The sequence below is a fragment of the Pan troglodytes genome, chromosome 20 (genome assembly GCF_028858775.2).
Source record: "Pan troglodytes isolate AG18354 chromosome 20, NHGRI_mPanTro3-v2.0_pri, whole genome shotgun sequence".
Taxonomy (NCBI): Eukaryota; Metazoa; Chordata; class Mammalia; order Primates; family Hominidae; genus Pan; species Pan troglodytes.
The window spans coordinates 42,198,284-42,338,493 of record NC_072418.2 but is presented as its reverse complement, the minus strand read 5'-3'; the positions used below and the strand labels follow the sequence as shown (position 1 = coordinate 42,338,493).

Sequence of the window (140,210 nt, the reverse complement as noted above, 5' to 3'; positions counted from 1 at the left end):
TCCCGGCCCTTGTTTCATTTCTATTGGCTGATTGGTAAGAGCTCATTTTATATGATAGGAATTGAGTCTATTTTTCCCTGGATGGGTTTGTGGGTTTTGTTTTGTTTTTGCTATATGACAGTTTTTACAGTTTTATACAGCTCAAAATCTATAAAACAAGATTGAAGTTTTATAGGTTGAAGATTTCCAACCTTAGTTAAGAAAGTCTCCTGGCTCCTGGGGTGGGAGTTGCAGGCTGTTCCCTCCCTCTCCCTCTCCTAGGCCTGTCCTTAGCATGTGGGAGGGAGGAGTGCATTTCTTGTCAATTTGTATGCACTCTTTTTTTTTGACGTGATCTCGGCTCACTGCAACCTCCACCTCCCAGGTTCAAGTGATTCTCATCCCTCAGCCTCCCGAGTAGCTGGGACTACAGGCACGTGCCACCGCGCCTGGCTAATTTTTGTACTTTAAGTAGAGACGGGGTTTCACCATGTTGGCCAGGCTGGTCTCGAACTCCTGGCCTCAAATGATCCACCTGCCTCAGTCTCCCAAAGTATTGTGATTACAGGCGTGAGTCACCGCGCCCAACCTGTGTGCACTCTTTATATATTATAGCTTGCAATGCTATGCTTTTGAAATGTTGCAAATATCTCCTCAAGCCTTTGTACACTGTCTTGCAAAAGGTTTTTAACATGTTATGCAAATACTGCTATTTGTACTTCACAGATTATGGATTGCCAGCCTTGGTTGGGAAGATTGCCCAGTCTGAGCCTGGTGGGGGTGGGGGGTGAGGCGTTGGGCTCCTCCCCATCTCCTTCTCTACCTGCCCCCCCACCACAAGGGCCTCTATCCTTATCTCCAGCTTCTCCTTTCCCAAGGTCCTGCCTCCCAGGGAGGGAGCCTGCCCAGCCAGGAGGCCCCAGCCTCCCACTCCTGCCTCCCCCTCCCAGTCTTTCCTTATTTAGAATAAGGGTTGTTCCATTCCTTATCTTTTTTTTTCCTGTCTTTTTTGCCCAGGCTGGAGTGCAGTGAAACGATCTCGGCTCTCTGCAGCCTCGAACTCCCGGGCTCAAGCGATCCTTCCGCCTCTGCTTTGTGAGTAGATGGGACTACAGGCCATGCCACCACGCCGAGCTAATTTTATTTTTCAGTAGGGATGGGATCTTGCTATGTTGCCCAGACTGGTCTCAAACTCCTGGGCCCAAGCGATCCACCCGTCTAGGCCTCCCAAAGTGCTGGGATTACAGGCGTGAGCCACCAGCAAGCCCCATGTCAATTTTTAAGAGCTCTCCCCATTTCTGTCTATTAACCTATGCCACCCTCTGTGTTGCAAATGACTCCTCCTCAAGTTCTGTCTATTGTCTCTCTTTATAATGTTGTTGGTCACCTAACATCTTAAGGTGCTAAGTTGTATACACAGCGTCCACCTTGTACTCAGGGTTGTGGGTTTCCGACCTAGGTTAGGCAGGTCTCCCGGCTCCTGAGGGAGGGGCGCCCTCCCCTTCCCTCGATGAGTCCTTATCTCGCAGCTTGTCCCTTCCCACGGGTCGGGCGCATAAAAGCGCGCGGGGCTGCGGCAGGGCACTGCCACCATGTCCCCGCTGCGCCCGCTGCTGCTGGCCCTGGCCCTGGCCGCCGTGCCTTGCGCCCAGGGCGCCTGCCCCGCCTCCGCCGACCTCAAGCACTCGGACGGGACGCGCACTTGCGCCAAGCTCTATGACAAGAGCGACCCCTACTATGAGAACTGCTGCGGGGGCGCCGAGCTGTCGCTGGAGCCGGGCGCAGATCTGCCCTACCTGCCCTCCAACTGGGCCAACACCGCCTCCTCACTTGTGGTGGCCCCGCGCTGCGAGCTCACCGTATGGTCCCGGCAAGGCAAGGCGGGCAAGACGCACAAGTTCTCTGCCGGCACCTACCCGCGCCTGGAGGAGTACCGCCGGGGCATCTTAGGAGACTGGTCCAACGCTATCTCCGCGCTCTACTGCAGGTGCCCGGCCGCCCAAAGCTCCAAGCCCACCCCAGGCCCAGGCCCCAGCTCCGCATAAGCCCCCACACCCACCACCCAAGCCCCGAGGCTGCTCCACACCCCTGAACTCCCGACTGGAACAGGGAGCACCAGGCCTGACTGGAACAGGGAGCACCAGGCCTGACTGGAACAGGGAGCACCAGGCCTCCCTAGAACCAGTCCTGGAGGCCCCCATCTCAGAGTCCTCACCCAAACCGGGTCCTCCTTCTCCTCACCCCCAGCACCAGGTCCCCACTCCACCTGCAGCCCAGGCCCCTGGGACGGAGATCTCCGCCCCAACTCTGAGATTCAGAGCCAACCCTCCACCTTCTGGAATCTTCCGCCTACCCACCTGCCCACAGCTGTACTTCCCAGAGAGGGCTGGCTAATTCTGGGGACTGAGAGCTCCTAGACCCCCTCACCTTGGAGTCCCCAGAACCAAAGCCAGCCCCCACCCCCCAGATCATCACATCTCAAAGCTCCCAGACTCCAAAACTAACCCAGACCTCAAGACCCCAGACTCAATTATAGGAACACCCACTGTGTAGCCTTCATGCTCTCCACTCCCCTACACCCTCCAGACCAGCCTCAGCCCTAAAACCGGTCCCACAGCCCACCCCCAAGACCCAACCCTGGAGGTCCCTGAGGCCACCTTGCACTCACAGACCTGGGACCTAGATCCAGCAGTGACACCCTCCCAAACCCTCCCCAGCCACTCCTGTCCCCCAAGAGCTCCAAGGAGCCCCCAGCTCCAAACTCCCAGGCTAGGATCCCTGGTTCCTGAACTTGGAGCCTCAGACCCAGACTCCCCAGCCCCCACCCAGTCTCAGGCTTCTAGAACTCACCAGACTCTGGGTCTCTGAGAGCCCCTGGAAGGAATTCTTGATTACATTTCAGGTGCAGCTGATGCATTGCTGGTCTCTCATCTGCAGCTTCCAGAGTGCCAAGCCCCTCACTCAGCCCATCCCTGGGCTCTGCTCCGGGGCCCCAAGACCCAGGAGGAGGAGCGTTCTGCCTGCCCCCTCCCACCTCCCCTGCAATACAGCCTTTGTGCAGTTGTCCCCGTCTGTCATCTGCTTGTCCCTGGGATGCAAGGACCGGGTGGGATGGAGGAGACAGCAGGGTGGTTGGGCCTGGGTCAGCCCATACCCAGGACAATGCCATGGATAAGGACACACCATCGACTCGGACATGGTTTTAGGTGTGCACGAAGACACGCACCCACAGAAGGACACGTGAGTGAACTGCAGGGGAACCTTGGGCTGATTGTTAAATATGAAACATGCCCCATCCTTTTCAGTAATAGCCCTTCCTTAGCCCTGGTGTGGTGGCTCAGGCCTGTAATCCTAGCACTTTGGGAGGCTGAGGTGGGCGGATCACCTGAGGTCAGGAGTTCAAGGCCAGCCTGGCAAACATGGTGAAACCCCGTCTCTACTAAAAATACAAACATTAGGGCTGGGCGCGGTGGCTCACGCCTGTAATCCCAGCGCTTTGGGAGGCCGAGGCAGGCGGATCACGAGGTCAGGAGATTGAGACCATCCTGGGTAACACAGTGAAACCCCGTATCTACTAAAAATACAAAAAAATTAGCCAGGCGTGGTGGTGGGCGCCTGTAGTCCCAGCTACTTGGGAGGCTGAGGCGGGAGAATGGCGTGAACCTGGAGGCGGAGCTGGCAGTGAGCCGAGATCATGCCACTGCGCTCCAGCCTGGGTGACAGAGCGAGACTTCATCTCAAAACAAAACAAAACAAACAAACAAACAAAAAAACCCCACAAACATTAGCCAGAAATCGCTTGAACCTGGGAGGTGGAAGTTGCAGTGAGCCGAGATCGTGCCACTGCACTCCAGCCTGGGCAACAGAGGGAGCACTCTGTCTCAAAACAAACAAACAAACACTCTTCCTTGAGCCGTTTCTGGCCTCCAGGGGCCTCCAGACTCCCTCCATGGTTCCTGCAGGGGACAGCAGGGGGCCTTCTAGGACCCAGCCCTGTGCTAGGGCTAGGATCTGCAAGTGATCAGATCAGGACTTAGAGGTTGATAAATGCTTTTAATCCCCACATTCCACACACGGGGGACGCTCTCATTCACATTTTCATATTTCTGTTCTGGTCGCAGTCTGTGTCCCCACCACCCTCATGAATGAGGGACTTTGATAGATGCCTGGGTTTGTGGGCTCTGCGGTAGCTGGAGGAGATACACAAAGGGTCCTCGGAGGAGGGTGTGGGACAGCTTTGAGGGGACAACCACTGCAGACACCTGGAGGGAGCTAGGGGAGATTCTGAGACTTAAGAGACATGGAATGGCTGGGCGCAGTGACTCACGTCTGCAATCCCAGCACTTTGGGAAGCCAAGGTGGGCAGATCACTTGAGGTCAGGAGTTTGAGACCAGCCTGGCCAACATGGCAAAATCCCGTCTCTACTAAAAATATAAAAATTAGTCGGGGGAGGTGCTGTGCACCTGTAATCCCAGCTACTTGAGAGGCTGAGGCAGGAGAACCACTTGAACCTGAGAGGTGGAAATTGCAGTGAGCCGAGATCGTGTCACTACACTCCAGCCTGGGTGACAGAGTGAGATGCCATCTCAAAAAAAAAAAAAAAAAAAAGTAGGTAAGTGGAGATGCTAAGGGGAGATGTGTGAAGAGATCAGAGGTCAAGGTCAGTTCAGAAGGACCCCGGGATGTGAAGGTAATGGAAGATCAAGGATCGGGGCGGTTAAATGGGACAGGAACTGAGCGAAGTGAATGGCTCCATTCCCCCTTCAACACACATTCGCTGCCACCCGGTCCGTTCACAGCCCTGGGCTGGGTGGTGCTGGCGACACAGCAGTGAGCATTCAGTTTCAGTGAAGTTCAAAGAAGCAGAGACCAGCCCTCAGCATCCTTGGGCACAGGTGTCTATGCATTCTCCCAACAGAGATCTACAGAGCATCTGTGCCAGAGCATCTGTCAGGCACTGAATTTACAAGGAGTGGCTCCGCCCTCATGGGGCTCAGACAGTGCTGGGAAAATGCTGGAGTCCACCGCTTAAGGGTGTGTGAAGCTGTCCATCAAGTGAGAAGCCAAGGGCCAGGGAGAAATAAGAGGCCTAGGAGGTGACTAAGAGTTGGGGCTCCTAAAGGTCAGGGAGGTGCTGTGGGGTCAGGACAGAGGAGCCAGCCAGTCACTCCCGGAGCTGCACAGACACGGAGGAGTCGGTCACCCGTGTCCGCCGCAGCCCACCAGGCTCCATGCGGTTCTTGGCCTTGTGCAGGAAGTGGATAAAGCGCACACCGGGACCATAATGGCGGAATACGTGGGACACCTGTGGTGACAGCACCCGGGGTTAGGGAGGAGCCCTTTTTGAGGACCCGCGGACCTGTTCTCCTCCCTCTGTGAGGTCTTGGGACAAGAACACACGTCTGGGATTGAGGGCCCCGGGGCTGAGAGTCTCACCTGGACCCAGCGGCCAGGGGGTCCTCTCCCAGAAGTTCGGGGGGCCACGTGGTGCTGAGCAATGACCGTGCGGCGGTCGGCCGCCAGCAGCCAGACGTGCAGCTCATAGACGCACGCATCCAGCCGGCTGTCCTCGAACCTGCAGGCGGGGTCAAGGCCTTCAGCTGTCACTGCAGTCTCAGCTACCCAGCCCCAGCCCCTGGCCCCATTCCCCATTCAACACACATGCTGCTACCCATGCTGTACACAGCCCTGAGCTGGGTGGTGCTGGCAACATAGCAGTGACCAAGACAGCCCCACACCCCGCCACATGGGATTCACAGTCCTGTGAGGGAGGCAGGCATGCCACCAAACATGACAGCCAGGAACGGCCAGGTTTGGGATGGGGAGCACGGGCAGAGGGGTCAGGGCCAGGATGGGGGGATCCAGGCAGAGGAGTTGGGGACAGAACTGGGGACACAGGCAGAGGGGTTGGGGTCGGAATTGGGGACCCAGGCAGAGGGGTTTGGGCTGGAATTGGAGGCACAGGGCACTGGAGAAAATGCACATCACCCAGCTGAGGGGTGATCAGGGAGGGCTTCCTGGTGCAGCCATGTGGAAGTGACTCCTAAGGAATAAGAAGGAATTGGTCTTGAGAATAGAGGGTGACAGGCTTTTAAGAAATAAGGAATAGGCTGGGCACGGTGGCTCACACCTGTAATCCCAGCACTTTGGGAGGCCAAGGCGGGCAGATCACTTGAGGTTAGGAGTTCGAGACCAGCCTGGGCAACATGGTGAAACCCCATCTCTACTAAAAATACAGAAATTAGCCGGGTATGGTGGCGCGCGCCTGTAGTCCCAGTTACTTGGGAAGCTGAGGCAGGAGAATCGCTTGAACCTGCGAGGCAGAGGTAGCAGTGAGCCAAGATGGCACCACTGCAGTCCACCATGGGCGACAGAGTCAGCTGTCTCAAAAAAAAAAAAAAAAAAAAAAAGAAAGAAAGAAAGAAAAAAGAAAAAAAAAGAAAAGAAAAAGAAATAAAGATCAGCCTCAGTAACCCCCTGGCACATTTCAAAATCTGAAAGGCTCAAACAGAAGGGGCCAGGGAGGTGGGCAGGGCAGGACCCTGTAGCACCAGGAGGGTCTTGGTGAAGGGCTGAAAGCAAGGGGAGCTCAGAGTAAGGCTCATGCTCTGGGCAGCCCTGCGTGATCACGGGGTCAGGCTGGCGGGGGAGGGGCACGCACCAGTCCATGACCGTAATGGCTGGTTGTTCATCATCCAGCAGCTCCTCCCACAGGCCCTCGGCCAGAAGGTCCACACACTGCTGCTTCACTGTCCAGCTGTGAAAGAAGGGCCGGGAGAGGCGGGGTCTGCGATCTGCCAGGATCCTCAGGGATCTCCCCGGTCGGCCTGGCTCCAGGGAGCAGGAAGCCCTGTTTTAGTGCTTTCTTAGGGATAGCTTGGGTCCCCACACGTGGGGTGCTCCCTCAGCACCTTCCACTCTCAGTTCCCACGGGCCCCTCTGAGGGCAATGCATCCTGAACCCCATGCTACAGACAAGGAACCTGAGGCTGAGGATGGAGACGTGTCCAAGGTCAAGCAGCAAACATGTGGCAGAGCCAGGATCCCAACCCTGGCCTGTGTGACCCTGAGCCTCCAAGTCACACCAGCTCATCTACTGTGCAGGAGCAAGGCTCTGTTTCATGGAGGACAGGGGCCTGGGGTGACTCTTCCCCTCCCAGGGAAAGAGCCTTAGAATAATTACAACAATAACAAGAATAGCCAGGCGCGGTGGCTCATGCCTGTAATCTGAGCACATTGGGAGGCTGAGGCAGGCAGATCACTTGAGGTGAGGAGTTCGAGACCAGCCTGGCCAACATGGTGAAACTCCGTCTCTACTAAAAATACAAAATGAGCTGGGCATGATGGCACACACCTATAATCCTAGCTACTCAGGAGGCTGAGGCAGGATAATTGCTTGAACCTGGGAGGCAGAGGTTGCAGTGAGCTGAGATTTTGTCACTGCACTCCAGTCTGGGCAACAGAGTGAGACTTCATCTTAAAAACAAAAACCAAAAACCAATAATAGCTGCTATTGACTGGTGCTAGCCAGACCTGGCCGGGCCCTATGCTGTGTGTTTTACAAGCATTCTCTCTTACGCTAACGCTGTTTACAGAGCAGGAAATGGAGGTCCAGAGAGGCCAAGTCAGTTTCTCCAGGTCTCACAGTGAGGAAGGGTGGAGCAGGGAATGGAGTGTAAGCCACACTGGCCCTGGCGACTCACCTTTGGTTCTGCTGGAGCTTTTCAGTTCTAATGTACCAGCCACGGAAATTGCCTGCAGGTTGGGGAGCAAAGGGTTAGAACACCCCAACGCTGGAGGACCCTCCCCACCCTCAGCAACCTGGCCCTCCAAGCACTTACCCAGAGTTTCCAGGGGTCGCTGGGTGGGACCAGTAGGGGGTGCTGGCTCATAAATGTTGATGCCTGAAATGGACAGGTGAGTGGAGCCTCTGGGCAGCCCCTCCATCTTCCACCGCCTCACCCCTCCCTACCCGCAGGGCTATACACTGGAAGGGCAGGAATCTGTGCCAGGTCAGGGAAGCCCAGCAGGGATGAGTGAGTCAGGGCTCTGGGCTGGGGAGAGGGCAATGCCAGGGGTAAGTGGGGTGTGGTGAGACAGAGACAGAGGGACAGAGAGAAGAACCCAGAGAAAGAGACAGCCCAAGAGTTTGAAACCAGCCCAGCCTGGCCAACATGACGAAACCCTGTCTCTACTAAAAATACAAAAATTAGCCAGGCATGGTGGTGCATGCCTGTAATCCCAGCTACTCGGGAGACTGAGGCAGGAGAATTGCCTGAGCCTGGGAGGTGGAGGGTGCAGTGAGCTGAGATTGCACCACTGCACTCCAGCCTGGGCGACAGCAAGACTCCGTCTCAAGAGACAGAAACATAGGCAGAGGGGGAGAGAGAGAGGAGGAGAGAGAAAGAGAGATGGAGAGGTGTGAGGGAGAGGTGTGAGAGAGGTAGGTAAGAGACATGACAGAGAGACAGGTGGTAAAATGGAGAGGCACAATGACAGAAAAGGAGACAGAGGGATGCAGAGAAATGCATAGACAGAGAGAGAGACAAAGAGGTAGAGAGATAAGGAAACAGGGAAAGAGGAAGAGACAGACGGTCAGGGTGGTGCCTCCTGGCTGCTCTGGGCCCTTGCGCACCTTCGGGGTTGGGCGAGCGCAGCAGGTTGCGGTAGAGCGGCCGCCGCAACAGGAGCAGCTTCCAGGTGAGGCGCTGGGGCAGCTCCAGGCCCCCGCTCAGCGGCCCCCACTCCTCCAGCAGCAGCTGCCGGGCGTGAGCCTCGGACGGCTGCGCCGGCTCGGGGAGCTCGGGGGCTTCCGGGGCTGCGGGCGATGGCAGCGACGGCGGCGAGGGCAGTGGTGGCGGCGACGGCGGCGGTGAAGGCGACCGTGGCGAGGGAGGCAGCTCCTGGGGGCTCGCGGGCCCATCGGCTTCCATCCCGCCACCGAGCGCGTGTCCCTCACGCACCTCCTCCATCCCTCGAGGCTGCGCGACTGTCCCGGTTTCGCAGGGCTGGGGTTAACTGGGAGCGGGAAGGGGCAGGGCACCCTGGCTGACATTTAAGAGAGGGGCGTGTCGGGGGAGGATCTTGTCCCTCGGACCCTCCTCCCTCAGACCCAGGAGTCCAGGCCCCTAGCCCCTCCTCCCTCGGACCCAGGAATTCAAGACCCCAGCCCCTCCTCCCTCAGACCCAGGAGTCCAGGCACCAGCCCCTCTTCCCTCAGACCCAGGAATCCAGGCCCCCAGTCCCTCCTCCCTCAGATCCAGGAGTCCAGGCACCAGCCCCTCCTTCTTCAGACCCAGAAGTCCAGTCACCAGCCCCCTCCTTAGGTCCCCAGACTTCCTGCCCCAATTTTCCCAGGGCCAGCTGAGGACCCAGCGTGAGCCTGACAGAGCGTGTGACAAATGCGCTAATGCCAGGGCTCCGGGCTGTCTAATGGGACCCGTGCACCTCATTAAGATCCAGCATGGCAGGATTAAGAGGCTAATTAACGAAGACCCCCCTCCTCCCCCTCCCCACTCTGCAGAGGGGGAGTGGATGGATGAGCTGAGGTGCAAAGGGAAGGTCCTGCCTCTGCCGCTTCCTTCTCTGTCCTCACCTGGGACACCCCCTTGGGGCCCTGACACATACTGTCCAGAAAACCAAGGTGAGGAGAGCAGAGGGACACCCAAAACCAGAGATGAGGAGCCTCAGAGATGGGGGACCCCAGGGAGGCACAAAGATGGCAGTGAGAGGGAAGCAGTGATCCCAACTGGGTGTTCTGGGGGCCTGCACCCCTGCCTGGGACTGGGGTGGGGGGCTGCAGAAGCCTCCTCCATCAGAGGTCACGAGGAGGTGGGAGCAAGGGATGGGGCACAGGTGGGGACAGGAGGTCAGGTGTGGAGGAAGTGGGGTGGCAGAGGAACCTGTAGCGCCAGATTCCCACAGCCACTTCCTGCCCGTGGCCACATCCCTCTACCTGGCCCAGGTAAGCTCAGCACTGAGCGCTTGCTTCTCTCTCTCTCTCTCTCTCTGATGGAGTCTCACTCTGTCACCCAGGCTGAAGTGCAGAAGCACGATCTCAGCTCACTGCAACCTCCGCCTCCCGGGTTGAAGCGATTCTCCTGCCTCAGCCTCCCGAGTAGCTGGGATTACAGGCATGTGCCACCACACCCAGCTAATTTTGTAGTTTTAGAAGAGACAAGGTTTCACCCTCTTGATCAGACTGGTCTCAAACTCCTGACCTCAAGTGATCCACCTGCCTTGGCCTCCCAAAGTACTGGGATTACAGGTGTGAGTGCTTTCTACTGAGCGCCTCTAAGTTCATTTCATTCTCCTACAAAGGACAAGGTGGGTGCTACTATGATTGGCATTTTATAGGCAAAGGAAAGGTAGCAGCAAACATGTGTATGCAGCTGTGTGCTGGCGGATGCCCTCTGGGACGGGTCTTTCCAATACAACAACCCTGTGAGGGGTGCCATTATTATTCCCACTCTACAGATGAGGAAACAGAAGCTGCCTTCCCAGGCTGGGTCCCATATAGTCCCAGATAACTCCACATGCTTTCACAGGCATTTCCTGCCCCAATGCTCAGACACTCACAGACACTCAGGGGGTGGGGGACAGAAGTCACGCCCCAGTGATAATGATCATGTAATTGAGGCTGCCCTCATGCCAGGCATTGCACTAAGTCCATTAGGTGCAATGGACTTAGGTAATTAATTAGGCAATTAATTCAGTCTCCACATCCACCCTAGGAAGTAGCATGACTAGGAAGTCATGTGCATTTAGCAGATGAAGAAACTAGGCACAGAGAGGTCTAGTAACTCACCCAAGGTTGCACAGCTGGTACACAACGAGTTAGACACACTCGCATACAGAATCTTAGAGAACATACACAGGGACACATTCAAATTGCCCCCAAGGGCTGAGTGTTGTGGCTCACACCTGTAACACTTTGGGGGGCTGAGGCAGGAAGATCACTTGAACCCACGAGTTTGAGACCAGCCTGGGCAACATGGCAAGACCCCATCTCTACAAAAAAATTAATAAATTATCTCAGTTTGGTGGAACACACCTGTGGTCCCAGCTACTCAGGAGGCTGAGGTGGGAGGATCGCTTGAGCCCAGGAGGTCAAAGTTGCAGTGAGCTGAGATCGCATCACTGCATTTTAGCCTGGGTGACAGAATGAGATCCTGTCTCAAAGAAACAAAAAACAAAAACAGGCCAGGCGCAGTGGCTTACACCTGTAATCTTAGCACTTTGGGAGGCCAAAGTGGGCAGATCACTTGAGGTCAGGAGTTCAAGACCAGCTGGCCAACATGGTGAAACCCCCATCTCTACTAAAAAAAAAAAAATACAAAAAAAAAAAAAATTAGCTGGGCGTGGTGGTGCGTGCCTGTAGTCCTAGCTACTCGGGAGGCTGAGGCAGGAGAATTGCTTGAATCCAGGAGACAGAGGTTGCAGTGAACTGAGATCGTGCCACTGCACTCCAGCCTGGGCAACAGAGCAAGACTCCATCTCAAAAACAAAACAAAACAAAACAAAAATCGCCCCTGGGAAGAAACATGGGCTCACACAGAAGCAAGCAGGAGATGATGGTTACATTTATTGAGTCTTGGACTCTTTGAACCTCACAACCCTGCAGAGGTGGGAACTGGTAATTGTATCTCTATGGACAGATCAGGGAACTGAGGCAAGAGAGGTGAAGTGACTGCCCTAGAAAGTTGGGAATTAACTAGTGCCCAGGGGGTGGGGAAAAACCAGGGGAGGGAGCAGATCAACAAATACTGCACCTGGAAGTCCCCAGCAGATTCCCAGGCAAACACTGGCAGAGCTCACAACACACGCACGACCAGACACTCCCCCCACCACCACACGCACACAAACCCACGCCCTTGTCCTGGCTGCCCACCCTCCCTGCCTGAGACCTGTCATCGCCATGGGGGAGGAGGAGAAGGAGGGGTGTCTAGTGAGTGTAGTCAGAGCTGTGCCCAGGTCAGAATCCAGGGCAGGGAGTGGCTGGGAGCCGGAGGAGACTAGGACAGAAGGGCAGCCAGGAGTCTGTAGAGTGGCTGGATGCGGTGGCTTGTGCCTGTAATCTCAGCACTTTGGGAAGCTGAGGCGGGCAGATCACTTGAGCCTAGGAGTTGGATACCAGCCTGGGCAACATGGTGAGACCTCGTTAGCCAGGCGTGGTGGCACATGCCTGTAGTCCCAGCTACTTGGGAGGATGAGGCAGGAGGATTGTTTGAGCCCGGGAGGTGGAGGTTGCAGTGACCTGAGATGGCACCGCCACTGCACTGCAGCCTGGGTGTTGGAGCAAGACCCTGTCTCAAAAAAACAATAATAGTAGGCCGGGCTCGGTGGCTCACACCTGTAATCCCAGAACTTTGGGAGGCTGAGGCGGGCAGATCACTTGAGGTCAGGAGTTTGAGACCAGCCTGGCCAACATGGTGAAACCCCATCTCTACTAAAAATACAAAAAATTAACCAGGCATGGTGGTACATGCCTGTAATCCCAGCTACTGAGGATAATCACTTGAACTGGGGAGGTGGAGGTTGCAGTGTGTCAAGATGGCACCACTGCACTCCAGCCTGGGCAACAGAGAGAGATTCTGTCTCAAAAAATAAAAAATAAAAAGAATTGAAAAAATAATAATAAAGGAAAATAAAGAAAACTAGAGTCTGTAGAGATCGACATCCCCTCCTGCCTACCCCTACCCTGGCTGTGGTTTTCACATGATCTCCTTTCTGGGTGCCTCGCTCACATCTGTTCCACACACACCCATACACATGACAGCCACAGGGGTTGGACTAAAGCCTGAACTGCGTCACTCCCCCACTTAAGCCCTCCATGACTCCCCAGTGCCCTCAGGAGAAAAATCCCATCTCTTTGGCCAGCATCCAAGGTCCTGGGTTTCTGGTCTCTGCCTCCAGGACCTGTTCTCTTGCATCTCAGGGCTTTTGTGGTTCCCAAACTCAGCGGTTCCCAAACTTTAAGGCAGGTCCTGTCAGATTCACCCAGGGAGCCTCTGAGAAATGTGCATTTATTTCCAAGGAGCCGGCTTCAGTAATTGTGATAGGCCTCAGAATCTATGAGAAACCCTTTTACTTCAATCCGAGGGATCCAGGGCCACAGCTGGGCCCTGCAAAGCCAAGTGCATTATTATTATTATTATTATTATTATTATTATTATTATTTGAGTTAGGATCTTTCCCTGTTGCCCAGGCTGGAGTGCAGTGATGCTGATCACAGCTCACTGCAGCCTCGGCCTCCCAAAGTGCTGGGATGACAGGCGTGAACCACACTGCACCCGGCCTCCAAGTGCATTCTAACAGTAAGTCCCAAACATCCCCCTCTCTCCAGCAGGGGGATGGTAAAGTCCCTAATATGGGGGTTCAGCCCCGACAGGCTATTTCCCAAATACATCAAAGCCTGGGTGACCAGCACAGTCCCTCTTCCCTAAAGCCACGTCTCGTATATCATGAATTGCAGAAAGCACGAGCAGTGGTATGACCACGTTGGAAAAGGATTGCACAATTTCTTTTCTTTTTTTTCTTTTTTTTAGACGGAGTCTTGCTCTGTCGTCCAGGCTAGAGTGCAGTGGTGTGATCTTGGCTCACTGTAACTTCCGCCTCCCAGGTTCAAGCGATTCTCCTGCCTCAGCCTCCTGAGTAGCTGAGATTACAGGCATGCACCACCACACCCAGCTAATTTTTTTGTATTTTTAGTAGAGATGAGGTTTCACCATATTGGCCAGGCTGGTCTTGAACTCCTGATCTTGTGATCCGCCTGCCTCGGCCTCCCAAAGTGTTGGGATTACAGGCATGAGCTCCTGCACCCGGCCGACAATTTCTTATAAAACAAAAAATACGCACAACCTACGACACAGTGACCCTGCTCTGAAGTAGTTAGCCAAGGGAAATGAAAAAATCGTCCACACAGAGACCTGGTCACGGTACTTTTTCATAACAGCTGCAAACTGAGGGGGACCCGAGTGCCCAGCAACAGGTGGGTGCATAAACAAACTGGAATGGCCACAATGGAGCACGCTTCAGCAAGGAGAGGAATCACCTTTTTTTTTTTTTTTTTTGAGACAGTGTCTGGCTCTGTCTCCCAGGCTGAAGTCCAGGGGCACGATCTCGGCTTAATGCAACCTCCATCTCCTGGGCTCAAACGATCCTCCTGCTTCAGCCTCCCAAGTAGCTGGGACCACAAACACACACCACCAAGCCCAACTAATTTTTGTATTTTTTTGTAGAGACAGGGAGTCTCCTCATGTTGCCCAGGCTGGTCTCGAACTCCTGAGCTCAAGCAATCCTCCCGCCTCGGCCTCCCAAAGTGTTAGATTACAGGTGTGAGCCACCACGCCCAGCCCAGGAATGATCTATGGGTACATACAAAACACAGATGACTCTCAAACACATTGTGATGAATGAAAGAAGCCAGGCAATACAGTGATACATTTTTAAAATTTATTTATTTTACAAATTTTGTATTTTTTGTAGTGATGGGGGTCTCACTGTGTTGCCCAGGCTGGTCTCACATTCCCGGGCTCAAGAGATACTCCTGCCTCGACTTCCCAAAGTGCTGGGATTATAGGTGTGAGCCACTAGGCCTGGCCAGTGATAGATTTTAGAGCATAAAGAAAAAAGAAAGCCGGGCACGGCGGATCACGCCTGTAATCCCAACGCTTTGAGACAGCTAGACGGGCGAATCACCTGAGCTCAGGAGTTCAAGACCAGTCTGGCCAACATGGTGAAGCCCTATCTCTACTAATAATACAAAAATTAGCCAAGCGTTGATGCACGCCTGTAATCCCAGCCACTCGGGAGGCATGAGAGTCACTTGAACTCGGGAGGCAGAGGTTGCAGTGAGCCAAAACTGCACCACTGCTCAGTGTCGCCTTGGCAACAGAGTGAAACTCCGACTCAAAGTAAATAAATAAATAAAAGAAAAATAAAGAAAAAGGAAAGAAAGAAGCCAGACATAAAAGAGTACCGACTATGTGATTCCAGTTATATAAAGTTCTGGAAAAAGCAAAACTAATCTAGAATCAAATACAGCAGGTCTGTAATTTCACGAGGCTGGTGGGGCTTAACTACAAAAAGGCACGAGAGTAAATGCTGTGGGCTGATGAGAAAGTTCCATTTTAATTGCAGTTGTCATTATATGGGTGTATACATTTGTCAAAATTCAGCAAACTGTAGATTTAAAATGGGCGTATTTTATTGTATGTAAATTATACCTCAATAAGAAACAAAACAAAAACAGTATGCCAATTCTATGTTGCTAATAAGAAAGTATCTACGAGGCAGTTATTAAGTAGAAGAGCAAGATATGGAACAGTGGGCCTTGTGCTTCAAAATGGATGCTGAAGAAGAAAAAGAAGAAGAAAATATACATATATATATATATGTATATAAAATGAAGATTTGTCAGATCTCTTCCAGAAAGTGACTCTGCGGGCGAGATCTGGTGGCGGCCGAGACAGGCAAGGTGGGGACAATGACTTTGTACTCTATGTCCTTTGAAACTTTTGGATTTGGTATCACTTATGTGTATTACTTCTTTTAAGTATTACACTTTTTTTTTTTCTGAGATGGAGTCTTGCCCTGTCACCCAGACTGGAGTGCAGTGGCATGATCTTGGCTCACTGCAACCTCCACCTCCCGGGTTGGAGCGATTCTCCTGCCTCAGCCTCCCGAGTAGCTGGGATTACAGGCACTTGCCACCACACCCAGCTAATTTTTGTATTTTTACTAGAGATGGGGTTTCACCATGTTGGCCAGGTTGTTCTCAAACTCCTGACCTCAAGTGATCTGCTCACCTCAGCCTCCCAAAGTGCTGGGATTACAGGCATGAGCCACCGCGCCCAGCCTAAGTATTACACTTTTAAGTGTAATTTTTGAGACAGTCTCACTCTGTTGCCCAGACTGGAGTGCAGTGGTGCAATCTCGGCTCACTGCAACCTCTGCCTTTTAAGTTCAAGCCATTCTCCTGCCTCAGCCTCCCCAGTAACTGGGATTACAGGCATGTGACACCACGCCCAAATAATTTTTTTTGTATTTTTACTAGAGACGAGGTTTCACCATGTTGCCCAGGCTGGTCTCCAACTCCTGATCTCAGGTGATCCACCCACTGTGGCCTCCCAAAGTGCTGGGATTACAGGTATGAGCCACTACATCCAGCCTAAGTGTAATTTTTTTTTTTTTTTTTTTTGAGACAGGGTTTCTCTCTGTCACCAGGCTGTAGCGCAGTGGCGCCACCATAGCTCACTGTAACCTCAACCTCCTGGGCTCAAGTGATTCTCCCACCTCAGCCTCCCAAGTAGCTGGGACCACAGGCACACACCACCATGCCCAGTTAATTTTTAAATGTTTTGTAGAGATGGGGGTCTCCCCATGTTACCCAGGCTGATAAAAAATATAATTTTTATGAAGCAAACAAGGTCCGGAGCCTCTCATTGCTTTCTACCACCTGTTCTTTCAACAGATGTTTACGAGATGCCTTCAGTGGCCAAGCCCTGTGCACTGAGGTGTAATGTGGTGAAAGAACAGACACCATTCCTGTCCCCATGGGGCTTGCAGCCTTGTGGGCGAAGGGATGTCAATTAACTAGTTACAATTCAACAAGTAACTAGTTAATTGACAAACAGCACTAAGTGCCTTGAAGGTGAAGAATGCGCTGTCAGGGCAGAGAAGAGCAGGTGGAAGCCTTGCCTAGTTGGGGTGGTCAGGGAGGGCTTCTCGGAGGAGGTTATATTTGAGCAGAAACCTGAAGAAGGGGAAGGAATTAGCTGCACAAAGGCCTAGGAGAGGAGCATTCTGGGAGAGGAAACAGTCAGTGCAAAGGCCTTGAGGTGCGACAGGGTTTGGTGGGTTGGGGAAGAGCACGGAGGCCAGTGTGGGGTGAAGACAATGAATGGGAGATGAGGTCAGACAGAGAATGGGGCAGCTCTTTGAGGGGGTTCTTGGGAAATCAAGTACTCCATGCATATATGTGAAGTACGAGGTATCCGCAGGGGTGATGCCAGGGGCAACTGGATGTACCGGCTGGAGTCTGACAGAGGGGTCGGGGCTGAGATGAAAATCTGGGAAGCATCACCTTGTCGACAACCAGGGAACTAGATGAAATAATAAAAGCCGGCCAATGGCCGGGCATGGAGGCTCACACCTGTAATCCGGGCACTTTGGGAGGCTGAGGCAGGCAGATCACTTGAGGTCAGGAGTTCAAGACCAGCCTGGCCAACATGGCGAAACCTCGTTTCTACCAAAAATACAACAACTAGCGAGGCATGGTGGTGCGTGCCCGTAATCCCAGCTACTCAGGAGGCTGACGCAGGAGAATCGCTTGAGCCTGGGAGGCAGAGGTTGCAGTGAGCTGAGATAGTGCCACTGCACTCCAGCCTCGGTGACAGAGTGAGACTCCGTCTCAACAAAACAAAACAAAACAAAAAAACCGGCCTGGTGCAGTGCCTGTAATTATAGCACTTTGGGAGGCTGAGGTGGGAGGATGGCTTGAGCTCAGGAGTTTGAGACAAGCCTGGGCAACATAGCGAAACCCCTGTCTCTACCAAAAAAACAAAAACAAAAACAAAAAAAAACAGGCATGGTGGGAAGTGCCTCTGGTTCCACCTACTTGGGAGGCTGAGGTGGGAGGATCACTTGAGCCTGGGAAGTCGAGGCTGCAGTGAGCCAAGATCGTGCCGCTGCACTCCAGCCTGGGTGACAGAGACTGTCTCAACAAAACAAAACAAAACAAGTCACCTTGCCATACGGCACACACCCTTCTTGCTTTTTTCTGCCTAACAAGATGGTTTGGTGATTGTTCTCTACTGGTACAAAGAAAGAGAGCTGGGCCATCCCCAGGCCAGGTAAATTCCCCTTCCCTGCTATTCTCTATCACATCCCATTCGTCCTTTCTTGCATTCAGCATGCTTTGTAAATACATCTGTGCGTGTGGCTGTCACTGGATCACAGTCTCTCACCCTGCCCGAATGTCATCCTCACCAGGGCAGGGCCTTGGGCAGGTCTGTTTATTGTCTGTCCCCAGCCCAGGGCTGACCTGACGTTGCTCTGCTTGCTGGGCAGGGAGGGCAGGAAGGCCCGGCTGGGCGGCAGGAGGAAGAGGCTCTGACCCAGCCGAGGCACCGCTTCCAACTTGCCCAAGCCTAGCTCCCACTGCACCTGCTGCAAAACCCGTCACCCCCAGGAGTCAGCGCGTCCTGAGGCCCAAGCCTGCTGGTAGAGGGGGAAGGGCAGGGGTCCTGGAGGGTGGGCACCTGGGGCTGGGGGAGCAGATCCTGGGCTCTCTATCAGGGCTGTGGAGGGTGGGAAAGTGCAGCCAGGTCGGGAGGGGGCGGGGGTAGGAGAAAGGTGGGCTGGGGTGGGTGCTGCCTGCCCCAGATACAAACCAGAGGTTTGTGAGGTGGAGGGGCAGTGAGCCCGCTTCACCCTGCAGGGGGCGACAGAGAGGCAGGACTGAGGTTGGATAGAAGGAGGGAAGAGGGTGGACGGGGAGAGGCAGAGAGAGCAAAAAGATACACAAAGAGCCAGAAAACAGGAAGAGAGGGCCCCTGTAATCCCAACACTTTGGGAGGCCAAGACGGGAGGATCGCTTGAGCTCAAGAGTTCCAGAACAGCCTGGGCAACATGGTGAAACCCCATCTCTACAAAAAAGAAAAAAATTGGCCAGGCACCGTGGCTCACGCCTGTAATCTCAGGACTTTGGGAGGCCGAGGCGGGTGGATCACGAGGTCAGGAGATCGAGACCATCCTGGCTAACACGGTGAAACCCAGTCTCTACTAAAAATACAAAAAATTAGCTGGGCGTGGTGGCGGGCACCTGTAGCCCCAGCTACTTGGGAGGCTGAGGCAGGAGAATGGCGTGAACCCGGGAGGCAGAGCTTGCAGTGAGCCGAGATCACGCCACTGCACTCCAGCCTGGGTGACAGAGTGAGACTCCGTCTCAAAAAAATAAAAAAATAAAAAATAAAATAAAATAAAAAAATTAGCCAGGCGTGGTGGCGCATACCTGTAATCCTAGCTACTTGAGAGGCTGAGGCGGGAGAATCATTTGAGCCCAGGAGGCGGAGGTTGCAGTGAGCTGAGATTGTGCCACTGCACTCCAGCCTGGGCGACAGAGCGAGTGAGACCTTGTCTCAAAATAAAATAAAAAACAAAATAAAATAAAAAACACCAAACAACTCCAAGCCCCCTAAATGTCCAGTGACAGTGGCTGTCCCTATCATTCATGGTTCCCCTGTTCAATGGAATATTACACAGCCACTAACAGGATCAAAATTGCTTTTTATCTACCAGCAGGGAACAACCACCAAGATACATTGTTAAGTAGGAAAAAGTAAGGGGCAGAGGGATGTGCCCGTTATGCCAACATTCAACATTTATTTTTATTTTTATTTTTTGAGACAGACTCTCTCTCTGTCGCCCAGGCTGGAGTGCAATGGCACAATCTCGGCTCACTGCAACTTCCGCCTCCCGGGTTCAAGTGATTCTCCTGCCTCAGCCTCCCAAGTAGCTGGGATTACAGGCGCAAGCCACCATGCCCGGCTAATTTTTGTACTTTTAGTAGAGACGGGGTTTTACCATGTTGGTCAGGCTGGTCTCGAACTCCTGACTCCAGGTGATCCACCCGCCTCAGCCTCCCAAAGTGCTGGGATTATAGGCGTGAGCCACCGTGCCTGGCCCATTATGCTATCTGTATGAAGGAAAATACATGTCTGTATATGCATGTAAGTATTTCCTGGTACATGCAGACATTTCTGGAAGGAAGCACAAGAAACTTGTATCAGTGGCTGCCTCTGGGGAGCAGAACTGAGAGGCTGGGCATGGGGAAGGAGGTAAGGTGGGAGGGAGGCTGATTTTCCCATTTATTCCCTTTGGGATCTTTTACATTTTGTACCATGGGCTTGGGCCACCTGTTCAAATAATGAAAAAGACTAAGCAGGAGAATGAAAGAGAGAGACAAAGGAAGGCAGAGATAAAGACGTAGGAGGAGGCTGGGCGCAGTGGCTCATGCCTGTAATCCCACCACTTTGGAGGCTGAGGCGCACAGATAACTTGAGGTCAGGAGTTCGAAACCAGCCTGGCCAACATGGTGAAACCTCGTCTGTACTAAAAATACAAAAATTAGCCGGGCGTGGTGGCTTGTGCCTGTAATCCCAGCTACTCAGGTGGCTGAGGCAGGAGAATTGCTTGAACCCAGGAGGCAGAGGTTGCAGTGAGCCAAGGTCTCGCCACTGCACTTCAGCCTGGGCGACAGAGCGAGACTCCATCTCAAAAAAAAAGAAAAGAAAAAAGATGCAGGGAGAGGAGGGAACAGAGCGTTCACCTTCGTATAATCCAGCAGTCCCCAAGCGTGGCTCTGAGCTGCCCCCGTGTCCCCCAAGGGCAGTCCAGGACCCTGCTTGCTGCCCCATCTCATCCCCCAGCCAACACCTCTCCACCCCAAGTCTCCTTGGATCACCCTAGGGCAACAGCCTCCCTTTTGGAGTCTGCGGCTTGGGGCCTGCCCTCCTTCCGTGACCAGCCACCTGGGAAGACACAGGCACTTTTCTGTTGGTAACTGTGGTCCCACAAGTGGGGTAGTGAAGGGAGGCCTGACCCACTTCTCAGTGCTGCATGGTGAGGATGTGCAGGAACTCCCAGGCCCGATGCCAGGATTCGAATCCTGCCTCTATCACTTTCTGGCTCTGTGACCTCAGGTTGACATCTTTGTTCCTGTCTCTCATCTGTGAAACAGGCCAAGGAAGGTACAGTAGTTCCGCAGAAGGCGGCTACGAGGGTCATGTTTCCTGGGCTGCGATCACAAATTCCCAGCGTGGTGGCTTGAAACAGCAGCCATGTATTCTCTCAGTTCTGGTTTGTTGTTGTTGTTGTTGTTGTTGTTGTTGTTTTGTTTGTTTTTTGAGAACGAGTCTCGCTCTGTTGCCCAGGCTGGAGTGCAGTGGTGCGATCTCAGCTCACTGCAATCTCTGCCTCCCAGGTTCAAGCGATTCTCCTGCCTCCGCCTCCTGAGTAGCTGGGATTACAGGTGCCTACCACCACACCCGGCTAATTTTTGTGTTTTTAGTAGAGACAGGTTTTCGCCATGTTGGCCAGGCTGGTTTCGAACTCCTGGCCTCAAGTGATTCACCTGCCTTGGCCTCCCAAAGTGCTGGGATTACAGGCGTGAGCCTCCATGCCTGGCCGTATTCTCTCAGTTCTGGAAGCCGAAGTCTGAAGTTCAGGTGTGGACAGGGCTCTCCTCCCTCTGAAGCCTTCAGGACAGATTGCTTCCTGGCCCCTTCTGGCTTCTCCTGGAAGGCCCCTGGCTTTTCCTGACTCATGGCTGCTTCTCTGTGTGCCCCAAATCTCCTCTGCATTTCTCTAAAGGACACTTTTCAGTAGATAAGAGCCCACCCGGATACACCAGGGTGACCTCATTTCCAGATCCTTAACTCAGGACACATCTGCAAAGACCCTTTTTCCAAATAAGGCTACACTCACAGATTTTCCGTGGACCTATCTTTTTTTGTGGGTGGGGGGGAATCTATTTTTTTTTTGGTGGGGGGAACCTTTTCCTTGGGGGGTGGTAACCACTACAGGAGTTAAATGGGGCAAAACTAGGAGCTTAGCAAAGCCCCTGAACACAGCCAGACTTTGATCAATGTTTTTTGTTTTTGAGATGGAGTTTCGCTTGTTGCCCAGGCTGGTGTGCAATGGCACGATCTTGGCTCACTGCAACCTCCACCTCCCAGGTTCAAGCGGTTCTCCTGCCTCAGCCTCCCGAGTAGCTGGGATTATAAGCGCCCGCCACCATGCATGGCTAATTTTTGTATTCTTAGTAGAGACGGGGTTTCACCATGTCGGCCAGGCTGGTCTGGAACTCCTAAACTCAGGTGATCCACCCACCTCGGCCTCCCAAAGTGCTGGGATTACAGGTGTGAGCCACCTTGCCCAGCCCATTCTCCCATTCTCAATCCTGGCTGTATGTTAGGATCACCTGGGTTATTTTTATATTAAACACCTGTGACCAGGCCCCAAGCCACACAAAAGGGAGTTCCCCTTTGCTTAGAGAACCAAGCCTCAGTGTGGCCTTCAAGGCCTTCATTTCTCCCAAGATCTGCAGTTCATTCATTCTTTCCCTCACCCCTCTCCCTCCCCAGTGGCAGCCATGCTAATATGCAAATGAGTCTCCTAACCTTGCAAAATGAGGACCATTGTTTTATGTCCATAATTTGCTATTTATACACCCAGCCTTATATTATGAATCTTATTATTGTTTTTCTTACCTGCTGTCTGCACAGGAATTTTGGGGGTGCACCCCTTCTGTTTAGCCACCCACTCCCCTGGGGTGGACATGCCCCCACCTCCAGCTCCACCCCACAAATAATGCTACAGTGAACGTCCTCATCGACTCTTCCTCAGGTCCAGAGAGTTTCTTTGGGAAGTCACCCGGGTGTGACTATTGGAATCATTGGGAGATACATATATGCAACACTTGACTAAGCCGGATCTGTTTTTATCAGACTCATGGTGTAAAACACCGCCGCACAGTTTGAACGTGCATGTCTCTGATGACTAACGAGTTTGAGCAGCTGTGAACACCCTTACTGGGCTTTGAGTTCTTTCTTCTCTAAATCGCCTGTTCATATCCTTTGCCCATTGTCCCGTTACGGCTGGTCTCTTTTTCTTGTTAAGAAGATATCTTATCAGTGTTAGACTCTACAAATATTTTTCCCCATTCTGATACCTATTACAAAGGAAAAAATTTTTTTTTTTGAGATGGAGTTTTGCTCTTGTTGCCCAGGCTGGAGTGCAGTGGCGTGATCTCAGCTCACTGCAACCTCCAACTCCCGGGTTCAAGCAATTCGCCTGCCTCAGCCTCCCAAATAGGTGGGATTACAGGCACCCGCCACCATGCCTGGCTAATTTTTTTGTATTTTTACTAGAGACAGGGTTTCACCATGGTGGCCAGGCTGGTCCTGAACTCCTGACCTCAGGTGATCTGCCCACCTCGGCCTCACAAACTGCTGGGATTACAGGTGTAAGCCACCGCACCTGTTTTTTTTATTTTTTTTATTTTTATTTTTTTTGACAGAATCTCACTCTGTCACCCAGGCTGGAGTGCAGTGATATGATCTCAACTTACTGAAACCTCTGCCTCCTGGATTCAAGTGATTCTCATGCCTCAGCCACCCGAGGAGCTGGGATTACAGGCGCCCACCACCACGCCCGGCTAATTTTTGTTATTTTTAGTAGAGACAGGGTCTCACTTTGTTGCCCAGGCTGGTCTCAAACTCCTGACCTCAAGTGATCTGCCTGCCTCAGCTCCCCAAAGTGCTTGGGATTACAGGCGTGAGCCACTGCACCCGGCCCCTAGCATGATTATTAAATCTCCTGATTGTATATGAAGCCCTTGTACACATCTGGGTCTGCCTCCGGGTTCTCTGTTCTGTCTCTAAATCAGAAAGTCCAGGGTGAAGCCCAGCAAATCTAATGAAACAGCAAGAGTGGAGAATCCTGACTGCATGGTAATAGGATTTGTGTTAGACACACACAAACACTACATTTTCCAACCTCCCTTGCCTCTGGGTGAGGCTGCGTGACTAAGCTCTGGCCAGTGAAGCAATGGCAAAACCTCTGGGTCAGTCCTTAAAGAGGAGTGCCTTCCTCTCCCCGTGCCCACTTGGGAGCATAAGGAATTCTCTAATACGACATGGGAGAGGCAGGTGTCCCAGGAGGAAGGAAAAAGACGGAAGGACCCTAGGGTGCTGATGACTTGGAGTCCCACAGAGGTGGGCCTTTTACACGGAAGGGCAGTCATGGATCACAGGGGTTCTCAAACGTGAGTGGGCACCGGCATCCCCTGGAGGGCGTGTTAAATACAGATCACTGGGCCCCACCAGCGTCTGATGCAGCTGGGGTGGCACACAGGGATTTATTTGCGTGTCCAGTAAGTTCCCAGTGACACTGCTGGTCTGGGAACCACACTGTGAGAACCGCTGGTCTGACCTGGTTGCATTGTTTATTTTGGGGCTCTGTAAACACACCTCCAGCCCCCAGGTGGACGAATCCATCCCTGTGCCCCTCCTGGGCCTCCGGGCCCCTCCTCACCTCCAGCACCTGTCGAGTGTCATTCATTCCTGTGGAGTGCCTCAGCTGGTCAACTAAATGTGGGCAGAGTGGATCCTCTGGCAGCACCCTTGTCCTAAGCACTCCCCTGTTCCGCTCCAGGCGGACGCCTGAAACATGGATCTGTAGACCCCCTGGGCCGGTGGGGTCAGGAAGGGTCTGCCAGTAGGAGGCTCCTGGGTGAGAGTCCAGGGTGTGAAGCTGGAAGAAGCCATTCTGCTCTGGCCAAGCAGAGGCAAGAGTGGGGTTTGGGAAATGCCATTGGCCCCTCTGTTCCTCTAGCCACACAGGTGGCAGCAGCCTCCTTCCTCTAATGATCGCTGGGCACTTGGCCCTCTGTGGCTCCTCCAGCCTTCTCAAAGCTTTGTCATGATCCAACCACCGGTACCAAATCCCTGCCATTTGAAACAACTCTAGTTGGGGTCTGTTTTCCTGACTGGCTCTGGCAGGAGGCAGCCACGTGGGGAGGAACGGGGCCTCGGGCAGCTTTCACCCCACGCCACCCAAAGCCATGCCTTCAAACTGCAGTGAGCGGGCTGGGCACGGTGGCTCACGCCTGTAATCCCAGCACTTTGCAGGGCCAAGGAGGGAGGATCCCTTGAGGCCAGGAGTTCGAAACCAGCCTAGGCAACATAGCAACATCTTGTCTCTAAAACAAACAAAAACTAAAACAAAAAAACCCAAAACAAAACAAAACAAAACAAACCTGCAGTGAGTGACTGAAGGCACCAAAACCAGCAGAGTCACCGTGGGGTCACAGATGTGGCTGGGCAAGGGAGCTCCCCATCTCTGAGCCCGTGGTTTCTTCAGCAGGAGAGTGGAGCTCCTAGAGCTAGCTGTTCTCAGTGCCCGTGGGGTCGCCGGGCACCCTGGCTGTGAGCCTTGTGTTTCTGAGATGCTCTGTTCTTTACCGTCCTTATCTGGGTCTGGAACCATGGTCACAGAGGCCTCCTGAGCTGCTATCCTCTTTTCTGGAACAACTTGTTCACAAGGTAGAAGGAATTACCTGCTCCTTCAAAGTCTGGTAAATCTCATTTGAGGCCAGGCATGGTGGCTCATGCCTGTAATCCCAGCACTTTGGGAGGCTGAGGTGGGTGGATCACGAGGTCAGGAGTTCAAGACCAGTCTGGCCAAGATGGCGAAATCCAGTCTCTACTAAAAATACAAAAAATTAGCTGGGTGTGGTGGCAGGCGCCTGTAATCCCAGCTACTTGGGAGGCTGAGGCAGGAGAATCGCTTGAACCCAGGAGGCAGAAGTTGCAGTGAGCCAAGATCATGCCACTGCACTCCAGCCTGGGCGACAGAGCGATACTCCGTCTCAAAAAAAAAAAAAAAAAAAAAAAAAATCTCATTTGAAAGTGCATTCAAGCCTGAAACCTTTTACTTATTCTGGAGTGTGTGTGCAGTGAGGAGACAGTTACTTTGGTCTTGTTTTCTATTTCTTCTTTTGCCAATGTTGGCATTTTTTTTTTTTTTTTTTTTCCAGAAAGGCATCCACCTCACCTAAGCCTCCAACACATCGCAGAGAGCACAGCTGCTTGCACCACTGGGTTTCACTCTGTGATGATCCATCTAGGCTGTGTTTGCACTTGGCATAGGCCCTGCCACACACACAGTGCCCTGATTCTTGGGGTCAGGACCTGTGAAGGGTGGGAGGCGTGGACTAACCTGGAATCTCTGCCCTGGCCACTCACTTCCCAAGAGGACCAGGCTGGGGTCTCTGGTGCTGATGACACCTGGCTGGCTTTGGGGACGGAGGCTCACTCCTGGCTCTCTCCCTACTCCACTGCCTCCCTGGGGGCTGGGGAGGATGCAGAAAGTGGAGCCCAACAGGGCCTGAGGCGCAAAGTGCCAGGATGCAGCAGCAGCAGCGATGGCGGCATGGCCACCTCCATGCCAGTCAGATTCACCCCAGTGTGGGCTCGGCTCTGGGCTCCTGCGTGGAGGGACACACTTCACAGGGGGTCTCTCCGAAGCCAGCAGCTCCAGGCCAGTCAGCCTCAGTCAATCCCCAAAAGCCCATCTGCCCACTGACCAATTTGCCAAATGGCCTTCAATTTACTAAGGCCATTCGGGTTAGCTCCTACTCACCAAACGCGCTCAAGACAGCCTTTAAAAGGTCCCAGGAAATTGCAGATTTGGCAAACTGGGATCAGTCTGCACATGGACTGTGGCAAACTGGCTGCTTCCAGGGGTGGGGACAATCCTGCCCCATTCTGGGGAGTGGCGGGCTGGGGGAGCTTATTGGCTGCTATGACCTGAACTCCCCACTCCCCACCCCACCCTTGCCCTACCTTGGCTGGAATCGTGGTTTGCTCCCAGATCCAGACCCTCTCCCTGCAAATTCCCACCCAAGACAGCCGGGCAAGGCCCCCCGCCCCCGACACATCGCACACACACACAAAACAAGACAATGTTTTAATTGTAAAACTAACTCGAGGCAGGGGTGGGCGGGCTGGGGCTGCGCTGACCGGGCAGGAACCTGGTTCTTCAGGCAGTGGTTCTGCCAGGGCCACCCCGCAGGACAGGGACCATCTGTCCCCCAATAAGGGCAGGGGCTAGAGTGTTATAAAATGGCAATATAAATAGACTTCTAGAAAAGAGGAGGCTGTCCAGGTGCAGTAGTCATTTGCTGCAGGGGCTGGAGAGGGTGGGGGGCCCTGACCTGTCTCCCCATCCAGCCACAGAAAGGGGGCGCAGGGCTACGGGAAAAGGCCACTCTTCGGACATTCATGATCGACCCCCACAATGGCTCAGGGGGAGAGGGGGCTGGGTGTCAGGCAAGGCGCCAGACACCCCTTGCAGGCTGGAGGACGGGGTGGCTGGGCCTTTGCACACACGCACATGCACACTCACACGCGTGCACACACTCACACATGTTCACCTCTTAGTGTTCTCTCCACCCCCAGCGACCCCCACTGCAGACTTCCAGTGATGGGAGGGCCGCTGTCCTTCCTGGAGACAGAAGAACATGGGGGAGCGCCTGTCCCAGAGGGTGGGGGTCCTGGGAGCCTCGCTTGCTCCCACGAGTCCCTGTGTTTTTCTAAAAGTCACGAGATCAAAACTGGAGTTCAGTAGTAGGGTCCCATCTACCGCCAGCAAGGAGGGCGGTGCCACGCGGAGCATCTCCCGGGCTGGGAGGAGTGGGAGGCCTGGCCCCCTACTGGCCTCGGTGGGGCGGGGGTGACCCGGGGGGCTCTTTGGTCGAGGGGAAGGGCGCTGGGCCTCATCTGGTGCGGTTCTGGCGCATGAGGGGCACGATGCTGGCGGGCGGCCCTGCCTTGGCCAGGAATGGGTGCTTCAGCAGCTCGGCTGCCGTGGCCCGCTGGGCAGGGTCTCGTACCAGCAGGCGGTCCAGGAAGCCCTTCAGGGATGGCGACACCTGTCGAGAAGGAGGGGAGGGTCGGGGGCGAGGCTCCCCACTGTTCATTTGCTGTGGGGCCGCAGTGTCCGCCTCTGCCAAGTCGGCTGGCGGCATGTACTGTGCAGGAGGGCAGGGGGCAGAGGTCATGGGTGTCTAGAGCTTGGGGTGTAGACGGGACAGGGACAGTGATGGCACCTGTGAAGGCGCTTACTGTGTGGCCCCAGAGGAAGCGACAAACCCTGGGGGCTCATGTACTCCCTATTTCCATGGTTTAGCAAGAAGCTGAAAGCAACTGGGGCCCAGAGGTGCCCCTTTCCCTCCTGGCGAGTCCTCCACTAGGAAGGTCCCGGCCCTGTCCTCCACTTCTAAATGTGCAAATCTCTCTAGGGCTGGGTGGGGCCCAGGGCAACGGTGAGGGTGCAGGGGGCCTGTGGCTCTGCTGCCTCTGTCGCCCAGGCCCCACAGAGGGGGTCTGCACAGACACATGAGGCCCGGGGGTGGGGGGCCCAGCACACAGTAAGCGCCATCCCAGGCGCCATCACTGTCCCCATCCCATCCACACCCCATGCTCCACCTGGTGCCCTGCCACCCGCCAGCTGGCGCACAGTTTCCCAGCCAGGGAGGGGCCTACCTTGTGCAGATTCTTCAGTCGGGGTGGCAGGTTGTCCCGAATCATCTTCATGGCTTTGAGGGGTGGCTCGTTGAAGTAGGGGGGCTCTCCGTCCACCATCTCAATCACCATTATCCCCAGCGACCAGATGTCTACCTGGGGCGGGAGAAGGGACAGCAGGGCTGAGCTGTTGGGGGATGGTGGGTCCTGGGGAGGCCGCAGGCAGGGACCGCTCCAGCGCTGTCTCTGCCTCTGGCTCCTGGAGTCCTTGGCCCAGAACTCCCTCTTGGGCACCCAGCCAGCAGTCCACGGAGCACTAGTCCTCCAGGGACCCCCTCAAGAGAGCTGCCCCCCCAGCACCCACCCCTCTTCTTTCTGTCAACTGCCCCCAGGTGTCCTCCCTCCCTCAGCCCAGGTAGCATCCACTGGTGGGTTCAGGACCCACGCGGCCTCATCACCACAGTGGAGACACAGTGATTGGTTCAGAAACAGGCACAGGACCCAGGCTGAGCCAATCAGAGCCAACCTGGGGACTTTACCCAAAACACCCAGGGAAAGAGAGGAGCCCATAGGTGGGAGACACTTCCCAGAGCTGCCGGGGCCAGCTCTGCTCCCACAAGGGGAAAGCCGGCCTGTGAAGACAATGCTCAGAAAGCAGAGCCAAGGCTGGGCGCGGTGGCTCACACCTGTAGTCCCAGCACTTTAGGAGGCCAAGGCGGATAGATCACCTGAGGTCAGGAGTTCAAGACCAACCTGGCCAACATGGTGAAACCCCCATCTCTACTAATACAAAAATTAGCCAGGCATGGTGGCGGGTGCCTGTAAAACCAGCTTCTCGGGAGGCTGAGGCAGGAGAATCGCTTGAACCCGGGAGGTGGAGGTTGCAGTGAGCTGAGATTGCACCACTGCACTCCAGCCTGGGCAACAGAGCGAGACTCCATCTCAAAAAAAAAAAAAAGAATGAATACATGCATGCCTGCAGTACCTCCTTGTCCAGAGCACCATTCCTGGCAACGACTCCCCAGACTGGGCCCCACCTCTCGCCAGCGCTGCAGCTGGAAAATGGCAGCGTACGCTGTCCACGGCGGGACAACCAAGCCACCCCGGGGCTCACCTCTGGCCCGTAGGGAAGGCGGGAGATGAGCTCTGGGGCCATCCAGTAGGGCGTGCCGACCAGCGACTTCCTTCGGGGCACTTCCTTGCTCACTTGGGCACAGAACCCAAAGTCTGACAGCTTGACCTGGGACAGGGCAGAGGCAGTGGGGTCAGAGGAGCTGGCACAGCAGGAGGGCGAGCAGGGGCGTCTGCCTGCGTCACTCCTTGGCTTCAGACATGATGTGCAGCCCAGAGGTCAGAGCTGGGGTCCAGAGCCAGACCACTGGGGAGCTCCACCACCTCCCGGTGGGGGCCCTCGGGCAAGTCACCTCCCCCACGAGCCCCCCATTTCCCTCCCTGACAGCCTCTGGGCCTTTTGGGGACACTGGCCTGAGTACTGCAGATAGCAAAGGCAGGGCCGGAGCTGGGAACAGGGGTGGCCCCAAAAGCCCGTGCCCTGGGGCCCTGCTGCCCTGGAGCAAGTCTTTAGTTCGGCTGGAGCGGAAAGTAGCCCTGCACTAGGGCCGTGAGGGGACACAGCCTGCCTTTGCGACAACCAGGCCCCTCACACCTTCTTAGGAACTGTGGGTCCCTTTCTGATTTTTGAGGATTTCTATGGGTCTTCCTGCCTCCAGCAAATATCCCCACAACCGTGTGTGGACAATCTCAGGTGGCCCACAGACGTCGCCCCCGAAACACATCTATAGACATCTGGAGATTTTCACAGACTGTCAGTGACACAGAGCTCTCTCTGCCTCTGCCTGGACTGATGGTGTGGCTTAATCTTCCTTGGGGGAGGGGATGGAGTCATCCACCTCTGCAAGCATTTCATTCAAGTCAAGGGCCCTTTCTCACAGAAAATCATGTCCACCTGACGTTATAATTGTCACAGCCTCAGATTCGGAACGTCAGTCCAAAGTATGGAAGACAGGACTGGGGTCCACGGACCGCCCTGGGTGCTGGGCAGGGAGCAGCTTTTCAGTGGAGGGAGAAGCCTGTGGCGGGGGCTGCGCTGTCTGCCCAGATCCCTGCCCCTGGGCCCAGTGTCCTGTGCTGATGGCAGAGCCCCCGCCAGCCTGTGCCCTCCCACTACACAGAGTCCCCACTGAGCTGGAACCTGACTCTGGGCTGCTCCACCAGGGAGGGACGAAGTTCCCAGCTCCTCAAGACACAGACCTGGGGGTCAGAGCTCACCTACCCTCACAGGGGATGGGAAGAGGCAGGGAAGCCCTGCAGCCGGAACCCCGCCGCCCCCGTACCCCGCCGCCCGTCCCCTCACCCTGCCATCATGGGTCAGCAGGATCGAGTCGCTCTTGATGTCCCGGTGGATGACGCCCTGGGCGTGGAGCACCGACAGGGCCTGCAGCACTGCCAGGCACACGGCCGCGATCTGCTCCTCGTTCATCCTGCGGGGTGGGGTGGGGGGTGAGCAGCCAGGTGGACAGCACCCCGGGGTGCCGAGGGGGACGCAGCCCTGCCTTGCGGTGGGAGGAATCTGAGACCACTCGACCCCACTCTGGAGTGGGAGGAATGGAAGACACGACCCCATCCCGGGGGCCCGGAGCACAGCTGGTTTGGAGATGTGGCCCCACCCCTAGTGGTCTGGAGGGGACTTGGTCGTGTCACAGGAGGGGTCTGAGGCCCCAGAAATACCTGGTGTGGGTGACGATGTCGGTGAGGGCGCCTCCTTCCAGGAACTCCATGACCACCCAGAGCTCGTCCCCCACCAGGTAGCTGTTGTACATCTCCACCACATTCTCGTGCTGGTAGTCCCTCATGATTACCACCTGTGCAGGGGCTGGGTCAGCGGTGGAGGGAGGCGGGAGGGCTGCCAGTGCCAGACCCAGCCACCGCCACCCCCCTGGCTCCCCCTGCAGCTCCACATTGAGCTTGTGCTCACTGGGGCCACCTGGACTGCCCTCCCCTACTGCCACAGCCATGTGGGCCTCAGAGCCAGCTTGAAGCCCACGCCTCCCTTCTGGGGGTGCGCCCCCCTGGGCACACGCCCATCTCAGGTCAGTCCTGGGCTAGTGCTGGGGGGCAGGTGGGAAGAGAGCGTTCAAGCACAGGGCTGAGACCCGGACAAGGGCAAGGATGAGAGAAGAGGCGTGTGTGTGGGGAACCCAGGCGAGGAGCTCCATGGTGCAGCCCGGAGCTGTGATGGGCAACGGGGTCAAGAGGGGCCTCACACACCCGGCAAAGGGACATGGGCTTCCTATCGTCAGGGTGCTACGGGGCACTGCCAGGGTCTCTAAGGAGGGACGGGGACGGGGTGGGCCTGAACGTCAGAAACATACTCTTGGTGGTTGTGTGGGCTGTGCCGAGGGACACCCAGGAGTGGAGGCCAGGGCGGGGCACAGGGAACCCAGGAGGGGCAGGTCTGGAGGACACTGTACCCTGGAGCTCAGTGGGTGCGAGGGGCCTGGAAGACACTGGGTGGGGGGTCAGTGGCCCGAGGAACCCTGGGTCTGGGGCTCAGGGACAGAGATGTGGGTGAGGGTGCTGTGAGGACAGAGGCAGGGACCCAGCTGGGGCAGAGGAGACGGCCTGGGCAGGGAGAGGCGTGAGGGGAGGAGGGGAGCCTGGCCCAGCACGGAGGAGTGCAGGGAGAGGAGGGAGGGCAGGGTGGGAGGGGAGGGAGGGCAGGAGGGAGGGGTGGGAGGACCAGCAGGGTGGCAGGGCAGCAGCGCCCGCACCTCGTTGAAGAGCAACTCGCGCCTCTGCTGCTTGCGCAGGTCCATCTTCTTGACGGCCACCAGCTTGCCCGAGCTGCGCACGGTGGCGATGCACACGATGCCCGTGGAGCCCTCGCCAATCTTGATGAAGTTGTCCAGGTAGGAGCGGGGGTCGCCTGGGTCCACCACCAGCTGCAGGGCAGCCCGGAACTGCTCATGGGATACTCGCTGTGGCTCCCGCTGTGGCGAGCGGGGGCCAGGGGGCCCAGGAACGGCAGGGGCGGCAGGGGCGGCGGGGGTGCGGGCTGGAGGGGCCAGCTGGGGCTCTGAGGTGTGGGGTCCCAGCACTCCAGGGCTGGGGGCACCTCGGGCTCGGGTGGGAGGCCGGGAGGAGGAGGAGGACTGGGGGATGGCCAGGCCCCCCGCTGATGGCCCGTTAGGGGCCACGTCATGAGGCTCCCCCTGAAACAGAAGAGAGAGGTAGCTGTCAGTGATGGGTGCCAGGGAGCAGCTCTGCTCCCTAAGCAGGAGAGAGACCCAGCGATGGGACAGACACATGGGTGGTCAGGATGAGATGCACGGTGGTGGGACGGGGCTGGAAGGTGGGGACAGAGGAGCAACGGGCAGGGGACAGTGGGGGCCCTGGGGCGGGGGATGGGTTACCTGGGCACCCCGGGATGGGTGGTCCGTGTCAGCCCTCGGGTAGGTGTTAAAGGGCCGGCCAGCTGCCAGTTTCGCCCCACTGGCCAGACCAGCAGGCTGGGGGGTGCCGACGTCAGGCCCGGAGAGGGGGCGTTTGTCCCGGGAGGACTCCTGGGGCCCCCCTGAGCCCTCCCTGGAAGACTTGGGCCTCTTCTCTGGCCCCGCCCGTCGCCTGTCACCACTGCCGCCACCCGCCTCGCTGTGACCGGCGAACCGGCCTCGGCTGCCTGCCTTCCCTGGGCCCCCTCTGGCCGTGGTGGCCGGCTCCTCTGGCATCCCATTTTCCTGGCGGACACGGGCGGGCGGCGGCGGGCTGTCTCTCCGCAGGGAGTTGGAGCGTGTCACCGACATGTTCTCAAACTCGTCCAGCAGCAGCGTGAGGGCCCCATCTTTGGCACCTTTGCTGCCCCGCACGATGGTCTGGGGTCCCAGGCAATGGTGGGTGGGGGCCCAGCAAGGAGTGGGGCACACAGGACGTGCATCCGACACGCAGGGACAGGACAGCACGACACACACAGAGACAAGACAGAGACGCAATGAAGAGATGCCATGGAGTGACAATGGCATGGGCAGTGCAGCCCCTCCCCTCCCTGGGGACACAGCTGCAGGGGCCAGAGGAGTGATCGCCATGGCCAGGCTGCTGCCCCCTGGGCTCGGTGGGACCCTGGAAAGGCCCCCCTTGTTTTTCTCCTGTTCCTCACACTGGTGGAATAGTCCTGCCCTGCGGGGTTGGGGGGAGGAAGGGCAGAAGTTGACCCACCCCATAATCAGCCCCGAGGGCTGCAAATGACAGGGCGCTGAGGCCAGGGCCTGGCCTGGCACTTCCTCCCATGTGGGCGCCAGTGTTCCTTAGCCCCAAAACCACACTCTCTGCTCCCATGAACAACAAGGAGTGGGGGACAGGGACAGTCAGAAAGGCCTGGTCCCAAAGTAGAGGGCAAGGGGGTCCCAGGAGCCAGGTGGCAAATACAAATGCAGATGGGGACCAGGCAGAGCATCCAGTGCATCCCGAGTCACCCTGTCCCCACCCTCTGTGGTCTGAGTCATGTCCTGCAGGCCCCCTCTGCCCCTGCTCCATTTCCAGACACACGGGTGTCTCCCCCACACCCCCCGCCCCGCGCCCAGGGCCTCTCCGCTGGCGGCTCCCTCTGCCTGGAACATCAGCTCTCAGGGTCCCCGCGGCTCCCTCCCTCCACTCCTTCAGGTCTTTGCTCAAAACTCAGCTTCTCAGTGAGGCTTCTGCTGGCCTCCCATCATCTAAAATGCCAGCCCCTGCCCTCCCCGGCCCCTGCCCTGCCTGCATTCTACCTAGAGCACCTAACAGCAGCTGATACAGAGCACACAGGCATCTGTCTGCTCCCGGCTCTGCCTAGTGCATGCTCCGGGCAGGGATTGTTTTTTCCTGTCTGCTTCGGGTCCTGCTCCATCTCAGCACCTAGACCAGCATCTGGTGCACAGCAGGGGCCCAGTGAACTTTTGCTAAACCACGTAGTGAGTGAGGTGTCTGTGCAAAGGCCACAGTGAGCTGAGAACGTGGGCCCTGCTGACAGGGACCCTGCCCGGGGCTGCCAGATGTCCTCCAGCCGGAGGCCTGCCTCTAATGTGTGGAAAACACTGATCCCACGAAACCCGGACCCTGCCTGGGGCTGCCAGGCATCCTCCAGCCGGAGGCCTGCCTGTAACATGTAGAAAACACTGATCCCACAAAATCCGTGGTCTGCCGCTGCCCTGTCTCTCCTGGCCGTGGCTGTCTGCCTGAAGCCGGGCCTTGCCCAGGGGCCCCAGGAAGTCAAGGTGGACACAAGGCCAGACTTTGCTGTTAGAACAGGGCGTTGAGGCAAGAAGCAGTGGCTCACGCCTATAATCCCAGCACCTCGGGAGGCTGAGGATCACCTGAGGTCAGGAGTTTGAGACCAGCCTGGCCAAAATGGCGAAAACCCGTCTCTACTAAAAATACAAAAATTAGATGGGCATAGTGGTGGGCGCCTGTAATCCCAGCTACGCGGGAGGCTGAGGCAGGAAAATCACTTGAACCCAGGAGGCGAAGGCTGCAGTGAGCCGAAGTGGCGCCACTGCACTCCAGCCAGGGAGACAGAGCAGGAATGTGTCTCAAAAAACAAAACAAAACAAAACAAAAAAACCAACAGGGAGTCGAGAAGGTCCTGGGAGGCCTGAGGCCCGGTCAAGGGCAGCAAACACAAGTGCCCATGGGGCCCCAGGACAGTGCTGGCCACAAGGCCCCATGTGTGAATTCAAGTGCCCTGCCTCCTGCTGGGACAGTCACAGGCAGGCCTCACATCTGGCAAGCCAGGCAGGGGCTGGGTTTTTGGAGACACCTTGGTGGGGGCAAAGCCTACATGCAAGTGGCCACAGAGCCAGGCATGTAGCTGAAATGTAGCTGAAATGGAGCTGAGGCGGGTCGGGTGCGGCCTGTGGCCCAGAAGAGCCAGTGCCCCGCCTGTGGAGGCAGCTGCCACTCGCCTCCAGCTGGTCTGCCACCAGATGCCAGAAACGGCTTTGGAAGTGAAGTCTGTCACTTTCTCAGTGGAGGCAAAGAAGTCAAAGCATTCAAAAGCACCCTGCAAGGACCACACGGACCCCTCAGTGGGCTACCACATTGAGGCTGCACTTGTGGGCCTTGGGGCTTCTCCCCGCCAGGCTGGGCTGGGCACCGGGAGGGTGAGTCCCCAGGCACACCCATCTCCACCCGCTGGATGCAAAGCTGGCCGAGTTCCCCTTGGCCTGCGGCCCCTCCCGGTCCCCACTGACCATGGGAGAGAGTCCAGGCTCCAAGGCTGGCTTCCGAGGCCCAGCACGGGCTCAGGCCAGGCCAGCCTCATGCCAGGCCACACCCAGACACCGGCTCCACGACTCTTATGATTTCACATGGAGGCAGCAGACGGGTTAAGAGCACGGGCCTTGGAAACAGACATTGGTTCAAATCCCAACCTTGCCATTTTGCTCTAGATGGCAGGAAGAAAAAAAAAAACCCAAAACCAAAAAGCCCCCAGCGTTTCACAGGAGTGATTTTCTCCACTAAAGCCCGGCTTCCCCAGCATCTGCTGGAATTCTTCCTCCTCCTCCTCCTCAGCCCTGGGCTCTGCCTCGGTGTCCCCTCCTCCCAGAAGCTCGCCTGGACCCCTGGTCTGTGTCAGGTGCCTCCTCCGGGCTCCCCCACCCAAGCCCTGACCACTTGGGGCTGTCACCCTCTGGGAATGGGTCTGTCTTCCACTGCCAGGAGCTCTGGAAAGGCTCAAGGTTGGGTGAGACGGGAGTGTGGTCTGGGGTACAGCAGCATGGCCCCCAGGACATGAGTCTGTGGGAGACAGCAGAGCTTGGAGACTGGTGTGGGGGCTGTCAGATGGGCCATGGGGGGTCTCAGGTTGGGGTGGTGTGGGTTCTTAGGACTCGGAGCCAGTGGGTGGAGGGTGAAAGGCCAGCACTGGACCCAGGATAGGGGTGGAAGGCTGAGGGTGAAAGGCCAGCACTGGACCCAGGATAGGGGTGGAAGGCTGAGGGTGAAAGGCCAGCACTGGACCCAGGATAGGGGTGGAAGGCTGAGGGTGAAAGGCCAGCACTGGACCCAGGATAGGGGTGGAAGGCTGAGGGTGAAAGGCCAGCACTGGACCCAGGATAGGGGTGGAAGGCTGAGGGTGAAAGGCCAGCACTGGACCCAGGATAGGGGTGGAAGGCTGGGGTTTGTCTCCATTTCCATGTCAGTGAGGAGGTGTCAGTCACAGGGTCAAGTGTGGGGTTGAGGGCCGGGGCCACTCGGGGGTTGGGGTGGGCTGGGGGAGGTGGTGGTGGGTGCCGTATACCTTGGGGGCCCCGGGCTGGATGGAGGTGATGCAGGCGGGGTCGACGAGGGGCTTGGGCCGGCGAGCCGACTCCTCGATCAGGCTCTGCCACTGGCGGGGCAGCCCCGTGAACTTCTGCTCGTGCTGGTCGAAGCCCGTGTGCACGCGGTGCTCGAAGTTGGACGGCGCGGAGATCTCCACCCGTTTCTTCCTCTTCCCAAACATGGTGCCGGGGACTCAGTGCGGCCTGCGGGAGGGAATCACGGTGGGTGAGTGAGAGCCTGCCCATGTCTCTTCCTCCTCTGCCCCTGCCCTGTCCCTTCCACCCTCATCTTACACCGGGACCAACAGGAGGCAGTAGCCTCCTTCTGGGTCTCCCTGCCCACCCCCTGCCCCCATCTGTGTGGCACACACAGCCAGAGGGTACCCGTGAGCACCTGAGCGGTCACGTCCCTCTGCTCAGAACTTTCCTGCCGCTCTGTCTCCTGCGGGCCCACAAGGCCCCATCACCTCTCTGTTCTCACCCCCCTGGAGACCTCAGGGCCTTTGCACGGGCTGGCCCCTCTGCCAGGAGCTCGCTTCCCAGTGTCGGCACAGGGCTCCCCGTCCCCTCCTTCAGTTCTCAGAGCAGCAGTGACTCCTTTCCTGACCACCCCAAGGCAAACAGCCCCGTGTCCCGCAGTCCCCCCACTCTACATCACAGTCACAGCCCAGAACTCATGGAAATCCTGTTTGTTGTTCCTTCTTAGGTTCATGAGTGCAGCATCCACACTGCACCGCTAGAGTGTCAGTGCCACATTCTGGCTGGGTCTCGTCTGCCCCGCTTCCCCACATCCCCTGCTATGCCTGGTACATGGTGTGTACTGGATGGACGGTCACTGATGGCCTGGCCACTGCCACTGGTCCAGCCATGAGTCTGGGCTGGGGACGCACACACCTTTGGATATTGACTCAGCACAGGGTTACTGATCCCCTGGGTTAAGAGGGCACCCCAGGCAGCCTTGCCGCGACACTCCCCTATCTTTAGGATCTGTGGTCTTCAATTGGGCCCTTGACACAGTACCAAGCACAGAGCAAATGCTCCACCAAAGCCACTTTAAAAAACAAAGGGGCTGAGGGAGAGACATTCTGATGGTGGCATCCCATAGAGAGCCTGGAGAAAGATGGGAGGGGGAGCCAAGAGGCCAGAGTTTCACTCTCCATCACATGCTGCCGTGACCTTGGGCAGGTGACAACCTCTCTGTGCTGTGGATGAACCCCCACAGGGCTGCTGCGAGGGGTAATGGGTGACTGGGAGCAAAGAGCTTGGTGCAGGGCTGGGCAAACATGGGGGGCCTATCGGTGGGGACCACTGTGATGGCTGGGGCGGCTCCCACAGTGCCTGTGGGAGGAGGGGCCCAGGTCCTGCTCCCCCCGAAGGCCCCACCCCAGCTGTCCCGGGCCTGGGCCCTGGAGTCGCACACACCTGCACACACCTGGTCTGATGCTGGTGGGACAGAAGTGCCCTCAGGCAGGTGACCACTCCTCTAGGGGCTTCGGGTTACTCATCTGTAAAATGAGAGGAATGCATCCATTCACTCACTCATTCATTCATTCATTTAGGAAGAACTCAGCAATGGGCCTCCTCTGTGGCCACTGCAGTGACCCAGACAGCCTTTGACCTCATGGGAAGTTCGTGTGGGGCAGACAGACCTGTCCCCATGCAGCAGCAGCCCAGGGTGGTCAGGGCTGGGGGACGGGAGCACGGGACCCAGTCTGGAGGGACACGGGGTGGGCAGCAGGAAGGCTTCCAGGAAGAGGGGAAGAGTTGAGACCAGAGGACGAGGGGACATGCAGGTGGAGTTTCTGTTCTGTCTTGTTCCCAGCTGGCTCCCCCGCGCCTGGCACAGCACGTGGCACAGCAAGTCCTGTGGCCCTAGTGAGAGGACAGAGGACGTGCAGATGCACGTGGCCCCTCCACACCTACTTCTCCTCCCGGCTCAGGCTGCCTTCCTGGGAGCAGCTGGGAAAGGTGAGGCCCTGCCCAGAGCTAGGACTATCCATGGGAGCCAGCCAGGGGAACCGGTTTGGCAGCGGGAGCCCCGTGGGAGGGGGGTGGGGGCCCGGCAGCCAACCTGTCTCAACTGGTCCCAAGAGGCCAGCGGGTGGTCAGAGCCGGGCCTGGCCAAGGCTCCCAGGGTTGGCCCAGTTTCCCTGCTTGCCCTGGGGCCCAGGATGGAGGGCGGACGGGGGGCCTCCTTTGTCTCTGCCCAGCCCCTTCTCTGAGCCCAATGCTGGCGCCCTGAGTGCTGCCCACCCCTCCCTCGTGGCCTTCCAGCCCGGCCCACCCCTGGTGGCCCTGACCTACTCTCTCATGGCTTTCTAGGCCCAGCTCCCAGGGTCATCCACATACCCCAACAGTCCCCATCTGCCCACTCTGCCTGCTGTCACTCCAGATCTGCGTCCCATGTCCTCCGGCCTCTCCGTCCTCCCAGATGTCCCTCCACCCCCTTTGGCCCCATGCCCAGCCCAGGCCTCTTCATCGTGAACCTGTCGCCCCGCCCCATCCCGCTCCCTCCCCACTGCGGGGCACTAGGCAGTTCCCACAGCCACGGGAAGAGGATCAGCCATGTGACCCCTCACTAAGCCCGGAGGGCGGACAGCGGGGCAGACCCTGAGGTGGGGGACACCTGGGGACGGGGCAAGAGCAGCCTGGAGGGCGGGCGGCTGGCCCAGCTGGCAGCATGGGGTCTGGGGGATGTCCTCCGACGCCTGGCCTCCTGCCCTCCCACCCATAAACCCCCAAGGGAAGGGGGCAAGGGGCACGCCTCCGGATATTTGCCTGGGGCCACCCCTTCCCTCTGGGCACTGCACAGAGGGCAGGACAAACAGAGGAACTGAACATGTTTATAATGACCAGGCAGGGACCCCACCCTGGGCCGTCCTGTGCAGCTCCAAGCCCTGCCGGCTTCCCCAGCAGGCGCTCCCTTCCCAACAGATGCTCCTGACCTCATGGGGGCCACAGAGGCCGTGCCAGGCCTGGGAAGAGGGAGAAGAGCTAGGCAGAAAGGCTGGGCTTGCCCAGGTGCAGGGAGGGAAGGGTGGGGGCTGGGCTCCCAGGCCAGCTCCAAGGTTGGCAGTCAGGCTGCCTAGGGCTCCAAACCCCAGCAGGGCTGCCACGACCGGCCCTATGTGACCTCACTTTCTGTGTCTGTGAACTGGGGCTTTAACCCAACCTGGGGACCTCAATATGTGGCCCTGGGTGAGCAACTCAGCCACGCTGTGCCTCAGTTTCCTCCTCTGTTCAAAGACGGCGATAATAGTAGCTGCTTCGTGGAGTATTTATTTATTTATTTATTTATTTTAAACGGAGTCTTGCTCTGTCGCCCAGGCTGGAGTGCAGTGGTGCAATCTTGGCTCACTGCAACCTCCGCCTCCTGGCTTCAAGCAATTCTCCTGCCTCAGCTTCCCAAGTAGCTGGGATTACAGGTGCCTGCCACCACGCCCAGCTAATTTTTGTATTTTTAGTAGAGATGGGGTTTCACCATGTTGGCCAGGCTGGTCTGACCTCTAGTGATCTGCCTTGGCCTCCCAAAGTGTTAGGATTACAGGCGTGAGCCCCGCGCCTGGCCTTCCTGGAGTTTTTATAAGGAATTACGCAGAACAGAGGGCACGGAGGGCCTGGCCCAGAGACAGTGGTTGGGATCAGAACCAAGGCAAATCACACATACAGTAAGTGCTCAGTAAGTGCCGGTCACCATTCCAATAGCAGCCAGCACTTACTGAGTACCTACTGTGTACCAACCCTCTTCCAGGCACTTTACCCGGAGTCCCACATATGACCCTGGAGGGAGGGGCCATTATAAGCCCCGGATTACAGACAGGGAAAACAAGGCACAGAGGGGGACCTCATTAACCCAGGTGACCCAGCTAGGGTGGCAGAGTGGACACCAGACTCCAGGCCTGTCTGCAGAGATTCGCGGGTTCCGGCCCTGCTGTGCGTCTAATCCCGTTCCATCCTCACAAGCATCCTCATCCCAATTCACGAATGGGGAAACTGAGGCCTAGAGAAGGGAAGGCCCTTGTCCAGGGCATGGACAGGAGAAGCAGCCAGTGAGAAGCAGACATGAGAAGCAGCCAGGATTTGAACCTGGGCGGTTGTGTGTGGAAGGCACTGAAGGCTCGGCTCTTACTTGTCTGTCCTGCTGCCCTGGAGGGCTGAGGTAACACTGTTGGTTTTGTCTATTATTATTTTATTTATTTATTTATTTATTTTGAGAGGGAGTCTTGCTCTGTCGCCCAGGCTGGAGTGCAGTGGTGCAATCTCAGCTCACTGCAACCTCCGCCTCCCGGGTTTGCGCCATTCTCCTGCCTCAGCCTCCACAGTAGCTGGGACTATAGGTGCCCACCACCATGCCCGGCTAATTTTTTTTTTTTTTGTATTTTTAGTAGAGACGGGGTTTCACTGTGTTAGGCAGGATGGTCTCGATCTCCTGACCTCATGATCCACCTGCCTCGGCTTTCCAAAATGCTGGGATTACAGGCGTGAGCCACCGCGCCCGGCCTTATTATTATTATTATTATTATCATCATCATCATCATCCTCTCAAGGCTGGTCCTGGCCTCCCCTCTCCCTCCCTTCCCATTCCTTCTGTCTACACCCAGACCTTGCCTTTCCTCTCCTGCCCTAGTCTCTGCTGAGTGAGGGTCCCTCCCTCCTGTGTGACCTGTCCTGGACCCCATGGGTAGTGGGAGGAAGCACAAAGTGGGCCCCGGGGCCCCCACCTCCCCAATGGCTGTACACCAGCCTTTCCCACGGGCCTGTGCAGCAGGAAAGATGCTTAAAACCAACCCCTCCCACCAAATGTGGCCTGAGGCTCAGCTCGGTACTCCCACCACCATTGCCACCACCACAAGGGACCCGTGGCCCAGAGCAGATGCTGACGCTGAGCTCACAGGCGCCCTCAACCGCGGTGGAGTGGCCATTCTGAGCCCCATTTTGCAGCTGTGGAAACAGAGACTCACAAAGGTAAAATCTCTCACTAAGCTCACCGAGCAGAGCTGGGCCTGGAAGCCAGAGTCCTGCCCACTCCAGAGTCCTGCCCACTCCAGAGTTCACAGCCTTAAACCCTTTGCTGGCCCCCAAAATGCCTCCTCGTGGCCTGAGAGTCCCCACAGGATGCGCCCATCACCATGCTGCCCTCCTCTCCTCCCAAGCACCCCTGTACTCACTGTGCCCTGGCCACACAGGTCCCCCTGCTGTTCCTCAAATCCTAGACATGGTTCCACCTCAGGGCCTTTGCATGGGCGAGTGCCCCACCTGGAACTCTCCTCTCACTGATCTCCCACCTTCCCTGACTTCCCAGGCCCGCCTGTGCTCACAAGCCCTGCTCCTGTCCTGTCGCCCTCTACACCTGTCTCTGCTTTATCTTTCCTCAGGGCTCTTACCACATATATGGCATGCTTGTGTGTGTGTGTATAATTCTTTTTTTTTCTTTTTTTTTTTTTCTGAGACAGAGTTTCACTCTTGTTGCCCAGGCTGGAGTGCAATGGCATGATCTTGGCTCACTGCAACCTCCGCCTAGTGGGTTCATGTGCTTCTCCTGCCTCAGCCTCCCAAGAAGCTGGGATTACAGGCGTCCGCCACCATACCTGGCTGATTTTTGTATTCTTAGTAGAGATGGGGTTTTACCATGTTGGCCAGGCTGGTCTTGAACTCCTCACCTCAGGTGATCCACCTGCCTCAGCCTCCCAAAGTGTTGGGATTACAGGCGTGAGCCACCGGGCCCAGCCATGTGTGTAATTCTTTAGCATCTGCCTCTCCCTTAGAATGTGTCAGCTTCACAGGGCAGGGACTGTCCTCTGTCTTGCCCCCTCGTAGCCCAGGGCAGCACACAGTAGGGACTCCGTGGAATGATCGTCCCTGTCCACTGCACTATTCCCCTGCTCAGAGGCCTTGGACAAGGCCCAGCAGCACCCGGGAAATCTTTCAGATAAGCAGCTGGGACCTGGGGGCAGTAGTCCCAGAGCAGCAGGAAGGTGCAGCCTTCTGCCCCAGCCAGGGCACAGATGCCTCTGAAGTCCAGTATTTGATCCCAGAAATGCAGGCGCATTTTGTATCCTACTCTAAAATGTTTATTTCAAATTTTAAAAAATCTTTTGAATTCTTTAACATGCGGGACAGGCAGCGTTGACCTGGCCTAGCAGACACTTCAGATTTTCCAGTCACCCCCTGCATCCTCTGACCTTTTATGGGAGGAAAAGGGTCCCACCACCCCCATTCTCCCCCACAAGGTTAACTGGCCCAAATGGAAAAGCAAGATCCACCGTGTGACAAAGCTGTCAGTGTCAGTAGACGTGCACGTGCAAAAACCCTTACCTCCTGCCCCGCCCCCTCCAGGCTATGATCAAAGCTGCTGCCCCTGGAAGGGAGGGGGCTGGCCCAGCCGGAACACAGGGGCCCAGGGGCAGAGCAGGGGAGGTGGCCAGGACCACAGGCATCCTTTCATCATCACCAAAATGAAACTCGAATCAGGAAGGGGACCCAGACCGCTCACTGCCTCCAGCCTGCACTCAGCCTTCCACCATTGGGTCCCACTCACCACCCTGCCACAATCTTCACCTACCAGCTCTGGGAGGGCCCCTCCCTGCCTCAGTTTACCTCCTACCTTCTGGGCATGTGCTCTGATGGTGGAGGCGCTGGGAGTTTGGCTTCCCGTCCCGGCACAGCAGGCTCCTCGCTGTCCTGAGTCCCCCACGCCATTCCTGCCTCCAAACCTTGGCTTAGCTCTTGCCCCCATCCTGCACGGCCCCCAACCCTCCTCTATCCACATCTCTCTTCAGGCCTCCCACACTGAGCCTCGTTCCTCCAAGGAGTCCTCAGGTTTGGGACTGACACATCCCCAGGGTCTTCCTTAGCAAACACCTACTCCACCCACAAGTGACCCGATCACACCCACCCACGCATCAACCCATGCACCCATCCATATCTACCGAGGGCTGACTCTGCTGGGCCTGGGGCCCATAGCAGTGCACCCAACAGTCAGAAACATCCCTGTCCTCGCAGCACTCACATTCTAGAAGGAAGGAGGCAGTCAATGTATGAGATAAATCAGAAAAATATCTACTAAGTCAGGTGAGAAATGCTGACACAGAAAATAACGCAGCAATCAGAAAGGAGCTGAAGGGAGGGGAGGCTGGAATTCTCAATAAAGTGGTCAAGGCCGGGCACGGTGGTTCACGGCTGTAATCCCAGCACTTTGGGAGGCCAAGGAGGGAGGATTGCTTGAGCCCAGGAGTTCAAGATCAGCTTGGGCAACCTAGTGAGACCCTGTCTCTACCCCAAAAATAAAAAATAAATAAAAATTTAGCCAGGTGTGGTGGTGTGCGCCTGCGGTCCCAGCTACTGAGGAGGCTGAGGCGGGAGAATCACCCGAGCCTGGGAGGTCGAGGCTGCAGTGAGTGATGGTGCCACTGCACTCCAGCCTAGGTGACAGGGTGAGACCTTGTCTCAAAAATAAGAATAACAGGCTGGGCGCAGTGGCTTATGCCTCTAATCCCAGCACTTTTGGAGGCCAAGGCAGGCAGATCACTTGAGGTCAGAAGTTGGAGACCAGCCTAGCCAACATGGTGAAATCCCATCTCCACTAAAAATACACAAAATTAGCCTGGCGTGGTGGCAGGCGCCTGTAGTCTCAGCTACTTGGGAGGCTGAGGCAGGAGAATCGCTTGAACCTGGGAGGTGGAAGTTGCAGTGAGCCAAGATCGCGCCATTGCACTCCAGCCTGGGCGACAGAGTGTGAGACTCCATCTCAAAATAATAGTAACAACTATTATTATAAAATAAAGTGGTCGGGCAGGCCTTGCTGAGAAGGGGACACGTGAGCAGGGACCTGCGTGAGGAGGGGAGAGGGAGCCATGTAGGGCCCTGGAGGAAGGGCAGCCCAGGAGGAAGGAACAGCCAGGGCGGTAGGAATTTGCTTGATATGGTCAAGGGACAGCGAGGAGGCCACGGGGCTGGAGCAGGGTGGGCGAGGGGGCGAGTGGAAGGACAGGCCAAGGAGGTAATGGGGCAGATCGTGTGGGGCTTTGGGGGCCACCGGGAGGGCCTGGTCCTTTCCCGAGTGAGACGGAGTTGCAGGGGTCTCTGAGCCCAGGAGGGCCACCGCCTGACTCAGGAGTTCACAGGCTCCCACTGGCTGGGAACAGTCTGTGGGGGCAGAACGGAAAGGGGGGACCAGGGAGGAGGAGGCTGTGATGGCCCAGTGGAAATCAAGGGGGCAGGACCTTGTGGGGGCTGCAGAGGGGGCGGCATGAGCAGGTTCTGGGCACACTGTAAAGGTGGAGGTGGCAGGACTGGCCGAGGGCTGCAGCGTGAGCTCATAGGCAGGGGCTTGGCCTGGTCTTGCTCCATGTGGCACCCCCAGCACCTGGCGCGGAGCCTGGCGCAGTCAGCCTAGGTCCGTTCCCTCCAGGGCCCTCAGCGTTGCCTCACACATTACAGTTGTTTGCCTGTCTGTGGCCATCTTCCTCGCTAAGTCAGTGGCTCATATGGACAGGGACCGCGTTTTGGTTCCTGATGGCTGCATTTCAGTGCCTACAGCAGGGCGTGGACTCACAAGGGCTCCCCTTCGTGGCTGTGGACTTGCCCAGGCTGTGCCAGGCACACAGACCAGGCCACGCGGAGCCCTCTAAACAGTGCTGGGTGCTGGGTGGGGAGTCCTCTTCCTTACTGTTCCCCAAACCAGGAAACTGAGGCCGAGAGGGGAACTCACTGCCCAGGGCTATCCAGTGCCAGGTCACAAAAGCAGCCACTCTGTCCCACAGAGAAGGCAAGTCAACATCCCCCAGCCTCCTGTTCCCCAGTGGTCCCGGCTCCAGCCAAGGCCTCCACTCTAAAGAAAGGACCTTGGAGGTTTATGGGACAAAAACAGGAAGGGACAATGTCCCTGACAATGACCAGACCAAGACCAGAAAAGCCACCGTGGTTAGAGGGGAATCTGAAGACATTACACAAATGTACACACACAGTTCTACAGGGCTTCCCACTTTGGCTCAAACACTGATTCAACACGGCCCTGACTGGGAGGGCCCTGCCAACCTCGCAAACCTCATCTCCTCCCCTCGCTTCTCTCCAGCCGCGCTGGCCGCCTCCGTGTATGTCTTGGACTCATCACAGCTGTTCCAGCCTCCAGGCCTCTGCACCTATCTTCCCTCAGCCAGAACTGCACTGCTCAGCCTTTCTTGATATTCAGGTCTTAGTGCAAATAAAACGTCCTCCGAGAGGCTGCCTGACCCCTGAACAAAATGTGCACCCCGCTTTTTATGTCTCTGTGGCACTTACCACCCCCTGGCATCCTACACCTACTGACTGGCAGTGCCCCCAGCAGAATGTCAGTGCCCTGAGGGCAGGGACCTGTCTGTCTGTCTGGTTCTTGCCAGCATCTAGAGCAGTGGCTGGAACACAGTAGGTGCTCGAGACATATCTGTGGAACAAATGGGTGATGCCATTACCAAAGTAATGAGCCTGGTCCCTGAGGAGGCGCAGGGCACGGGGATGGGGCCGAGACAGACACAAGTCCCTGGGCCTCGTACACTCACTCCCTGGAAGTCTGACCTTGACGCCTGGGGAGAAAATGGGTCTTCAGAGACTGAATCTGGCTGTTCCGCAAGTAAGCTGGTGTGTGTCCCAACACCACAAAAGGTACCCCCACTGTGAACGCCCAGGCCCTCCCCACTGCAGGGGGGCCCACCCAGCCACGTGGCCTACGCTGGGAATCTCAGGAAGTGGCAGCGTATCCTGGCAAAAGCCAAATCACATGGGGGGTGCCTCTGGAAATCCATGAGCCCCCACAATGGGTAAAAGCCCATAAAGACACAGATCCAGCTGGGGGGACGCCTTTGGAAGTGGGGCCTGGATTCAGCAGCATCTGTGGAGGGTGGAGGGGGCAGCCCTGCTCTCCTTCGTTCCTCCAGGTATAGTGCTGTCCCCGCCACCAGGCCTCTGCATGGACTGTGCCCTTAGCCTGGGTCCTGAAGAGCCCCCTGCCCCCTCAACCTTCACCTTGTTATCCCTTCCTCTTCCTTCAAACTGCAGGTCCATGGCCGGGCACAGTGGCTCATGCCTATAATCCCAGCACTTTGGGAGGCCAAGGCGGGTGGATCACCTGATGTCAGGAGTTCGAGACCAGCCTGGCCAACATGGCAAAACCCCATCCCTACTAAAAAAATACAAAAATTAGCTGGGCGTGGTGGCATGTGCCTCTAGTCCCAGCTACTTGGGAGGCTGAGGCACGAGAATCACTTGAACCCAGGGGGCGGAGGTTGCAGTGAGTCAAGATCACGCCACTGCACTCCAGCCTGGGCGACAGAGTGAGACTCTGTCTAAAAAAAACCCTGCATGTCCCGTGCCTTCCCCTTGACAGCATCTGTCACAGCTGTAATTTTACCTTTGTCCTTATAGTCCTTAATTAGTATGTCTCCTGCAATGAACGGGCAGCCCCACGAGGACAGGGACTGTCTCTCCTAGCCACTGCTTTGTCCTCAGCAGAGGCCTGGCGCAGTACAGGGGCTCAGCAGGCCTGTACTGGTGGTTAAGAGCCGACTGCCCAGTCCCAGGTACTGGCTCTACTACTCCAAGCTGTGTGCCCCTGGACAAGTGACTCAACCTCTCTGGGCCTCAGTGTCCTCATCTGCAAACTGGGGGTAGTGATAGTCCCTACCTCCTGGGCATGTTGGACAAGCGAATAAGACGACACATGTAAAACATTTATAACAGTGACTGGTGCCGAGTGGGGCCTCACTGCAGGCTCGCTGCTGTTATCATTACTGCCATTCTTGCTGCTGAATGATGAATGAATGAATGAACAAACACACTACAGAGGATGCCGGGCATGGTCCCTTCTGCCGAGCAAATATGCTAGTCTTACCTTCTCCAGGGTTGGGAGGGAGGAGCCTGATGGGCTGTTATTGTCTGATAACAGGTCTGCCTCTCCCACTGGACTGGGAGACCCAGGAGGGCAGGGCCTGGGGCCATCTCTGTGTCCCCAGGCTTGCCCAGCGCAGAGAGTGTGGCTCAACGAAGAGATGATGCTTCCTTTACCCAGCCAGGCCCAGGCTGGCGCTCAGAGCCCCCAGTGATGCCAGGGCCAAGCCCTCCTGCCCCGAATCTGGCCTAGCACAAAAGGGCACAGACACAAAGGGCACTGCTGGTGCCCTTCACCCCCCAGAGGTACTCAGGGTGGGGATGGACACCACAACAGAGAGTGTGTGGGAGCCCATATGGCCTGGGAAATCAGAGCAGACGTCATTTATTCCTCGCCTGAGGCTAGGCAGGGGGAAGGGGGTGATGTGGCAGGAAAGAGGCCCTGCCCCTCTCAGGCTCCAGCACCCAAGCCCTCTCACTGTCTACCTCCCCTGCCATGCAACACACAAGGCCGTGCACAGACGCCAGGACATACACCAGGCAGCAACCACGGCCTCTCCTCACAGACCCAACACACAGCAGCGAGCGAAGCCATCCCGCAACACATGCATGCTCACCCATGCGCGCACACACATGCACACACACGCACACTCACACATGCACATACATGCACGCTCACACACATGCACTCACAAACATGCACACATGTGCACACACGCACGCTCACACATGCACACACGCACTCAATGCTCACATGCATGCACACACATGCACACACACATGCATGCTCACACACACGCTCACAAATACATGCTCACATACATGCACACATGCACACTCACACACATGCATACACACATGCATGATCCCTAGACACAGATGCATGTGAGGACATGCCAGAGCATGCAAGATGTCCGCAGCTGACACCACACAGAGCCGAGTCCTAAGACCATTACACAGACATGCAGATACATACCCAGCCACACAAACCACAGGCCTCCAGGCACATGAACTGGTCACATGGAAAGCTCCCTGGCGATTCTTCTCCAATATTTATCTTAGGCCAAAAAAAGAAAACTTCCCGGCTAGCCGGCAACAGCAGCAATCCACCCTCAACCCTACAACATCCTGAGCACCTCGCGGCGGCCCGTACAGGACCATGGGCTCAGGAGGCTGGTGGCCAGGGGTCAGTGCCTTGCTTGCCGCGGGGCAGGGAAAAAGGACATTTACCAAGAGCCTCCGTTCATGTCTCTAGAATATGGGGCACCAGCAGAGCGTGCCCCAGAGGAAGCTTCTGAGACTTCAGTGGGAGAAGGTGGGGGAGCGGCTCTTAAAGCCAGCCTGGCTCAGAGTACACGCGCAGCAAATGGGAAGGCCGCGGCTCAGCCAGCCTGCACATGGGCCCCAGAAGAGCCATGGATGGACTGTGGACTGCGACCCTTTCATACACACTGCAAAGACTCGTGCACCCAGAGATGCAGAGACTCCCAAAGAGATCCACACATAGAAACACAGGGACACGTGTGTATACACACAATGCCGCAGACACTCCATGACTTCGAGGGAAAGCCGCACCGCACCCCAGGACACACACCCACCTAGGAATAACCCCCAAGATACAAAGCTACACTAGGAGGCACCCCTCCGACCCCAAAACCACACACAGTGGGCAAGGAGACCTCCATGGACCTAGGCACACCCAGTCAACTCCAGGGTCACCCAGAGTGACTGAGTGAGGCACAGTCTCACGGAAACTTCTGCCCTCATGCAAGCCAGACCCCAGGAGCGTGCTCCCACAGAGAGGCTCAGGGACCTATGCTCAGATGCCTGCAAGTCCCCAGCAGACAGGCACCTGCCATCTCGCACACATGGAAACACAGTGACCCCGCTCCAACCCCAAGAAAGGTGCGGCCTTCGCACATGCTCACACTGGCTCCAGTGGCCAGGGGCAGACCCTCCTTCCCCGGGAGCCAGTCTAGCCCTCCCCCTCCCCTCCCGAGGCCTGGCCAGCTCACCTCCACCACGCTCTTTCCCACTTCCTGGGCCACCCTCAATGGGGCGGGCCTGTGGACAGACAGGCTTCCAGCTGGGAAAGCAGAGTAGATCCAGGGCTCCCCAGGCCCTCAACATGGGCACCCACTGAGGAGGGCTGCCTGGGCTCTATGCTCCAGCCTCAGCCTCCAGGGCAGCGGTGGTGACGCGGCCAGGAGTTGAGCCTCGGCTGTGGCTTCCACCCACGGAGGGCGGGAGGGAGGCGGGGCTGGGCCTGGAGCTGGGGTGGGTGGGCCTGGGCCACGTGGCTCATAGCTGCCTGGACAGAGGGCAGGGCTGGGCGGGGACCCCAACCACAGCCTTTGCTTCAGCAGGGTCAGCCTCCCACCAACAGGCACACCCCGCCTCACCCCCCTATGCCAGGCTAGGTGCCAGGGGCTGGAGGGGGTGACTACACAGCAAGGCTGAGTGCCTGCAAGCGGCTGGCCAGGCGGCTAAGGGGCAGCCAGGTTTGAAACAAGGGACCAGGGTATGTACGTGGGGGCGGCTGGGGAGTGACAGGGGCCACTAGGTGCAGGATAGAGCCCCGGGGAGAGGGGTGGGTGGGCTCTCTGATATGGAGGCAGAACTGGAGAGCTGGAACTTGCTTCTCCTCCACCCCGACCAAGGCTGGGATTCTAGCAAGTGCCCAGCATGGGCTAGAGGAAAGGGGCCACTCTGCCCCCCTCACCCATGAGGAGGAATCTGAGACTTAGCCTGACCGGGGGAGGGGCGAGGTCAGGGGAGACCATGGTGAAGCCCCCATATCGCCATCCTGAGGTGTGAGAATAGGGCTGGGAGGTGTGGATGGCAGGAAAGGGAGGAGGGAGAGGAGGCCAAGAGGTGGAACGCCATGCCGGCGCCGCCTCACCAGGATGAAACTAACCCTGCTGAAAACAGGCAGCTCAACGTGACAAGGCCTTATTCTGGGCCAGGCCCTGCTCTTGGCACAGGCATGGGCTCCGGGGCTTTGCCTCACTGCTGCCCTAAATGAGACAGGTCCTTCAGCAGGCCCCTTTCATCATGGAGGAAACTGAGGCGCAGAGAGGCGGAGTGACTTGATGCCCGAGGGGAGGTCAGGCGCTGGGACTCCCAGGCTGGATGTCTGTCCCGGTGTCTGTGCCCTTAACCAGCTGCTCCAAGCATGAGGCTGATGTGATCAGAACCCCCGTTCAGGAACAGAAGAAAAAGATGCTCCACAGCACCCCTCCCTCCCCTTCAAATCCCACCTCCAGTGCAAAGGCTGGCCCGAGGCAGAGCTCGCAGGTGTAACTGTTTCTCCTGTGAACACTGTCTGTTCCCCTCGAGGCCTCCGGAGGGCTGCTTGGTTCATCCCTTCTCACCCTCCGGCCCCACCTGAGGCACCTGCTCCTCCACAAGCCCTCCCTGCCACCCCAGGCTGGGTCAGGTATCCTCTGGGCTCCAGCCCTGTGCACTCCGCCCTGCACCTCCCCATGCCAGCCCTGAGCACCCAGGCTGTCGTTGTCTGCAGCTTGCCCGCCTCTCATTCATTCACTGAGCTCCAGGCACATACCAGGCACACCTGTGGGAGGCCCTGATCATTCAGCACTGAACAAACTCCACAAAACTTCCTGCCCACGGGAGCTGACATCCTAGAGGGGCTCTACCAGGGACTCCAGTCCGGTAGGCGGTAGGGACCAAGGCTGCTGGGTGCCCAGACCCAGGATGGGCGCCCAGGCCATGGTGAATCCAGGGACAACAGTGAGCAAGCTCCCCGGCACACGGCAGACAGAGGCGCCTGGGTCCTTCCCACTATCCTGCTCTGGCACACCCCTGCCCCTGCAGCCAACTCCTCGAGGGCAGATGTTATCTCCACACACAGAACGTGGGCTGGGAGGCCAGCGCTTGCTCTCAGGGCCTGGAACTCCCATCTCCACCTCTGTCCACCCCCTGTCACAGTGAGGAGGAAGTCCAAGGAGGGGCTGGGCCAGGCTCTGGACCACAGCAGGGCAGGTCTAGGGGCCTAGATCCAGAAGTCCCAGATCTCAGGCCACTGCCTCCCCATGGGGTGGGGGGTGGGGCATCTGTCGAGTAACCACCCGGAGAGGAGCCAGGTGGGGCAGCTCTGCAAACCAGACGGGCAGGTTTGGGCTCTGGCGGGGAGTGGGTGGGGATTGGACAGCTCTGGACAGCCACAGGAAACGAGGTCCCCAATGGACGGAGAGGGAGCTGCACTGGGTGATTCTCAGTGATTCTCACTTTACCACATTTACACTCATCTACCCCTTCTCCTTCTTTTCCTTCTCTCTGTCTTTGTAATACAGGCACACGGTTCAAAAGACAAAAGGCACCAAAGGGTAAACTGTGACAGGATGTCCTCCTCCCGCCCTGGCCCAGCTCAGCCCTGGAGGCAACCGCTACTAGACTTTCAGGTTTTTTCTTTTCCTTTCTGAGAGATCCTACGTGTGTGTATGGGTACACACATGATTACCTGCTTTTTAAAAAACAAGAGAAATGGCAGCCACACGACACACAATATTCTGTACTTTGCTGTTCTCGAAAACATTCCGTGGCTCTCCCACGCTGCTGGCATTTGGCAGGAGCTTAGCAGCATCCAGCGGAAGTGGGGACACACGCTTGACCTAGCAAGAGCTCTCCTGGGTACACACTCCAGCATAACGCAGGCCCATGGGGCAGGGAGCACACGCGAGAAGAGACTAGAAACAAGACAAATGCTCGTCCCCAGGAGGTGGTGAATGAAGGCTCCATGGCACCGCACATGATAGGGAGAATGAATGAATGACTACAGCTACATGTGGATGAGCATCAAAGAAGACGCCACACAGAAGAGGCAAAAACATCGAACAATACTCCATCCTCGGACTTTAAGGTTCAAAGCCAGGCAAAAGGAAACTGCTTCAGGCTGCATACAGAGGTGGCAAACAGAGAGAAAAGCAAGCATATGATGGCCTCAAAAGTCAGGAGAGTTGGACTGGGCACAGTGGCTCATGCCTGTAATCCCAGCACTTTGGGATGCCGAGGCGGGAGGATTACTTGAGGCCAGGAGTTCGAGACCAGCCTGGCCAACATTGTGAAACCCCATCTCTACATTTTTAGAGAATTAAAATTAAGGCCAGGTGGGGTGGTTCACACCTGTAATCCCTGCACTTTGAGAGGCCAAGGCGAGTGGATCGCCTGAGGTCAGGAGATCAAGACCAGCCTGACCAACATGGTGAAGCTTCGTCTCTACTAAAAATATAAAAATTGGCGTGGCGTGGCGGTAGGCGCCTGTAATCCCAGCTACTCGGGAGGCTGAGGCAGGACGATCACTTGAACCTGGGAGGCGAAGGTTGCAGTGAGCCGAGATGGTGCGGCTGCACTCCAGCCTGGGTGACAGAGTGAGACTCTGTTTCAAAAAAATAAAACAACAACAACAAAACACAAAAATTAGCCAGGTGTGGTGGCACATGCCTGTAATTCCAGCTACTCGGGAGGCTGAGGTACGAGAATTGCTTGAACCCAGAAGGTGGAGGTTGCAGTAAGCCGAGATTGTGCCACTGCACTTCAGCCTGGGTGATGGAGTGGGACTCTGTCTCAAAAAAAATTAAAATTAAAAAGAGTGGATGCTTCTGGGGGAAGGGAGGGACTGGGAGCTTTTGGGGGTTGGGGGAGGCTGGCACCATCTGTTTCTTCACCTAGAGGGGTGGCTACATAGATTTTTCCCTTTATAGTAATTGGTTTTGCTATACATTTATGTTTTATGCAATTTTCACTGTGTATCCTAACAATTTATAATTATGATTTGAAAGAAAAAAATTTATATATCTATACAATTCTCCCTCGGTAGCTGAGGGAGATTGGCTCCAGAACCCCCGCAGGAGGTACCACATCCAGGGATGCTCACGTCCCTCAGTCAGCCCTCCATAACCGCGGATGGAAAAGCTGCCCTCCATAGTAAATTTTCAGTCCTTCGTTGGTTGAATGGGTGGGTGCAGAACCCGTGATCCTGAGGGCCCATGATACCCAGGGCCAACTATATATACAGCAGTTCCCCTTATCTGCAAGGCGTATGTTCCAAGACCCCCAATGGATGCCTGAAACTGTGGATAACATTGAACCCGATTGCCATCAGTTGGAACACGTTTCTGTTCCTGTCTTCCACCCCCCAAACGTAATGCCTTTTTCATCTTAACCAAGCCCTTATGCCCTGTGGCTGTTGACTTTCGCAGTTTGAGGTGTGACAGTAAACCCAGCACAAATTCTTTCCCTTCTTCGCAATTTCATGGATAGAAGGTTCGTTCTTACTGTAAAGCTTAGTAACCTTAGCATACAATTTTTTTTCTTTTCCTTATTAGGTTCAATACTTTCCCCTTTTTCACTTAAAGGAAGCACTTTACAGCTTCTCTTTGGCATATCCAAATTGCCAGCATCGCTACTCTTGCACTTTGGGGACAATGTTAAGTGAAATAAGGGCTACCTGAACATAAGCACTGTGATACCGCAACAGTAGATGTGAGAACCGAGAAAGCTACTGAGTAGCCACAGATGGGTAGCACATACACCATGGATATGTGGGGTAAGAAAGGTGATTCACGTCCCGGGCGGGACAGAGTGGGATGGCTCAAGATTTCATCACGAGGCTATGCAGTGGCTCCTGCCTGTAATCTCAGCACTTTGGGAAGCTGAAGCAGGAGGATCGTTTGAGCCCAGGAGTTCGAGACCAGCTGAGCAATATAGGGAGACCTTGTCTCTACAAAAAAAAAAAAAAAAAAAAATCACGATAACTCAGAATGGTGCACAATTTAAAATGTATGAGCTGTTGGGCCGGCGCAGTGGCTCATGCCTGTAATCCCAGCACTTTGGGTGGATTCCTCGAGGTCAGGAGTTTGAGACCAGCCTGGCCAACATGGTGAAACCTTGTCTCTACTAAAAATACAAAAATTAGCCGCGCGTGGTGGCGCATGCCTGTAATCCCAGCTACTTGGGAGGCTGAGGTGGGAGAATCGCTTGAAACCAGGAAGCGGAGGTTGCAGTGAACTGAGATGGTGCCACTGCACTCCAGCCTGGGTGACAAGAGAGTCCATCTCAAAAAAATAAATAAATAAAACATATGAATTGGTTATTTCTGGAATTTTCCATGTACTTTTGGGCCATGGTTGGTCACAGGTAACTGAAACCACAGACATGCTGCATATATACGTGTCTTGGTGATCTTTCCCTGCCTTGATCTTGGCAGAGCACTGCCTTGCTGCTTTGGCAGCTGTGTGGAAGGACCGTGATGTCTGGAGCCAGTCCCCATGGGGCCAGAGTGGTGGTTTCCTGTCTTTTGCTCTTATAAATGGTGCAGCAACACTCATTGTGTGCAGCTGTCATTTCACAGGTGTGCAAGTTTGTCTGTGGGTAAATGTCCAGTAAAGTTCACCACTGCCAAGTGGCCCTGTGTGAGGCCTGTCCCCACTCACAGCCCCTCGGCGGTGCCAGGGCCTATCTCCCCTCGGCCTTGCAGCACGGGGCGTGGCCAGTCTCTCTGATCTCTGCTGATATGTGAGGTGTGGCCCCCCTCAGCCTAGTTTTCATTTGTATTTTTCTATTTAGTAGGGTTGAGCATTTTTCATATTTATAAAAGCCATCAGAATGTCCTCTTCCGCTAAGTGTCTATTCAAAGCCTTTGCCTTTTTCTGCTAGGTCAGGGAGACCTTTGTAAATCTAATCTGATTGTATCCTCTCCTGCTAAAAACCTACTCAGGCCCACAGAGCTAAAGCTGTCTCCTGACCGAGGTCGCGCCCACCTCTCTGTCCTCATTTTTGCACACTCTCCGCCCCCAATCACCTGCTCCGGCCACAGGCAGCCTCCTTCCCACGTTCATGGCGTCCACCGACAGAAATCTAATGCATGTCTGTCACGTGCCGCCTGTGCGGGGGCAGAAGTGCAGTGTGGGCCCTACCCCATCAGGCTTATAGCCAAGCACCACACGCAAAAAATGTGAAAGTCCAGCGGACACACACTGGCTGGAGGGATGGGTGGGCAGCAGGCCTGAACGGGGACGGTGTGGTGGAGGCAGATCATGAGAGAGCAAGGGGAGACAACGTGGGTGCCAAGGACAGGCCTGGGTTTTTACATTTTTTAAATTTTTATTAATTTATTTTTTTAGAGACAAGGTCTCACTACATTGTCCAGGCTGGTCTCGAACTCCTGAGCTCAAGCCATCTGCCCACCTCGGCCTCCCCAAGTGCTGGGATTACAGGTGGGAGCCACTCCACCTGGTTCAGGCCTGGGTTTTACAGATGTAACTTTGGTTGCCCTGTGAAGGACGGAATCAAGGGGCCTGAGTGGGCGTGAGGATGAGTGACAAGGAGGCAGCGCTGTTCGGGCAACTGTGAGGCAGCCAGGACAGTGGCAGTGGAGAGAGGGGGACAGACCTGGGCTATGTCTACCAAGAAAAGGCAATGCTCGCTGATGAGTCAGACACGGGCTGAGGATGAGGTGGTGTCAAGGATGACTCTGAACCTAGGCCCAACACAGTGCCATCTTCCACACGCGGAACCCTAGAGGAGCTCCAAAATGCCAGCTCCCAGAGCTCTTTTTTCAAGAGCTCAATCTTGAAAAAGAGAAAAGAGAGAGAGAGGAAGCCAGAGGAATCCCTCTCCCAGCGCTGCACCAAGTAACCCAGATGGGGTGGGACAGTCACAGCAACAGAGCAGCGGAACAGGAGAGAGAACTCAGAAACAGATCTACACCAACATACCTAGCTGGTTTCAAAAATTTATTTTTATTATGGTAAAATATACAGCATATTTATCATTGTTAACCATCTGTAAGTATACAATTCAGTGGCATTAAATATATCCACAATGTTGTATAACCATCACCACCATCTATATTCAAACATGTTTATCATTCCAACAAAAACTATGTACCCATTAAACAGCTCCCTGTTCCCCTCAAACCCTGATAACCTCTGTTCTACTTTCTTTCTCTCTATATATACATAAACATATATTTTATTATTTATTTATTTAGAGACAGAGTCTCTCTCTGTTGGCTGGGCTGGTGTGCAATGGTGCAATCTCAGCTCACTGCAACCTCCGCCTCCCGGGTTCTAGCCATTCTCATGCCTCAGCCTCCCATGTAGCTGGGACTACAGGCGCCCACCACCACGCCCAGCTAATTTTTTATATTTTTAGTAGAGACGGGGTTTCATCGTGTTAGCCAGGATGGTCTCGATCTCCTGACCTCTTGATCTGCCAGCCTCGGCCTCCCAAAGTGCTGGGATTACAGGCGTGAGCCACCACGCCTGGCCTATATACATATATTTTAAAAGAGACCGGGTCTCACTATGTTGTCCAGGCTGGACTCAACCTCTTAGGCTCAGGTGATCCTCTTGCCCCCGAATAGCTGGGACTCCATGCATGCTTTCTGTCTCTTTGTATTTGCCTACTCTAGGTCCCTCGTACAAGTGGAATCATAGAGGATTTCTCCTTCTGTGTCTGGCTGATTTCACTAAGCATAATGTTTTCAAGACCATCCACATGATAGCTTTCTACCCAAAATTTCATTGCTTTTTATGGCTGAATAATATTCCATCATGTATACCATCTTTTGTTCCTCCATTCATCCACTGATGGCCACGGAGCTGTTTCCACCTTTTAGCTCTTGTGAATAATGCTGTGATGAGCCTGGGTGTACAAGTATCTGTTCGAGTCCCTGCTTTCAATTCTTTTGGACGAACAGTTGGGAGCAGAATTGCTGGGTCACGAGGTAATTCTATGCCGAACAGCGGCAGCACCATTTTACATTCTCACAAGCAATGCACGGGGCTCCAATTTCCCCACATCCTCCCAACACTTGTTATTTTTGTTTTTTTGACAGCAGCCATCCTAGTAGGTGTGATGTAGTATCTCATCGTGGTAACTGATTCTTGTGAAAGAAGCCTAAGCAATTCAACAGAGGAAAGACAGCATTTTCAACAAATGCTGGCTGGAACAACTGGACATCCATATGCCAAACGGGAGAAAAAAAAGAAGTTTAATCCAAAACTTACACTTTGTACAAAAATTAACTCATAATGGATCACAAACTTAAATGTAAAACTATCAAACTTTTATGGAAAAAAAAAAAAGCAGGCAGGGTATGGTGGCTCACGCCTGTAATCCCAGCACTTTGGGAGGCCAAGGCAGGCAGATCACGAGGTCAGGAGTTCAAGACCAGCTTGGCCAATATGGTGAAATCCTGTGCCTACTAAAAATATAAAAATTAGCCAGGCATGGTGGTGGGCGCCTCCCTAGTCCCAGCTACTTGGGAGGCTGAGGCAGAAGAATCACTTGAACCCAGGAGGCAGAGGCTGCAGTGAGCCCACTCCAGCCTGGGCAACAGAGCGAGACTCTCTCTCAAAAAAAAAAAAAAAAAAAAAGCAGAAGAAACTTATTTGGTACCTAAGACAGGGCACAGGGTTCTGAGACTTGACAGCAAATGCACAATCCATAAAAGAAAAAAATGAATACAAAAGTAAAAACTTTTGCTCTGCAAAAGTCCATATGAAAAGTATTAAAAGACATGCTACAAACTGGGAGAGAATATTTGCAAACCACGTATCTGACAAAAGACTAGTATGTAGAATAAAGATCTCGCCAGGCACGGTGGCTCACGCCTGTAATCCCAGCACTTTGGGAGGCTGAGGCAGGCGGATCACCTGAGGTCAGGAGTTCGAGACCAGCCTGGCCAACATGGTGAAACCCCGTCTCTACTAAACATATAAAAATTAGCTGGACGTGGTGGCACATGCCTGTAATCCCAGCTACTCGGGAGGCTGAGGCAGAAAAATCGCTTGAACCCGGGAGGCGGAGGCCACAGTGAACCGAGATCACACCACTGTACTCCAGCCTGGGCGACAGAGTGAGACTCCATCTAAAAAAAAAAAAAAAAACAAAACAGAGAGAATAGATAAAGATCTCATATGAGAACCTGGTGGGGCTAAGAAAAAAAAAAAGAACAACAGTGAAAACTCAAAACTCAACAGCCAAAAAAAAAAAAAACCCGAAAACAAACAATCCAATAAGAAAATGAGCAGAAGACATGAAGAGACCTTTGACTGAAGAGGATACACAGATGGCAGATAAGCACGTGAAAAGCTAATCAACATCATTACCATTAGAGAAATGCAAATTAAAGCCACAATGAGTTATCACTGCACACTTATTAGAAGAGCTAAAATAAAAAATAGTGACAACACCAAATGCCGGTGAGGATGCTGGGAACCTGCTGCTGGTGATAATATAACATGGTACAGCCACTCTAGAAAATGGTTTTGATGGTTTTCTTAAAACATGCAACCAGCACGCTGCCCAGCAATTGTACCTCTGGGTATTGGCCCCAGAGAAACAAAAACTCACATTCACACGAAACCCTGTTTGTCAAGGTTTATAGTGGCTTTGTTTGTAATAGCCAAAAAATTAGAAAAACCCAGATGTCCTCCAATGGGAAATGGTTAAACAAACGGTGGGGCATCCAGACCACGGAATACTACTCAGTAGTCACTATCAGCACCACCATGCGGATGCACCTCCAGAGAATCATGCTGAGGGGATAAAGTCAATGCAAAAAGGTGCATACCGGGTGGCTCCATTTACATAACATTCTTGAATGGACAGAATCCTAACAATGGGGGAATAGACAGATGAGTGGTTGCCAGAGGTTAGGGATGGGCAGGGGAAGGGTGTAGCTATGAGAAGGTATTAGGAGGGATCCTTGTGATTGAATGGATGCTCTGTACCTTAACTGTATCAATGTCAGTTGACACTCTGGTATCTGGTACTACAGTCTCGCAGGTGTTACCATTGGGGAAAACTGGGTAAAGGTGCGCCAGACCTCCTCTCTGTATTATTTCTTTCTTTTCTTTTCTCCCTCTCTCCTTCCTTCCTTCCCCCCTCTCCCTCCCTCCCTCTCTCCCTCTCTCTCTTTCTCTCTTTCTTTTGCAACAGAGCCTTATTCTGTCGCCCAGGCTGGAGTGCAGTGGTGCCATTAACAGCTCACAGCAGCTTCAACCTCCCAGGCTCAAGTGATCCACCTCAGCCTCCCAAGTAGCTGGGACTCCAGGTGCACAGCATCACAGCCAGATAAGTTTTTCTATTTTGTGAAGAGATGGTGTCTCCCCAGGTTGCCCAGGCTGATCTCGAACTCCTAGGCACAAACTATCCTCCTGCCTTGGCCTCCCCAAATGGGGTGGAATTACAGGCATGAGCCACCGCGCCTGGCCATTCTGAGTTACTTCTTACAACTGTAGGAGAATCTACAATGATCTCAGAATTTAAAGTTTTCTTAAAAATAGTAACGGTTTATTTAAAATGCCAGACCCTTTCCCATCTTTTAGCCTTTGAACATGCTATTTGCTCTCCTTGGGACAATGTTCCGCAAACTAACCCTGCTCCTCTTTCAGGCCTCAGCTCTGAAGTCTCCTCCTCCAGGAGGCCTTCCTTGATCTCCTAGGCTGGAGCCAGGGCCTCCCACAGTCCTCTGGGTCTTCTCCCATCACAGCTGTCACACTCTGGCCTGTGCTTTCCAAGGTCACTCTGGTTTGTCACTGCCTAGTACCATGTCTGTCTCCCTCACTGTATTATAAGCTCCATGAAGGCAGGACCTCAGCCTGACAGGGCTGGACTCAGAGGAGGCAAAAAGTGACTATCAACAAAAATGAGTGAATGACTGGCAAGCATGACAAAGATACTAACAGCTAAGGCTCATTAAGAGGCTTCCACACACTAGCTTCTACGAGTGCTTTGCATGGATGAAATAACCCTTACACAATTCCATTTTACAAATGGGGAAACTGAGGCCAACAGAGGTGGGGCAGGGGTCAACACATGCCCAGGGCCGTCCAGCTAGAAGGTGGCGGAGTTGGGTGGCAATCCCAGGTCAGCTAGATATAGAGCCTTTGAGAGTAAACTCCCCGCCAGAGGGCCTCTCCAAGAAAGGCTGTGTGAGCCTGGCAAACAGGGCGGGTGAGGGTGGGGAGTGGGCGGGCGCAGGGGGAGGGCAGTATGGGAAGAGAAGAGGCCCTCCTGCCCCAGCTGCTGATCCATGCCCTCCTCCAGAGAAGGCCCCTCCGTGGTGCACACAGGCCCCAGGCGGCACCAGCGCCCCATTACACCTTACATAAGCTCAGGGAGGGCCCCTTCACATCACGGCTGTAACTGGGTCCCATGTGGTGCCCTAGGAAGCCAACGGCGCTCTACCACTTCCACTGGAGGTGGCCACCTCAAACCCATGTGGAGCAGGGGGCTGCGGGCCTGGGTGAGAGGAGCCCAGAGCGTCCTCCTGGGGCCCCTCCCAGGGCAGAGCTGCTTTCCTCTCGACAGGGGTAGGGGTGCCCTGACCCCCGCTGGGAACCATTCCTCCTGGCACAGAGCTTCATTACTCCACCCAGAGAAATCTCAAGAACAAAATATTGAGAGAGTTGCAGCCAAGTGCCGCTGGCCTCGTACCATTTACACGCAGTTTAAAATCCTGCAGAACAATGCGGGACACTGTTTAGGGAAGCAGACACAGGGCCAGCGAGGCCTGGGGCCCTGGGGGAGGCACCTGGGGGCTGCACCCACAGCAAGCGTTTCGTCTTTTAGCTGGGCAGCGGGCCTGAGGGTGGTCAGCAGGTGATTCTCTCTTCTCTTGGGGGTGTCTGAAATCTTTCACAATTCACCAAAAAAGAGGTAACAATGAAAAGAAAGGGAGGAGAATGTTTTTGTTAGCACTGGGAAGGGCAGGTGAAGGAGAGGGCTTTCAGGGAGCTGGTGATGCCTGTCTTCTTGATCTGGGTGGTAGTTTCATGGCTGTTTGCTTTATAATTATTCATTAAACTGAACATGGAGGTTTTACGCACTTTTCTGTACACATGTCAGATTTTACACCACCATGCAGGAAAAACCGGGAGAGCGATCCTGACAACTGAAAGCTTTCTCTGTATTTGCATGTGCCTGCAAACAGTCTCTCCTCATTTCTTTACCGTCTCTCTCTCTTTACAATGAGCACAAGTGCACACACACACACACACTCACACACATGCACACTTCCCAAAGCTGTTAACTTCCACCATAACCACAGCAGCATCCTCTGGCCCCTTGTAACTCCTGGCCTGTTTCCTGCAAGGAAGACAAAGGCCGGGAAGCAGCCGGCCCCTGAGCCCTCGGACTCACGCCACAACAGCCAGGTCTCTCCACATACCAGGCACTCTCAATCCTGCTCCAATCCCAGTCCCCAGGAAACCCTTCTGGCCTCCAGAACAAACCCAGATCAACAAGTCCCTGCCCTGGGGCACTACAGCTGGTCACCCAGAGTGGAAGGAGTTATTACTGAAGATTTGGGTCAAGCATCCCCCTGGCAGGGACGGCTTCTGGCTGGCTCATCGGTGCCCCGTGCTGGAGACAGGACAGCAGTGAGACCACTACAAAGTGTTACGTGTAGGCTCCATCCTGGTGCAAAAGAAGGCAGCGAGGAGGGTGCCGTTCACACCCTACTTTGCAGAGCAGGAGAGTGAAGCTCAGAGAGAAGACATGTCAGCCCTCAGTCACACGGCGAGTGTATCAGAACTGGGATTCCGTGGCAAGTCTGACCAGGACCAAAGTCCACTCACTTAACCATATCTATCTATCTATCTAATCTAATCTATCTCTCTATCTATCTATCTGAGATAGGGTCTTGCTCGCTCTATCTTATCCATCTATCTATCTATCTATCTATCTATCTATCTATCTATCTATCATCATAGGTCTTGCTCTGTCACCCAGGCTGGAGTGTAGTGGTGCAATCAGAGCTCACTGCAGCCTCCAACTCCTGGGCTCAAGCAATCCTCCCACCTCAGCCTCCTGAGTAGCTAGGACCCCATCATAGCTCACTGCAGCCTCCAACTCCTGGGCTCAAGCAATCCTCCCACCTCAGTCTCCTGAGTAGCTAGGACCCCATCACAGCTCACTGCAGCCTCCAACTCCTGGGCTCAAGCAATCCTCCCACCTCAGTCTCCTGAGTAGCTAGGACCCCATCACAGCTCACTGCAGCCTCCAACTCCTGGGCTCAAGCAATCCTCCCACCTCAGCCTCCTGAGTAGCTAGGACCCCATCATAGCTCACTGCAGCCTCCAACTCCTGGGCTCAAGCAATCCTCCCACCTCAGCCTCCTGAGTAGCTAGGACCACAGGCACATGCCACCACGCCCTTTTAAATTTTAGATAATGTTTAAATTATTTTAAAACAATAATTTTAAAAATGGTTTGTAGAGCGGAGGTCTCACTATAGCCCAGGCTGGTCTCAAACTCCTGGGCTCAAGTGATCTGCCCACCTCAGTCTCCCAGAGTGCTGGGATGTGAGCCACTGCGCCCAGTCATTTTCTTTCTTTTATTCATTCATGCACTCAACAATTCTTTTTTTTTTTTTTTTGAGACGGAGTCTTGCTCTGTCACCCAGGCTGGAGTGCATTGGTGTGATCTTGGCTCACTGCAACCTCCGCCTCCTGGGTTCCAGCGATTCTCCTGCCTCAGCCTCCCAAGTAGCTGGGATTACAGGCACCTGCCACCTCGCCAAGCTGATTTTTTTGTATTTTTAGTAGAGACGGGGTTTCACTGTGTTGGCCAGGCTCGTCTCGAACTCCTGACCTCAGGTGATCCACCCACCTTTGCCTCCCAAAGTGCTGGGATTACAGGCGTGAGCCACCACACCCAGCTTTTTTTTTTTTTTTTTAACGCTTCTACCCAGTGAGCAACGACTCCTTAATATGCGCTTAGCAGGTGCCAGGCACTGTTCTAGGCACCGGGGACACAGCAGTGAATAAGACAAGAGTCTCTGCTCTCCTGGAGTTGACATTCTAGTGGGAACACAATATACAAGTAAACAAGTGGGAGAAGGGACAGAGAGTGACAAGGTGCTCTTTCAGAGGGCACAGTCAGGGAGGTCTCTAAAGGGGTGGCGTCTGAGCAAAGACGGGATACAGGTGAGGAAGCCATGCAGAGTACCGGGGAACAGCACTGAGGGTGGAGGGCATGGTCAGTGAGGAGGCCCCCAGGACTGGAATCCGAGTGGCTGGAAGGGAGCAGAGAATGGGGCAGCTGAGGTCAAGGAGGTTCATGTTAAAATGCAGAAGTGGAAGGGCAGCTCCCAGAGGCCCAGTCACCACAGCCCAAGGGACGTATGGCCACCATCAGGCTGTCAAGAGGGAAGCAGGTAGAGAGGCTGGGAAAGCCACCCAGGGTGACACAGGCAGCCAAGGGTAGAGCTGGGGTGGGAGACCACTCTGTTCTGAAGGTGTCACCACCACGCGATGCGGAAGGGGTTGCCAGGGTGGGTGGCAGCAGCTCTCATCTGGAAGCCTGTGGCCCTAGCAAAGCAGGAACCAGAGGCCCACATGTTAATGCCACTGGTTTACTTGAAGCCGGGGCATCCAGCCTATTGCTCCCAGGCCCCGGGGGGTGGGGAAGGGGGGACCCGAGCCTCAGTCCTTTGGTCCCTCCCACCCTATTTCTGCTGGATCTAGGTACCAGCCTTACTAGGAGTGACTTCAGAGTGTTCTTCTCAACCCACTCGCTTTTTTAAAAAAAACTTAATTTTTACTTGAAAAGTGAACTTGACAGTCATACAGACATTTAAGTAATTCTGATGCTCATCCAAGCACCACCTAAGAAAGCGTGCTTGCCAGAAGAAACTGAACCTGCATCAGATCAAGCTTCTAGACCTAAGTCTTAACTTACAGGAAGCACAGAGACAGAGAACACGTGCAATGACACCACAAGGATGCAAAACTCCAGGACAAATGGCCTAGGTCGCCTGTAGAAAAACTACCACAACATGCACGCCAAAGAGCTGATGCCAGTATCTGAGCATGACGGCGCACACCTGTGGTCCCGGCTATTCAGGAGACTGAGGTGGGAGGATTGCTTGAGCAGGGGAGGTCAAGGCTGCACGTGAGCTCTGATCGCTCCACTGCACTTCAGCCTGGGTGACAAAGGGAACAAAACAAAACAAAAAAAAGAGGCCTATCAACCGGATGCAAAGTGTAGACCTTGTCTAGACCCAAATCAAACAAATGGGCCGGGCGCCGTGGCTCACGCCTATAATCCCAACATTTTGGGAGGCCGAGGCTGGTGGATCACTTGAGGTCAGGAGTTCGAGACCAGCCTAGGAAACTCTGTCTCTACTAAAAAATACAAAACTTAGCCAGGCGTGGTGGCGGGCGCCTGCAATCCCAGCTACGCGGGAGGCTGAGGCAGGGAGAAGTGCTTGAACCTGGGATGCGGAGGTTGCAGTGAGCCGAGATTGTGCCACCGCACTCCAGCCTGGGAGACAGAGTGAGACTGTCTCAAACAACAACAACAAAAAACAAATGAAAAAGGATTATGGCAGGGTACGGTGGCTCACGCCTATAATTCCAGCACTTTGGGAGGCTGAGATGGGTATATAACTTGAGGTCAGGACTTCAAGACCAGCCTGGTCAATATGGTGAGACTCCATCTCTACTAAAAATACAAAAATTAGCCGGGCATGATGGCACGCGCCTGTAGTCCCAGCTACTCGGGAGGCTGAGGCAGGAGAATCACTTGAACCCAGGAGACGGAGGTTGCAGTGAGCCAAGACTGCACCACTGCACTCCAGCCTGGGTGACAAGAGTGAGACTCTGTCTCAAAAAAAAAAAAAAGGATTATAAGACAACTGGGGAAGCATGAGGACACTGAGGCAGGCTTGTTCTGGAAAAGTGGAATATTTCTGGCTGTACGACGTTTGGGATTTGTTCTGAAATAAGCAGGGAGGTAAGGAGCAGGCACAGGCGACAAGGCCTGGCCACAGCTGCTACCTGCTGAGCTGCTGACAGGGACCCCAGGAGGGCGCGAGACTATTCTTCTGGGTATGTGTGAACATTTCCATAATACAAAGGTGTTCAACATTTTACCAAAGGAAATGTGACCTCATCGTAATGGCAAAGAATTATGGATCACTCACCCTGTGAATCCTAACTACTAAATCCAAGCACGGATCCTGCCTCTCTAATAAGTGTAATGGTAATAAGAGTACTAGTAACCAGAATGGCATAATGACAGTGGCCCTGTTCTGAGCATCACACAGCAGACTCACTTCATCCTCCCAGCAACCCTGGGAGGCAGCAGGAATCATTATCCTCCTGCTCCAGATGTGGGAACTCAGAAACATCTGAGGCTCAGGGCCTCGCCCAAGGTCAGAGGATGCTGTGCTGGAGCAGGGAGAGGCTGGAGGTGGAGCTGGACTCCTGAGCACTTCCCTGGAGAGGGGTAGGGAGAGAGGAGGCAAGGGAAGCCCTCAGCCCTCAGTGAGTGGGGACATACGGGACCATCAGCTATCAGTCCCCCCTAGTCCCATCAAATAATAAAGGCTCTTGCAATGTAATATTCGCCTTTTTAGCACAAACCTTTGTTGCAATTAAACTACTGACCGACAGGCAGTCCTACCCACAAAAGCTGAAACATTAACTGGCAGTAGAGGACTCCCGGGACCGTAGAGGCGGCTGGTGTCACAGGGCATGTCAGAGTCAACCCATGGGGACAGTCCTCCCTGCAAGCTTGCAGAGCCAGCCCTAGCCACCCTTGGACTGTCAGTCAGATGGCGTGTTGCCCCCAGCCCCAGACTCCACGTGTCAGGAGCTGTAAGGGAGGCCAGCGTGGTGACATCAGCATCCTTCCCCTCAGAAGGATGTCCTGGGCCTGCAGAACCCATCTCCCCTCTGTGGCTTCAGCCAGATCCTGCCTCAAAACATAGAAATCTGGGAAGTTTCTGCCAGGGGAGGAGGGAAGCTGAAATGCAGGGGGGTGGGGTGGGGAAGGGAGATAAGAGGCAGAGAAACAGGGAGAGAGACAGAGGTGAAACAGAGAGGGCCCAGACAGACATCTGGACAGACCAGAAATGGGAAGATAAGACAGTGACAGAGACTGCCATCGCCAAGCTCGAGGCCTTCTCTGGGCCTCAGTTGCCTTATCTGGAACACAGGAATCACAGTCACATGTCCCCGTAGCGTGCCGTGACTTAACCCCTCCATGTCAGAAGCCTAGAGAAGCACCCAGAACATGCCAAAAGCTAAAACACGTTTGTTGCCATTCCTGCAGGCCAGCAGCCCTCACTACAGCTCAGAAGCATGTCAGAGTCGCCAGGGGAGCATTAAAAAACCCCAAGGCCCAGACCCCACAGCTGTAGAGTCAGCTTCAAATGGTCCAGCTTGGGCCCCTGCAGTGACTCCCACCCCGGGTGACCCTAAGGCGCAGCCAAAGGATAAGGAGATTGGGGAGTGGGCAGGAGGATGGATCCAGCCCTGAGACCTGGATGGGGGAGGGTGTAAAGAGAGACTGAGACAGACTGATGGAGTGGGGGGAGGGCAGTACCCAGAAGGCCCTCTCTGGCTCACCCTCCCCCACTTAGGACCATCAGGAGTCTGGGGCCTGCTGAGGAATGCAAGGAATGAAGCCAGGCCTGGCACAGCCATCTCCAGAGTCCCCTCCCCCTTCGCAAACTCCCATGAGGTGTTCCTGGTCCAGCTGCCTCCAAGCCATCACTCAGTCCTCCCTGAACACCCCTTCCCAGCCCCCTCCTTGGAGCCCAGGTCCCGAACCCTTTATCCTGGTGGGTACCCTGACACTGGCCCAGCTCAGGCATCCCCCTCAGTGTACTTCTCAGTGTCTGCAGGAGGAGCAGCAGATGAACAACCATGATCCCAAGAGCTGGCAAGGGGCCGTGCGGCTGATCACCAGCTCTGACAGGAGGGAGGCCCGAGGAGGCTTCCCAGAGGTGCTGACCTTTAAGCCAAGACCCACAGAATAAATGAAGTCCGAGCACTCCACAAAGGCCAGCGAGGCTGGGGTGCTGCAGGAAAGTGGGGAGGGACGGGCCCTGCCAAAGCTGCTGGAGGGACAGGGCCAGCCCCTCCCCAGCCAGCCATGGGCTGTGGGGGACGATGTGAATCAGGGGAGGAATCGGCTGTAATCTCCATCACACCTGCTGCCCTCCACCTGTCACAGCGCAGTGGGGGATGGAGAACCCCCCACTGACCCACTGGAGGGTGCTGGGGTATCCCCGTATCCTGCCACCCCCCCAGAGTAGGGCTGGGTCCTGGCTCCTTCCTGCCACGCTGTGGGGAGACCCCAGCTGAGCTGCTTCCCGCATCCCAGAGCCTGTTCCCTAATAATTAAACCATAAGCTGATTAGTCAAGGCAAACCTTTAATTAGCCCTTGAAATCATTCAGGAAAATTACAGCCTCCTTTCTGGGCACCCTGCCCGCCCTCCGCCAGGGTCCAGGGGCGGTACCAGGGAAGAAGCAGAGAATGGGAGAAGTGGCCTCCTGCCGCCGCCATGAGGTCCTCAGCCAGCAAGGCTAAACCCAGGGTGCAAGGCATCTTGTGGGAGTGGAGGGCACAGACTCCCTGCCACATCATGAACTACCCTGGGAAAAACCCCACAAGAGGTGGGCAAGGCCTCGGCTGGAAAAGTATGAACGAGAAGACATAAACAAATGGAGAGACATACCACGTTCATGGATTGGGAGACTCAGTGTCAGGTGTGTGCGCACAAGCACACGTACATACACTGACAATATGCTTGTCTAATATTTAAAGGGAATTACAAAAAGTCAAGAATGGGCTGGATGCCCATTACAGTGGCTCATGCCTGTAATCCCAGCACTTTGGAAGGCTGAGGCGGGCAGCTGGCTTGAGCTCAGGAGTTTGAGACTAGCCTGGGCAACATGGTGAAATCCCATCTCTATAAAAATACAACAACAACAAAAAAGTTTGAGAACAGGATGGCCAACATAGTGAAACCCCACCTCTACTAAAAATAAAAAAAAATTAGCCCATTAGCCCAGCGTGGTGGCGTGTACCTGCAGTCCCAGCTACTGAGGCTGAGGAAAGAGAATTGCTTGAACCCAGGAGGTGGAGGCTGCAGTGAGCCAATCTTGTACCATTGCACTCCAGCTTGGGTGACAGAGCAAGACCCTGTCTCAAAAAAAAAAAAAAAAAACCTCAGGAATGGCTAAGACGCTAGGCACAGTGGCTCACGCCTGTAATCCCAGCACTTTGGGAGGCCAAGGTGGGCGGATCACAAGGTCAGGAGATCGAGACCATCCTGGCTAACACGGCAAAGCCTCATCTCTATTAAAAACACAAAAAATTAGCCAGGCATGGTGGCACACGACTGTAGTCCCAGCTACTCGGGAGGCTGAGGCAGGAGAATCGCTTGAACCTGGCAGGCAGAGGTTGTAGTGAGCCAAGATCGTGCCACTGCACTCCAGCCTGGGTGACAGAGCGAGACTCTGTCTCAAAAAAAAAAAAAAGGAAAGTGACCTGAACTGGCCCTTCCTTCACAGGAGTCTGGAAGAACAAATTGAAAGCTGCCCCACCTGACTGGCTACCAGAAAAACACATCAGACCACAGAGGAAACACCACCAGATCTACTCTAGTTTGCAAAATGGGCGAAGGACTTAGCATTGGTGCCCCCCTCACCTCCCAATCTGTGAAATGGGTCACACGGGTGCAGCTACCTCCTGGGATTTCAGGGAGGCCCAGGCAGCAGCTTGGGAGCACTGGCCGGGGCACAGGGCCGGCACGCACAAACCCTCCATTTGTCTTTCCTATTCATCACCCTGAAGAGCTTCCCGGATCTAGAATAAGGACTCCCCGGGCCCAAGGTCACACCAGGCCTTCTCCTGCCTCCAAGCAGGGGTGCCCCAGATGGCTCCAGAGGCCAGGCTCCAAACGGGCGGCAACCGGGTCTGTTTATCCACCACCGCATCCCTGGAGGCCACACGGGTCAGCACTCCACCAAATTTGTTGGAAAAAAATAAACAATCACATTTATATTTATGTATCAGGCACCAGGATAAGTGTGTTAGGAGCAGAACTTCAGGAATGTCCAGGAACACCTGAAGCAGCCACCTTCTAGAGAGGAAGACGCTGAGGCAGAGAGAGGCCCAAGCAGCTGTCAAGACTGGAATCCAGACCAACCCAGGAACCGACCTACCTGTCCTCCTTCAATTCCTCAAAGGCCCCCTGCACTCCCCCGCCGGGAGACCTCTGCAATGGCAGCTGCCTCAGCCTCCTCCCTTAGTCGAGGCCAAGTTCATCCTTCAAGTGGCATTTCCTCCTCAGGAAAACCTTCCCGGTGTGCCCCACCCAGGGCGGGTCCCCATTAGACGCTCTGGCAGCCCAGTTTACTACAGTTCAGTCAGTCAGTCAGTCAGTCAGTCAACCAGCATTTACTGAGAGACTACCACACTCCAATCCCTGAGAACACAGCAAGGGGCAGGGCAAGGCCCTGTGGTTCTACCCCTACCCCCATGCCCTGAGGCTACGTTACGCCAGGAGACAAAATAAACCAACAGACCCACATGTCATAATGGAAGTAACCATCATGAGGGTTACCGGGGGAAGGTGCTAGAGGGAGGGTGACAGGGGCTGCTCCTGGGGACCCACGGTCGGGAAGAAACATCTCCCCAAGGGGGCCACTGTCAGCAGAGGCTGACTGAACAGAAGGAAGGAGGGTGCTGCCTGCCCAGGGGGCAGCAAGAACAAAGGCCCCGGGGTAGGACCTGCCTGGAATGTTCCCGGAATGGCGGCAGGAGAAGAGGGAAGCAGGGCAGGCAGGAAAGTGGCCAGGTTGCCTGGGACCTTGCAAGCTTCTCTCCTGCGAGAGGTGGAGCCAGGGGAGGGTTCCTGCCCTGACCAGGTGTGCCCGGCTACCTCTGGCTGTGTGGGGACAACTGTGGGGACAGTGGGGGAGAAGGGAGCAGGGAGCACACCTCAATGGTCCAGGAGGGAGATGAGGGTGGCTTGAACTAGGGGGCCACGAGGAAGGAGGGTAACAAGGAAGGGGGGTAACGAGGAAGGGGGATGATGAGGAAGGGGGGGTGACGAGGAAGAGGGGTGACAAGGAAGAAGGGTGACGAGGAAGAGGCGTGACCAGGAAGGGGGTGGCGAGGAAGGGGGGTGACGAAGAAGAGGGATGACGAGGAAGGGGAGTGACGAGGAAGAGGAGCCCGCAGCACCAGGTTACATTGTCATGTAGAGTGACAGCCTTTCCAGATGCTTTGGATGTGGCTGGGGGGGGGGTGGGGGCAAGAGAGGAGTCAAGGTGACAGGGTGCCAGATTTGGAGAAGCCTAATCCCGAAACAAGACGAGGGATGGGGGTTCCTGTTCCCAAAATGGGGTCACTGTGGGAAGATGGGGGCCGGGAGCCTCCAGCCCGGCTTATCTTTCTGTTGCTCTGCAGTCGAGGTCTGTGTTCCCACCGGACTGAGCTCGGGGAGGGCTGCCTGTTGTTTGGGTTCACCCTTCAGTCGCTGGGCCCCAGCACAAAGCTGGTCAAAGAATACACGCTTGGGCAGGGCGCGGTGGCTCACGTCTGTAATCCCAGCACCTTGGGAGGCTGAGGCAGGTGGATCCCTTGAAGTCAGGAGTTTGAGACCCGCCTGGCCAACATGGTAAAACCCTGTCTCTACTAAAAATACAAAATTAGCCGTGCGTGGTGGCACATGCCTGTAATCCCAGCTACTTGAGGGGTTGAGGGAGGAGAATGGCTTGGATCTGGGAAGCGGAGGTTGCAGTGAGCTGAGATCGCGCTGCTGCACTCCAGCCCTGGTGACAGAGCAAGGCTCCATCTCAAAAAAAAAAGAATAAGCACTTGACTCCTGTCCACAGAATGGGTGAGAGTCGGAATGGACAGGAGCAAGGGGAGGACAAAATAACACGAGGGGCTCAGCCCGATGATAACCAGTGGTGTTACTTTTGCAGGAAAAAATAAAAATGTTCCAAGGTCAACCAAAAAGTCTGACAGTACCAAATGTTGGTGAGGAGGTGGAGCAACTAAGATCCTCAGTCACCACCGCTAGGAGGATACACAGATTTGACCACCTTGGGAGGCTGTGTGGCAGCGCCCACTAAATCTGAAGCTACCCCACCCTCTGCCCTGGGCTACGCACTCCTGGGTATATTCCCTGAAGAAACGCAGGCACCGGCACCCCAGGAGATGCTACAAAGAGATGGCTCGCACCAGCGCAGCAGGAGATGGAGGAACAGAATATTATATGGGGCTGGGCACGGTGGCTCACGCCTGGAATGCCGGCACTTTGGGAAGCTGAGGTGGGTGGATCACCTGAGGTCAAGAGTTCAAGACTCGCCTGGCCAACGTGGTGAAACCCCCTCTCTACTAAAAATTAAAAAAAAAAATTAGCCAGGCATAGCAGTGTATGCCTGTAATCCCAGTTACTCGGGAGGCTGAGGCAGGTGAATCGCTTGAACCCAGGAGGCAGAGGCTGCAGTGAGCCAAGATTGCACCACTGCACTCCAGCCTGGGTGACAGAGCGAGACTCTGTGTCAAAGAAAAAAAAAGAATATTATACAGCAACAAAGATGAATGACTACAGATACACTCAGCACACAGATGGATCTCACAGGCCTAAGGGCGAAAGAAAGCACAGACAAGGACATACTGGAAGATTCCATTTATGTCAAGTTCAAAAGCAGGCAAGATGACATTCTGTAATTCAAGGATGCATACCTCATGGTAAAAACTATCAGGAAAAGCAAGGACACAGTGACCACCAAGGTCAGGAGAGCACTCACGACTGTGGTCGTGATGGACAGGGGTTATGGGCAGGCGGCTTTTGGGAGGTTGTGTTCTGTCTTTACCGAGGTGGTGGGGAAGCGTTGTTCACTTTGTAATTCTTTGCTAAACTTACCTGTGCATTTTATGCACTTTTCTATGGGCATATTATAATTGACAATTATTAAAGGTTTTTTAAAAGCAGTGGAGTTAGAAGCGCTGTGTATATATATAGCATTTCAGAGTCAAATAACATGGGCCCAGGCTGCAGTGGAAGATTTGCGGGGAAGGGACGACAGAACTATGGAGGCCCCTGTGGGTGGCAGGGAAGGAGGGTTCCTCGGGAGAGAAGGACAGGGGCCTCCTGTGGGGAGGGCAGGGAGGGGTCTTCACCTGGGGACGGGTCTGTGGAGGGGCCAGTGGCCCGCAGGGTCCTACTTTCTCCCCATGCCCAGTGCTGACCGGTGACTGTGGGCGCAGTGAGGGAGGGAAGGGAAGGGGAGGGGGGCTGGCACCCCACGCAGCCCAGGAAGACCGGCCGCCTTCCGCCTCTGGGAGTGAAGTGTGGGAGTGGCAAACCCGGGCTGGGAAGTGAACTCAAAACCGCTGCACAATGCCGCTTTATCAGGAGTTCCCAGGACAGGTGGCAGGAGCAGGGAGGGTCTGGGAGGGGGAGCTCTCTAGGTGAGGACCCTGCCCACCCGGTGCTCCCAACCCTCAAGGTGTCTGCTCGAAAGCTCCTGGGCAGCCTGCCTGGAATGCAGACAGCAGAAGGTGGGTGGGGGAAGCAGGAGGGAGAGCTTTGTAACCCTCGGGCTTAGCCCCGGGTAGCAGGGGAAGCGGCCACAGCGATTACCAGCCAGGCCTCCAGCATCCAAATCCCAGTTCCTCTTGCTCTGTGACCGGGGCCAGGTCCCCCAGGCTCTCAGTCTCCTCCCTAGAAAAGGGAGATCCTAAGAACGCGTGTGTCTTGGAGTTGACGGGAGGGTCCAGTAGGTTAGTTCACAGAAAGCACTCAAACAGTGCCTGCTCATATTAATAACACGGCTATTGGTGACATAGCTATAATATTAATAATACGGCTATTAGTAACGCAGCTAACAGTCTTTGAGCACTTACTATACATTTTGCCTGCCGAATATACATTTATATTCTCAAAACAACTCTAAGAGTAGATATCATTAGCACCCTCATTTTACAGATGAGGACACCCGGGCACAGAGAGGTGATGTGACTTGTCTGGGGTCACACAGCTAGTAAGAGACAAAGCTGGCTCCGGAGGCCAAGCCCTTGACCTCTTCTGTGTCAGACGGGTTAGGAGCTCCAGAACGGAGCCAAGGTTTGAGTGCCACATCTGCCACGTATTTGCTGTGGGACTGCTGGCCTGTGCCTCAGTTTCCCCTTCTCAGAGAAAGTAAAATTATCAGGAATAGACAGCTCCAAGAAAAGGAAGCTCAAGATGGCTTTCAACAACACAAAGCTGTCCCACTTTGCTCTGATTAAAATCAGAACCATGATGGGACTGTTTGTCACCTATCTGACTGGCAAAGGTGAGAATGTCAGGTGACACCCGTCTATTCCAGCAAGGGAGTGAGGAAACCCCGGTGTCATCAGACACTGGGAGGTGGGAGTGTGAGCCAGACAACCTCCCCAGCAGGGTGAAACACTACCGGCAAAGCTAACGGGGCGCCTGTCTCAGACCACGAGGCCACAAGCTCAGACTCACATCTAGAGACGTGTGCACAGCCACACTCAGGCGGGCGCAGCCCTGTTCACAGCACGGAAAGACGGGAACGGCCTGACGGCCATCAGCACAGAATGGCTGTGCTGTCCGTGGGGGCACGCGTGTGCGTGGGACACTTGAGGCGGCACTCTGTGTCCTGACAGCGAGCTTGGGAGTGGGAAACGCAAAGCACAGGACAGAATATAAACATGGGAAGTCCGCTCCATTTGAGTAAAAACAAAAGGGAGGGGCGGGCACTTGGGGGAACAAATATTTCAAGAAAGGAAGAAAAGAAACCGGGGGTGATGATGCTATCTTTGGGAAGGGCCTGGCAGGCGGGTGGGAAAGAGATTTGCTAGTCCCTGTACATCCTTTTGTGCTGTGTGCAGTTTTACAGTGATTATTTAGGGGAATAGGTAATGCATGCACATGGAGGAAAAACGTGCTTTCTGAAAATTAAAACACGGGAAAAGAAAAACGAGGTTAAAAACACCTCCTCCTCAGGGTCTCTGGGTACAGCCACATGACCATGCTCATAGACTCACAGCACACACGTGCCTGGCACATGGAGCTGGGACCCCGGGGGGCTGGGGTTATTACAGCTCACTACGGGATGAGAACCCAGAGGGGGACAGGGTGCAAGGGACGGAAACCATCGAAAGCACCAAGTTCAACATTTACCAAGCACTTACTGAGTGCCGAGCATCGGGCTAAGCACGACACACACACATGATCTTCCGCCCTCCCACAGCCCTGAGAGGTGGCCACCAATACTCCCTGTAACAGGTGAGGAATCAGAGGCCCAGGGAAGTTCTGTCTCTTCCCCAGGGGCTCCCAGCTAGTGAGAAAGGCTAAGGGATGTGTGTGGACTGAGCAGCCCTGGCAGGGAAGTTCCACTGCCCCTCGGGAAGGCAGCAGATGGCCTCCCAGCCTGGGAAGGGTCAGGGCAGGACCGGAGGGTCCCGGGAGAGAGGCTTCAGTGAGCGGTGGCTTCTGTCGCATCCGCCAGCGCTGGCTCCCCTGGGATGGGAGAGTGTTCCCCTTCTCACCCTCCTTGGCCCCCCCAACCTTCCTGTGGGCCAAGGCGTCTGGCAGACAAGAAGCCTTGGCCCCAGATGGGTGACTAGGCGGGAAGGGTCCCACTTCCCTGGCCGTGACTTGGAAGGAGGTTGCTTCCTGCTGGCAGCATGTGCGGGGCTGGGCTCGGTGATGGGAGAAACAGCTGCTGGGGACACCCCTGACCGGTGTCTGGCCAGGAAGTCTGGCTCACCACGAGCCAGTGGGACGAGAAGTAGATGAGAAAGGAAAGGGAGGCCCTGAGGGAGGTAGGGACCCAGCGCCCAGAAACTACCCAGGGGGAACAGGTCTCCACGGAACTTCTGTCAACAAAGGAGCCTGGGTAAGAACCAGCTGAACAGGAATCAGGCCCGTCTTGTCCGAGCCAGTTCCAAACCACGGGAGGGCAGCCCCAGTAATCAGTGACACTGAAGCCCCAAGGCCTGGGGTTCAATCCTACCTCTGCCACTGCCTGCTGTGTGACCTTAAGCAAGTCCCGTACCTCTCTGGGCCTCCTTTCTCATCTCTAGAGTGAGGATGATACTAGCACCTACTTCACAGGTTGCTGTGAAGATGAAGTGAGGTAACAGGGGTAAAGCGCTGATGACCTCAGCTGGCACGAGGACGCTCCTCCATCACTGTCCCCTCGTCCTCTCCACCCTCTTCTGCTTGGACTGTCACAGCAGCCTCCCCATAGCCTCCCTGTCGCCAGCCCCCGCGATCCGTCCCCCACACAGCAGCCTGAGCAATCTTTATAAGGGGAAAACCAGATGTCGCTAAAGCCTCTGATGACTTCCCATTATGCACAGAATGGAATCCACACACCCCACCTGGCTCTGCTAGGCCCTGCTGTATCCAACACCACCTCCAAGCCTCTGACCCCACCCCCTGCTCAGCCACACTGGCTTCTTTTTTTTGCTTTTTTATTTATTTATTTTATATTTTATGTATTTCTTTAACTGCTCCTTGCAGAGCAAGGCTACCACACAGTCAGGGTGCACAGCGTAGCCTACACCGGCCTATCTGATGATCCTCGACCATTCCGAGGTCATTCCGACCCTCAGGGCCTTGGCACTTCTGTACCCATGACCTGTTACGTTCTTTCCACCTCCTTCCAGCCTCGCTCATATGTTCTCATCAGTCAGATGTCATCTTATCCAGAAAGCCCTCCTCAACTCCCCACGCTGGGCCACATGCCTCCTCGGGCTTCCTACGGTCCCTGCGCCTCCATCCCAGTCCCAATCCCTCTCTGTGCCCCTCCCCACCATCCAGCCCCAACCCCTCTGCCTGGGTTTCCCCATCCCGCCCTGACCCCTCTGCCTGGGTTTCCCCATCCTGCCCTGACCCCTCTGCCTGGGTTTCCCCATCCTTCTCTGACCACTCTGCCTGGGTCCCCCCCAATCCCACCCTGACCCCTCTGCCTGGGTCCCCGCCCCCATCCCGCCATGACCCATCTGCCTGGGTCCCACCACCCCACCCTGACCCCTCTGCCTGGGTCCCCCCCACATCCCGCCCTGACCCTTCTGCCTGGGTCCCCCCCACATCCCGCCCTGACCCTCGCCTAGGCCTCTCCTTCACAGCCCTGGCCTCTCTGGGCTATCACCGTCTGGGGACAGCAGGTCTGTCTCCTTCACTGTACTATAATCTACTAGGGTAGAGCTGGGTTGTGTTGGTTACCACTGGGACCAACAGTCAGATACACAGAAAGAATGTTACAAGGCCTCACCCATCCTCCAACTTTCACCTCCGTCCTCCCTGCCTCCCTCCTGAGAGGTTCGAATCAGTATAGTTCTCTTTCCCAGCTGTCACCCCTGGCACCTGCCCCCAAGGGCAGTTGAGGCAAAGCTGCAGTCACCGTCCTGGATGCCCAAGGGGGTAAAGGTGAAAGCCCTTCCATCCTGTCTTCTCCTGTGGGTGTAGGGAGTCAGTGGGGATGAGGTCCCAGCTAAGCCAGTTGTGTGAACCATCTCCCCATCTGTTTCCAAACAGCCTGGTGGGTGGGTGGGTGGGCCCATAAACCTCCCATGTCACGGCCGAGGAAATCGTTTCAGTGAGGGCCACAAAGCTGCCCAAAGCAGGACTTGGAATAAAGGGAGCCCCGGAGCCTGCTGGGGAGCACAGTGGTCCAGCCACTGGGGGCGTGACTTGGCAACCGCTAGGAAAGCGGGGAGCTCCGGCTTTTCCGCTACTAGGCATATGCCAGAGAGACTCTGGCCATGGTCTACAGGAACACGCGTTCCAGAAGGCCCATTGTCGCACTGTTATAGCCCCAACGGACCACCTCAGTGGCCATCAACAGGTGAACAAGCAACTCCTGTGTGACACGATCACAAAAAGAAACACCATCAGGAAAAACAAATGGCCTGTCCCAGGCCTACACACATCCCCACCGAGAGAGATCCAGACTCCAATGCTCAGCTCAAAGCAGGGAGCAGGTGTGCGCGCCTGTAATCCCAGCTACTCCAGAGGCTGAAGTGGGAGGATAGCTTGAGCCCAGGAGTTAGAGTCCAGTCTAGGCAACATAGCAAGATCCCATCTCAAATATACCTATAATGTTGAACAAAAACAGCAACTTGCAGAAAGTCATGTTTATGGTGACACCATTTATCTGAACTGTGAAACAACAGTGGTCAGCCCCTGCTGGCCATAAGAACTGCCCAGGGAGCTTCCAAAAGCCTGAGGCCAGCCCCAGCTCAGACCAAGTAAGTTGGAGGCAGAATTTCCATGGCGGGCCTGGGCCAAGGCATCTTTTCAAAGCTCTCCAGGGAGTTGCAATGTGCAGCCAGGGGCAAGAGCTGTTGCTCTACTGTTGGTGAATACATTCAAGGGCAGTCAAAGTATGAAAGGCTGCAGAGGAATGGTGACTGCCACACCCAGGACAGAGGCTGCCCCTGGAAGGGAGGGAGGAGGGGGGTGAGGAGGAGACCCTTGGCCTCTAACTGTATCACGGTGTGTTCTGTCCCAGGCCAGACGATGGCCGGATGCATGAGTGTTTCATTATACTGAAAGCCCTTTTTCCCCTAGCCAAACGTGTTGAAGGAATAAAAGTGGCAAATAAATCATTTGTCCCATGGCTGGTAAGTGACAAGGGAGGGACCTGAATATGGGTCTCCAATGCCCAAACCCTATCCTTCTTTATCTGTGCCAAACCCTGAGACGCTGAGTGAGCTGGCACTGCAAGGCTGGGAGGCTGGGCCAGCCTCAGAGGGCTGCCTGGCAGCGTGCCGGCTCCCTGACCCTGCCAGAGCCAGGTGGGGATGGGGTGGCTGCCAGAGAAAGCCAGGAGGCAGGTGGAGCGAGGGCCTCCACTGTCTCTGAGGCCCTCCCCAGGCAGTGGTGGGGTGGCAGCAGCAGCAGCAGCAAGACTAATGCTTACACAGCAACTACTGTATGCCGGGCCTTGGGCCAAGGCTCTCTAGCCTGCATCCTCACAGCAATTCTATGAGGCAGCGCTAACACTATGCCCATCTTGCAGAAGTGGAAACGGAGGTCCTCACATGCTCTGTGAGTGATGGAGAGGGGTGTGTACCAGGCATCCCTGGCCCAGCACTGCTTTCTGAACCACGCTCCATCACGGCCTCACGCAGCTCCACACATACAGGTACTCCTCAGCCCTCCCCTGCTCCCACCGTCCCTTCAAGGCTGAGTCCCCTCAGGGTCTTGCCCTGAACCTGCACAGGCTACGTGTTGCCCAGATCCCCAATTGTGCACCCGAGTCCTGACCTCCAGTCATGCCAGGGCCTCTGCACACACTGCTCCTCCTGCCTGGTAAGCCCATTCCCAGCCCTCCTCCCCATCCTTCAGAGCCTTCCCAGGGGAAAGGGACTCAGGCTTCAGCCCAGGGTAGGGGCACTCTCCCGGCTCTCTGAAGATGCCCTCGCAAGCCACATCACCGTTTGCAGAGACGCAGTCTTGTGTCACTGGCTTGGGGGCTGGTTCCACTCTGCTCCCACCAGGGAACTGAGTGCCCTCTGAGGCTAGGGGCTCTGTGGATCTCGTCCCCTGCCACACTCCCAGCACCCGGCACAGTGCCCAACAGTCAACCCCCAGCAATGTCACATCCTCTGCAGGCCAGGCAGGGCTTCAGTGGGGACGGAGGCAAGGAACCCCACAGAGCAATTCCTCCATGCACCCTAATAATTAAGGTAAGGAGGGAGGTAAGGGCTGGGCAGATGAGAGAACAAGAGCCTGCAGCAAGTGCGAGCCAGGGTGGTCCTGGGCCAGCTGAGAGTGAGCGACCCGTCAGTGAGAGAGGGCAGGGTGGGGAAAGGATTCCCAGCAGAAGGAACAGGAAGGTCAAAGACCGGGCGGGAGGCATGGGCCTGGAGTTGGAGAACAGTAAAGGGGCTGGGGAGAAATGGGCAGAGCCATAAGAAGTGAGGTGGGAGTGACTGAGGACCACAGTGAGAGCTTAGGGTTTTAAGAACAGTGAACACCCCGCTCTGCCCAGGGTACCACCCAGGGACACACTCCCCAGTCAGAAGCCCGTCGGACTCCCTTGCTCGGACTCCAGACCACCTACAAACACCCTACTCCCATAGGCTCACAGGAATCTTCCCTGTCAGATCACACCCTTCCAAGGAAACCAAGCAGACAATCCGATCCACCCAGGGAGTGGCCCAGCCCTGCCCAGCCCCCTGCTTCCAGGAGAGACCTAATGGCTGGCACCGGACAATGTGGCGACCAGGGGCAGGGGCCCTGGAATCACCCAGGCCCAGCTTCGATTCTAACTCTGCCTTCAGCAGAAGCTTCTGAGCCTCATTTTTCCCGTCTGTAAAGTAGGTTCATCTTGAGCACTCACTTCACAAGATTGCAGCAGGAGTGAAATACGACCGGGCACACAGGGCGTGGAGCACAGTGTGAGCCCTCATTAAACATTAACCGACATTATGATGATTTGAGAGGCGGTCGGCCAGAGCAGGGCTCTGGGCCAGAACTCCGGAGTTAGAATCCCAGCGCACAACTTATGCATCGGGTGACCTTGTGCAAATCACTTAACCTCTTAATACCAGGTTAAGACCCCCTAAGACTACAGTGAGGACTGAATAAGCTAATACAAGTAAAACGTTAAAAAGAGGGTCTAGCCCATAGTGTTTCATGAGTGTTTGCCATTATTATTTGTGGGAGGGTTCCCCCTTCTCCTGTCACCAGGAAGCATCTCTGACCCCGCCCCTGGATGCCCCGCCCCCCCCGTCCCCTGCAATACGCCCTCCTTGGGTTTTAATTTTTGACTCTGGGAAACAGCTGCCCCGCTGTCAGATTCTCACCTTTGTACCTTCTAGGCACGCCCCAGCTTTGAACCCCTAAAAGACGCCCCCGAACCTAAAACTCATTCATCTGCTCCGCTGGGGGCAGCTTTAAACCTCCAACCTGGCGCCCCTGGGGCTGTGACCTCTGACCCTCGTGGGGGCAGCCTTCCCTCAAATTATTAACTTTGACCCTGCCTTTTTTGAGACTCGCCCAGATCCCCTCGAACGCGCCCCCACTTCGAATTTCAAACTTTGCACTCCCCTTCGCCACGCCCCCTTCGCTGTTTGATCTCCGACCTCCACTACAACTCCCTCCAGTCTGCGTTAACCCCCGATCCCTCGGACGCGACCCTTCCCTCCACCAGTGACCTTTGACCCCGGCGGCCCCGCCCCCCTCCTCGCGGAAACGCCGTCCCGCCGCCAGCGCCCGGCCCACCGCAAGCCCCTGGCCGGACCCCTTATCCTACCGGCTCGGCGCCGCAGTCGCTCGCGGCCTAACTGCTCGGCCTGGAACTCCGCGCCCTCGCGCCTCCCTCAGCTCTCTTGCACCGCCACCACCGCGGCCACTCCCGCCGCCATGTTGAATCCCCAACGAACATCCGGGGCTTTCCCCCCTCACCGCCCACCAGTCCCCATAGCAACGAGGCTGACCGGGCAGTGGGCAGGGCCAGTGCGGGGGCGGAGTCGGGCGCCTCTCAGGGCCCGCTCCAGCCTCCGATTGGTACAGAGCGTCCAATCGGAGACCTTCGGGCAGAAAATGCCAAGCGGGGATTGGAAATTTTGGAAAAGGTGCGGGAAGGCTGGCTCCCGGGCCCACTGAGGTCCTTAAAGGGGAAATGACTGTTTTCGTGTGATACTGATTTTCTAACTTCCCCCCCAGCAGGAGTTAGGGGCTGGGAGAAAGTAATGAGTTAATGGGCAGAAACAGTTCTTAAGCACTTACTAGGAGGCAGGCACCGGGATAAGTGCTTTACTTGCATTTTCTCGCTGCATATACAACCCTGTGGTATAATATCATTAATACCCATTTTACAGATAAAGAAACAGAGGTTCAGAGGGTGAAATAGCTGGCTTAGCATCATAGAAAGAAGGTAATGAGTTTTGAACGCTGGTCTGTCTGAGCCCGGGAACCTGAGACTGTTTGCTCTTCAATTTTTAAATAAGTTTTTACGAAGTAATTGGTCAAAATACTGGAAACAAACAGCAGACATCTTCTTTAAAAATTTTTTTTAATTTTATTTTTACTTATTTATTTGTCTTGAGACAGAGTTTCGCTCTTGTTGCCCAGGCTGGAGTGCAATGGCGCGATCTCAGCTCACTGCAACCTCCGCCTCCCGGGTTCAAGAGATTCTCCTGCCTCAGCCTCCTGAGTAGCTGGAATTACAGGCGTCCACCACCACACCCAGCTAATTTTTTGTATTTTTAGTAGAGACAGCGTTTCACCATGTTGGCCAGGCTGGTCTCGAACTCCTGACCTCAGGTGATCTATCCACCTCGGCCTCCCAGAGTGCTGGGATTACACGTGTGAGCCACCAAGCTGGCCTTTTTCTTTTATTTTTAAAGAGAGAGTTTTGTTGTGTTGGCCAGGCTGGTCTCGAACTCCTGGGCTCAAACTATACTCCTGCCTCGGCCTCCCAAAGTGCTGGGATTGCAGGCGTGAGCCACCGCGCCCAGCCAGACATCTCTCCTCCTGGATCTTATTCACTGGACTCCAGCCTTCATGCTGTTCCTGAACTCTTGTCAGGTGCGCTCTCACCTCACAGTCTTTGCATTGGTTGTTCCTCTGCCTGGAACATACTCTTCCCCCAGGTATCCTTATCTCTCCCTCCCTTTTCTCAGGGCTTTAGACAGATGTCACTTTCTCTGTGAACTAATTCCCTCGCTCACCCTAAGGAAAGCAGCAAACATCCCTCTCACATACTACCAAACTCTGTCTGCTTTGTTCTTATTTCTCACTGCTAATTGTAGTTATTGCTTGTTGGTTGTCTCCTCTGCTGGAATGTCAGCCCCATGACAACATGGATTTCTGTCTTTGTTCACTGCTGCATTCCCAGTGCCCCAGCACTGTTGGCATGTAGATGCTCAGTAAACATTGGTGGAAGGGCTGTTTGAATGCGTGGTAATTCCACCCCTTCAGAGATACTCTTAAATGTTTGGTGCTTCTCCTCTGCCCCAGAACAGCCACATAGTAGGCATTTAATTAATTTCTACTAATGTCGGTGGCAACAATGAATGAATGATTGAAAGATGAGTTAATTTTTCTTTATATTTACCTACCTTTTTTCTTTTTATTTGTTCATTCTTTTTTTTGTTTGTTTATTTGTTTGTTTTTAGATAGGAGTCTTACTCTGTCGCCCAGGCAGGATTGCAGTCTGAAACTCCTGGGCTCAAGTGATCCTTCCAACCTAGCCTCTCAAGTAGCTGGGACTACAGGCATAAGCCACCACACCGGCTAATTTTCTTTCTTTTTCTTTCTTTCTTTTTCTTTCCTTCCTTCCTTCCTTACTTCTTTCTTTCCTCTTTCTTTTGACAGAATCTCACTTTGTCACCCAGGCTGGAGTGTAGTAGCATGATCTTGGCTCACTGCAACCTCCGCCTCCAGAGTTCAAACGACTCCTGGGCGCCTGCCACCATGCCCGGCTAATTTTTGTATTTTTAGTAGAGACGGGGCTTCCCCATGTTGGCCAGGATGGTCTCGAACTCCTGGTCTCAAGTGATCTGTCCGCCTTGGCCTTCCAAAGTGTTGGATTACAGGCATGAGCCACTGCACCTGGCTTGGCTAATTTTCTTAATTTTTAGTAGAGACGGGGTCTCGCTGTGTTGCCCAGGCTGGTCTTGAACTCCTGGCCTCAAACAATCCTCTCACCTTAGCCTCCCAAAGTGCTGGGATTGCAGGTGTGAGCCACCATGACTGACCCCTTTTTTCTTTTGACAGAATTGGAAACATATATTTGTAAAGAATGTTGAGTCTTTTTTTTTTTTTTTTTTTTTTGAGACGGAATTTTGCTCTCATTGCCCACACTGGAGTACAATGGCATGATCCCAGCTCACTGCAACTTTTGCTTCCCGGACTCAAGCGATTCTCCCTCCTCAGCCTCCCCAGTAGCTGAGATTACAGGCATGTGCCACCACGCCCAACTAATTTTGTATTTTCAGTTGAGACAGGGTTTCTCCATGTTGGTCAGGCTGGTCTCAAACTCCTGACCTCAGGTGATCCGCCCCGCCTTGGCCTCCCAAAGTGTTTGAATTATAGGCGTGAGCCACCACACCCAGCCTAGAATGTTGTCTTTTAAGCCACAAGATTGTAAATATCACCAGTGTCTTTCCATGTCATTAAATATTCTTCAAGAAGATTAGTTTTAATGGCTGCATAAGATGCCATCCTGTCAATGAACTCGAATTTGTTTAATCACTGTCCTTTTGAACATCTATGCTGTAGTACCTTGCCATTATAAAAAATCCCCCTCCCTGTCATGCAAAATCCAAGCAGCTAAATATTTGTGACCATCTCTAATTATTTCCTTGTGCCTGTCTCTAATTATTGTTCCTACTACAAATGAAACTTCTGGGTCAAGGAGAAGGTGTATCTTTAAGAATTAAGAATAGTAACAGTGGCCGGGTGTGGTGGCTTCCGCCTGGAATCTCAGCACTTTGGTAGGCCGAGGCAGGCGGATCACTTGAGGTCAGGATTTCGAGACCAGCCTGGCCAACGTGGTGAAACCCCCGTTTCTACTAAGAATACAAAAAATTAGCCGGGCGTGGTGGTGCACATCTGTAATCCCAGCTACTCAGGAGGCTGAGGCAGGAAAATCGCTTGAACCTGGGAGTCGGAGGTTGCAGTGAGCCGAGGTGGCAGAGGTGGCATCACTGCACTCCACCCTGGGTGACAGAGTGAGTGAGACTCTCAAAAAAAAAAAAAGAATAGTAACAGTTCCCATGTTTCAAGCATTTCTGTGCATCAGGAAGCATGGTGCTAAGCCATGTAATTGTAACAGCTAAAGCTGTGAATATTCATCCCTTTTCCAGAGGAGGAAACTGAGGCTCAGAGAAGTAACTTCACTTGCTCAAACTCAAGGACCAATGGGGCAAACCCAGCTTTGACTCCCGGGCACTGTTCTCATTGACTGCCCTCTGCTGCCTCCTCATGGCCTGGGACACACATTGCCAAATTGTGCTGTAGGGATCCAACTCACGCTCCCACCAGCCTTCAGAGAGAATGCGCCCTTTAAAGAATCCTTGTCAGCACTGGGGGCCGGGCGTGGTGGCTCACGCCTGTAATCCCAGCACTTTGGGAGGCCGAGGTGGGCGGATCACAAGGTCAAGAGATCGAGACCATCCTGGCCAACTTGGTGAAACCCTGTCTCTACTAAAAATACAAAAATGAGCCAGGCGTGGTGGTAGGCGTCTGTAATCCCAGCTACTTAGGAGCCTGAGGCAGGAGAATTGCTGGAATCCGGAGGTGGAGGTTGCAGTGAGCCAAGATTGCACCACTTGGCTGGGCGCGGTGGCTCACGCCTGTAATCTCAGCACTTTGGGAGGCCGAGGCGGGAGGATCACGAGGTCAGGAGTTCAAGACCAGCCTGGCTAACATGGTGAAACCCCATCTCTACTAAAAATACAAAAATTAGCCGGGTGTGGTGGCACGTGCCTGTAATCCCTGCTACTTGGGAGGCTGAGGCAGGTGAATCGCTTGAACCCAGGAGGCAGAGGTTGCAGTGAGCCGAGACCGAGCCACTGTACTCCAGCCTGGTAACAGAGCGAGACTCTGTCTCAAAAAAAAAAAAAAAAAAAAAGATTGCACCACTGCACTCCAGCCTGGTGACAGAGCAAGACCCTGTCTCAAAAATAAATAAATAAATAAATAAATAAATAAAAATAATCCTTGTCAGCATGAAACATTCTTGTTTTTGCACTCTTTTGAAATGCGTGTGTGTCTTGCATAATCTTCATTTAAAAAAAAAAACAAAAAAAAAAAACAAAAAACCAAGACCAGGAGCTGAGATGACAACACCTTATTCAGGTCATAGTAACGGGAGGAGGGGCAGGTGCAGCCTTTGCCTCTTTAACGCCCTGCACAAACTTCAGAGCCTTAGGTTCTAGAACTCATTTTTGGGGAAGTCCCCTTGTAACCTAGTTGGGGATTGCATCAATAGTCAGACCCCTGGAACAATCCCAGGGACAGATCTACCCCAAGGGCTTACTCAGGGTGAGCAATCAGGCCCTGCTACTCCAGGACCCTGGGAGAGGAAAATCAGACTCCAAAGAGCCTCCTACAGAAGGCTTCCCAGTGGGGGTGTTGAGGAGGTGACCCTTGAGGGATGGAAAAAGGCGAGGAGGGTGAAGAGGATTTGGCTTCATAAAAAGGATACATTTCAGTACATCAAGGAAAAAGATAAGTTGTGACATATGGATGGCAAGCAAAGCTTTCTGTCCTTCATATGTAAAGAACATCTGCAGATCAATAAGAGAAAAAGGTAAACACACAACAGAAAAAAACAGGCAAAGGACCTAAAATAAATAAATATCAGTGAATACAAAAAATTGAATTGGTGAACAAGCAATTAATGAAATAAGTATTAAACTGAGATTTGCTTTTGGTCTCTCAGAAAAATATTTTTAAATATTAATATATTATAATATATAATTAGTGCTGATGAGAGTACACGCCATCAGCACTCTCATACCCCACTGTGGACTGGATCTGGGCAGCTTTTTGGTGATATTTATCAAGAGACTTAATATTCCTATCTACCTCTTGATACAGCAATTCTACTTCTAGGAACTGATCTTAAAGGGAAAGAAAGACTAGTGTTGCTTTCTTTAGGAAAAAAACATAGATAAAGGTGTATATATGCAAATATTCATCATTAGTAAGTACTATTTTAATGTTTATTATAACTACTGCTTTTTATATGTAATATTATTGATGTATCATAATGTACTTGGGCCGGGCACAGTGCCTCATGCCTATAATTCCAGCACTTTGGGAGGTCAAGGCAGGCAGATCATTTGAGATGAGGAGTTCAAGACCAGCCTGGCCAACATAGCGAAACCCCAGCTCTACTAAAATACAAAAATTAGCTGGGCGTGGTGGCACATGCCTGTAATCCCAGCTACTCTGGGCACTCAGGCTGGGCATGGTGGTTCATGCCTATAGCCCAGCACTTTGGGAGGCTGAGGTGGGAGGATCACTTGAGCCAGTTGGGGAGGGGGTGTGTGTGGAGAAGAATCACTTGAACTCAAGAATAAGAGGTTATAGTGAGCTGAGATCGGCCACTGCCCTCCAGCCTGGGTGACAGAGCAAAACCCTGTCTCAAAAAAAAAAAAAAGTACTTGAATCCCCTATTATTGGACATTTGGGTTGCTTCCAAGTTTTTCCCTACTCTCTATGCCAGACCCTCTCTAAATCCACTTTACCTACATATATTTTGTTTTGTTTTAAAAACAGGGTCTCTCTGTCACCCAGGCTGGAGTACAATGGCTGGATCATAAAGCTCACTATAACCTCTTATTCTTGGGTTCAAGTGATTCTTCTGCCTCAGCCTCCTGAGCAGCTGGGACTACAGGCATGTGCCACCACACCCAGCTCATTTTTAAATTTTGTGTAGAGACAGGGTCTCGATATGTTGGCCAGGCTGGTCTCCAACTCCTGGCTTCATGTGATCCTCCCACTTTCACCTCCCAAAGTGCTGGGCTATAGGCATGAACCACCGTGCCCAGCCTAACTACGTGATCTTATCTAATTGTCACTATTTATATTTAAAGTGGGATCTTTAGCTCCACTTAACAGATGAGGAAATTGAGGCACAGAAATAGAGTGGAAAGTAGAACAAAGTCCCACCACCTGGAAGCAACTCTGCTGGGCTTGTAACCAGGAAATCTTGATTTCAAAACTGATGCTTAAGCCGGGCATGGTGGTCACGCCTATAATCCCAGCACTTTGGGAGGCTGAGGCAGGTGAATCACTTGAGGCCAGAAGTTCAAGACCAGCCTGGTCAACATAGTGAAACCCCATCTCTACTAAAAATACAAAAAATTTACCAGGCGCAGTGGCTCACGCCTGTAATCCCAGCACTTTGGGAGACCAAGGCGGGCTGATCACGAGGTCAGGAGAGCGAGACCATCCTGGCTAACACAGTGAAACCCCGTCTCTACTAAAAATACAAAAAATTAGTCTGGCGTGGTGGCGGGCACCTGTAGTCCCAGCTACTAGGGAAGCTGAGGCAGGAGAATCACTTGAACCTGGGAGGCAGAGGTTACAGTGAGCCGAGATTGCGCCACTGCTCTCCAGCCTGGGAGACAGAGCGAGACTCCGTCTCAAAAAAAAAAAAAATTAGCCGGGCGTGGTGGCACACTCCTGTAATCCCAGCTACTCGGGAGACAGAGGCAGGAGAATCACTTGAACCCGGGAGGCAGAGGTTGCAGTGAGCTAGATTACACCACTGCACTCCAGCCTGGGTGACAGAGTGAGACCCTGTCTCAAAAAAAAAAAAAAAAAAAAAAAAAAAAAAAAGCCGGGCGCAGTGGCTCACGCCTATAATCCCAGCACTTTGGGAGAACGAGGCGGACGGATCACGAGGTGAGGAGACTGAGACCATCCTGGCTAACACGGTGAAACCCCATCTCTACTAAAAATACAAAAAATTAGCTGGGTGTGGTGGCGGGTGCCTGTAGTCCCAGCTACTCAGGAGGCTGAGGCAGGAGAATGGCATGAATCAAGAGGTGGAGCTTGCAGTGAGCCGAGATCTCGCCACTGCACTCCAGCCTGGGCAACAGAGCGAGACTCCGTCTCAAAAAAAAAAATTATATCTCAATAGAGTTATATTAAAATGTTTTTAAAATGCAGTAGAATAAAATTTAGATTTTAGTTAATATATCAATATTGGTTTATCAATTTTAACAAAAGGCCATATAAATATGTTGTTTTTTTTTTTTTTTTTTGGAGACGGACTCTCTCTCTCTCATCAGGCTAGAGTGCAGTGGCGCAATCTAGGCTCACTGCAACCTCCACCACCCGGGTTCAAGTGATTCTTCTGCCTCAGCTTCCAGAGTAGCTGGGATTACAGGTGCACACCACCATGCCTGGCTAATTTCTTTTTGTATTTTTAGTAGAGACGGGATTTTACCATGTTGGCCAGGCTGATCTCAAACTTGTAACTTCAGGTGATCTGCCCTCGTCAGCCTCCCAAAGTGCTGGGATTACAGGAGTGAGCCACCGCGCCTGGCCTACATTCTTTTTATTTTATTTTATTATTTCTTTTTTATTTAGCTAGCTAGGTAGCAAGGACGGGGAGAGTGTCTCACTTTGTTGCCTATGCTCGTCTTGAACTCCTCCTGGCCTCAAGCGATCCTCCTGCCTTGGTCTCCCAAAGTGGTGGGATTTCAGCCCTCTTTTTTAAAATTAACAGATAAAAGTGTATGTATTTAACGTGTACAACACGATGTTTGAAGTATATATACATTTTGGGATGACTAACTCTAGCTAATTAACATATGCATTACCTCACATAACTATCATGTTTGTGTCTGCTTTATTCTTTTTTGCATGGTTTGAGTTTATATATTTTTAGCAATGAGTGTGTTGCTTTCTCACCTGAAATAAAATAAAACTATTACCATTTTTAAAATTTGCTGAAAAGAAGCACTGAAGATCTGGAGGGAGGAAGGGGCTGGGAGGAGGGACTCCTGTCCAAGGAGGGAGCCCATATAACAGAAGCCCTTGCAAAAAACTTCCAAGAGGTTTGTCTCTTTGGCTGTGTTTGTAGGATCTGCGAGTCTCCTTCTCAACTTTTTGCCCACTCCACATGCTCTATTCTCATCTCCCTCCATGTCCCCCTTGCTCAATCTTAGGATGGCCAAATTTAGCCAATAAAAATATAAGATGCAGGCCGGGCGTGGTGGCTCACGCCTGGAATCCCAGCACTTTGGGAGGCAGGAGGGTCACCTGAGCCCAGGAGTTCAAGACCAGCCTGGGAAACATAGCAAGACCCGCCCCCTACCCCTCGCCCGGCACTGCTGTCTCTACAAAAAAAAAAAAAAATTTTAGAAAATTAACCGGGCATGGTGGAACTCACCTGTGGTCCCAGTTACTTGGGAGGCTGAGGCAGGAGGATTGCTTGAGCCCTGGACGTTGAGGCTGCAGTGAGCTGTAATTGCACCACTGCACTCCAGCCTGGGCAACAGAGGAAGACCCTGTCTCAAAAAATAAAATAAAAATAGGCCAGGTGCAGTCGGTCACACCTATAATCCCAGCACTTTGGGAGGCCAAGGTGGGTGGATTACCTGAGGTCAGGAGTTCAAGACCAGCCTAGCCAACATGGTGAAACCCCGTCTCTACTAAAAATACAAAAATTAGCCAGGTATGGTGGCAGGTACCTGTGATCCCAGCTACTTGGGAGGCTGAGGCAGGAGAATCGCTTGAACCCAGGAAGCAGAGGTTGCAGTCAGCCAAAATTGCGCCACTGCACTCTAGCCTGGACAACAAGAGTGAAACACTCCATCTCAAAAAATAAGAATAAAAGAAGAACTCATCCAGGTGCTGGGAGGGTGGTGCGCCCCAACTCCATGGGGACAGAAGCTGCTATGCACCCTATGCATCTCTTCATTAAAATATCCTTAGTCATAAACCTGCAAATGTAACTGTTTCCCTGAGTTCTGTGAGCCGCTCTAGCAAATAAATCGAACCCCAAGAGGGGGTCGTGGAAACCCTAACTTGAAGCTGGCCAGTCAGAAGTTCCGGAGACCCAGACATGCGGCTGGGGAGGGAGGGAGCAGTGTGTGGGACTGAACCCTCAACCTGTGGGATCTGAGGCCGTCTTTGGGTAGATAGTGTCAGAAATGAGTTGGAGGACACCCAGCTGGTGTCTGCTGCCTGGTCTGTGGAAGAACCCGCCCCCTGCATTTGATCACAGTCTATGTTGATGATTGTTGTTGTGGTGTTTCGTTTTGTTTTGTTTTTTGAGATAGAGTCTTGCTCTGTTGCCCAGGCTGGAGTGCAGTGGTGCAATCTCGGCTCACAGCAACTTCTGCCTCCCGGGTTCAAGGGATTCTCCTGCCTCAGCCTCCCGAGTACCTGGGATTACAGGTGCCTGCCACCACACCTGGCTAATTTTTGTATTTTTAGTAGCGACGGGTTTTCACCATGTTGGCCAGGCTGGTCTCCAACTCCTGGCCTCAAGTGATCCGCCTGCCTCGGCCTCCCAAAGTGCTGGGATTACAGGTGTGAGCCACCGCGCCCGGCCGTTGTGGTGTGAGAGCAGAGAAAAAACACAGTTTCAAAGGTTTTCCCTTCATAGGGGGTCCATGTTTCTTTCATGGTTCTCAGTTGCCATCAACAGAAACCACTTCTGGCTGATTTGAGCAACAAAGGAGTTTAATAAATAAATACTTATTGATGAATGAATCCAGAGCCCCATGGATCCCCCAGCCTTCCCATGAGCTCTCCCCGTGGCCCTGCTTCCCTTTCTGGGACCACCCGCTACCTCCCAACCCCAGCCTGCAGCATAGGCATCTGTGCGGCCTTTGAAAGCCTTGTAGGGGGGGACGTGGTGGCTCACGCCTGTAATCCCAACACTTTGGAAGGTCAAGGCTGGCTGATTGCTTGAGTCCAGGAGTTGGAGGCCAGCCTGGGCACCATAACAAGACTCCATCTCTACAAAAAATACAAAAATTAGCTGGGTATGGTGGCACGCCTAGTAGTTCCAGATACTCGGGAGGCTGAAGTGGGAGGATCATTTGAGCCTGGGGAGGCCAAGGCTGCAGTGAGCCATGATTGCGCCACTGCACTCCAACCTGGGCGGCACAGTGAGACCCTGTCTCAAAAAAAAAAAAAAAAAAAAAAAGACCTTGCTCAGCTTCACCTCTCAGAAGCTTCAGGGTCTCTGGCCCTGCAACCTGCAACTTCCTGCGCACGTCACACAGGGCAGGTGTTGCAACCAGTCCTGCGTGCCTGTCTGCTGCGCACCCAGCCACGGGGAGCTCCCGAGGGCTGAGCCTTTATCTGAGTCACCTGAGTCACTGTCATTCCTACTGATAAGCATCCCTCAGTGCCAGGCCCTGTGCTAAGCTTACCTTTATTTCTCATTCCTTCTTTCTTCCACGTAAACCGTGTTTATTGAGCACCTACTATATACCAGTGACCAAGGTAACAGCAGGGGACAGAACTGGCAAAAAACAAACAAACAAACAAAAAAACCCTGTGGTCCAGGGAGCTCACATTCTCTTGGGGGAGAAAAGGAAAAAATAATCAAACATGTATCTATATAGTGGGTCACAAGATCTAAATTAAATGCTTTTTTTTTTTTTTTTTTTTGAGATGGAATCTTGCTCTGTCACCCAGGCTGGAGTGCAGGTGGTGCTATCTTGGATCACTGCAACCTCTGCCTCCCAGGTTCAAGCAATTCTCCTGCCTCAGCTTCCCGAGTAGCTGGGATTACAGGTGTGCATGACCACACCCAGCTAAATTTGTATTTTTACTAGAGACGGGGTTTCACCATGTTGGCCAGCCCGATGACCTCCGGTTGGTCTTGAACTCCTGACCTCAGGTGACCCGCCCACCTTGGCCTCCCAAAGTGCTGGGATTATAGGCATGAACCATCGCTCCCAGCCCTCAGTGTCTTGAAGGAATATAAAGCAGAGAAGGGAGATGGGAGGTGTATGGAGGGTAAAGCTGTTTTATTTTATTATTAATTATTACTTTTTAAAGAATTTATTTAATTTTTTTTTTATTTTTGAGACAGGATCTCACTCTGTCATCCAGGCTGGCGTGCAATGGTGCGATCTTGGCTCATTGCAGCCTCAACTTCCCAGACTCCAGCGATTTTCCCACCTCAGCCTCCTGAGTAGCTGGACCACAGGTGCACATCACCACGCCCAGCTAATTGTATTTTTGCTAGAGACGGAGTTTCACCATGTTGGTCAGGCTGGTCTCAAACTCCTGAGTTCAAGTGATCCTCCCACCTCGGCCTCCCAAAGTGCTGGGGTTGCAGGTATAAGCCACAGTGCCCAGCCTTAGGTTTTAATTTTTGTTGGGTCCGTAGTAAGTGTACGTATTTATGGGGTACATGAGATATTTTGATACAGGCATGGGGTATCCATCCCCTCAAGTATTTATCCTTTGTGTTACAACCCAATTACACTCTTTTGGTTATTTAAAAATGTACAATTTATTATTGAGAATAGTCATCTTGTTGTGTGATCAAATAGTAGGTCTTATTCATTCTTTTTTTTTTAGCCCATTAACAAAACCGAGGCTGGGTGCAGTGGCTCACGCCTGTAATCCCAGCATTTTGGAAGGCCGAGGCGGGCGGATCATTTGAGATCAGGAGTTCGAGACCAGCGTGGCCAACATGGTGAAAACCTGTCTCTGCTAAAAATATAAAAATTAGTCAGGTGTGGTGGCGGGTGCCTGTAATCCCAGATACTCAGGAGGCTGAGGCAGGAGAATTGCTTGAACCCAGGAGGCAGAGTTTGCAGTGAGCCGGTATCTCACCATTACATTCCAGCATGGGCGAAAGAGCAAGACTCCGTCTCAAAAAACAAAAACAAAAACAAAAAAAGCCCATCCCCTGCAGCCTCCCAGCACCCTTCCCAGCCTCTGGTCACCATCCTTCTAACTCGCCGTGTCCATGACATCAATTGTTTTGATTTTTAGCTCCCACAAATGAGTGAGACCATGTGAGGTTTGTCTTTCTGTGCCTGGCTTATTTCACCGAACCTGATGACCTCTGGTTAGGTGGAGCTGTTTTAAACAAGAGGGTCAGAGAGGGTGGCACTGAGCAAAGGCCTGAGGGGGGGATAAAGGGAGTCATACAGATCCCTGGGGGAACAGTGTCCCCGGCAGAGGGAACTGCCAGTGCAAAAGTGGGTGGGGAGTCCAATGCAGAGGCCAGTGTGGCTGCAGCAGAGTGGGCGAGGGGGGTGATTGGAGGGGGTGAGGACAGAGGGGTGACGGGGGCAGATCGTCTGGGGCCTCGTGGACCTGAGACGGAGCCACAGGAGGGCTCTGAGCAGGGGCGGATGTGATCTGATGCAGGTATTCACAGGTGTCTTTGGTTGTGTGTGGGGAACAGACTCCCAGGAAAAGGAGGGAGCAGGAAGTCCAAGGAGTCTGTAGGAAATGAGTGTAGACAGGACCAGGGTGGGGGCTTTGGGGGTGCCAAAAGCGTAGAGAGTCTAGATCGAGCTGGGCACGGTGGCTCACACCTGTAATTCTAGCACTTTGAGAGACCAAGGCAGGTGGATCACCTGAAGTCATGAGTTTGAGACCAGCCTGGCCAACATGGTGAAACCCCATGTTTACTAAAAATACAAAAATTAGCCAGGCGTGGTGGCACGCTCCTGTAATCCCAGCTACTTGGGAGGCTGAGGCAGGAGAATTGCTTGAACCCAGGAGGCAGAGTTTGCAGTGAGCCGAGATCACACCACTGCACTCCAGCCTGGGCGAGAAGAGTGAAACTCCATGTCAAAAAAAAAGTCTAGATCGATTTTGAAGGCAAGGCAAACAGGATTTTCCAGATACTTGGATGTGGAGCATGAGAAAAAGAGGAATCAATATCGATCCCAAGGCTTTCAATCTCATTTAACCCCAAGGCAGCCTCACAGAGTATTATCATTCTTGGGTTATAGATGAAGAAACAGAGATTCAGAGAGGGTTGCCGACTTGCCCATGGTCACACAGGAATTGGTGGGGCTGGGATTTGAACCAGTTTCTGTTTGACTCCAGTGTCTGACCTCTGCCCTCTGTGGAGGTTGCCACCTCCCGGCATGTCCACAGCCTCACCCAGCCCGGGACAGGGCATGCCAGACCCACACAGGGCACCAGTTCAGTCGGCGGCCACAGCACTCCATGACTGTCCAGCTTGTGACCTCACTGTCTTGGCCCGGCCCGCCACGGGATTCTCTTACTGCTCATCACCTGTGTTGAGTAACCGTGTTTCCCTGCCTGCCTGCGAGCTCCCAGAGGGCTTGACTGTAGCTGATTCATCGCTGTCCCTGGCATTGCCCGGCTGGAGCCTGGCATGTGGTGGCCTTCATTAAGGCAATCAATATTTATTAAGTATCTATCTTGTGCTGGGCAATGCTGGGACGCAGCTCTGGGCCCCATCCCTCCGAGGTTGAAGTCCAGTGGGGGAGTCAGAGAGACCCATCCCCAAACAGTGATGGCCTAGAATGCGCAGGACTGGAACTAGCGGGGAGCCCAGAGTCCCCAATCCAGCCCAAGAAGGGGCCTGGGAGGATTTGGCAGAGGCGTTGAACTCATGGTCACCACCCTCACAGACTTAGCTTTGCGGGTGTAAACAGCCAATGAACAAGTTAACCAATCAAGGAAAGAATTGCAGATCGAAGTAAAACGGGGGTGGGGCAGGCAGCAACACAGGCTACTTTGGCTAGGGTCAGCAGGGAAGGCCTCTGAGGAGGGGACACCGAGTCTGAGACCTGAGGTTGAGAAGGTGCCAGCCTGGGATGAGCTGGGGAGAGGGCACACAGGGGGCAGACAGCCAGCGCCCAGGCCCCGCAGTGAGAAAGAGCTGGCTGTGTTCCAGGAACGGCAAGGAGTCCTGCGTGCCTTGGGCCAAGTGAGGGGTGGGTGGGAGGGAATAAAATCTGTGGAGGCAGAAACCGCGCCCCATGATGGGGGAATAGATAGATCTCAGGTCATCTGGCAGGGCTGGGAGCCCGCAGGCCCTGGGGCAGCTGTCAGCCCTGGGGCCTTTGCCTGTGACTCGTGGAGTCCGATCACTTCCTTCACCTGCTCAGGGCCTCCCCTGGCTCCACCCAAAGTCCTCACCGTGGCCTGTAAAGCTCCATACAAGCCATCCCCACCACTGCCCTGTCCTCAAGCTTGGTCTCCCTCTCACTCTCCCTGCTCCAGCCACAGTGGCCTCCTCATGGACACTCCAACAGGGCAGGCACGTTTCTTTGTTTTATTTTTCTCTTTTTAAAACTTTTTTATTTATATATATTTTTTGAGACAGGGTCTTGCTCTGTTGCCCAGGCTGGGGTGCAGTGGCATGATCATGGCTCACTGCAGCCTCAACCTCCTGGGCTCAAGCCATCCTCCCGCCTCAGCCTCCTGAGCAGCTGGGACTACAGGCACACACCACCATGCCCAGCTAAATTTCATATTTTTGGTAGAGAAAGGGTTTCACTGTGTTGCCCAGGCTGGTCTCAAACTCCTGGGCTAAGTGATCCGCCCACCTCGGCCTCCCAAAGTGCTGGGACTACAGATGTGAGTTACTGTACCCAGCCGGCCAGGCACATTTCTGTCTCAGGGCCTTTGCACTGGCTGTTCCTCTGCCTGGAATGCTCTTTCCCCAGATGTCTGCCCACTTGGCTCCTTCCCCACCTCCTTCAGATCAAATGTTGCCCTCTCAGTGAGATCCCCCTGAAAATTGAAACTGCTCTCTCACCGTCCCTGCGTTTTCTACTCACAAATTGCCATTTAACCAACTCATTTATCGTGATTTTTGTCCAACTCTCTGGTTAGGATGTCAGCTCTGTGAGGGCCGAGATCTCTGTCTCATTCACAGCTGTCTCTCCAGCACTGAGAACAGAGCCTGGCACATGGTAGATGCTCAATAAATTATGATTCAATAAATAAAAGGGAAAGAAAGGAAGGAAAGAGGGAAAGAACTGGCAAGTCTGTGGCTCTTGTGGTTTGTCATCTGTCCTAGCTAGGAGGCAAGAGTGTTAACACGTCTCCTCTTCCCGGATAAGATGGTGCCAGGCTGGGAAACTGAGGCATGAAGGGACTCTTCGTAGCAGTCCTGGAGCAGTGAAGAAGGAGCCAGGCTTCAGACCAACTCTCAGTGCTGGGCTCAGAAGAAAAAGCCCCTGACGCCACCTGCTGGTGAGTAGTGTCATGATGGTTGTGCCCACCTGGCGATGCCCTTGCCAGGTGGGCAGGAGAGGAGGAAGCCCAGGGGCATCCCCCGCAGATGTGCAGAATCCATGGAGCCAGAGCTTAAGCCTCTTCATTCCTGAAGCCCCGTGGGCACCTCGCCCGATCAGAGCTATGCAGGAGGGTGGGGCCCTGCCAGCAGAAACCTGCCGTGTGTCACTCTGTGCCCGCACACCTGCCCTCCCTCCACAGCCAGCCAGGACTCCCACCTCTCCAGGAGGGAACAGCTGCCCCAGCTCCATAGGGCTGCATGTACCCTACATGGGGCCTCTGGAGGGCAGGGGAGTCAGGGCCCACCCAACTCCCCACCCAGGCCTGGGCAGTTTCTGGTCACAGCAGCCAAGGCGGCAAAACCTAGGCTTCTGGAGGAGAGCTGCCGCCATCCCTAGAGGTACATCCTCCGGCCAAACAGGGGTCTCACCACCCAGACATCATCTACGATCTTCCCATCCTGTGAGGGACAAAAACAGGGACAGTAGTTAGAGCTGAAAGCCTGAACTCTGGGGCCACATGGCCTGGGTTCCAATCCCCTCTCTGCCCTCTGATGGGCTGTACAACCCTGAGCAAGTGGCTAGGGTTTCTCTCTCTCTCTTTTTTTTTTTTTTTTTTTTTTTTTTTTTTTTTTTTAGACAGAGTCTTGCTCTGTCACCCAGGCTGGAGTGCAGTGGCAACCTCCGCTTCCCAGGTTCAAGCCATTCTCCTGCCCCAGCCTCCCGAGTAGCTGGGATTACAGGCATGCACCACCATGCCTGGCTAATTTTTGTATTTTTACTAGAGACAAGGTTTCGCCATGTTGGCCAGGCTGGTCTCGAACTCCTGACCTCAAGTGATCTGCCTGCCTCAGCCTCCCAAAGGCATGAGCTGCTGCACCTGGCCAGCGCATCCACCCTCTAGGTGGCCTTAAGCATGTTGCTGGACTCTCTGAGCAAAACTTCCATGTTCTATGCAATGCACAAAGTAATAGATGCCCAGAGTCATCACGAGAACAGAGTGAGATCATGCACACAAAAGTCTGCGCCCGGTGCATGTGCCACTCGATAAATGGTAGCTATCAGATCCCAGCTTGGCCGTCCTCCAGCTGTGTGACCCTGGGAAAATTACTTCCCCTCTCTGAGCCTCAGTTCCCTCACCTATAAAATGGAGAGGAAATCCACTCCTGTGGGATTGTTTTGGTGTATAAAGTGCTACTGGGGCCGCATGCGGTGGCTCATGCCTGTAATCCCAGCACTTTGGGAGGCCCAGGTGGGTGGATCACCTGAGGTCAGGAGTTCAAGACCAGCCTGGCTAACATGGCAAAACCCCATCTCTACTGAAAAGACAAAAAATTAGCCGGGTATGGTGGCATGTGCCTGTAATCCCAGCTACTCGGGAGGCTGAGGCAGGAGAATTGCTTGAACCCGGGAGGTGGAGGTTGCAGTGAGCTTAGATTGCACCACTGCACTCTAGCCTGGGTGACAGAGTGAAACTCTGTCTCAAAAATAAATAAATAAATAAAGTGCTACTAAATGCAGAGCATCTAGGCAGTGTCTGGTATGCAGTAGGTGCTCAATAAATCATAAATATTGTCATTATTTTAAAACTACAATGGCAAAAATAAAGAAAGGTGAGCCATTATTATTTGGATCCACCTAACCTTAAGCCACCTCTACCACATACTCATCTTATTGTTTTCCCCTACCTGTGTCCCACCCCCATCTTTATCTTCCCCTGCCTCACAATGGTAAATACCTACAGAATTTACCAAGTTCTGCACTGTTCTAAGCATTTTATATATAATAAGTCCTTCAACCCCCATGTAGTCCTGTGAGGTGGAAACTATGATCATCCCCTCTCACAGATGGGAAAACTGAGGCAAAGAAGTTAGATAAGTGGGCCCAGCGCAGTGGCTCACACCTGTAATCCCAGCACTTTGGGAGGCTGAGGCGGGCAGATCACCTGATGTCAGGAGTTCGAGACCATTCTGGCCAACACAGTGAAACCCTGTCTCTACTAAAAATACAAAAAATTAGCCGGGTGTGGTGGTGGGTGCCTGTGATCCCAGCTACTCGGGAGGCTGAGGTAGGAGAATTGCCTGAACCTGGGAGGTGGCGGTTGCAGTAAACCAAGACTGCACCACTGCATTCCAGCCTGGGTGACAGAGCGAGACTCCATCTCAAAAAAAAAAAAAAAAAAAAAATTAGATGAGTGACTCAAGGTCACTCAGCTGGTAAGCAGCAGGAGCAGGTTTCTAGTTCTACAGTCCACATTTGTTCGTTTTTTTGTTTTGAGTTAGGGTCTCACTCTGTTGCCCAGGCTGGAGTACAGAGGCGAGATCATAGCTCACTGCAAACTCTAACTCCTGCACTCAAGTGATCCTCCTGCCTCAGCCTCCCAAGTAGCTGGGACTACAGACATCTGCCACCACACTTGACTAATTTTCCTTTTTTTTCCAAGACAGAGTCTCACTCTGTCTCCCAGGCTGGAGGGCAGTGGTGCCATCTTGGGTCACTGCAAACTTCACCTCCCAGATTTAAGTGATTCTCCTGCCTCAACCTACCTTGTAGCTGGGATTACAGGCACCCGCCACCATGGCCAGCTCATTTTTGTATTTTTAGTAGAGACGGGGTTTCACCATGTTGGCCAGGCTGGTCTCTAACTCCTGACTTCAAGTGATCTGCCCACCTCAGCCTCCCAAAGTGCTGGGATTTCAGGTATGAACCACCGCACCTGGCCTAATTTTTTTTTTTTTTTTTTTGAGACAGAGTCTTGCTCAGTCGCCCAGGCTGGAGTGGTGCGATCTCGGCTCACTGCAAGCTCTGCCTCCCGGGTTCACACCATTCTCCTGCCTCAGCCTCCCGAGTAGCTGGGACTATAGGCACCTGCCACCACGCCTGGCTAATTTTTTTTGTATTTTTAGTAGAGAAGGGGTTTCACCATGTTAGCCAGGATGGTCTCGATCTCCTGACCTTGTGATCCGCCTGCCTCGGCTTCCCAAAGTGCTGGAATTACAGGCATGAGCCACCGTGCCTGGCCATTTTTTGTATTTTTTGTAGAGACTAGGTCTCACCATGATACCCAGGCTGGTCTTGAACTCCTGGACTCAAGCGATCCTCATACCTTGGCCCCACCAAATTGCAGGTGTTGCAGGCATGAGCCACTGCGCCTGGCCGAGTCCATGTTTTTAACAGCTCATTTGCTTGGAAGGGCCTGGCTGTACAGTCAGGTGACTTCGGCCTGCCCCTCACTGACCTGGTCGTCCGACACCTGCTGGATGTGGATGTGGGTCCCGTTGAGGATGTGCAGCCGCGTATACCCGTACTCCTTCACACGCACGGCACTCCAGGGCCTCGGGAAGACAGCAAAGGGCGTCAGCCGCTCCTCACAGCCCTGGGGCGGGGAGAACTGATCAGACCCAGAGCAGGTGGAGGACCCGCAGGGAAGCAGAAATGACCTGCTAGCCCAGGACCCTGCTGCCCTCAAGGAAGACAGTGAAGACTTGACCACCATAGAGGCCAGGCGCAGTGGCTCATGCCTGTAATTCCAGCACTTTGGGAGGCCAAGAAGGGCGGATCACTTGAGGTCAGGAGTCAGAGACCAGCCTGGCCAACATGGTGAAACCCTGTCTCTACTAAAAATACAAAAATTAGCCTGGTGTGGTGGTGGGCACCTGTACTCCCACCTACTTGGGAAGCTGAGGCAGGATAATTGCTTGAACCCAGGAGGTGGAGGTTGCAGTGAGCCGAGATTGTGCCACTGCATTCCAGCCTGGGAGACGGAGTGACACTGTCTCAAACAAAAACAAAAACAAAAAGACTTGGCCACAATAATACTCACAATTGAACAATTTGTCCCAGGCAGGCTTCCCTTGCTCCGGGTCTCTGACTTCTAGAAAAGTACACGGCTGTGTAAGGCTGCCCACTACAGCATTACAGTAAAAGCCCTGAACTGGAAGCCATCCCAATGCCCATCAGGGAGTCAGTTAAATACATTATAGCACAGCCATCGCAAAGCAGGGAAGCGGGGTGATACAGAAAGATGGCCAAGATGTGTGTGAAGGAGAAAAAGCAATTTGAAGAACAGAGAAATCACTGGATCTGAAGCCTGGCTGCACAGTAGACCCTCCAAGAAAGCTTTTTAAAACACCAGCGCCTGGGGAAACAGAATGCTCGTGCTTGCAGCAGAAAAGCCAGGCATGAGGAGCAGAGAGGATGCCAGGGTGAGGAAAATCACCATTTTGCACCCAGCATTGTAGTACTGGATTGAAGCAAGGATCATGAATGGATGATAAAACTAGCAGGGAAAGTTTGAGGCATAACAGGATGTTTGCATAGTCTCAAAGTATCTCTCCAGGAGATGCTTGTTAATTACAAAGGAAAAAAGAGAGTCACTTTATGGTGGAGAGGGCTGGCGGATACCTCCCTAACCAAGTGATCAAAGTAAGCATCATCAGTAATGAGACCCATCCGTACCACACTTTCAGCTGAGAAATCAGAGGCTCAAAGAGGTTAAAAAGACATCGTGCAGCCGAGCACAGTGGCTCACGCCTGTAATTCCAGCACTCTGGGAGGCCGAGGCGGGCAGATTGCTTGAGCCCAGGAGTTCAAGACCAGCCTGGGCAACATGGCGAAACCCTGTCAATACAAAAATTAGCTGGGCGTGATGGTGCATGCCTGTAATCCCAGCTACTCAGGAGGCTGAGGTGGGAGAATTGCTTAAGCCTGGGAGGTCCAGGCTGTAGTGAGCCGAGATTGTAACACTGTACTCCAGCCTTGGGGACAGAGTGAGATCCTAGCTCAAAAAAGACACCATGTGCCTCCTTGCAGGATGTATTGGGAAGAACACAGTATCTGTTCTGTGTATTCTTAGCAAAGATGCACAACTTCTATCTAATCATGAGCAGATATCAAACAAACCCAAAGGAAATTCCACAAAACAACTCGCTGTGCTTTTCAAAATTGTCAAGGTCATGAAAAATGAAGAAAGAGTAGAGAATGTTTCTGATGAAAGGAATGAAAGAGACGCCGGGCGCAGTGGCTCATGGCTGTAATCCTAGCACTTTGGGAGGCCGAGGCGGGCAGATCACGAGGTCAGGAGTTCGAGACCAGTCTGGCCAACACGGTGAAACCCCCGTCTCTACTAAAAATACAATAATTAGCCGGGCGTGGTGACGTAGGCCTGTAATCCCAGCTACTCAGGAGGCTGAGGTGGGAGAATCGCTCGAGCCTGGGAGGCAGAGGTTGTGGTGAGCCGAGATCACGCCAATTGCACTCCAGCCTGGGCAACAATAGTGAAACTGTGTCTCAAAATAAATAAATAAATAAAAGTGGTTAAATGTTCATATTTGGGAAATATTGGTGAAGTGGATATGGAAAGTCCTTGTATCGTTAGCGCAACTTTTCTGTTGGTCTGAAACAATTTCAATTTATTTTTTCTTTTTTATTTTTGAGACAGAGTTTTGCTCTTGTTGCCTAGGCTGGAGTGCAATGGCACGATCTTGGCTCACTGCAACCTCTGCCTCCTGGGTTCAAGCGATTCTCCTGCCTCACCCTCCTGAGTAGCTGGGATTACAGGTGCCCACCACCATGCCTGGCTAATTTTTTGTGTTTTAAGTAGAGACGGGGTTTTGCCATGTTGGGCAGGCTGGTCTCAAACTCCTAACCTTGGGTGATCTGCCCACCTCAGCTTCCCAAAGTGTTGGGATTACAGGCGTAAGCCACCGCGCCCGGCCTCAAATTTCTTAATTAAAGAAAAAAACCAATTTGTGCTGATAAAATCAGAATAGCAATCACCCATGGGCAGAGCCTGGCTGCCAAGGGCCGTGAGAAGCCATCTGGTGCTGACAGCATTCTATTTCGTGCTCCGTGTGGCAGCTACTCTGGGAGATCAATGCCAGGGATTCTGGTATTTTGTCCGGGGTCAGGCCCAAGCACTGGACTTTTGAAAGCTCCATAGGTAATTCTGATGTGCACCAAGTTTGAGAACCACTAGGGCATGACCCACGACCTAAGTGTTTTTTTTTTTAAGTAAGCAATACAGTAACATGTCTCTATCTAAACAATTACTCCTTTGTATATGCAGAGAACATTGTAAAATGCCTAAAAAGAGTCAACAACCGAGAGTGGGGCAATGTGTGGTGTGAGTGGCTTCTGTTCACCTCCTGCCCTCTGTAACTGTTTGAATTTTTATTACAAGTGATTCTTACTTTTATATATATGTATACATATATATATAATTATAATTATTATTTTACCAGAAACAGGGTTTTGTCATGTTGCGCAGGCTGGTCTCGAACTCCTAGACTCAAGCGATCCACCCACCTCAGCCTCCCAAAGTGCTGGCATTACAGGCATGAGCCACCGCACACAGCCTCGCTTTGCTCTTAATCATTTGTAAGAAGCAGCTTTGGAAGGCCGAGCTGGGGGATCACTTAAGCCCAGGAATTCGAGACCAGCCTGGGCAACATAGTGAGACTGTCTCTATTAAAAACATTTTTGTTTTTGAGATGGGGTCTCGCTCTGTCCCCAGGTTAGAGTGCAGTAGCACAGTCTCAGCTCATTGCAGCTTTGACTTCTTGGGCTCAAATGATCCTCCCATTTTGGCCTCCCAAGTAGCTGGGACTACAGGTGTGCACCACCATGCATGGCTAAATTTTGTATTTTTTGATAGCGATGGGGTTTCACCATGTTGCCCAGACTGGTCTGAAACTCCTGACCTCAAGTGACCTGCCTGCCTCAGCCTCCCAAAGTGTTGGGATTATAGGCATGAGCCACTGCATGTGGCCAAAATTTTTAAAATTAAATTAAAAAATTAAAAAACTAAGCCTCGCTCCATGGAGAAGGGGTAGATTCTAAGGCTGAGCAAAAAAAAAAAAAAAAAAAAAAAAAACACATGATGATCCTGGAATGTTTTGAAGTGCCAGAGAATAAGGAGGGGATGAGTGGAAAGGAGACAGGAGCCCACTGATGGCCAAAGCTGGCACAACTTAAACATCCAGATAAATAACAGTCATGTTGGATAATAACCCGCAAAGTAAAATAAATTACCCATGAGTTCACACGGACATAAATAAACAATTAACCAACTGAACAAATGTGGCAGAAGACACAAGTCAGCCTTGCAAGAGGATCTCAATTCATAAATCTTGGAAGAGTGAGGGCGACAGAAAATCCCCATTAGAACGGCACTGTAAGGCCGGGCGCAGTGGCTCTTGTCTGTAATCCCAGCACTTTGGGAGGCCGAGGTGGGCTGATCACCCGAGGCCCGGAGTTCGAGACCAGCCTCGACAGCGTGGTGAAACCTCATCTCTACTAAAAATATAAAACTTAACCGGGCATGGCTGGCACCTGTAATCCCAGCTACTTGAGAGGCTGAGGCAAGACAATTGCTTGATCCCGGGATGTGGAGGTTGCAGTGAGCCGAGATCGTGCCACTGCACTCCAGCCTGGGTGACAAGAGTGAAACTCCGTCTCAAAAAAAAAGAAAGAAAGAAGGAAGGAAGGAAGGGAGGGAGGAAGAAAAGAAAGAAAGAAAGAGAGAGAGAGAGAGAAAGAAAGAAAGAAAGAAAGAAAGAAAGAAAGAAAGAAAGAAAGAAAGAAAGAAAAGTCCTCATTGGAACAGCTTAGTAATAACTGTTAACAGGCAGCATCCACTAATGGGTTCGAAAATAAGAGGGTGAAAGTTTGAGGAGAAACAGGACATTTGGGCCAGGCAAACCTGTAATCCCAGCACTTTGGGAGGCCGAGGCAGGCAGATCACTTGAGGTGAGGAGTTTGAGACCAGCCTGGCCAACGTGGTGAAATCCCATCTCTACCAAAAGTACAAAAATTAGCCGGAAATCTCTTGAACCAGGAGGCGGAGGTTACAGTGAGCTGAGATCATGCCACTGAACTCCAGCCTGGGCAACAGAGCAAGACTCCGTCTCGAAAAAAAAAAAAGAAACATGACATTCGCATGGTCTAACAGGATCTCCCCCAAGATAGTTTTTTTGTTGTTGTTTAGAGATGGGATCTTGCTTTGTCACCCAGGCTAGAGTGCATTGGTGCGATCATAACTCATTGTAGCCTCAAACTCCTAGGATCAAGCAATCCTCCTGCCTCAACCTCCCAAAGTACTGGGATTACAGGAATGAGCCACGGCACCTAGCCACCCAGTATCTTTTGTGTGTGTGTGTGTGTGTGTGTGTGTGTGTGTGTGTGTGTGTGTGTGAGAAAGGGTCTCATTTTGTTGCCCAGGCTGGAGTGCAATGGTGAGATCTCAGCTCACTACAGCCTTGACCTCCTACACTCAAGCAATCCTCCTGACTCATCTTTTTGAATAGCTAAAATTACAAGAAAGCACCACCTCGCCCAGCTAATTTCTTTTTTAATTTTTTTTTTTTTTTTTATAGACAAGGTTTTGCTGTATTTGCCAGGCTGGTCTCCAACTCCTGGCCTCAAGTGATCCTCCAGACTCGGCCTCCCAAAGTGCTAGGATGACAGGCATGAGTCATTGTGCCTGGACCTCCGTGGTAGTTATTAATTAAAAAGGGAACTAGAGTAACTTTATGGTGGGGGAGCTCCCAACCTCTGCCACTTATTTGACCTGTGACTTTGAGCAAGTATTTTCCTGTCTGTGCCTCTGTTCCTACATCCGTCCAATGAACATACTGCTAGGAGTTCCCGACCTTAGGGCTGAGGGTTAAGTGATATCCACTATATAAAGCACCCAGCACTCAGTCTGGAACAAAGTTAGCCCTCCATAGATAGGAATAGAGAGAGAAGGCAAAGCCACCCTTCCCCCTGCTCACAGCAGATCCTGTGATGATGTGGACAGGCCCTCGCGGGTTGGTGTAGGGCATCTCTCGGCTGCCGTTAAATACCTGGGGAAGGGAACAACGTTGGGTGGCAGGCAGTCACACGAGGCCATGCCTGGGCCTTCTGACCACCCTGACCCCAGCTGTGTGGGCACTCAGCCCTTCACGTGCCTCACCTGGTAGTTGTAAATTGGCCACAGTCGTTCATACGAGTGCTCATGAGCCCACAGCTGCAGATCCACTCCTGAGATAGAGCAAGCGGGGATCAGACCTCTGAATTGGGGAGAGGTGGGGTGTGGGGCATGGGTCCTGAGGGTCGCTCACCATATTTGTAGAAAAGATCCTCCAACCCGTACAGCTTGCCTTGGAGGCCTTTGCGGACCTGGGCAGGGTGAATGAGCGGGTGAGGGTGACGCAGACTGACGCCCACCTGGCTTTCAGCATGTCCCCACTGTCTCCCAGGGAGGGACCTCACCTTGCTTTCATGTCGTGTGCAGTCGTCCAGATCTGCGTTGGAGCAGTACATGGGCCGGTGCCCCATAGTGATGATCCACGGCCGGGCTGCCCGGTTCTTATTGGCTTTCTGGGGAGAAGGGCCCAGGGTGAGGGGCTAGGAGTCGGGGGTGGAGGGGGAGGTGGGGCTGGCCGGGGGACTACGGGGGACCTCCACCCAGGTTACCTGGAGGTCGCTCTCCAGCCAGCGAAACTGCCTCTGTACCAAGTGGCGGCCATAATGGAGAAAGAAATAGACCTCGGTGGAGAAGGAGATGATGTGGGCGGGACCCAGATCCCAGCTGGAGGAGTCAAAGGGCAGGGGTCAGGGACCAGGGCTCCCCTGCATCTCCCATCCTTCAGGGGAGAGGGCCAGTCCCCCAGCACCCCCACATTACCTGTACCACAGGCCCTCATTATCCCCCGGCATGCTGAAGCGAGCCTTGTAGTTAGAGAAGTTGCTGGAATAAAGGAAGTACAAGGGATGGAGGTGAAGGACTGAATTTCATAGCCCTACTCCTATACGCCGCCACTGTCAGGCCCTGAGCCCAGCTTCCAGCCCACCCCCATCTCCTCTTGCTACCACAATTGAAATGTTGCAGCATGAGAGACTCAAGGGAGACACTAAGAAGAACGAGACCATTTCCATTGATCCAGCCCTCGCCCACCGCCACCACCCTCAGTCCTCACTAGCGTTCTTCATGATTCCCAGGGCATGTCATGTACGGCAGGCTGGCAGCCACGGGTTCAATGAGCCGCATGAACCTATCCCCAACACGGGCGTTGTCCTGATCCAGGTTGTAGGCAAAGTCTCCTGGGGGAGGGGGCGGAAGGAGGGTGAGGACCCAGGCCCAGCTCTGCTTTCATTGGAATTGAGAGAGCCAGGTATGGTGACTCACACCTGTTAATCCCAGCGCTTTGGGAGGCCAAGGCAAGAGTATCACTTGAGCCCAGGAATTCAAAACCAGCTTCCCAAAGTGCTGGAATAACAGGTGTGAGCCACTGTGCCGGGCCAAGATGGGCACTTTTTTTTTTTTTTTTTTGAGACAGAGTCTCCCTCTGCTGCCCAGGCTGGACTGCAGTGGTGCCATCTTGGCTCACTGCAACCTCTGCCTCTTGGGTTCAAGCGATTCTCCTGCCTCAGCCTCCCAAGTAGCTGGGATTACAGACACTTGCCACCACACCTGGCTAATTTTTGTAGTTTTAGTAGAGATGGAGTTTCACCATGTTGGCCGGGCTGGTCTCGAACTCCTGACCTCAAGTGATCCACCCACCTTGGCCTCACAAAGTGCTGGAATTACAGGCATGAGCCACTGCGCCTGGCCCAAGATGAGTATTATTATTATTCCCATTTCAGATGGGGAAACTGAGGACCCAGGTCACACAGCTGGCTAGTGAAGATGTAGAAATAAAACCTAGGGAGCCTGATTCCAGAGTCTGCACTTTGAAGCACACAATTCCCAATCCCCATTACCCATCTAATTCCCTTCCCCCTCTTAAATAACAACAGCAGCAATAATAATAATAACCAGCACAAGGACAGCGAAGTGCACCTGCACCCTGCGAGGCAAAGCGAACTCACGTAGTCATCACAACAGTCCTGCGAACTCGGAACCAGCTTTCTCTCTAATCAAAATATACGGGGGAAAACCCCTGCTCCTGGCAAGAGCGCCAGAGTTGGGATTTTAACCTAGGCAGGCTGGTTGGCCACAGACACCGTCTCCGTAGCCAGTCTCATCCCCTGTCCCTTCAGAGACACACTGGCCCCAGCCCTGTCCCCTCCACGGTCCTAGCACCGCCCCCGACCCGCGTGCCCCCCACCATCCCTGCGCGCGCCCCCCACCGTCCCTGCGCGCGCCCCACACCGTCCCTGCGCGAGCCCCCCACCGTCCCTGCGCGCCCCTGCGGATGCCTCACCCACATGGAGAACGGCGTCATACATGCCCTGCTGGGTGTCCCTGCGCAGCCGCGGGAGGGCCTTCGGGTTGTCAGCCCCCAGGTCCCCAAACACAGCCAGACGGGGACTCCAGTGGGCCCCATTCTTGAGGGCCCTGAAGCGGAACCGACGGCTCCAGCCCTGCGCACTGCCACAGCGATAAACTGAATGGGAAAGGAAAAGGTCGCAGTCAGCTGGGGCGCCCCTCCAACCCCATCCTTCCCCGACTGGTGGAGGGGAGGAGATGGGGGGACTGGTGGGGGCTGGCCCATGCCACTTCGGTCTGCCTTCCCTGGCACCTTCCGTTTTCATCCTGGGTCTCATACAACAGGCTTGCAGATAGGCAGAGGAGTTACCAGCCCAGCCTGAGCCACCGGCCAGTGGTAGCTTCTAGTCTGCATCCCACTCCTCTTCCCATTCCTCCTCAACAGCTCAGCCTGGGGCCCCTCTCACCATACTGAACCCCCGGCAGCAGCTTGCGAAGCGTGACTCGGTGTATGTAGAGCTTCCGCCGGAGAATGCCCCCGTCCACAAAGGGGACGAAGGTGCCCTGGGCGCGAAGGGGTAGGGGCCCCGACGGCTGCAACCCGAATTGCACTTCAGAGCGGGTTGGGACCCATGTGGTCCAAGTTACAGTCATGGAGCCTGGCTCACCTGGGGAGAAAGGGACAGAGGGTAGACCGGGAGTGAAGCCTGGGCAGGGTGGGAGGGATGTGCAGAAAAAGTGAGGGGCGTTGACCACTGTTGAATAGTTAGTGGTTAAGGACACAGGTTCCGGAACTGCCCAAGTTCAATCCCAGCTCTGCCATTTCTTTTCTTTTCTTTTCTTTTTTTTTTTTTTGAGTCAGGGTCTCACTCTGCCGCCCAGACTGGAGTACAGTGGTGCAATCTCAGCTTACTGCAACCTCTGCCGCCTCCCAGGTTCAAGCGATTCTCCTGCCTCAGCCTCCCGAGTAGCTGGGATTACAAGCATGTGCCACCATGCCTGGCTAATTTTTGCATTTTTAGTAGAGATGTAGTTTTGCCATGTTGGCCAGGCTGGTCTTGAACTCCTGACCTCAGGTGATCCATCCACCTTGGCCTCCCAAAGTTCTGGGATTACAGGCATGAGCCAGCTCTGCCATTTCTAAGCTGAGCTTTCCTGGGGCACATCACTTCACCTCTCTGAGTCTCAGTTTTCCTGTCTGTAAAACCGAAAAATAATAGTCTCTGCCCTATATGGTTGTTATGAGGCTTAGATGAATAAATATAAATAAAGCACGTGAAACAGTACCTAGTACACTTAGGGTTATATGGGGGAATGAGTATTATTATTAATATCATTATTTACTGTGTGCAGGTCTTGTGCCAACTATTGTACACACATGATATCATTTAAGGGTTGCCAGCTTGGGTGTCTGGAGGCCAAGACTGTAGACCCTGCCCTATCTCAAAGGGGCAGCCATCACTCAGATCTGGCAATAGCCACAAAGCAAGCAGGAAACAGGCCCAGTACCAGCAAAGCTATTGACTTTTTTTTTTTTTCTTAGAGATAGGGTCTCGCTCTATTGCCCAGGCTGGAGGTGCAGTGGCGCCATCTTAGCTCACTGCAGCCTTGGCCTCCTGGGCTCAAGCGATCCTCCTGCCTCAGCCTCCCAAGTAGCTGGGACCACAGGCACATGTCACCATGCCCAGCTAATTTTTTTTTTTTTTTTTTGAGGAGTCTTGCCCTGTTGCCTAGGCTGGAGTGCAATGGCGCATTCTTGGTTCACTGCAACCTCAGTGAGATGGTTTGGCTCTGTGTCCCCGCCCAAATCTCATCTTGAATTGTACTCCCATAATCCCCACGTGTTGTGGGAGGGACCAGTGGGAGACTGAATCAAGGTGGTGGTTTCCCCCATACTGTTCTCATGGTAGTGAATAAGTCTCACGAGAACTGATGAGTTTATCAGGGGTTTCCACTTTTGCTTCTTTCTCATTTTGTCTTGCCACTGCCATGTCAGAAATGCTTTTCACTAGCCAGGTGTATTGGCTCACGCCTGTAAACCCAGCACTTTGGGAGGCCAAGGTGGGCAGATCACGAGGTCAGGAGATCGAGACCATCCTGGCCAACATGGTGAAACCCCATCTCTACTAAAAATACAAAAATTAGCTGGGCGTGGTGGCATGTGCCTGTAGTCCCAGCTACTTGGAAGGCTGAGGCAGGAGAATCGCTTGAACCCGGGAGATGGAGGTTGCCGTGAGCCAAGAGCACGTCACTGCATTCCAGCCTGGCAACAGAGCAAGACTCTGTCTGTCTCAAAAAAAGAAAGAAAGAAAGAAAAAAGAAATGGCTTTCACCTTCTGCCATGATTCTGAGGCCTCCCCAGCCATATGGAACTGTAAGTCCAATTAAACCTCTTTTTCTTCCCAGTCTTGGGTATGTCTTTATCAGCAGCATGAAAATGGACTAATATAGTAAGCTGGTACCAGTAGAGTGGGGTGTTGCTGAAAAGATACCTGAAAATGTGGAAGCAGCTTTGGAACTGGGTAACAGACAGAGGTCGGAACAGTTTAGAGGGCTCAGAAGAAGACAGGAAAATGTGGGAAAATTTGGAACTTCCTAGAGACTTGTTGAATGGCTTTGACAAAAATACTGATAATGATATGGACAATGAAATCCAGGCAGAGGTGCTCTCAGGTGGAGATGAGGAACTTGTTGGGAACTGGAGCAAAGGTGACTCTTGTTATCTTTTAGCAAAGAGACTGGTGGATTTTGCCCCTGCCCTGGAGATTATTGGAACTTTGAACTTGAGAGAGATGATTTAGGGTATCTGGTGGAAGAAATTTCTAAGCAGCAAAGCATTCAAGATGTCCTGTTAAAGGCATTCAGTTTTAAAAGGGAAGCAGAGCATAAAAGTTCAGAAAATTTGCAGCCTGATGATGGGATAGAAAATAAAATCCCATTTTCTGAGGAGAAATTCAAACTGGCTGCAGATATTTGCATAAGTAATGAGGAGATGAACGTTCATCCCCAAGACAATGGGGAAAATATCTCCAGGGCATGTCAGAGACCTTTGCGGCAGCCCCTCCCATCTCAGACCCAGAGGTCTAGGAGGAAAAAATGGTTTCATGGGCAGGGCCCAGGGTCCCTGTGCTGTGTGCAGTCTAGGGACTTGGTGTCTTGCATTCTAGCTGCTCCAGCTGTGGCTGTAAGGGGACAACATAGAGCTTGGGCCGTGGCTTCAGAGGGTGCAATCCCCAAGCCTTGGCAGCTTCCACATGGTTTTGAGCCTGCAGGTGCGCAGAAGTCAAGAATTGGGGTTTGGGAACCTCTGCCTAGATTTCAGAAGATGTATGGAAATGCCTGAATGCCCAGGCAGAAGTAGGGGTGGGGCTCTCATGGAGAACCTCTGCTAGGGCAGTGCAGAAGGGAAATGTGGGGCTGGAGCCCCCACACAGGGTCCCTAGTGGGGTACCACCTAGTGGAGCTGTGAAAAGAGGGCCACTGTCCTCCAGACTCCAGAATTGTAGATCCACCAACAGCTTGCACTGTGTTCCTGGAAAAGCTGCAGACACTCAATGCCAGCCTGTGAAAGCAGCCAGGAGGGAGGCTATACCCTGCAAAGCCACAGGGGCAGAGCTGCCCACGACCATGGGAACCCACCTCTTGCATCAGTGAGACCTGCATGTGAGGCCTGAAGTCAAAGGAAATCATTTTGGAGCTTTAAAATTTGACTGCCCTGCTGGATTTTGGACTTGCATGGGCCCTGTAACGCCTTTGTTTTAGCCAATTTCTCCCATTTGGAATGGCTGTATTTACCCAATACCTGTACCCCCATTGTATCTAGGAAGTAACTAGCTTGCTTTTGATTTTACAGGCTCATAGGTGGAAGGGTCTTGACTTGCCTCAGATGAGACTTTGGACTGTGGACTTTTGGGTTAATGCTGAAATGAGTTAAGACCTTGGGAGACTGTTGGGAAGGCATGATTGGTTTTGAAATGTGAGGACATGAGATTTGGAGGGGCCAGAGGCAAAATGATATGGTTTGGCTCTGTGTCCCCACCCAAATCTCATCTTGAATTGTACACCCATAATTCCCACATGTTGTGAGAGGTACGTGGAGGGAGATCATTTGAATCATGGGGGCAGTTCTTGTGGTAGTGAATAAGTCTCATGAGATCTGAGGGTTTTATCAAGGATTTCTGCTTCTGCTTCTTCCTCATTTTCTCTTGCCACCACCATGTAAGAAGTGCCTTTCACCTCCTGTCATGATTCTCAGGCCTCCCCAGCCATGTGGAACTGTAAGTCCAATTAAACCTGTTTTTCTTCTCAGTCTCAGGTATGTCTTTATCAACAGCATCAAAACTAATATACCCTGCCTCCTGGGTTCAAGTGATCCTCCCGCCTCAGCCTCCTGAGTAGCTTGGACCACAGGCATGAACCAGCATGCCCAGTTGATTTTTAATTTTTTTTTCATAGAGATGGGATCTTGCCATGTTGCCCAGGCTGGTCTTGAACTCCTGGACTTGAGCAACCCTCCCTCCTCGGTCTCCCAAAGTGCTGGGATTACAGGCGTGAACATGTGCCCGGCTTTTCTATTGACTTCTAGAACACATCTTTTTTTTTTTTTTTTTGAGACTAAGTCTCCCTCTGTCGCCCAAGCTGGAGTGTAGTGATGCAATCTTGGCTCACTGCAACCTCCACCTCCTGGGTTGAAGTGATTCTCCTGCCTCAGCCTCCTGAGTAGCTGGGATTACAGGTGCGTGCCACCATGCCCGGCTAATTTTTGTATTTTTAGTAGAGACAGGGTTTCACCGTGTTGGCCAGGCTAGCCTCGAACTCCTGACCTCATGATCCGCCCACCTCGGCCTCCCAAAGTGCTGGGATCAGCACTTTGGGTGAGCCACCACGCCCAGCCTGCAACATATCTTTACACAGTGGTTTTTATATCCCAGGAGCGTATATAGATAGATACGAAAATCCAGATTTTGAAGTGATAGCTTCAAATTCTTAAACGTTAGCACCCAAGTCAAGGTTTTAAAAATACCATGTGGTGTAGTGTAATGTTAAGAGTTCTTCCTCCAGCCATACAAAAATGCATGTGCTCAGGGTTATTTATGGCAGTACTCTTTGTAATTGCAAAATACGGGAAACAACCTAAATGCCCATATTTAGGAAAGTGACTCAATAACATCCACACAATGGTGTAAAAAAGAATGAGGACAAGTTCCAAGAACTGCTATGAAATGTTTCCAGGACATATTGTTAAACCAAAAAAAGCAAAGTGCATAAGAGTATAGTTAGCTGCCCTTAATGTAAGGGGGTATAGAAAATATGCAGGTGTCTCTGTTCATTTGTACAAAAGAAATAAAGAAAGGGTACACCAGGTACTAAAGAGATGAATTACTACAGGGGATGAGTGGAAAATGAGGTAGAAGAAAAGAGGAGGCCAGACATGGTGGCTCATGCCTGTAATCCCAGCACTTTGGGAGGCCGAGGTGGGTAGATCACTTTGAGGCCAGGAGTTTGAGACCAGCCTGGCCAACATGGTGAAACCCCATCTCTACTAAAAATGCAAAAATTAGCTGGGCGCGATGGCTCATGCCTGCAATCCCAGCACTTTGGGAGGCTCAGGCAGTTGGGTCACTTGAGGTCAGGAGTTCGAGACCAGCCTGGCCCATACGGCAAAACCCGGTCTCTACTAAAACTATAAAAATTAGCTGGGCAGGGTGGCGCGTGCCTGTAATCCAGCTACTCAGGAGGCTGAGGCAGGAGAATCACTGGAACCCAGGAGGCGGAGGTTGCAGTGAGCTGAGATTGTGCCACTCACTGCACTCCAGCCTGGGTGACAGAGCAAGACCCCGTCTCAAAAAAAAGAAAGAGAAAGAAAGAAAGAGAGAGAGGGAGAGAAAGAAAGAAAGAAAGAAGTGAGGGAAGAAGGAAAGAAAGAAAGAAAAAGAAGAAAAGAAAGAAGAAAAGAAGGAAAGAAAGAAAGAAAAGAAAGAAACGGGGGCCAGGCGCGGTGGCTCACGCCTGTAATCCCAGCACTTTGGGAGGCCAAGGCAGGTGGATCACCTGAGGTCAGAAGTTCAAGACCAACCTGGCCAACATAGTGAAACCCCATCTCTACCAAAACTACAAAAATTAGCTGGGTGTAGTGGCACACACCTGTAGTCCCAGCTACTCAGGAGGCTGAGACAGGAGAATCGCTTGAATCTGGGAGGCGAAGGTTGCAGTGAGCCGAGATCACACCACAGCACTCCAGCCTGGGTGACAGAGCAAGACTCCATCTCAAAAAAAAAAAAAAAAAAAAAAAAAGAGGAATGGGAAAGAGTAGTAGGGATGAAGAAACAGAGACACTTGTCTGAGTCAGGCTTTTCGTATAATTTTGACTCCTGGAACTATAGTCATGTTTCACATTTCCCTCACACACCCACAAAATAAATAATTAAAACTATCAGGGTGTGGGGGAAACCCAATATGGAATAGAAACACTAATAAAGTGGACCTAACCAGATTTAAAAAAAGCATAACATAACCACATGGAAGGGGGTGAGGAAGAATAATAACTGCAAGAAACAGTGTCCTAACTGGGTATTACTATAAGACAAAAGACAAAAAGGACTGTGCATAAAGGCTGTCACCTTGGCATCGTGTGCTTCTCACAGGCACACCTGTAAATGATTCTGCAACTGCCATATATATACACACACACACACACACACACACACACAGAGTTTCGCACTTGTTGCCAAGGCTGGAGTGCAATAGCACGATTTCGGCTCACTGCAACCTCTGCCTCCCGGGTTGAAGCGATTCTTCTGCCTCAGCCTCCAAAGTAGCTGGGATTACAGGCATCTGCCAACACACGTGGCTAATTTTTTGTATTTTTAGTAGAGACCGGGTTTTACCATGTTGGCCAAGCTGGTCTTGAACTCCTGACCTCAGGTGATCCACCTGCCTCTGCCTCCCAAAGTGCTGAGATTACAGGTGTGAGCCACCGCATGCTTTATGTATACACTAGGATTGAACAAATAAATATATTGTAGACAGTAAGAGTGAAGTTTCTGAGTGTTAGAGAAAGAAGTTACAAATAAGGAAAGATAAGGCTAAAATAAACCCATGGTGCTGGGCTGAAATCAGGGATATCAGTATGATCTCATGGTAATTCAATTTTTTTATTTTTTTAGTTGTTGTCTTGCTCTGTTACCCAGGCTGGAGGGACAGTGGTGTGATCTTGGTTCACTGTAACCTCCGCCTCCCAGGTTCAAGTGATTCTCCTGCCCCAGCCTCCTGAGTAGCTGGGATTACAGGCACACACCACCACGCCTGGCTAATTTTTTGTAGTTTTGGTAGAGATGGGGTTTCACTATGTTGGCCAGGCTGGTCTTGAACTCCTGACCTCAAGTGATCCACCCACCTCAGCCTCCCAAAGTGCTGAGCCACCGTGGCCAACCAGGTAATTAATTTTTATACAGATTCAAACATAGATGTGTGAATATGCAGCTTCGTGTACATGCATGTATTGCCTCGCTGTGTTTGTTGAGAGGAACTAGAAGCAATGACATCCCAGTGGCAATGAGCACACCTAGTGCCCAGATCTTAGTTTCTAAATACTCCAATAAAAAGGAACTGGAGGGCTGGGCGCAGTGGCTCATGCCTGTAATCCCAGCACTTTGGGAGGCTGAGGCAGGCAGATCATGACGTCAGGAGTTCGAGACCAGCCTGACCGGCATGGTGAAACCCCATCTCTACTAAAAATACAAAAATCAGCTGGGCTTGGTGGTGCACGCCTGTAGTCCCAGCTACTTGGGAGGCTGAGGCAGGAGAATCGCTTGAACCCAGGAGGCGGAGGTTGCTGTGAGCTGAGATCACGCCACTGTACTCCAGCCTGGGTGACAAGAGCAAAATTCCATCTCAAAAAAAAAAAAAAAAAAAAAAAAGAAAAGAAACTAGAACTTATTGTGGGAAATAGGTGCTTCCCAGGATGGAACGGGAAATACACAAGAGGAGCCTGGAATCATTTGTGATGTCATCAAGTGAGGAAGTGCTCACAAATGATGGAGGCTTGTTGTAAGAACACAGAACGCAATCTGAAGGAATTCTGAGAGACCAAATCTGGGACAATCATAACATCAGATTTTTCACCCATGGAATAAAATGGATATCCATGAGTCCATGATGTAAATAAATCATTGAATAAAGTAATAAAGGGAGCAGGGAGGGACAGCTCTTTCTTATAACAAAATTTCAATTAGATGGAAGGAGCTACTATATTGAGTAGGAACAATAGACCAAAAAAAAAAAAAAAAAAAATAGAAGTGGGGAGGCTGGGCGCAGTAGTTCACATCTATAATCCCAACAGTTTGGGAGGCTGAGGCAGGTGGATTGCTTGAGCCCAGGAGTTCCAGACCAGCCTGGGCAACATGGTGAAACTCTGTCTCTACAAAAATACAAAAATTGCCAGGCATAGTGGTGCATCCCTGTAGTCCCAGCTACTCAAGAGGAAGAAGTGATGAGGGTCACTTGAGCCCGGGAGGTAGGGGTTGCAATGAGCTGAGATTGCGCCACTGCACTCCAGCCTGGGTGACAGAGCAAGACTCTGTCTCAAAATTAATTAATTAATTAATTAAAAGTTATTGGCCGGGCACAGTGGCTCACGCCTGTAATCCTAGCACTTTGGGAGGATGAGGCAGGCAGATTGCCTGAGCTCAGGAGTTCAAGACCAGCCTGGGCAACACAGTGAAACCCCGTCTCTACTAAATTACAAAAACTTGGCCAGGCATGGCAGCGTGCGCCTGTAATCTCCGCTACTCAGGAGGCTGAGGCAGGAGAATTGCTTGAACCTGGGAAGTGGAGGTTCCAGTGAGCCGAGATTGTGCCACTGCACTCCAGCTTGGGCAACAGAGCAAGACTCCGTCTCAAAAACAAAACAAAACAAAAGTCATAAAATTTAAAAAGAAAAAAAAAGAAGGAGGGAATTAGAAAATTAGAAAATCACCATTAGGCAAACACCACACTAATTGTTGCCGATAAGATCCACTTATCAGCAGGATCTTTTAACAAGATGCTAAAATTGGTGAGCAAACATTGAGGAGAAATGGGATTTGCATTGTCTTGAGCCATCTCCCTCAAGATATTTATTAACTACAAAGGGAAGAATAATTACTTTATAGTGGAGAAACCCAGCAGGCACCTCCTTAATGAAACAATCAGGGTCAACATCAATAAGTCACAGCAATAAGTCACAGCCACATCTTGATCCTTCGTATCATGCACCAAGAAGGGCACAACATCATATCTATGATAGTCTTGCCAAAAATACATAACTTAATTCCAGTGGTGAGAAAGTATCAGACAAATCCCAAACGAGAGATACTGTACAAAATAGCTGATCGGTACTCGGCAATACCAAGAGCATGAAAGACAAGGGAAGACTGAGAAACTAATAGATGGGAGGAGACTAGGGAGGCACAACAGCTAAATGCAATGCGAGATCCTGGATCGGATTCTGGAAGGGGAAATGGACATTAGTAGAAAAATGGGTGAAATTCAAATGAGATCTGTAGTTTAGTTAACAGGATTGTACCAATCTTGATTTCTCAGTTTTAATCATTGTTCATGGTTACGTAAAATGTTAACATCAGGGGAAACTGAGTGAGGGGAGACAGGAACTCTGTAATATTTTTGGAATGTTTCTGCTAAATCTAAAAGTAGTACAAAATTTAAAAGTTTTAAAACAGGCCGGGCACAGTGGCTCACACCCGTAATCCCAGCAGTTTGGGAGGCTGAGGCGGGTGGATCACTTGAGGTCAGGAGTTCAAGATCAGCCTGCCCAACATGGTGAAACCCCATCTCTACTGAAAAATACAAAAATTAGGGGCCGGGTGCAGTGGCTCATGCCTGTAATCCCAGCACTTTGGGAGGCCGAGGTGGGTGGATTACTTGAGGTCAGGAGTTCAAGACCAGCCTGGGCAACACGGTGAAACACTGTCTCTACTAAAATACAAAAATTAGCTGGGTGTGGTGGCATGCACCTGTAGTCCAAGCTACTTGAGAGACTGAGGCAGGAGAATCGCTTGAACCTGGGAGGCAGAGGTTGCAGTGAGCCAAGATCTCACCACTACACTCTAGCCTGGGCAACAGAGTGAGACTACGACTCAAAAAAAAAAAAAAAATGCAAAAATACAAATACAAAAATCAGCCAGGCATGGTGATGCGCGCTGGTAGTCCCAGCTACTCGGGAGGCTAAGGCAGGAGAATCCCTTGAACCTGAGAGGCAGAGGTTGCAGTGAACCAAGACCACACCACTGCACTCCAGCCTGGGCGACGGAGTGAGACTCTGTCTCAAAACAAACAAACAAACAAACAAACCCACAAAGATCGTGGGCTTCTGAGCTAGCCTGCCGGCATTCAGATTCCCAGGCTGTGTGAACTGGGGTCAGACTCTTCCCCTGCTGTGAGTCTCTCTTGTCAAATGGGAGTAGCAATGGTACCTACAGCTTAAGGTTGATACCAGGTTGAATGAGTTATCCGTCTAAAGCACTTATAAGAGTGTATTTGCCATTGTTACTGTGTAGGCTGAAAAAGGACAGCCATGATCTCACTGGATTGTCACAGCAGCACTACGAGATGGGTTTTTACTGCCTTTCCCATTTTTACAGAGGCCTCCAGGCAAAGCGCTTTGTCCAAGGTCACTAGGCTGGCAAATGCCAAGCCAGTTCATTCATGTGGTTTCTGATTCCACATTGCAACTAACCTTTAAGAAACCCTCTCTCTGCTGGGCATGGTGGCTCACCCCTGTCATCCCAGCACTTTGGGATGCTGAGGTGGGAGGATCACTTGAGCCCAGGAGTTTAAGACCAGCCTGGACAACATAGTGAGACCTTGTCTCTACAAAAAATAAAAAGAATTAGCCAGGCATGGTAGTGCACGTCTGTAGTCCCAGCTACTCAGGAGGCTGAGTCAGGAGGATCACTTGTGCCCAGAAGTTAGAGGCTGCAGTAAGCTATGATTGCACCATTGCATTCCAGCGTGGGTGACAGAGTGAGACCCTATCTAAAAAAAAAGAAGAAACTATCTTCTTTGAAGATGTAAAAGACATGAAAAACAAGGAAAGATAAGGAATGACTGAGGAACTGGCACAGATAGAAAAGAGTAGGACTAGAGCCAGGCACAGTGGCTCACGCCTGTAATCCCAGCATTTTGGGAGGCAGAGGTGGGTGGATCACTTGAGGTCAGGAGTTCGAGGCCAGCCTGGCCAACATGGTGAAACCCCGTCTCTACTAAAAATACAAAAATTAGCCAGGTGTGGTGGTGCATGCCTGTAATCCCAGATACTTGGGAGGCTGAAGCAGGAGAATCGCTTGAAACCAGGAGGTGGAGCTTGCAGTGAGCCAAGATCATGCCATTGCACTACAGCCTGGCCAACAGAGTGAGGCTCCATCTCAAAAAAAAAAAAAAAAAAAAAAAAAAAATTAGCTGGGCATGGTGTCATGCCCCTGTGGTCCCAGCTATTCAAGAGACTGAGGTGGGAGGATCGCTTGAGTCTCGGAGTTGAGGCTGCAGTGAGCCATGTTTGTGCTACTGCACTCCAGTGCCAAACCCTGACAGAGCCAAACCCTGTGTCAAAAAACAAGCAACTTTTCTCCCTGTTTCAACCACATGTCTGTGCAAGAACAGATTTTCTTCACAGGCAAAATCCAAAACAACAAATCACAACAGACTAAAATGAAAACAGATCTGAGGAGAATCCAGTTGTCAGTTACCAAACCAGATACTAAAGAGATTTTAGGCGGGGCGCGGTGGCTCATGTCTGTAATCCCAGCACTTTGGGAGGCCGAGACTGGAGGATCGCTTGAGCTTAGGAATTCAAGACCAGCCTGGGCAACGTGGTGAAATTCCATCTGTATAAAAAATACAAAAATTAGCCAAGTATGGGGTGGTGGGTGCCTGTAATCCCAGCTACTTGGGAGGCTGAGGTGGGAGAATCACTTGAACCCTGTGGGGCGGAGGCTGCAGTGAGCCAAGATTGTGCCACTGCACTCCAGCCTGGTTGACAGAGCGAGACCCTGTCTCAAAAATAAATAAATAAATAAAAGATTTTTAAAAGATGCAAGTCAATGCCACTCTCCTCACTCAATTTCTTCTTTTGCAAAATACAGTTTGTTCCTTAAAAATATCATATACATTAATACAGAAGGTGTTTGTTATTGTTAATTTTAAATGACAATAAAAAATTTTAAATGCCTCAGTTTTAATACCTCATTTAGTAAATATTGCTAGCTATAATGCACATAAACTAAAGCTCTTTGAAGTTCTCCATAAATTTTAGCAGTGTAAAATGGTCCTGAGATTAACAGTGTAAAACAAACAGTCCTGAGATTTAAAGTGTATGGAAATTGCTGCTACATGCCAAGCTCCATTCTGTCCCCCTCCCCCCCTTTTTTTTGAGACAGGACCTCATTCTGTCAGCCAGGTTGGAGTGTAATGGCATGATCTTGGCTCATTGCAACTTTTGCCTCCTGGGCTCAAGCGATCCTCTTGCCTCAGCTCCCCAAGCAGCTGAGACCAGGCGTGAGCCACCATGCCCAGCTAATTTTTTAATTTTTTTGTAGAGACGGGGTTTCACCCATGTTACCCAGGCTGGTCTTGAACCCCTGAGGTCAAGTGATCCACCCACCTCAGTGTCCCAAAGTGCTGAGATTACAGGCAGGCACCACTGTGCCTGGCCTCCACAACATTTTTTTTTTTAAAGACAGGGTGTCTCTCTGTTGCCCATGCTGGGGTGTAGTGGCCAATCATGGCTCACTGCAGCCTTGAACTCCTGGGCTCAAGCAATCCTCCCACCTCAGTCTCCCAAGTAGCTGGGACTATAGGTGCATGCCACCACACCTGTCTAAGATTTTTTCTTTTTCCCTAAGAGGCAGAGGTCTCACTATGTTTCCTAGGCTGGTCCCAAACTCATGAGCTCAAGTGATCCTTCCGCCTCAGCCTCCCAAACTGCTAAGACTACAGGTGTGAGCCCCCACACTCAGCCTCAGTTCTGCCCCTTTACAGGTAGCAACTCATTTACACCTCACCATGAGGTTGTACTAATATTACCCCATTATCCAGATGAGGAGACTGAGGCCAGAGAGGTTAAGCCACTTGCCCAAGATCAGGCAGCAGGTACACAGCAAAGCTGGGATTCTAACCCACGTGGTCTGGGTGCCAATGGTCCAGAGTCCAAGCTCTTACCCCCACAGTGGAAGGATCCTAATCAAAGATCGGGAGGCAGTCAGCCTCGTGGGGAAGAGGAGAAGAGGGATGGAGAAGGGGCTGGGTAACGCAGCTCTGTTATCATTCATCCACTGGTTCCTTCCACAACTGGCTCTGAGGCCTACCGTGCATGAACGAACAAACGTGCCAGGTCCCGGAAACACAACAGAGATGCAATGAACAAGGACAGCAGCGGTCCCCTTTTGAGAGCAGGGGAGCACTCTCTGTGGGCTGAGCACCATGATCATTCCCCACACTTCCAGGTGTTCCACAGCCTGTACTTCCTATTCCACAGAGGTGGATGACGGAGGCTCAGGAGGAATGAGCCACCTGCCTAGGGGCTCACAGTGTGGGATTCCTGAACCCTCAAACAACAAAGCACCACTGGGCCTCTCTGGGAGAGGCATAGAAATGAGTCAGGGACACTTACCTGGGTAAGACAGATGGACTTGCTCTGGGGCAGCGCTGGGAGCCCCCAGGGACCCCTGGACTCTCAAGGAGAATAGCAGGAGTAGACAGTAACAGGACCAGTAGCCAGGAAGGGGGTGCATGGTGGTGGGGTGGTGATGGCAGACAGGGGAAAAGCAGGGGGACTGAGGAGATCAGCTCCCCACAGGTACAGCAGGAAGGGCTGGGAGGATGGGGAACAGAGGATGATCAGGCAGTGCTCTGGGGGACAACAGAGGCAGGAGGGCAGGGAGGTCTCCTTCAAGACGGGTGGTTATCCAGGTGCTGGAGAGAGAAACCAAAAATAAGAATCGCTAAGGAACAGCAGCAGAGCTGTCTGAGCCTCACTCACAGTGTGCCAACCGCTTGACATAGATTAACTCACGGAAGCCTCACGACGTTGCTATGAAGTGGTGGCTGTGAGCATTATCATCCCCATATCACAGATGAGGAAACTGAGCAGCTGAGTGATTCAGCTGCACAGCTAGGATGGGATGGAGCCAGGATTTGAACCCAGGAGGGCCTGATTCCAGAGCCTTGCTCCTAACCAGAGCTCACTCTCAGTGCTGGGGGTCTGGGAGTGGGGTGGAGGCTGTGTAGGAGGTTGCATTCCGCAGCCCCATCCCCAGCTTTCCATCCTGCTGTTAGAAACCCCAGTTCTCCTACCTACTCCCGAGATTCCAAGCATTCCCGCCTGCCCCCGGGACCTCCCCTCCCTACTCCATCCTTAGCCTTCTGTTTTGCTCCTAGTGACCCCAATCCTCCCACACCACCCCCAGATCCTTTAGAGCCCATCATGGCCAGAGCGGCCGCATCCTCTCTCCCCATCCCCAGCGTCCCTGCCCTTCCCCCATCTGTACCCACCCCCCTTCTCTCCAGCGCTTTCCCGCCTGCTCCAGCTCCGTCTCCAGCTGCCAGGATGGAGCCGGGTCGGGACCATCCGGGAAAGGGGACGCCCTCCCGGACCCCGGCTCACCCTCGGGGGCGCCGGCTGCCCGCACGCGCCTCTCCCGCCACCAGCGCCGCCCCGGTATTTATGAGTTCGCGGGTGCCGAGGCCTCTTGCCGCCTACAGCCGTCCCAGCCCCGGAAGAGCCGGTCGCCTCGGGGTGACAGCCTCCCTAGACAGCCAGGGCCCCGGGTCCCACAGGTCCGGCCGGTCCTGCCTGGGCGCCCCACACCCACCCGCCCACCCCCCCCAGGGCGTGGCGCGGGAAGGGGGACCCAGGAAGGTTATGGTACGTCTCCGGCGCCACCTCTGAGCCGGCCACCAGGTGAGAGCCCAGGCAGGTAAGCCTGCGCTCGTCCCTCAGGCGCCCACTCATCAGCTGGGGAGCCCCAGGGCACGGACACCGGCCCCTATCCTGGCCCTGCCCGATCCCCAGGTACCCAGGTGTGCAGGACTGGGGGATCCCCAACCTTTCCAGCCTCGCTGCATCTTCCTCGCAATTCCTTCCGGCTTCCTTCCTTTCCATGCTGAGCCCACTGACTCCTCCTCAGAAGCCCGGGGCAACCTGAAAACAAAACCAGAATCCCGGAATTGCAGTGGGCTTTCTGAGCTGTGCGACCTAGGTGAGTTATTCAACCTCGCTGGACCTTGGGTTTTTTCACCTGTAAAAAGGAGGTGATGCTCGTATATACCTCGTGGGCTGTTGTGAGGAGTAAACGAGTTGTTGCATGAAATTTCATGCCGATAACAGGGCCCGGCCCAGAGTAAGGGCTGGATAAGAATCAGCTGTTCTTTTTAATCGTATTAATGCATGAACTCCAGAAACTGACGTCTAGGGAACAAGTTAGGGTTCTCCCCTGTAAACCTTTGCAATCTGTTTGAACGTGAGGAGCGGCTGCCACAAAAAGAGAAGCAGGGAAGAACTGGGGGGGCCCGGATTTCCAGTCGTTTCCCCTTCCTGACTGCAGATACAATGACCCGCCACCACTTGGCTTTGTAAATTCACAGCACATAGGCTTCTACTGACTGTGGACACCAATTTCAGAAATTGGCACTAGGAGTGTGGGAAAATCAAAACGAGCCCTTTGCACTGTTTGAGTTTTTTTTTTTTTCTTCCCGCTTCCAGAGTCTCCATTACAGCCTAAAATATAACGAAAGTAGCTCTCATAACCAAACTTGAGTACCTGCCACTCCTGTGGCCCCCAATTATAACCTCCCCTTATTCTTAGTTAGTCCAGAATGGGAGGTTCTTAAGCTTTTTTGTGCTAAAGATGCCTATGGCAAGCTGGTCAAGCCCTTCTCAGGATCATGTCGTTACATGCATAATATAAATACACAGAAATACAAAGGAAACCAGTGCTATTGTGATACAAGGTGTTGGGGGGTTTTTTTGTTGTTGTTGTTTTGTTTTTGTGTTTGTTTTTTGGTTTTGTGTGTGTGTGTGTTTTGTTTTTGTTTTGAGACAGAGTTTCACTCTGTTGCCCAGGCTGGAGCACAGTAACACGATCTTGGCTCATTACAACCTCTGCCTCCTGGGTTCAAGCGATTTTCGAGCCTCAGCCTCCCGAGTAGCTGGGACTACAGGCATGAACCTGGCTGAAAACGAGAAGTTTTAAAAACACACGAATATACATGCATATATTTCTATTAGCCATCAGAGTGATGACATTATCACAGGTCAGGTAGTCTCTGGAGAATGAAAAGGACAAACGTCTTAATATCATTATGAAAATACTTTTGACCTCACTAGCCCCTGAGAAAGGTCTTGGGGACCCACAGGTGCCCCCAGACCACATTTTGAGAACTGCTAGATTAAAGTGTAGTAAAAGGAGAGGTAAAAAAAGTTTCCCCTATCCAAGTTCACGTAGCTCCTGAATTCCCAACCACCAGCCCAGGTGAAAAGAGCCCACTGGAGTTGCCTCTGGTTGGACCCTGACTGGCGGATGAGGGCTTATAGCTCAGGTATAAGCTTGCGGTGGGGAATGGAGCATCGACTCTGGGGCTAGATGACCTGCTTATAAATCTATCTTCAGCATTGACTAACTTAGACAAGTGATTTAACCGCACGGTGCCTCGGTTTCCCCATCTGTGAAATGGGAACAATAGTAGCACCTTATAGGGTTGTTGCAAGAATTAAATAATAAACCCCTTAGAACAGTGCCTAGCACAGAGCAAGTGCCCCCGTATAATCTTCTAATTATTATCATTATAATAATTAGAAGATTATTGATAATAATCTTCTAATTATTACCAAGACATCTAGTCTGCCCAGTTTGTAAGGCAGAGTTTTAATAAGCCTAGTTTTCTAAGTCACTTTACTCTGTCCCCCAGGCTGGAGTGCAGTGGTGTGATCTCGGCTCACCGCAAGCTCCACCTCCCGGGTTCTAGCCATTCTCCTGCCTCAGCCTCCCAAGTAGCTGGGACTACAGGCACGTGCCACCACACCCAGCTAATTTTTTGTATTTTTAGTAGAGACAGGGTTTCACCTCGTTAGCCAGGTTGGTCTTGATCTTCTGACGGCGTGATCCACCCGCCTCGGCCTCCCAAAGTGCTAGGACTGCAGGCGTGAGCCACCGCGCCCGGCCTTGTATTTTTAGTAGAGACGGGGTTTCACTGTGTTGGCCAGGCTGGTCTCGAACTCCTAGACTCAAGTGGTCTGCCCACCTCGGCCTCCCAAAGTGCCGGGATTACAGGTGTGAGCTGCTGTGCCCAATCGATTTAAACCTTTTAAATTATGAAATGTGATATACATGCAGAAAAGTAATGAGACATAAATGTCCCACTGAATAAATATGACAAAGTGAACACAACTGTGTAACCACCAACCGGGTGCAAGAAAAATAATCTTATCGCCTTCCCCCAAGCCCCCTCCTGCTTCCTCTCCAGCACAGCTTTCTTCCTTCCCATGAAGAAATCCACTTAACTTTTACCTGACTTTGGTTTCCCCACCTAAGTACACCTCCCTACACACAGTGGTTTCATTTTGCCTATTTTTGCACATGGCGTAAATAGAAATATACAGGATTAACTCTTTCACTCAACTTTATGATTGGGAAATGTATCTGAGTTGGGCGCATAATTGCAACCCATTTTCTTTCTCATTGCCAAGCAGCCCTCCATTGTGTGAATACACCCCAATTTATGTATCAATGGTGGTTTTTTGTTTGTTTTTGTTTTTGTTTTGTTCTTTTGAGACGGAGTTTTGTTCTTCTTGCCCAGGCTGGAGTGCAGTGGGGTGATCTCGGCTCACTGCAACCTCCGCCTCCCAGGTTCAAGCGATTCTCCTGCCTTAGCCTCCTGAGTAGCTGGGATTACAGGCATGCGCCACCACACTTAGCTAATTTTGTATTTTTTAGTAGAGATAAGATTTCACCATGTTGGCCAGGCTGGTTTCGAACTCCCGACCTCAGGTGATCCTCCTGCCTCAGCCTCCCAAAGTGCTGGGATTACAGGCGTGAGCCACCGTGCCCAGCCATCAGTGGTTTATTTATCAATTTATTTATCAGTTGGTTTATCTATCAAAACCAATTGTCAATGGAATTTTGAGTTACTTCCTTTTTTTTCAGTTTTTGCAAATAGTGCTGTGATCAACATTCTAGTACATATTTTGTTAAACATATATACACATTTCTCTTGGATGTAAACTAGAAGTATAAGATGGCTGGGTCATAAGGTGCATGTATCTTTATCTTTGGTAGATACAGCCAAAGAGGTTTCCAAAGTGGTATTTCTTCTCCCACCAGCCACGTTAGAACACTTCCATTGTTCCACATCGCTGCCAACACTTGGAACCAATAAAGCATTGTGAGGTGCTTTATTTTTAGTCCTTCTGGTGGGTGTGTAGAGGTAGCTCATTGTAGTTTTAATTTGCATTTCCCTGCTGAGTAATGAAATTGAACATCTCTTCATTTGCATATCAGCCTTTTGGATATCCTTTTTGTGATGTGCTTGTTCAAGTGTCTTGTCCGGTTTTCTACTGGGTTGTCCATTTTTATTGGTTTATTTATTTTTATTTTATTTTATTTTTTAGATAAAGGGTCTTGCTCTGTCACCTAGGCTGTAGTGCAGTGGCATCATAGCTCACTGCAGCCTCTACCTCCCTGGCTCAAGCAATCCTCCCACCTCAGCCTCCCAGTAGCTGGGACCACAGGGATGCACCACCACCATGCCTGGCTAATTTTGTTTATTTCTATTTTTATTTATTTATTTATTTGAGACAGAGTCTCACTCTGTTGCCCAGGCTGGAGTGCAATGGCACGATCTCGGCTCACTGCAACCTCTGCCTCCCGGGTTCAGGCTATTCTGCCTCAGCCTCCCGAGTAGCTGTGATTACAGGCGCCTGCCACCATGCCCTGCTAATTTTTGTATTTTAGGTAGAGACGGGGGTTTCACCATGTTGGCCAGGCTGGTCTCGAACCCCTGACCTCAGGTGATCCACCCGCCTCGACCTCCCAAAGTGCTGGGATTACAGGTGCGTGCACCACGCCCAGCTAATTTTGTTAATTTTTTTGTAGGGACAAGGTCTTGCCATATTCCCCAGGCTGGTCTTGAACTCCTGGACTCAAGTGATCCTCCTGCTTTGACCTCCCAAACTGTTGGCATTACAGGAGTGAGCCACCGCACCTGGCCTCTTCTGTTATTTTCCAATAGCTTTCTCATGTGAGTTACCCTTAGGTTGGCAATCTATCTGGAACTGATTTTTGTGTACGGTGTAAGTTAGGGTTTTAAATTTTATCAAAGTAATGCACATAGCTAATAAAATAAAAATAAATGAGTCTACTTTCTTAAGGAGACTTCTTCTTTAAAAACTATTTCTCCATTATGAAAATAGTAGCATCATTGGCCAGCCTGTAATCCCAGCACTTTGGGAGGCCAAGGTGGGCAGATCACGGGGGCAGGAGTTCGAGACCAGCCTGGCCAACGTGGTGAAACCCCATCTCTACCAAAAATACAAAAATTTGCCAGGCATGGTAGTGAGCGCCTGTAATCCTAGCTACTCAGGAGGCTGAGGCAGGAGAATCGCTTGAACCTGGGAGGTGGAGATTGCAGTGAGCTGAGATCACACTATTGCACTCCAGCCTGGGCGACAGAGTCAGACTCCGTCTCAAAAAATAAAAAGAAAAAAGAAAATATTCACATCTCATTACTGAAAACTTAGAAAGAGCCAGGGAGGTTTCATGGCTCAAGGAACTAACAAACCTGGGTTTTGTTTTTGTTTTTGGAGACAGGGTCTCACTCTGTCACCCAGGCTGGAGTGCATTGGTGTAATCATGCAATCATAGCTCACTGTGACCTCAAACTCCTGTCCTCAAGCAATCCTCCCACCTCAGCCTCCCAAAATGCTGGGATTATAGGCGTGAGTCACTGTACATAGCCACAAACCTGGGTTTGAATTCTGGTTCTGCCACTTTGTGACTGGGTAACCCTGGGTGAGTGTCTGCTCTTGTGTTAGCCTCAGTGACCTAATATCTAAAACTGATACACAGTGCCTACTTTGCAAGTGCTTGGAAAGATACAGCAAGTAAAACGTGTAACACGGGGTGGGGCTGATCAAGAAAGAGCGCCATAGATAATAACCACAATTATTTACAAAAGATTTCATTCAATCACTCAGTGGCCATTGAGAATGCTTGGAGCATTTTTTCTTGTACACAGGAATTGGGCTGAATCACGGTCATACCACAGTCTGACGTTATTTTTACTGGACTCTTCTAAGCATTCTTTGATACTGGCTCATAATATTCCATTGTGTGGTTTACTTTACCCAATCTGAGAGATGACATCCATGGAAAAACGCCAGGGCTTTGGAGACAGACAGCTTGCGTTTAAACCCAGCTCCAGCATTGAGTAGCTGTGAGCCATTTGCCTCTCTGTGCCTCAATTTCCACATCTGCAAAATGGGGATAATAAACCATGCTGTATATTTGACGTATTTTAGAGAGTTGTGAGAATTAGATGAGTGAATGAATGGATGTAATGAACTAAGACCTGTGGTAAAAACAGCACTTGGTATAAACCGAGTCCTTAAAAATCTTAATAGAAATATTTCAAGGTTTTAGCTGGGTGCGGTGGTACATACCTGCAGTCTTAGCTACTTGGGAGGCTGAGGCAGGAGGGTTATGTGAGCCTAGGAGTTCAAGACCAGCCTGGGCAACATAGTGAGACCCCCATCTCTAATTTATATATGTACATATATAAAGAATAGTAAGATGTGGGCTTTTTGGGTTTGGTTTTTTCTTTTTCTTTTTTTTTTTTTAAAGTCAGTATCTTGCTCTGTTCCCCAGGCTGGAGTACAGTGGTGTGATCTCAGCTCACTACATCCTCAACTTCTTGGGCTCAAGCAATCCTCCCACCTCAGCCTCCTGAGTAGCTGGAACTACAGGCTCACACCACTACGCCTGGCTAATTTTTGTATTTTTTGTAGAGACAAAGACTTGCGATGTTGCCCAGGCTGGTCTCAAACTCCTAGGCTCAAGGGATCCTCCCACCTTGGCCTCCCAGAGTGCTGAAATTACAGGCGTGACCCACTGTACCTGGCCAAGAATAGTAAGATGTTAATGATAGAATCCAGTTGGATATATGGTGGATATATGTGTGTTCCTTGTAAAGGTCTTTCAATTTTCCTGTGCATTTGAAAATGTTCATAATAAGATGTTGGGGAAAATGCTTGGGGACATCCACGTAGTTGCTGTTGTCGACCTTTATGGTGAAGCCACAGCAGCAACTGATTCCCGAGTGATTGACACACGCTGTATGTTCATTTAATGACCCTGACAATCTGTAATGCAGACTTTAGAAATTTTACAGATGGACCCATTTTACAGACGAGGAAACTGAGGCTCAGCAAGGCTAAGCACCTTGTCGTGTGACCTTCAGGTCACCAACTGGGTGGGGGGCAGACAAGGTGAATGGTAGAGGGACAGCTCCCTTCCAGAAAGAAGGGTGGCATGCACCTGGGGACAGGGACCGGGGCTAACAGGTCTTGGGGTCCCACCGGGAATGATCCCCGTTATCGCAGCTTCCCTGTATGGAGTGCTTGGCTGTGTGCCAAATGCTCTGCATGAATAATCCCATTGATACTGCATGCTGCTTATTAAGCCCATTTTATAGATGGAGAAACTGAGGCTAGAGACATTGAGCAGTTTACCTAAAATCACACAACTGGTGTGTGGCAGAGAAGCCAGGACTAGAACCCTGGTGTGTCTGATTTCAAAGCCTGGTGTATGTAAACTTTTTTTTCTTTTTTTTTTTTGAGACAGAGTTTCGCTCTTGTTGGCCAGGCTGGAGTGCAATGGCATGATCTCGGCTCAATGCAACCTCCGCCTCCCGGGTTCAAGCGATTCTCCTGCCTCAACCTATGGAGTAGCTGGGATTACAGGTGCGCACCACCACGGCTGGTCAATTTTTTGTATTTTTAGTACAGATGGGGTTTCGGCATGTTGGCCAGGCTGGTCTCAAACTCCTGATCTCAGGTGATCCACCCGCCTCGGCCTCCCAAACTGCTGGGATTACAGGTGTGTGAATACGTTTAGGAGTGACTCTTCCCTGCTTAGAATATTATCCAATGTGAAATGCTGTCAGCTCCACCTTCCAATCTATCCAGAACCTGCCCAATTCTGCAGCCCCTACCCATCCTCTCCTTCCTGGGCTGTCTCAGCAGGTCCCTCCCTGGTCTTCTCGCTCCCATCCTGTCCCCCTCCTCACCCCCTGCAGTCTGTCCCTCACATGTAACCAGAGGGGTCCTGTGAACACCTGAGTCAGATCACGTCTCTCACCTGCTCAAAGCCCTCCTGATCCTCTCACTCAGGGGAAAGCCAAAGACCTCCTTATGGCCCACGAGACCCCACGTGACCTCCCCGTCACTTCTCTTTCCTTATCTCTTACTACTTGCCCCTCACCCACACTGGTTCAGGCACCAGGCTTCTACGCTGCTTTTTGTTTTGTTTTGTTTTTTTGAGATGGAGTCTTGCTCTGTTGTCCAGGCTGGAGTGCAGTGGTGCGATCTCAGCTCACTGCAACCTCTGCTTCCTGGGTTCAAGCAATTCTCCTGCCTCAGCCTCCCGAGTAACTGGGACTGCAGGTGCATGCCACCATGCCGGGCTAATTTTTGTATTTTTAGTAGAGGCGGGGTTTCACCATGTTGCCAAGGCTGGTCTTGAACTGCTGACCTCAAGTGATCCGCCCACGCCGGCCTCCCAAAGTGCTGGGATTACAGGTGTGAGCCACTGCACCTGGCCTCTACACTGTTCTTTGAACATATTAGTCATGTTCCCACTTCTCAGGGCCTTCTTATTGCCTGTTCCCTCGACCTAGAACATTCTTCCCCAGGTGCCCATGTAGCCCCTCCTCTCCTTCCTTCAGGCCTTACCCAGATGACACTTTCTCAGGGAGCCCTCCCCTTGACTAATTTAAAATTACAATCCACCTCCACACACTACTCCCCACCCCACAAGCCAGGGGTCTGCAAAAGTTTTTTGGTAAAGGGCAAGATATTAAATATTTTAAGATTTGCAGGCCACGTAGCCTCCGTCACAGCTACTGGACTCTGTCATCAAACAAAAGCACCTACAGACATTACAGGACCCAATGAGTGTGGGTGTATTCCAGTAAAACTTTATGGAGGCCAGGCGCAGTGGCTCATGCCTGTAATCCTAGCACTTTGGTAGGTCGAGGCAGGAGGATTGCTTGAGGCCAAGAGTTCAAGACCAACATGGCCAACATAGTGAGACCTCATCTCCAAAAAACAAACAAACTTACAGACACTGAAATTGGAAATTCATATAATTTTCTTTTCTTTTCTTTTCTTTTTTTTTTTTTTTTGAGATGGAGTTTCTTTCTTGTTGCCCAGGCTGGAGTGCAATGGCGCGATCTCGGCTCACTGCAACCTCTGCCTCCCGGGTTCAAGCGATTCTCCTGCCTCAGCCTCCCGAGTAGCTGGGATTACAGGTGCCCACCATCACATCAGGCTAATTTTTGCATTTTTAGTAGAGATGGGGTTTCACCATGTTGGCCAAGCTGGTTTCAAACTCCTGACCTCAGGTGATCCGCCCGCCTCAGCCTCCCAAAGTGCTGGGATTACAGGCATGAGCCACCACGCCCAGCCAAAATTCATATAATTTTCATATACCAGAAAATATTATTTTTCTTTTGTTTTTGTTTTCCAACCATTAAAAAACATAAAAATCAACCGGGCATGGTTGCTTATGCCTGTAATCCCAGTGCTCTGGGAAGCTGAGGCAGAAGGATCACTTAAGTCCAGAAGTTTGAGACCAGCTGGGGCAATACAGCAAGACCCCATCTCTTAAAAAAATACTAAAATTAGCAGGGTGTGGTGGCGCACGCGTGTAGTCCCAGCTACTTGGGAGGCTGAGGTGGGAGGATTATCTGAGCCCGGGATGTTGAAGCTGTGGTGAGCCATGATCGCACCACTGTACTGCAGCCTGAGTGACAGAGGTGAGAACCTGTCTCAAAAAAAAGTTTTTTTAAGTTAAAACTAGGCCAAGCATGGTGGCTCATGCCTATAATCCCAGCACTTTGGGAGGCCAAGACAGGCAGATCACCTGAGTTCAGGAGTTTGAGACCAGCCTGGCCAACATGGTGAAACCCCGTCTCTACTCAAAATACAAAAATTAGCTGGGCATGGAGGTGTTTGCCTGTAATCCCAGCTACTCGGGAGGCTGAGGCAGGAGAATCGCTTGAAATCGGGAGGCAGAGGTTGCAGTGAGCCGTGATCACACCACTGCACTCCAGCCTGGGTGACAGGGAGAGACTTCGTCTTTAAAAAAAAAAAAAAAGTAAAAACCATTCTTAGGTTGTAGGCTGTATAAAAACAAATGACAGGCTGGATTTGGCCCCCCTACTGTAGTTTGCTGACCCCTGCCCTAAGCTTACCCTGGCTAATATTTGTTTCATAGCATTCATCACCTTCTAACAGACTGTAATATTTACTTGTTTATTATGTTTATTTTCTAGCATCTCCCCTGGAGCTATCAGCCCCAGCTTCCTAACAGCTCCAGGAAGGCAGGGATGTTGGCTGTCTGGCACATAGCAGGTGTGCAGTAAGGATTTATTAAATGATCGAATACATGGATGAATCCTAATGACTGTTGGGATCATGAACCCATTCTTGCTGCCCGGCTAAGTGCTGGACCCTAGAATTTGAGATTGGGTGGAGGAGGAGAGCACAGAATCATTTTCTTTCTCTCTCTTTCTTTCTTTCTCTCTCTTTTCTTTCTTTCTTTCTCTTTCTTTCTTTCTTTCTCCTTCCTTCCTTCCTTCGTTTCTCTCTCTCTCTCCTTCCTTCCTTCCCTCCTTCTTTCCTTCTTTTTTTCTTTTCTTTTTCTTTTCTATTTTTCGGAGTCTTACTCTGTCGCCCAGCCTGGCGTGCAATGGTGCAATCTTGGCTCACTGCAATCTCCGCCTCCCAGCAGAACCATTTCCTTTCATCCCAAACTTTGAGCTCCATGATTTCATCCTGACTGCATATGATGTCACATGTCAGGGGACCTGTGAGCCACCGGAGGTGAGCAGCATGCCCAGGGCACAGCTCACCTCCTGAGAGATGCCACCCTGCTTCAAATTACAGCAGGAAGGAAGAGTGACTCACCCTCTCAGATGTGGAGGCTTCCTGTGACGGACCCAGGACAGCCCACCCCACACTTCACCTCATAATCACAGCCACAGCCAGTTCACTGGAGGCTCCCTGTGAACCGTGTATGATTGCATGGATTCCTCACCACTTCACATGGTCCCATTTTGTATTACAGAAGAGGAAACTGAGGTTCAGAGGAGTGAGCTCACTTACCTGACATCACACTGTCAGTAAGAAGAAGAGCTAAGCCAGGTGCGGTGGCTCATGCCTGTAATCCCAGCACTTTGGGAGGCCGAGGCAGGTGGATCGCCTGAGGTCAGGAGTTCGAGACCAGCCTGGCCAACATGGTGAAACTCTGTCTCTACTAAAAATACAAAAATTAGCCAGGCATAGTGATGGACGCCTGTGTTCCCAGCTACTCAGGAAGCTGAGACAAGAAAATCTCTTGAACCTGGGATGTGGAAGTTGCAGTAAGCTGAGATTGCACCATTGCACTCCAGCCTGGGCAACAGAGCAAGACTCTGTGTCAAAAAACAAACAAACAAACAAACAAAAACCTGAGATTCATTCCCTTCTGCACACTTGGCCTTAACCACCAGGCCCCACTGTCTCCGATTCATCCCTCTGCCATCTCATCCTGGATTTCAGGCCTCAGGTCCTGTGTCATCTCCCAGGATGGTTTTGTTTTTGTCTTTTTTTCTTTTCTTTCTTTCTTTTTTTTTTAAGATGGAGTTTTGCTCTTGTTGCCCAGGCTGGAGTGCAATGGCGCAATGTTGGCTCACTGCAATCTCCGCCTCCCGGGTTCAAGCAATTCTCCTGCCTCAGCCTCCTGAGTAGCTGGGATTACAGGCATGCAGCACCACGCCCAGCTAATTTTGCATTTTTAGTCAAGACGGAGTTTCTCCATGTTGGTCAGGCTGGTCTCGAAGTCCCGACCTTAGGTGATCCACCTGTCTTGGCCTCTCAAAATGCTAGGATTACAGGCGTGAGCCACCCTTCCTGGCCATGTATTTTGTTTTTTAGGGCAGGGTCTCATTCTGTTGCCTAGGCTGTAGTGCAGTGTCATGATCATAGCTCACTGCAGCCTCGAACTCCTGGACTCAAGTGATCTTCCCACTTCAACCTCCCTAGTAGCTGAGACTACAGTTTCACGCCACCTCACCCACCTGATTTAAAAAAATTTTTTGTAGACACAGAGTCTCGCCTTGCTGACCAGGCTGGTCTCAAACTCCTGGGCTGAAGCGATCCACCTGCCTTGGCCTCCCAGCGTTCTGGGATTATAGGCGTGAGCCACTGCACGTGGCCTCCAAGCACCACTGTATCATCAGGTGGACATAACAGTTCCATAAAACCCGGAATTGAGGCCAGGGACAGACTAAACCCTCAAACAAACATGAGTTCTTATAAATATTGGCCCAACTATTTATTTATTTTTATTTTATTATTCTTTTCTTTTTTTTTTTTTTTGACGGAGTCTTGCTCTGTCGCCCAGGCTGGAGTGCAGTGGCGCGATCACGGCTCACTGCAAGCTCCACCTCCCGGGTTCATGCCATTCTGCTGCCTCAGCCTCCCAAGTAGCTGGGCCTACAGGTGCCCGCCACCATGCCTGGCTAATTTTTTTTGTATTTTTTAGTAGAGACGGGGTTTCACCTTGTTAGCCAGGATGGTCTCGATCTCCTGACCTCGTGAACCGCCCGCCTCGGCCTCCCAAAGTGCTGGGATTACAGGCGTGAGCCACTGCGCCCGGACTTTTTTTTTTTTTTTTTAGTAGAGACAGGGTTTTACCATGTTGGCCTGGCTGCTCTTGAACTCCTGACCTCAAATGATCTGCCCACCTCGGCCTCCCAAAGTGCTGGGATTACAGGTGTGAGCCACCATGCCTGGCCCCAACTATTTATTGTACCATTGTTGGGTACACCATTTTCCACTGTAGTCACATTGAGGAGTGTTGGAAGATTTTAAAGTCCTACGGGGGTGTCCTCGGGAGGCTGAGGTGAGAGGATCACTTGATCCCAGGAGATTGCAGTGAGCTGTGATCATGCCACTGCACTCCAGCCTGGGCAACAGAGCAAGACCCTGTCCCCCCAAAAAAATTGCCTTAAAAAATATCTTATAAGGCTGGACGTAGTGGCTCACGCCAGTAATCCCAGCACTTTGGGAGGCCGAGGCGGGCCCATCGCTTGAGCCCAGGAGTTTGAGACCAGCCTGGCCAACATGGCTAAACCTCGTCTCTACAAAAAATACAAAAATTAGCCAGGTGTGGTGGTGTGTGCCCGTGGTCCCAGCTATTCAGGAAGCTGAGATGGGAGGATCACTTGAGCCTGGGAGGGAGGCAGAGGTTGCAGTGAGCCAAGATCTCACCACTGCACTCCAGCCTTGGTAGATCCTGTCTGTAAATAAATAAATAAAAACCCACTGGAGAGCAAGGCTCATCCTTCTGTGTGAGGAAAGGGCAGCCTGGGCCTGCTGTGTGAAGGATGAGCTGGGTCATATCAAGATCAAATCTGGTGTGATCTTCCCTGAGGGTCTACACTAACCCTTCCTCGTGAGTTCAGTGGGTGAGAACAGGAGTTGAGTCCTAGAGGGCACATGACTCACCACCAACCGGGGGATCTGTCAGGGCTGAAGCGTGGGTCACGCTGTGCATGGTCAGCAGGAGTGCGGTCAGCTCTGTGTATCCTACCTCCAGGAACACCCCAGCCCTCCACAGGCTCTCAGGCGTGGGCCCAGCAGCACAGTTACTAGAGGGAAACGAGTATACCCCTGGGTCCATGGCAGGTCACTCAGGGAGAACAGGCTCTCTGCCATGGTCCATGGCAGGTCTCGCAGGGAGAACAGGCTCTCTGCCACGGTCAAGGCAAGTCAAGTATAGACAGGAATGTGAGCCGGGTGTGGTGGCTCCCAGCACTTTGGGAGGCTGAGGTGGGAGGATCTCTTGAGCCCAGGAGTTCAAGAGCAGCTTGGGTGATGTAGTGAGACCCTGTCTCTAGTTAAAAAGAAAGGAAGAATGTGGTTCATGTTCACCCAGCCATACTCTCCTCAACTTAAAAAACAAAACAAAGGCCGGGTGCAGTGGCTCAAGCTGCAATCTCAGCACTTTGGGAGGCCACAGCGCAAGGTGGGCAGATTGCTTGAGCTCAAGAGTTCGAGACCAGCCTGGGTGACACGGTGAAACCCCGTCTCTACAAAAAAATACAAAACTAGCCAGGTGTGGTGGTGTGCACCTGTCATCCCAGCTACTTGGGAGGCTGAGGTGGGACGATCATTTGAGCCCAGGAGGTCAAGGCTGCAGTGAGCTGGGATCATTACACCACTGCACTCTAGCCTGGGCAACAGAGTGAGACACTGTCTCAAAAAAAACAAAAAACAAAAAAACAGTACAATGGCAGTTGGCATGCTGGCGATGATTGCCCCCACATTGGCCTCATGAGTCACACGGTCCTATCTGGACTGGTTGCCCTCTAACCTTTTCTATTTTATTTTTATATAATATAAATAAATAAATAATTTGTATATTATGTAATTATAGAAATATGTAGAAATAATTTTTATATAATAGAAATATTATATATTTATTTTTATATAATAGAAATATTATATATTTATTTTTATATAATATTTTTATGTCTATATTAGAGAAAGGGTCTCTGTCTGTCACCCAGGCTAGAGTGCAGTGGCATGATCATGGCTCACTGCAGCCTCGAGCTCCTGGGTTGAAGTGATCCTCTTGCCACAGCCTCCCCAGTAGCTGGGATCACAGGCACACAACACCATACCCGGCCTGCCCTCAGACTTTGGTGCCCTGCTGCCATGCTGGGACCTCCTTTACTGCCATCCTGAGGTGCCTCTTCACTTCTCTCCTATGTCAGGTCCCCTGTGTCCTGGATCTCAGTGCTCCCCTTTTTCTTGGTGGTGCTCTCATTTCAGTGGAGTGCATCTTGAAGCTTTTTTTTTTTTTTTTTTTTTGTGAGATGGAGTCTTGCTCTGTCGCCCAGGCTGGAGTGCAGTGGCGTGATCTCGGCTCACTGCAACCTCCGCCTCCCAGGTTCAAGCGATTCTCCTGCCTCAGCCTCCTGAGTAGCTGGTATCACAGGCACACACCACCATGCCCAACTAATTTTTGTATTTTTAGGAGAGATGGGGTTTCATTATGTCGGTCAGGCTGGTCTCGAACTTCTGACCTCGTGATCCACCCACCTCGGCCTCCCAAAGTGCTGGGATTACAGGCGTGAGCCACCGTGCCTGGCCATCCTGGAGCTTCTTGAGCAAGGTCATGGGAGGTAAACGTTTCAGACTTTACACATCTGAAAATGTCTTCAACCTCTCCGCTGACTTGATTGATAGTTGACTGGCCACAGAATTCAGGGACCAAACTCCATTTGTTTCAGAATTTTAAAGGCATTTTTCTCTCATCTTGTTTGCAGTATTGTTCTTTAGAAGTCTGAGGTTTTTGTTGTTGTTGTTTGTTTGTTGATGATAGTGGCAAAGGAGAGAGTTGTGAGGCCAGGGGTGGTGACAGAGAAAGTGGTACACGGAGGGGAAGGCACAAAAGAGGTTGATGGGAGGGGAGGAAAGGTGCAGCAGGGTCCACGGGCTGTTCACAGTGGCCATTTGCACATTTGCACCTTCTATAACAGCACCCTCAGGTTTTTTTCTTTTCTTTTTTTTTTTTTTGAGACAGAGTCTCGCTCTGTTGCCCAGGCTGGAGTGCAGTGGTGCCATCTTGGCTCACTGTAACCTCTGCCTCCTGGGTTCAAGTGATTCTCCTGCCTCAGCCTCCCTAGTAGCTGGGATTACTGGTGCCCAAAAAAAAGAAACAGAGGCTGGGGGTGGTGGCTCACATCTGTAATCCCAGTACTTTGGGAGGCTGAGGTGGGTGGATCATCTGAGGTCGGGAGTTTGAGACCAGCCTGACCAACATGGAGAAACCCCATCTCTACTAAAAATACAAAATTAGCTGGGCGTGGTGGTACATGCCTGTAATCCCAGTGAGAGGTGAAGCCAGCTGGACTTCCTGGGTCGAGTGGGGACTTGGAGAACTTTTCTGTCTAGCTAAACGATTGTAAACGCACCAATCAGCGCTCTGTGTCTAGTTAAAGGATTGTAAATGCACCAATCAGCACTCTGTAAAAACACACCAATCAGCGCTCTGTGTCTAGCTAAAGGATTGTAAATGCATCAATCAGCACTCTGTAAAAACGCACCAATCAGTGCTCTGTGTCTAGCTAAAGGATTGTAAACACACCAATCAGCACTCTATAAAATGGACCAATCAGCACTCTGCAAAATGGACCAATCAGCACTCTGTAAAATGGACAAATCAGCAGGATGTGGGCAGGGACAAATAAGGGAATAAAAGCTGGCCACCAAAGCCAGCAGTGGCAACCCGCTCCAGTCCTCTTCCACCCAGTGGAGGCGTTGTTCTCTGGCTCTTCACAATAAATCTTGCTGCTGCTCATTCTTTGGGTCCACACTACCTTTAAGAGCTGTAACACTCACTGTGAAGGCCTGCGGTTTCACTCCTGAAGTCAGTGAGACCATGAGCCCACTGGAAGGAAGAAACTCCAGACACATGTGAACATCTGAAGGAACAAACTTCAGACACACTGTCTTAAAGAGCTGTAACACTCACCCCAAAGGAAGGTCCATGGCTTCATTCTTGAAGTCAGCAAGACCAGAACCCATCGGAAGGAATAAATTGCGGACATGCCAGCTACTCAGGAGGCTGAGGCAGGAGAATCACTTGAACGCGGGAGGCAGAGGTTGCAGTGAGCTGAGATTGTGTCATTGCACTCTAGCCTGGGCGACAAGAGGGAAACTCCATCTCAAAAAAGAAAAGAATATTAAAATGGGAAGATGATCCTGGATAATCCATGTAGGCTCCAAATGCAATCACAAATATTCTTATAATACGAGGCCCTCAGCCGGGAGTGGTGGCGGGTGCCTGTAATCCCAGCTACTTGGGAGGCTGAGGCAGGAGAATCTTTTTAACCCAGGAGGTGGAAGTTGCAGCGAGCTGAGATTGCGCCACTGCACTCCAGCCTGGGTGACAAGAGTAAGACTGTCTCAAAAAAAGAAAAGAAAATAAGAATTGAGGTTGGGCACGGTGGCTCATGCCTGTAATCCCAGCACTTTGAGAAGCTGAGGTGGGCGGATCACTTGAGGTCAGGAGTTTGAGACCAGCCTGGCCAACATGGTGAAACCCCATCTCTACTAAAAATACAAAAATTAGCCAGGTGTGGTGGCACATGCCTGTAGTCCCAGCTACAGAGGAGGCTGAGGCAGCAGAATTGCTTGAACCCGGGAGGCCAAGGTTGCAGTGAGCTGAGATTGTACCACTGCACTCCAGCCTGGACAGAGAGGGTGACAGAGAGGGACTTCATCTCAAAAAAAAAAAAAAAAGAATTGAACTTTGGATTTGGCACCACGGAAGTCACTGATGACCTTGACAAGCTGTTGGATTTGTTTTTCATCACTGCACGTTATGCTCTAGGTACCATGGCCGATATAGTCTAGGTGCTATCACCACCAATCTCATATTGAATTGCAATTTCCAACATTGGAGGTGGAGCCTGGTGGGAGGTGATTGGATCATGGGGTGGATCCTTCATGAATGGCTGAGCACCATCCCCTTGGTAGTGAGTGAGTTCTCAAGAGATCTGGTCATTTAAAAGTGTGTGGCAGCCGGGCATGGTGGCTCACACCTGTAATCCCAGCACTTTGGGAGGCCGAGGCAGGCGAATCACGAGGTCAGGAGATCGAGACCATCCTGGCTAACACGGTGAAACCCCCTCTCTACTAAAAATACAAAAAATTAGCCAGGCGCGGTGGCAGGCGCCTGTAGTCCCAGCTACTCGGGAGGCTGAGGCAGGAGAATGGCGTGAACCCGGAAGGTGGAGCTTGCAGTGAGCTGAGATCGTGCCACTGCACTCCAGCTTGGGTGACAGAGCGAGACTCCGTCTCAGAAAGAAAGGAAAAAAAAAAAAAGACGGTCTCACTCTGTTGCCCAGGCTGGGATGCAGTGGTGCGATCTCGGCTCACTGCAACCTCTGCCTCCTGAGTTCAAGCGATTCTCCTGTCTCAGCCTCCCGAGTAGCTGGGATTACAGACCCCCACCACCACGCCCGACTAATTTTTGTATTTTTAGTGGAGACAGGGTTTCATTATGTTGGCCAGGCTGGTCTCGAACTCCTGACCTCAAGTGATCCACTCACCTCAGCCTCCCAAAGTGCTGGGGTTACAGGCGTGAGCCACGGCGCCCGGACTTAAGAACCATTCTTATTTCCTTTTCTATGAACTATTTGTTCACATTCTCTGTGTATTTTTTCCCCTGATGAGATTGTTCCTTTTCTTATTCATTTGTGGGAAATCTATTAAAATTAGCCCTTTGCATGTGATGCAATTTGGAAGTATTTTTCCAGGTTTGTCATGTTAATTCTGGATTGATCAAATATAGACATCATTATGAACGATGAGCATTCAGCTCTCACCCCAACACTCTTTTTATTCCCCATCCCTGTGATTTCTGTTATTAGAACTCACTCTACCACGTTTAATCCTCTTTCAAACACAAGCTTCTGACTGTCAATCTTCTCGGATAAAATCATGATGATCTAATCATATCTCAGACATTGCTGCAAAAGAGGTAAGAGATCTATGTTTGAAAGTCTGGCAAGTACCATTTTAGTTTTTTCAATGTTTTTGACTACAGTTCAAAATAAGACATGTACTTACATCACAACCTAGCACACATGCCTATATGTATATCTATTACATAATTAAAGTTTACAAAACTTGGCCAGTTGCGGTGGCTCACGCCTGTAATCCCAGGACTTTGGGAGGCCAAGGCAGGTGGATCACTTGAGGTCAGGGGTTCAAGACCTGTCTGGCCAACATGGTGAAACCCCGTCTCTACTAAAAGTACAAAAAAAATTAGCTGGGCATGGTGGCGCGCATCTGTAATCCCAGCTACTCAGGAGGGTGAGGTGGGAGAATCGCTTGAACCCGGGAGGCGGAGGTTGCAGTGAGCTGAGATCATGCCACTGCACTCCAGC

The 140,210-nt window shown here is 52.6% G+C and overlaps 4 protein-coding genes and 1 long non-coding RNA gene across 13 annotated transcripts; 2 read left to right on the top strand and 3 right to left on the bottom strand.

Annotated features, from left to right (window-relative positions):
* The first annotated feature begins 994 nt into the window (after positions 1 to 994).
* On the top strand, positions 995 to 3,044 carry SYCN (syncollin). The gene is made up of 2 exons (XM_001135373.8): positions 995 to 1,966; positions 2,882 to 3,044. The coding sequence occupies exons 1-2, from the start codon at positions 1,572 to 1,574 to the stop codon at positions 2,889 to 2,891; spliced, it is 405 nt and encodes a 134-aa protein (XP_001135373.1). The 5' UTR covers positions 995 to 1,571; the 3' UTR covers positions 2,892 to 3,044.
* A 968-nt stretch (positions 3,045 to 4,012) lies between these two features.
* Positions 4,013 to 9,028, bottom strand: NCCRP1 (NCCRP1, F-box associated domain containing). Its single transcript, XM_524260.8, has 6 exons — positions 8,615 to 9,028; positions 7,821 to 7,883; positions 7,683 to 7,734; positions 6,642 to 6,737; positions 5,417 to 5,555; positions 4,013 to 5,285 (listed from the first exon to the last, which is right to left on the bottom strand). Exons 1-6 carry the CDS (start codon positions 8,949 to 8,951, stop codon positions 5,145 to 5,147), a joined length of 828 nt encoding a protein of 275 aa, XP_524260.2. The 5' UTR covers positions 8,952 to 9,028; the 3' UTR covers positions 4,013 to 5,144.
* A 17,471-nt stretch (positions 9,029 to 26,499) lies between these two features.
* PAK4 (p21 (RAC1) activated kinase 4) lies at positions 26,500 to 80,542 on the bottom strand. 6 transcript variants are annotated; one of them, XM_016935897.4, is made up of 10 exons: positions 80,317 to 80,508; positions 37,805 to 37,887; positions 36,361 to 36,586; positions 32,504 to 32,962; positions 31,862 to 32,302; positions 30,819 to 30,952; positions 30,445 to 30,571; positions 29,185 to 29,310; positions 28,092 to 28,226; positions 26,500 to 27,478 (listed from the first exon to the last, which is right to left on the bottom strand). In XM_016935897.4, exons 3-10 carry the CDS (start codon positions 36,562 to 36,564, stop codon positions 27,323 to 27,325), a joined length of 1,782 nt encoding a protein of 593 aa, XP_016791386.2. In that variant the 5' UTR covers positions 36,565 to 36,586; positions 37,805 to 37,887; positions 80,317 to 80,508; the 3' UTR covers positions 26,500 to 27,322. The 6 variants fall into 6 exon arrangements, with proteins under 6 accessions (XP_016791386.2, XP_016791385.2, XP_054529406.1 ...); XM_016935896.4 differs by having other exon boundaries at positions 37,815 to 37,887; positions 80,317 to 80,505; XM_054673431.1 differs by lacking the exon at positions 80,317 to 80,508 and adding an exon at positions 38,732 to 38,812 and having other exon boundaries at positions 37,815 to 37,887.
* On the top strand, positions 69,656 to 72,025 carry LOC129138068 (uncharacterized). The gene is made up of 2 exons (XR_008541014.2): positions 69,656 to 69,945; positions 71,011 to 72,025. It is a non-coding gene; the product is annotated as an uncharacterized LOC129138068 (long non-coding RNA).
* Positions 80,543 to 91,226: 10,684 nt separating the features above from the next.
* ACP7 (acid phosphatase 7, tartrate resistant (putative)) lies at positions 91,227 to 122,120 on the bottom strand. 4 transcript variants are annotated; one of them, XM_009435564.4, is made up of 13 exons: positions 122,036 to 122,120; positions 120,601 to 120,902; positions 107,402 to 107,602; positions 106,930 to 107,112; positions 105,703 to 105,826; positions 105,411 to 105,473; positions 105,200 to 105,314; positions 104,996 to 105,103; positions 104,845 to 104,902; positions 104,697 to 104,764; positions 104,515 to 104,586; positions 98,979 to 99,116; positions 91,228 to 96,201 (listed from the first exon to the last, which is right to left on the bottom strand). In XM_009435564.4, exons 2-13 carry the CDS (start codon positions 120,719 to 120,721, stop codon positions 96,136 to 96,138), a joined length of 1,317 nt encoding a protein of 438 aa, XP_009433839.2. In that variant the 5' UTR covers positions 120,722 to 120,902; positions 122,036 to 122,120; the 3' UTR covers positions 91,228 to 96,135. The 4 variants fall into 4 exon arrangements, with proteins under 4 accessions (XP_054529404.1, XP_009433839.2, XP_016791381.2 ...); XM_016935892.4 differs by lacking the exon at positions 122,036 to 122,120 and adding an exon at positions 121,594 to 121,684; XM_016935894.3 differs by lacking the exon at positions 122,036 to 122,120 and adding an exon at positions 121,482 to 121,568.
* Positions 122,121 to 140,210: the final 18,090 nt, after the last annotated feature.

Excerpts from the sequence above, each read along its gene's own strand:
- SYCN (XM_001135373.8), top strand. The coding sequence starts at position 1,572 with ATGTCCCCGCTGCGCCCGCTGCTGCTGGCCCTGGCCCTGGCCGCCGTG.
- NCCRP1 (XM_524260.8), bottom strand. The coding sequence starts at position 8,951 with ATGGAGGAGGTGCGTGAGGGACACGCGCTCGGTGGCGGGATGGAAGCC. Across the intron at positions 5,556-6,641 it reads GCCATTACGGTCATGGACTG|GTTCGAGGACAGCCGGCTGG; the intron begins GTGCGTGCCCCT and ends CCCCGCCTGCAG. Across the intron at positions 5,286-5,416 it reads CCCCTGGCCGCTGGGTCCAG|GTGTCCCACGTATTCCGCCA; the intron begins GTGAGACTCTCA and ends CTGTCACCACAG.
- PAK4 (XM_016935900.4), bottom strand. The coding sequence starts at position 36,564 with ATGTTTGGGAAGAGGAAGAAACGGGTGGAGATCTCCGCGCCGTCCAAC. Across the intron at positions 32,963-36,360 it reads TCCAGCCCGGGGCCCCCAAG|ACCATCGTGCGGGGCAGCAA; the intron begins GTATACGGCACC and ends CTGGGACCCCAG. Across the intron at positions 28,227-29,184 it reads GCCTTCCCTACGGGCCAGAG|GTAGACATCTGGTCGCTGGG; the intron begins GTGAGCCCCGGG and ends CTCCCGCCCCAG.
- ACP7 (XM_009435564.4), bottom strand. The coding sequence starts at position 120,721 with ATGCACCCCCTTCCTGGCTACTGGTCCTGTTACTGTCTACTCCTGCTA. Across the intron at positions 105,104-105,199 it reads GGCTGGAGAGCGACCTCCAG|AAAGCCAATAAGAACCGGGC; the intron begins GTAACCTGGGTG and ends CCTTCTCCCCAG. Across the intron at positions 104,587-104,696 it reads GGCCAATTTACAACTACCAG|GTATTTAACGGCAGCCGAGA; the intron begins GTGAGGCACGTG and ends TCCCTTCCCCAG.